Source organism: Rhizophagus irregularis, chromosome 15, assembly GCF_026210795.1.
Source record: "Rhizophagus irregularis chromosome 15, complete sequence".
NCBI lineage: Eukaryota > Fungi > Glomeromycota > Glomeromycetes > Glomerales > Glomeraceae > Rhizophagus > Rhizophagus irregularis.
The window spans coordinates 1954596-2076789 of NC_089443.1; the positions used below are offsets into that span (position 1 = coordinate 1954596).

Below are 122194 nucleotides of genomic sequence, written 5' to 3' on the forward strand. Positions count from 1 at the left end.
TTAGATTCGAGTCCCCCTCTCACATTGAGTGACGCTACGTTAATTGTTTTTGAGTAAAAGTTAATAGGGTTAAAATATTTATTTGTGTAATTATAATTATTTTTTTTGTTATTATTTTTTTTGATATTTTTTGATGTTTTTTCAATATTTTTTTGTGTTTTTTTATTATTTTTTGATTGATCAGATGTAGAAGGAAATGGTTGATTTTCGATGTCAACTAGTGTATTAATATTGGTGTATTCCATAAAAAAAAAAAATTTTTAATAAAATTGTTATGTGTATAAGGGAAAAGTTGGGTTAAAATCAAAATGGGAAGTCCGAAGTTTAACGTTGCCAATTATCAAGGATTCTTGTAAATGATTATTTACGAGATCCAAGACCGAAAATACTGTAACTGAATGTTGATGTACTGCCTGCGTCTTCGTTTTGAGTATAGTCTGAGTCAGGTTCTATAATACCATCAGCCACGGCATTATCTGTTAATTCTGTTAAGTCTTGGTGCATTATAGTGTCGTCTTCAGTTTGAGGAAAGTTATCACTATCGTCAGCTGAAGCTCTAGAGCTAGAAGATTTGATAGATGATCTTGTGTAATGTTTTTTCTTTGCTTGTTCGTATGATGTTTTATCATACGGTGATGAGCGTTTGGATTGTTTAATATGCTTTTCTTTAATGTTGATAGTGTCGCCAAGTTTACTGATATTATCAGTAAGTTTTTGTAGTATTTCATCATATTTATCTTGTTTTGTATTAATATTATTGACAGATGTTTCGATATTGTTAACTTGATTTTCAATAGTAGAGAATTTTGACTCGTAATGTTTAGATTTATTTTCTAATTGTGATATTCTATTAGTGAGGGTATGTACTTGATTTTCTAGTTGTTTAACTTTTTCTAATAGGTTTTCGTAATTTTGGTTATTGTTATCATGTGGTTTTGACGTAGTTTGCTTTTGGTAAGCAGGTGACGGGTTATATGATGTGTGTTGAATATGGTTATTTTGTGATTGTAGTGTACGATATTGTTGTGTTGTTTGTGTGGATCTAGGTTTGTGTTGTTGTGTGTTGGCGTTAGGCGTGTGTGTTTTGTTTGCATTAAGGGCGATAACGTGATTATACGTGGTTTTGTGTTTATCATCTATAGTGATTTTTTCTTCGTTTCTTTTAATAAGTCTTTTTGTGAAAGTTTTTCTGTTATATCTATCAATGGTGAAGTTTTTGTTATCACAGTTGTTAGTGGTATGGGTACATGTTCCGCATACGTTGCATGTTTTGGATATTATTGTGCTGGGGTAAATATAAATTGGAGATCCATTGAAGGTGGTACTAATTGCACTTTTTGCATTCTCAGGAAAATTTTTTTCATCTATGTATATGTAGGCGTTCTTCATTATAGAATATTTAGATGTTTGAGTGAATGTGCACGTGCGTCCATGGAGATATTTTATAATTGGTTCAATATCCTTGTATGTGGTGTTTAGGGGTAGCCCAGTTACTTTGTGATAGTAAGAGGTTCTTTGCTTGTATATAGGAGTGTTTTTATTTCCAGGTAATATTCTAACGCTAAAATTTTCAATTTCTAAGCTCCAATATTCTTCTTGCATGAAGTAATTATATGCAGATTCTTTTTGGAATCTTACTATTAGCTGTTTGTATGCTGGGTTGATAAAGATAGGTTTACCTTGACGGTTGTGTCCTGGTAATCTTCTAGGTGGTTTTTTGATTTCTTTATGGTCAATAATAGCGCTTTTAGTTTTATTGGCTAGATGTTTAAGTAACATCTTAGTGTCGTAGTTATATGGTATATCCATTATTTGGATTACTGCGCTGTCTAAATTTTTGAATTTTTGTTCAATTAATGTATTGATGGCGTTATTTGTAAGTTCGTATATTTTTATGTTTTTTAGTTCTGGTGGACTTTTTTCTATGTAATGGTCTAAAGAGTCACGTGTTCGGAATAAAATGCTAAAATATCTATATGTAGATACTGCATTTACTTCGAATTTGAAGGCGTTATTGTCGTTGATAAACGCAGATTTGAGTAAATTGATTATGTCATTATTTGTGAGGGTTGGTAAAAAGCTATCTCTAGGGATAAATCCTTTGTATGCTTTGTTGGAATCTTGTGGTGATTGTGTAAATAAGTCATTAATTATGGTGATTTCAATCGGATTAGGTAAATCATTTGGTGGGTTTGTTTGTCTATCGGTTGATTTTCCTTTGTTTGGACTAGCTGCTACATGATCTTCGTCCATAAAAGTAGAATTTTCTACTTGATTGTTGATTGGTGTTTGTATCGGTTGATCATTTACATTGGTGTCATGTGACATAATATTTTGTTGAGAGTTCGAAGGAATTTCTTGAGCAGTCGTTATAGTGACATCTTCCATATTGTTATCGTTGTTTGCTATATTTGTTGTTACGTTTTGGTTATCTGTTTTATTGGACATATTTTTATTATTATCTTTATTACGAGGGCTGTAAGTATAATATATATCTTCTTCGTTGGTAACTGTTTTGTAGGATTTTTCTATGTTTTTTAAAAATTTTTTTGAAAATTTTCGTCCTATTCTAAAACTCATATGAATATGTTTCTGAGAGATCGTAGAGGCCAAAAATGGTTGAAAAATTAACACTTGTCTATGAAGAAATATAGGTTTTTAGTAAGATTTCTTCTTGAATTTTTTTGGTTTTAACGATCGACAGAAAGAGTCCTATATTTTGAAGTTCTTCCTCAACAACGAGATCGTGACGGTTGAAATTGTTTGATAACAATCTTAGTCACGTGTTCTCACGTAATACAGCCTAGGCGCAGCTCTATATTTTTTATATTAATCATTGCCTCGCTTTTCTTAACTTACCATTAAAGGTTCTTAGTCGATATCCTTTTGCTGACGATAACTGGCCATATTTTCGATTAATACGATCTTTTATCTGATTATAGTATGATTATTTGTTTGACGTGATTTTAGACAAAGTTGAACTTGGGCGATTTATCAGGAATATTTGGGCAGAGCTTGAAAATACGAGCCTAATTATGATTTACTACACTTAGAATTTTTTGTCCGTTCTCATTATTTATTTTTCGAATTGCCCGTAGGATAGTTTTAATCGGCCCCAATTTAGTCCATGTATAAAAAGAACCTCGTGTTTCAATTCTAAAAAGTCCGCACCAGAAACTTCCCGGTCCTTAAGGAAGTAGAGAATGTCCATATTTAATCTCGACATCCAATATTTTTATTTCTTCACTAGATGGTATTAGTGCAGATACATTGTCGCCATTATATCCTATATGCAATCCCATTTTATTCTTGAAGTCTTCTTTTTTTAGGGTGTCGATACTGTGTCGATGGTTTGCAAAATACGCATTGCTGGGCCGAGTTTTAATTCATATGTCTTAAGTCAACTGAGAGTTAAATTAAGAAAAATGTCACCGGGTATCTTTTGTTCTTTAATGAAGTTAAGTGCGTCTTTATTTAAACCTAAATTAGCATCATTTAGCCGCAAAATAAGGGATTAGACATCCATCTTTTTTATTTCTTTAATAGACGGGAGTCGTGAAGACATTCTGTTGCCACTGTATTGCCCATTACTCGTATATTCAAATTCCACAATGACAACGCCAATCAATAAGAAATTTTGGATATTATGGACCAATCACTTATGTCTAATAAATTGTAATCAGCTGAAAGGATTTTCACGAAGTCCCAAAATAGATAAAAACTTTACAAAAAAAAATATAGTGAATTCTGGTAGTACCGTAGTATAAATAATTATGTTGTTGATTACATAATACTACACATATGGTCTTGGCACTTACCGAAATATCCTTGTTAGGGTTTTAGAATCTCATATGGTAAAACGGTATATCGGGATCTAAAATATTTGATGTAAAAGAAAAATTCGATTGGTTACAGATTTATATTATTATCTGTCATAATAAAGTCGTTGCAATTTTGACATCACTTACATAATAAACTTGGGTTTGTGTCGATCTTCACCATACAAAGAAAGTGACATTTAAGTGTCACCGAGCACGTGACCATGAGGAACGCGCTTCTTCAGGTCCATGAAACATGAAACAGATTTTACGAAACATAAAAATCATTTTTTACTCTCATCTGTCCATGACTTGGCAAGATTAATTCAGTTAAAGTTTCTTTAAATTGTTATAAGGTCTGTCAGATCCGGGGGAGGGTTTGACTATGATTCTTCCTCATAGCAATATGAATATATAACATTCTGTGGGATAAGTGCTTACTACGAGTGCTCTTTACGTACTCACTACGAGCGCTAATATTTATAGTTTTTTATATTCATCTGAATTTTTATTGGTGTTTATTACATTCTGTGGGGATAGGTGCTTACTACGAGTGCACTTAAGTATGAGTTCTAAGTACTCATGCACGAGTTTTCACCACTATGAGTTCTCTTGCACACAAGTTCTCACTACTACTACAACTACTACGAGTTCTTTTGTGCAAGAGTTTTCATTACTACGAGTTCTTAAGCATGTGTACTTACTACAAATTCTCTTACACGAGTAATACTGCTAATCTTTATATAGTTTTTATATATATCAGTTTGCTTGAAGATGATCTTCTAATCATTTTTTATTTTATATCAAATACATCAAATACACAAATGAAATTATTAAAGAAATATTTTGAATTTTCCAACAGCAATTAGTTATGAAATCACAAGACCCAAATGTATTTACGTATGCATAAGAAAAAGCAGAAAAACTCGCAAAAAGTTTAAATATAGACGAAGAAATTGAGAATTTCTTGAATGATAAGGGACTAATGGTTAGTTGTAGAAGCTTGCTTTTAATACTTACTAAAATTTAATAAAACTAACTATACTAACAACTGTCAATAGAAACAAGAAGTTCAACAGGAGCCAGATCAAGACCAACAGGTTCGATCTGTAGTACCATATGCTTTATACGAGAGTGATACACAGTTTGTATTATCTATTTTTTTTTTTTTGTGAATGATCTCATTTGATTTTATGTTACATATATTTTTTTATTTTATAGTTATACAATTGTTGCATATATTCCTGGTCTCACATCAAAAAAGCAACTATCAGTTGGAATGGATGATGAAAAGCTACTCATGATTGAAGTCAAAGGAAGCCTTTATAACAGTGATAATAACAAATTCAGATAACTTTTAAGATCATCATGGCTGTTAGGATATTCTATAAAAATTCCCTTACCAGCCAAGTAAATTATAATAAAAGTTGTAAATATTTTGTTACATGCTTTTTCCTATTAGTTAATATGTTAATTTGTTTTATTTTTTGAGCAGAGTTAATCCATTCAATGAAGTAGTGAAACGATCATATAGAAAACATGTAGCGTTAGCGTACGGTGCGACATGTAACAGTTGACGTGTACTAATGTGTCAAATAACTAAACAACAACGCCCTAATCACGTGATAAATATATGTTATATGACACACCCCATTACTTTAATGCATAGTCACGTGAAAGCGTCACACCCGTGTATAACGTATACGCGACACCATACAGACGTACGCTCACCGTACGCTACGCGTACCCTAGTGAAACATGGAATAATCGAATTATGTATTAAAAAGTCATGAATGTTAAAAATAGTTTAATGTCTTTATTATTTCATTTGCTAATTATTGCTAATTAGGAAGAAAAAAATTAATAATTAATTGTACTAATATCTTTTGCATTATTGTGCTAATTTTATTGTAAAAAAAAACTTTATTGTAATATACTTAAATAAAATAATACAATTATAATCTTCGTACCAGAGTGCCTGATATCATTATTATTTGATTAAGATAAAGAGGTACAAATGCAAGATTCTTTAACTTGCAAGAAAACAACTGCCGGATTATGAACAGAAACAAACAAGAGATAGATACTATTGTTAAGAAACAAACATAAAGCTTATCGAAATTTTATTGCAAAGGAATGACAAATGATGAAAAAGAAATTAGTTTTAATGAATTCACATAGACGAGTAACAATCTATCTGTATGTTACGTTACTTTTCATTTTCTGCGTCTACAACGATCTAATAATTATTACTGTAGTTTAAGGATCCTTTTTTTACACTAGTTGACATTATGAGATAAAATAACCGTCAGATATCTGGAAGGCATCTCACTTTGGGATGTAGAAGTTACATGAAATCGATAATTTGTATTTACATACAGTTATTAAAATAAAATGCGACAAATCGCAAATAAATACCCAGAAAACGATAATTTATTTAGCAGTTTCACTAACGAAGTATATATTTGTCTATTCGTGTCGTCTTTTCCAAAAAACTTTCATTATTCCATCTTTGTTCCTGTTACAAAACCTTTTCTAGCTTTTATATTTACGAAGCGTGTGATCGATGTATTGCTGATAAATTTCTAATGGTTGAACAGTTACTTTGTTTTTTTCTCTCTTGCCGTTGAAGTACTGAAAAAATATTGCTTCCGCACCAAGTTTCGCACTATACAGAGCGGTGAGATGGGAGACAAGTAAAGATCTAGCGATTGCCATTACTTGGGCTTCCTTTACTTTCCTTTTAATTGTACATCTTTTAAATTTATTTATTGGATTATTGACTAATTCATTGAAATAAAAGATAAGGGAAAATATATTCTTGCTCAAAAGGTCAGGGTGTTATTCAGCTAATAAAATCGCAAATTTTAATTTTTTAAATTTTAATAACGGATAATTTTATTTTATTATTTAGATAATAGTTGAAATTGAATTATATTGATTACTTCCAAATCAAAGAAAATGGAAGGATTGGTTTCCAGATTATATGTATGTTTTTGTAAAAATTTTATAAGTAAAAGAAATTTGAAAATTTTAATATTTCTTATAACGTATCTAATAATTTTTATATTTTTATAATACTATAGATAAACTTCGAGAAAAAAATACAAAATATTGATGAGGATAATTCATATCAAGGTTATAAACATATTATCCTGAGCTTATTGAAAAATCCCAATAAAAAGGAATTGAAGAAAGACAAAATTGATCATCAAAAATTTTTGCTTGTTTGCTTTCTTTCACGTACGAACCCTCATAATTATCTAATTTTAATTTTTGTAAAGCGATCAATTATTCCATTTAAAGAAGTTGTGAATGAACCTTCTTTTTGTAAAAAAAAAAATATATTACGTTAATTGATTATCACCTCATTATATATCCAACCAATAAAATGAAGAATAGGTGAAACACGCCATATTCTGAAGATCAATCATTTAAACAATAAATATTTTAAATTCGTTGCCTTTTTCTCCTTAAAATGTTGAATAATTTGAATAATTGCAATGATTTATTACCTTTATAATTTAATGTATTATTATTTTTTTTAATTTTGTTTTTATTTTAGACGAACATAAAGTTTTTTAAAAATAATTAATTGTTTTATTTGTTTATTTGTGGAGGATGATGATATCATTTACGAATATAGCAAATATAGTATTTCATTTGACTGTCAATAAATCTTATAAAAGACTTATTGTAATTAAGCATTATTGTATTATTAATTTGGTAAATTCCATTAATCCATTTCCAATCTCTAAATGAAAGTATTAAAAAGGGGTAGTATACTAATATAGTTATATAGTTATGACAAATTAGATTTGTTGAAAGGCCAATCATCTTGTGACACGTGAATTGATCAACTTTTAGAAATATAGATTATTGATTATCAATCTGCATGACTCATTCTTATTATATTTTTTCTTGTTTTATTTCTCGATATATTTTTATTCTCACCAAATCTTCACATGTTAGTTTAATAATGAATATAGAATAACTGGATTTTGTTAGTACAGATTCGGTTTTCCTTTCAAGCTGAATAACTGATATTATGACTAAATATGACATATAATAATTTATTTAAATTCATTTTAAATCAATGATTATCAGGAAAAATTTTTTATTTAAAGAATTAAAGATTCGTGAAAGGATTAACGAAAAAACATTGATTTCTTTACAGAATAGTTATTATTATAAAAGTCTTAAATAAATGAATGTCTTAAAATAAATGAATGAAAATATATCGAATTATTAAAAAATTACGTCTTTTGAGGCTGAAAATAATTAATCCCTGAAAGCAAAAAATAACGTAAATCTTGTTAAAAATACTATTAAAGCTTGTATTTTAAATAAGACGATTGTTAATAAATCATTATTTCATATGATCCTGCCTTATCCGCAATATCCCGACTCTTCATTCATAAAAAAAAAATAACCTGATTTTATTGTTAATATGTACGCCACAAACTCGAACGATTCTTGAATAAAAATATAAAAGTCGTCAAATTTGAGGTTTAATACAAAAAAAAAAAAAGAAGTCAAATTTTTGAGGTTTAATAAAATTTGAGGTTTAAATACAATAAAATACTCTTATCACGTTACTCTCTTTACTAAGATGGAAGAAGAATGGTTTTTTCAACAACAAGGTAATAAGGTTACTCCAAAAGAGCTAAAAGATTGTCCTGATTGTGGTAAACCTAGAATATCTTTTGGTTGGTGCTTGGAATGTGAAAGCAATGCAATGAAGGAAAATTTTCTTTATTGGACGTCAGGTAATAAAGAGATCGATGAGTTAATACGTTACACTCAGCTTACTGCTACCCAAACTTGTGATTATTTGGAATGGATCTCGTTTGAAAAATTTGAAATGGTTAAATATATTGGTAGGGGTGGATTTAGTAGTGTTTATTCAGCCCTTTGGATGGAAGGACCTAGATGGATTTGGGATGATGGTGCACAAGAATGGACTCGAGCCGGGCCAATGAATGTTGCTTTAAAACGTCTTGATAATTCACAAAATATATCAAGTTCTTACATTGACCAGGTACTTATGATTATATTATATATATATATATATATTTTTTTTTAAAAAAAAAATATTTTTGAGCAATACATTCTTAATTTTATAAACTACATTTTCATTCATGTTCATATTTAATAGATTAAAGCTTATCATAAATGCTTACAATCGGCTTCGTTAGCTGGAACTTTTGGCATCACAAAGGATCCAACATCTAATTATATGATTGTAATGAAATATTATGAAAATGGTAATTTGTATCAATATCTTGATCATTGTAACGGAATTCTTTCCTGGAGAGATATGATCGATATGTTATGGGGAATTGCCGGAGGACTCGAAAGAATTCATGCCGAAGGAAAAATCCACGGAAATCTTCATGGGGGAAATTTACTTATTGAGGACGAAAAAATATCTACTGATGCTCGTATTGGTGATGTAGGTCTTCATGGTCCATGTAATAATGAAAATAAAAGTTCGAATCAAATATATGGAGTCTTGCCATATGTTGCACCAGAAGTATTACGTGGCGAAAATTATAGTCCCGCTTCTGATATATATTCATTTGGTATCATTATGAATACTCTCGCAACTGGTAAAAGACCTTGGCATAATAGAGCACATGATATTAATTTAGCATATGATATTTGTAATGGTGAAAGACTTGAAATTCCTGAAGATACTCCAAATTTTTATTCAGAATTAATGCAACAATGTTGGGATAATGATCCGGTAAAACGTCCGACTGCATCCTATTTAAATGAAAAATTAGGTGAATGGATTATTTTAATATGTGATGATCCAACCCCTTCAAAAGTTTCAGATGAAAATTCTATTGCTGAGGAAAAAAGATGGAAAATGATTTCCCAATTATCCAAAAAAATTACTCATCCAGAATTACATCCTGAAGCATATTATACGAGTAGACCTTTATGTTTTCGTGAATTACCAGTAACGTGAAGGACTTACAACTGTTTCGTTTCCTAATTATAACGGTATGATATCACTTTTTTATATGATGTTGAACTGTTGAAAATTTTAACCTTTTTTACTAATACATTTGTCTTTACTAAAAATAGATTCTAATGTAAGATGCCGTTATAAAAAATTCTTTCATTGTAATTTATTTTTCTTCTTAGTGAATTAGTTATCAAAGGTATCAAAGGAAAATCTTAATATAAGTGACAAATTTTTTTTTTAATTTCATTGTAATTGATAGCTTATCTCTTAAACGTAAACGTAAATCACGTGAATTGCAGGCCGCACTACGTCCATTCGAGCGTGGAACCGCGGCCAAATCGAACTCAATTTATAATTCCGGCCCGAATTGAGATATTAGGTCCCGTAAAGTAAGGCCGTTACGAGTGCGTACTGTATGACAAAAATTCGGAATTTAGATTTATTTTTATCGTGACCAATAATTTACTAGCGAATTTACTAGGTTTCATGAAATTCATTCGGAGTTTATTTAATGATATGGATTAACCCTAAAACCCTTGAGCAATTTATTTATTTCTTTCTAATTAAATTTTCGCGGTAAAATTTTTAATAACGGACCATTCGGAAGAAACAGCATAACTTAAAATAGAAATCATAAAAGTATCATTTTTTTTCTCTCGTTATTTTTTAGAAAACTAAAAAATGATAGTATATGTCTAAATTCAAGCACGTAGTGCTTAATTTTGTAATATCATATTTTGATATATTAGCGTCGTTTATTAAGTGTATTAAAGGAAGATGCGTCGGAAAACATGATGAAATTGTGTTATTGAACGTAGATTTGTTCGGCGGAATGTATTCCTACTGACCGCAGCAGTAATTTTTAATTGACCACAGTATATGCATAAAATGTGTGAATGTAAAATACTATTAAATGAAAATTTAATAACAAACGGTATCAATTAATAGGCTCTTATGATTTGAGGTCACATTTCGAATTTTTTTTTATTTTTTTCATATGAAATGATAAATCATTGTAATAAATTTAATAAATTGATTTTTTTACAACTGACTACCTATCCTGTATCACGCAGCATGTTTTGTTGATTTATATGAATCGTTTAGTCATCATTATCTCGCAGTTAACACTATTTTTTATTACAAAAAAAAAAATTCATAGGATTAAGGTGTCGGGCATTTATTACTTTTAATGTGAAGAAAGTTTTTTATCAAATATGAAACGGCTGTATAAAAATTATTAATTAAATTATAATTAAAGGATATCATAGCTGTACGTATTTCTTTAGGACCTACTACCAATCAGTTTCTAAAATGATAAATTGCAGTATGTAAAAAGGAAAATTAACTATACAAAATTATGAACCGTTTCAATAAAGTTCGTAATTTTATTTGAATATATTTTGGTTTTTCTTTACATGCATAACATTTAAAATTTTACTAATTAGAGAAACTTAAAGATATATTTTAAAATATAATTTGGCGTTGAAGAGAGTAATTATCATATTTGCTTAAGTTAAAAAATTTACAGAGAATTTCTAGGTATTGTTCGGTACTTAAATAAACGAAACAAAATAAAAAAAAAACTTTAAGTAAAAAGGAAATAGTGAAATATAGTAAATAGTGTTGTTTGAAACTTATGCAATACATATGCCTAGACGAAATTTCAATTAACTTAAAATTCAAACTCTACATAAAATTATCGTAAACAGATAAATGTTAAACCGATTAAAATGCAACCGTATTATTGTAAAATGCATAAGAAGTACAATACTTACTAAATCTTCAATATAGTGTATTTATTTAATTAAAAAGGGGATCCATTAAACAATTGATTTGCGAATGGATCATTTGTAGTTTGTAAAGGTAATTGTACAATTAGACGTAATATATCTGTATTATTGATTACCGCGCGTCTTCCATACATCCTAGTAATAATTCTAGGTCTCTGACGTTGAATTCGTCGTTGATTTCTTCTATTTGCGTTTCTTCGATAATATCTACGATTAAAATTATTGGAAAAATCAAGCAAATTTCTACTTAACGTCATTTTTTATATAAAAGAAGTTGGGAAGTGAAAGTTCAAAAAGTGAACAAAAATCAGTTTGTTCAAGTTTTAATGGTATTTATATAATAAATCTTCGTGAAACATGTCCGATTAGATAAAAATAAAAAAAATATTATAATAAAAAAATATATATGCAATATATAAATAGTTAATTGAAGAAAAGCAAAAGTTACAAGGTCACATTTAATATTATATAGATATAATTAGATTATTGGCGTAAGTTAAAGTTTCATAAAAATTAAAAAAGAACGCGCCAAATTTTTTACTACCTTACAAATCCGCTAGTGCATATATGGTTAGTATTGCAGATCGCCAGTTGCCCTATAAAAAATGACCACTATTTATTCTAGAAAATATGATCGGTTTTCTAAAAAATTTTTATTGTTTCTCTTTTTCTTTTATAATCATAGTTATTGTTCAGTCAATTAGATAAATTTTATTCATTGTATGAAGATCCTTTAAAAAAAATTTCTGCATATTATCTCATGGATTAATTTAATCTTGTGAGGGCATTTTTATGAATATGCGGGATTTTAATGACCGATATTTTTTTTATTAGACTCCTAAAAATTATTTTAAAATAAGTTTAATTTTAAGAAATAATTATAAACGAATAAATACTTAACAATTACAAAAAGATAAATAAATAAGCCGTGCACCATCATCATGACGGCGGTCTGCATTCTCCTTCTATAAAACTCTATCAGGAATTTTACTAAGTGTAGGTATTTGATTATATCTTGCAGTTCAGTTTCTAATCTAAGTAATCGAGCACCAGAAAATAATGCATTTCGCCCATTTTTCTTCCCATGCTTTGCATCTTGAAAATGAACTACTGGGCTAATTTAACATTTAAATTTAATACCATTAAAGCTTATCCTCAAAAACAACTTTTTCCATACTAGTTAAAGTATTAACTAAAATTGGCTGTACATTAAATTCATTTACTGCACCATCTGATCCGAAAGATATGATGTTTATTTCTAGTTGTGCTGCATATCCCAAAACTTTTTGATGATACTAAAGAATGTCAGCTGCCTTTTCTTTATAATTATTTGGAATTAAACCCACAACTATTGGCGGAACTTTGGGCAAAGAAATCTAAAATATTTTATTACTTAACATTCCAAATTATAATCAATTCATTGCGGCGGATTTATGAAATTTGGCAAAAAACCCTGCTGCGCCCTCGGGAATTAAAATTGACTTACAGAAACATTAACAGTTAAGCTTTTTTCCTAAAAAATGTCAAATAATGACGCGCCTTTAACACTGGAAAAATTGGTTAGATAATGGGGAAAATTGGTTAGACTCAAGATTTGGGGTACAAAAAAATTTTTTAGAGCTCATTTTTGACTGTTCACTAATAAATTTGGGACTTAAATAGAAATTTGGTGACTAAAATACTGTCAAATATTTATTTAATTTGATATGACGGACAAATTTTGGGGTATTTCATAAATTCGCCATGATGTAAAATATCGAAAATGAAAATATCTGAAGCACGCCAGGGCCGCGATATGCGTATATAGACGGTTCCTAGGAAAATGAATTTTTTTGTTTAGATCTCTTAAAATCATTTAATATCAGTGGTTTGGAAAAACCAGTGTTAATTTAACAAGATATAACTTCGCAACTTCTGTAGTTCTTAATGATTATAGGGTAGATGTATATGTCATGTAAAACTACACAACTTGATGTTCCATTCATTTTGCTTATAACACTTTAAAAGAAGAATGGTTTACGGTAAAATGATTATATTGATTTTATTGAATTTGTACTTGAGATTCCTATATATGATACATTAAAAGATAATTGGTCAAATGCAATGATGGTAATGAATTAAATATATATGAAGATACTATTTTTATATTTAAATCAATTAACTAGTCTTATGTAAGAATTTAATAGTTATAAATTGAAAAGCATTTATTACTAATTCTAAATTATAACTAATTTAATACCATTATTGTATACAATGAAGTTTCCTCAAAACCGGAATTAATTATATTGGATATTTCAAATCCAATCTATAATTATATACAACCAATTACTAGTAATAACCAAGATGGGGTACTTCAAGCAATTTCGCCAAAGAATGTTTCACCAAAGTGTCATTTCGCTGAAATACCATTTCCCCCGAATGGAAATTCCCCTGAATGGCCATTTTACTGAAGAACATTTCGCTGAAGCCATTTCGGCGAAGGGACATTTCACCGAAGATATAGAATATTTTAATTTTCCTTTTCTAAGATAAACAGATTATTTACACATTTTAAGTCGCGTTTGTTAATTTATTTTTAATTAAAGAAAAAATTAATTTATTCGGTCTTACAGAGTTACAGTAAGTTCAAAAAAAAGATAAGTACTCATCAGTTTCAGAAATAATTTTTATTTTCTTTGTATCGAATTGTTAATGATTAAGGAAATATGTTAATCACCGACTAACATTTTCGGCGAGGTGTCCTTCGGCGAAATGGACGATTCAAGGAAAAGGATTCGGCGAAATATCTAGTCGATGAAACGTCTATTCGATGAAATATTCAATTTTATCGATTCTATTCATTCCGGCTAAAACTTCGTTTGATTTAGTTTCAGGTTTCGCCATAATCACCACCAGCACTAACATCACCAATATCACCATCACCACTATCTATAGTCTAATAGCGGCACGTTAGACTATTATTTGGTTTAAATCATCCAATAATAATATTATTGGTTTGACGGGACCGTTTCATGCAATTTTTATAATAAACTCCCGTTACTATCCAATAATTTTATTATGATAATCCGACCTAAATAACAATTGAATTTACAGTGAATAGAATTATAGTTAAGATTGGTCTTTTTTTTATCTTATTCTAATATAAAATTTATCGATTCATTATTAACTGAAAAATGAAAATAAAATGGTGATTCCGGGATAATTGCCTGTTACAAATTTATAGAATGAAACTTTTGTGTCATTAAAAAATGTGAAGATGATTGATTTTGATTTGGAGTAGGAACAATCAAATCATGAAAACTAGATTCATTGTTATTTAACAAGTATGTATATTATTTTCGTGAAAATATTGCATTTGTTTTCTATTTTTGTAGTGTAATGTCAGGACTTTAGCTAAATAGGTATTAGCCGAATATACGTTGTACCGAATCTTTCCAATTTGCACAATAAACTTTTCCGAATGCTCCGGAACCGATTACTTTAATATTATTAAAATGCTTGTATTCATAACTTTTAAAATATCCTTTAACAATAGCTTCTTCAATCCAAGTAACCCACTCATCTGTATTTTCAGTATCCTGCATTTCGATATTATTAAACATTGTGGCGAAAACAAAGATTATTTGTCGTACGGAAAAAAATGAAATCCCATTTATATGAATTCTGGTAACACATGAATTTTGTACTTTGCCGATCTATGCAACATGATGTTCACTAAGTTCTACATACAAACAATTGTAACAATCTAGCTAAAAATAAAATCTAACTCCAACACATTTTTTGATCATCTATCTATTATTACACCACTAAAAGATTTGTTGATCAATTTAAATATAAAAAAGGAAAAGTCCGAATGTAAAAGCAACTTTTTTGGAATTTTTAAATGTCGTATTTTAATGAAATAGAGCCGGTTTTTGAACAATAAAATAAAAAAAAATAAAAAAAATAAAGTTTACATTACAACGTGATTTTTACAATTAAATTTATATGTACTTAAGAAATCTGGCTCTATTAGTTTGTGTACGTTTGATTTTAATATCATAAACAGTTGCTAAAAATGGAGAGTTAAACATGCATATAAAGTTATGGGCAATTTAGTTTTACTAGTAATTTATTATATATTAATAAAAATCTATAGTAATGGTCACTATAGTAATGCATTATATTTGTAAATTAACTGATATAATGATTTTAAATAGAAAAATTTAAATCTAAAACTCTTTTTTAAATGATTTAAATCCAAGATTCTAAAATATTAATAAATTAACAAAAAAATCCTTAATAAGGATGTTTACTATAATAGTTGCAACTATATTTGTGATTAGACTGATATCGAACACCCTAATGTATAATGACTAAATATTCTTAATAAAATATAGTGTGTGTGTCAAGTAAAAAGTAAAATAAAATATCTTTATACACTAAAAATTCAATTTAATAAAGCACCAAAAATTACAAAAATTACTTTGAATTGAGATAAATGTTACGCCAAAATAATTGATTTCTGTCCAATCAAAATTCAGTTAAACCTGGTGGACGATAAGGATGCTCGAATTTTATATGGGACCGACGTTTGGTGTGATTGTAATCATAACTAATAAGTGATTATAAAAGGGGTATTTTACTATATAAAAAAATCCGGACTAAAAAATGTGTGCCTTAAGGAGGGAGTTCTTATATAGGAGGTGCCTATAAAGGGGGGTCGACTGTACTAAAAAAATTCTAACATAAACAGCTGGACTAAATTTACAAGCAATTTTCCTAAACATTCTTTTTTGCAATTAATACTGACATGACGATTTAAAATGTTGAACAGATACCATTATAACAATGGCCAAAACTATGACAATCGACATCACTAGTGCAATTACAAAACCAGTGTGGATAAAATGTTTTCAAACATTTACTATTTCTTTCAGTATTGCAATTATCGTCACTATGACACCCAAAAATACATGTTCTATATTTTGCCCATTGCCTAGGATTATTTGAACAAACATATCCCGGATATTTCGAACAATCGGAATCAAGTTGACAGGAGGCACTATAAAATGGGTCTTTGCACTTGCATTGAGATGCCACGTAATCGAAATTAAGCGTAAGGAGAACAATAAAAATAATAATCAAAAAGAAATGATTCATTTTGTCAAAAAAATGTCAACAAATTCACTTATTAAGAACAACTTGGTGTTTATTTATAATGATTGAGAGTAGTAGTATAAGCTGGTCGTATGATTAGATAGATCCTAACATACGATCCATCGATTAATATTACTTTCCTAACGCGTAATAGTTTATTTCTGAATCTGAAAGCATTTTCCCATGGGTATTATAAATGGCTTATGAAATAACAAAAACTATGAATAGTGACGTTCTGAATCGGCTAAATTAGAAAGTTATAAGTTTTTCCGTGTGAAATTTGAGAAATGGTTTTTTTCATGTGAAATTCACCTAGCACCCAAGTTTTGTGGGCGGGATTTTTTGTGTCACGGAGTGACAAATAGAGATCAGGCAACTCAAAAAAACTTAACTGTTAAGTCACTGAGATAAATATAAACAGCGTGTTCCGCACGGTCACGTGTTAGTGACACTTAAATGTCATATGTTCCTTATATGGTAATCGACACAAATCCCGCAGTAATCCCGCCCACGAAACTGGAGCTATCATTATGACGAAATATCACGTGATTTCTTAAAGGAATAGACCAGAGCCTTAAAATTTTTATAATTGTTCCGCCACAATGCATGTAGGCATCATAGGCATGTGCGACAGAAATAAACTGTATAGGTGATACATCTGTAACTCTGTGTGACCGTTTGTGGGTAAATCTTACCACACCGGTGGCTTCTTTTGTACAACCTTTTGTGTACTGTACCGTCTGTACGACATTACCAAAAATTTAATATATAAATGAGAAAAAAAAATAAAATTCGTCTTTTATTATTACTTTACGATTACTAATAATAACAAAATTAACAAAATGCAAACCACCAAAAATACAAATGAATGTATTAATTGGATTGAAGAATCTATACTGTATCTAGGAATATTATGGATTTTATGAACAAGAATATTCAAAGAATTGGTACTGGAGGATTCGGTAAAGTTTATCGTGCAAATTGGAAAAATTCAGACCAATATTTAGCGTTAAAATCCTTTTTCAATCTTGATGACGTCACTGCAAAGAAATATCATAATATAGTTCAAACTTCAACGTGATATACAATTTCATAATATTATTATTAAATTCTATGGAGTCGCACAATTTGACCCAGGTATGATAAAATTCACTTATTTTATTATTTGGTCTTTTAAGAGTGTAATTTATTAAAAAATGGATATTTCTTTTATTAATCATTAGAAAATCAAAATGTTCAATCAAAAAAATTATTTTTTAGTGATGGAGTATGCTGATTCTGGTACTCTCAAAAAGGAAAACTTCGATAACCTTACCTGGAACGACAAATATAACTTGGCGTACCAACTAACTAGCGCTGTGTCGTGTTTACATAATGAAAGAATAGTGCATCGTGATTTGGTAATTCATTTTATTAAATAATAAAATAATAATTATAATTTTTTTTTCAATTTTTAACGTCATATTAATTTAATAGCACTCCGGTAATGTATTGATTCATCAAAATACTATCAAATTGTCCGACTTCGGGTTGTCAAAAAGAATCGAATCATCATCCAATACAAAAACCAAATTTTTTGGATGTATTCCTTACGTTGATCCAAAAAGATTTAGTGGACGAAAAAAAAATAAAAACTCAAATCAAACATGTTCATTTAATGAAAAAAGTGACATTTATAGTGTTGGTGTGTTATTTTGGGAGATATCTAGTGGTCAACACCATTTGTTACTGAAGAGTACGATATTGATTTAGTTTTAGAAATTTCACAAGGTCGTACCCATTCCTAATACGCCTGAAAATTATATTAACATTTATACTGGTACGTATGAACTCTCATTAATTATAATTTATAATCTATTAACATTATTATGTTTTTAGAATGTTGGGATGCTGAACCAGACAATCGCCCAACTATAAATCAAGTATAACACCATCATCAGATGGACAAAATTTTAATTCAATCAATATTGATACTTCAAATATTAACAATTCATTACATGAAGAAATGTCTCAAATTATTAAAAATTTTGATAAAATGAATACAAAAGAAATGGTATATACAACAAATGAAGCAAGATATTTCATCTGAAAAAAATTTAAATAAAATAGTTAATAATATAGTAAATTATATTTTCAAAGTAAATAATGAAGGAAATATCAAAATAAAAGCTTAAGAAAATTTATTTATTCTTGATTATTTTAATGATAACAATATAAATTCAAAAGAAATTTATGATTGGTTATTAAGTAATCAAAATAATTCAGATTCCATATTTTTACTTGGATATTTTAATTATTTAGGAATTGAAACAAGTGCAGATAATAAGAAAGCGGTTAACTTATTCATTAAAGTACCAGAACAAAATCACAATATTATATTGGAATATGTTATAAATCTGGTCGTGGAACTGTAAAAGATGAAAAATTAGCTTTCGAATATTTTGAAAAAATAGCAAATAAGGGTTACGCAATGGGATTATTTGGTTGTGGTTATCTTTATTATCATGGAATTGGAACTAGCGTTAATTATAAAAAGCAATTGAATTATATCAACAGGCAGCAAATTTAGGACATCTAATAGCTCAAACTAAACTTGGCATTATGTATGAAGATAAAGATTATAAAGCTTTTGAATTATATTACAAGGCAGCAAATTCAGGATATAGTTTGGCTCAATATAAACATGCTAAAATGTATGAATTTGGAAATGGAATTGAAAAGGATGGTACGAATCAGGTGATCAAAATGAATTAGAAAAATTAAGAAAAAAATAATTAAGCTTATTTACAGTACATTGCATATTCTTTTTTTGTTATTTAAACTAAAATATTGTTCGTTTGGATTTTATGACGAGTTTAAATATAAAATCCTAATAGTATTTTTTTCTTCTAATAAAAACTATACTTTCTCTTTAATTCAATTCCTTGATTATTATAATGCACAAAATTAACTATACAATGAAAGGTGGCAAGAACTTAATTTATTAAACTTTCTTTATACCTCATGTGATAAATAGCGTTGTATTGAATATCTTAAAAATATATATAGTTCATGAATACTTACAAAATGGCACAGTTTCATAAAATTTAATTTTACGAAATTTTCTTATCTGGATCGCGGCTAACTAATGATTTTATTTTTTGAAACAAATGTTTGGTTAGTTATATATATCTTAACAAGTTTATAATTTCCAGTTTCAAAATAGATGTCAAAAATCATCTTTTCGTTAATCTCTTAATTTTAATTTGAGTATATTTCAAAATTTAGTTGATTATCGGTTATTGTAATAATGTTTCAAAGTAATATTTAGCTAAGTAATAAAATTACTTTTGTAAGTTCGTTAGAAAAATAATATTATTTAGTTATTTTATTTATTTTATTTTATTTTATTTTGTAGGTACTGTAATATTATTTAGTTAAAACTTGTTTATTAAAAAATTCTGTTTAAATTTTCCATTGCCTTATACTTAATTTCATCGTCCGTTTCTTATTCATTTTTCTCGGTGTATCTGATCTTAGAATAGTATGATTTTGTAAAATAGTATGTAGTTTGCGTTTTTTGTTAGTACGTATGATTTTAAATCGTACTACTTTGATTGCTAAATATAGAAAAATTGTACGTATGTAGTGAAAAAAAAAATCATACATACATACTTTTATACCAGCCTCGCCATACACTTTTTCAATCCCTTGAAGTCCTATGCAATGGCGCTCGCTCCTTCTTTAAAATATGAAAACAAAAATTTAAATAAATATTTTTATTTGTTATACTAGCATGTCATTATTTATGTGCATTTATCTTTAAATAAATAAATTATAAACACAATCATATTTAAAAGCTTTTTCATGTTCTTTATTATTAAATTTTAAATTTTTTAAATTTTTTAATTTTCTCGCAGAACTTAAGTGAAAAAAATTGAAGCTGCAAAATACTAAATTACCTATAAAAAAATTATATAGGATTTCTTCCCTATAAAAAATTTTTATCCGAATATTTCCATTATTTCTCCGTGTCTTCCGTAAAAATTCCGTGAAAATGATAATCAAGACATCCGATATATCGAAAAAATCTTGCTAAACCGGATTTATATAAAATATACGAAAAATCCGAAATATCAAGATATCACGTGATTTTCAAATAATTTTATTATTATAAAAGAACTATCTGCTATACACAGGCGAAAGATATTCGATATATCAAAAAATCTTCTATGCAGGATTTTATATGAAAATTATGTTAGGATCCGATATATCAAGATATACAGAAAAATAAAGCTATTTCCAAACTTTGATTAAAATATTAAAAAAAAGAATGGTAAAATTGTATGCAATATTTGTAAAGAATTTCGGTATAAAATGATTAATTTTAATTCTGGTCAAAATTAACCATTTCAGCTGGAATTAAGCATTTTTTTAAAATTACAATAATATAAAGGTAGGCTAAAAGGGATACATTAACGCCAAATTTGGAAAAATTCGATATATCAAGATTTTTTTGATATAACTGATATAGAATCAAATCCGACTTATGAAATATCGCGACTTTACTAATAAAATGCGGTTGATTTAATATGACAGATTTGGTTCCGAGAGAAAAATCCGAAATAATACCGATTTATCGCAGTATGATTTTGTAAGTTAGTATGTTTGTGGAATTTTTACTTTGTATGTGTACATATATACTTATCATAATATCATATATAATAATATGTATATATGATAATATGATTTAACTTTTTTTATTACGCACAAATAACACATAATTATGATAATTCGACGTTTGATCAACGGTTACAGAAGACAATTACACAATATATTAAATACGAAAAATATAATTATGTAATTATTCTTTATCAATTCGAGATTTATTTTTTTTTTTTAATATTTTATTACATAAATATAAATAAATTTCACATTAATTATAATAATTATACCAATTAAAATATTAAATAATTATGGAAATAGTTCTCTAGATGTAAAAGAAATTATCGAAGCTCTAGAATTGGCTAATTTAGTAAAGAAAAAGGATTAGGATTATAATGTAGGCAAGCCCTGTAAAAAATCTGATCCGTGTTTTATCTTTCCATATTTTTTCCGTGAATGTATCATTTTAATGGAATTTATAACCTTAAATCATGGAAATTTTCATCTCGCTAACACGGATATCCGTGAATGGATATATCGGATATTTTTACCTATAAAAACGAAATGTGTTAAATTTGTTGTTCATGTGTAATAAATGTCTAAAAAAGCACCATTTTGTCCGATTTATGTCTTATTACAAAAAAACGAAAATTAAACAAAATGGTGCTTATTTAGACATTTATTACACATGAACAACAAATTTAACACATTCCGTTTTTATAGGGTTACTGGAACCAACTGATCAGATTTATCGAGATTGCCTGTGTAGTTCATTTTATGAAAATTTTCCTTTAAATATTATAAAGTATTAATAAACTTTTTTAGATTTATTATACAAATACGGAATCTAATTCTAAAGGTATTAACACTCTATAAAAATTTTTAATTTTTTTCTTTTCAAAAAAAAAAATAAATAAAAACAATTTTTAAATAAATTGATTACTCATCAATCCTGGAATTGATCTTTTCTCTCCAATATTTTCCTTTGTAACTAACAACAAATAAACAAACCACACCAATAAAAGAAACGCAAATCATGATGGTATAAATCAAACCAATACCAACAGCTTCTTCAAAAGGTACAGATATAAAAGTAAATAATGCGGCTGCGGACGATCTCGTAAGGTTATTAATTGCAACTGCTGATGCACTTCTACCTGGAAAAGCATCGACCAAATATGTTGAAACTGAATTAAGCACTGCTACAAAACTAAATGCTCCTATCAAATAAGAGTTATAATTTTTTAATCGAATTAATTAAAAAAAATTAAAAGTTAGAAACATTGATTTTGTACGTACCAGTGAACATAGCGATAATTGGTAAGGCTATATGTAATCTAGCTTCAAGAAACCACCCATAACATATGTAAGAAACCGAAATAAAAAAACAACCAATCCAAACACTATGAAGTCTCATTTCAGGATATCCAACACCATTGTTTCTTTTTTTAGCTTTCATAAGAACATAATCTGACCATTTTCCTCCTATGACACTTCCAATCATATATCCAGTACCCTGAGCCAAAAAAATTAATCCAACTGTTGATGCTGAAACATGATATATATCTGTGAAACTTAGCTCAGCTAATGTATTTTGTATATAAATTATTGCATACGTAATACTTATGTATACTATTACAAGTAACATATTGGGATATTTTAATAAACGTAATGGTGATGTAGGATCAAATCTTTTACGGTGTCGTGAATTTAAAGTTGTATTATTAGGGTTCGGTAGATTTGTTGGAGGTGCAAATGTTTCAGGAAGTGCAAAGAAAATTAATATTAATATTAAACCTTCAGTAACCGCAAGAATCCATAAAATCCATCTCCATCCTAAATAATCTGTTATATATCCCCCGATTAATGGTCCTATAACTGATCCAACCAAAGGTCCAAGATAAAATATTCCATACGCTTGTCCTCGTTCTAAAAATACACTAATTAATAAATATTATTTGTATTTTATACATTTAATTCTTACAATATAATATTAACCTACCAAATGAATGAAAAATATCACCTATTGTTCCGGCACCAATGCTGCAATCATAAAAATATAGGTAAGGATAAATTTATTAATATAAATATCGTAATGAAAGAAACATACCTCAGAACTGCAGAAGCACCACAAGCTTGAACTAATCGCATCGCTAACAATAACCAGATGCTATTTGATAAACCACATATTACAGTTCCTATAATATATATTATAAAGGAAGCCAAGTAAACATTACGTCTCGTATAAAACGCATCAGAATAAGCTGCCCATCCTAGTGGCTGTGCCACAACAATACAAATTTAAAAAGTTAAAAAAAGACCTTTGTAATTTATCTATTTATACTTACTGCCACGCCCATGAAGAAAATATTAACGCCAACTGTATGTAATTATCAAAAATAAATTAATAAAACCACTTCTAAATATGATAATTTTTGAATTCATTCATTGATATCTTACTTATTCCATTAGCCAGCACTCTGCTAGTTTTTAAATCATTTTCAATATTGGTAATTGACGGATAAAATATTCTAAATATAAAAGAAAGTTGAATATACTATTTATTTATTTTAAATCCCGTTCATAAAATAAATATTTCACGTACGTGCTTGAAAGTGGTGCAACCATTCCAGCTAAAGAAATAATAAATAAAATAAAATTTTTCTTTTTTCTCGGCCAATATTTTGGGTCATTCGGAACTTTTATCGTTTCTTTTGGTATTTCAGAGTTAACCGATAATTGGTCGGCAAGTTTTTTATCATCTTTTTCTATATTATTACTATTATGTAAGGTTAATTCAATATCATTCGTATTTGATTCGTCGTTGTTGGTGGATATAGACGATCTAATATTTGTATTATTCTGTTTTTCCATTTTTTAAAATTTTTAAATTGACACACCCTCCTTATAAATACTTTCAATTTTCATTAGTAAGATAAAACTAGTAAATTCTTTAAATAATACATATAAACGTTCATTCATTTGAGTCCGGAACTTGCCGAATACAACTCATTTTCGTAGCACGACATTTAAGTCATAATTCTTTTTTTGTCGATTTGAACATAAAAGGTTAAAAGAAAAGAAAAGTTCAATTAAGCCAGTACTATTGAAGCTAGTTTTAAACTTTTTTGCCTTAAGGTTCATCCGAGAATATAATGAAGAATAGCTTTTTTTACAAGGTTTAACCATTGTTTTCATTATTGATTTAATTGGTTATTAAAAAAAAAAAAATTTTTTTAAATATTCATAAATTTTACTTCATCATGGAATTCTATCCAGCGTTGGCATTAAAAAAATATAAAAAATGAGTGCAAAATTGAAAGCTATATTAGGAATTGTGCAACATTAAATTAAGAATGAAAAAATTAATGACCGAATTTGGGGATGTCTAAAACGGCGTGACTTCGGACAAAATTGTTTTTTTGAAAAAAAAAATTCCCCACATATATACAACCTATTCAAAACATATGTTAGGTGCATTTGAGCCTGCTCTGCAAGTTTACTTAGAGTATAAAATGACGTTATGAATGCCGTTTTTGACTTATTTGACTTTTCATTTTTATTAAAAATTTATTTATCCATTTTGCCAAAATCCGTTTGCTCATATGTAAAGTCAAAAACAATATTCAAAATCTACTTTTTTTTCTTAAGTAGACTTGCAGAGCAGGCTAAAATACGCTTATTTTATGGTTTTTAAGTTTATGTTAATCTTAGTTTATGAAAAAATCAATATATAGAATCACGTGATTTAACTCCCCCGAATTTGGATATTATCGTATTAATTAAAGTTACTTTTCTATATCATAGATGCCTGATTTCAAAATCAGTTTCAATATTTAGGAAATTGCTTTGAAAAGATTTGCTTATATATAATAAATTATTGAGAATCAGGGCGACAAACACTTCACTGACAATCATTTCACCGACATTCATTTTACCATCAACACTTACAGTATTTATTTCTATTTCACTACCCACTTCAGTTATGAAAATCAGAATATATATTTATATAAAAGAATTTACCATACTATTTAAAAGATTTGTACTTCAAAAAAAATTTCAATAACCAAATTAAAAAAAATTACGTCATTACTGTAAATCAAAAACTATTTTACTCTTATTTATACATATTTGCTGATAAGCAGGAATGTTTAAAATTTCAGGTAGTATTACATCATTATATGTTTAATATATAACAAAATGTGAAATACTATGATATTTATATATAATAAAATAACCAATTTTATTTTTTAAAAATTTATTTCAGCTCCATAATATATTGTACTTAAAATTGTTCTTAATAATTTTCTTAATTTAGTTTATATAATTTGCTTTTTTTGTAAGCATTCTATAGTATTTCAAAATGCTAATTGAATATAATAATGTACTGTATATCATTTCAATTAATAATAAATAAACAATAACAAAATAAATAAATAATTATTTCAATATTACTTTATTTTATTACATACAAAATTATATTATTATTTTGTAGGTAAAATGATTGTCGGTAATATGAACCAGACCCGTGTAATAAATGTCTAAAAAAGCACATTTTCTTTTTTTGTAATAAGACATAAATCGGACAAAATGGTGCTTTATTAGACACTTATTACACGGTTACGGTACATTTCTTATTACACATGAACAACAAATTTAACACATTTCGGTTTTATAGGGATATCTTATAAAAAAATATATATATATATACTGTATAAGAATAAAAATAAAATAAAAATAAGATACTTTCTTTCTTTTCTTTTAAGAGAAACTTTTTATTCTTCGCTAAAAGTAGTTACAAATTTTCTTTTCCCACGTGATTTTGTGTTAAAGCAAGAAACGAAGACAAAAAAAAGGAAAAATGAAAAAAAAAGATTATTTTATTACTTTTACAATAAGACCAAAAAATAATGCTTTTATACTTTATTAAATTTAATAAACTAATTAAAAATCTTTAGTAAAAATTGAAAAAATGCTAATTACTCCATGAATATTTAATTTAAGGCAGTTTGATAAAAATTAATATCTTGGTAGTAATTTTACACATGCAAAATGAGTTTGCTTAATCTTCAAAGGCCTGTTTCATCTAACAAAAGCGCTAAAATTACACTGCAAAGTGAAAAATCCAGCTGCGCGCTGCACAGTAATTTTACACTGAAATATTCATACCTTTGAGAATATTTAAGCTATTTAATATTTGAGTAATTCCATTTGTGCTGAAGAACTTTACTTAAGCCTTCTAGATCTATTTCATTTAATCAAAGTACTGAAATTACACTATAATATTGAAAAATATATATTATAAAGACTATAAAAAAACGCGTCTATTTACGAGAGAAAAGAGCACTTGTATGTATATCAATATTTTACAGTTTTTATGATTTTTTAATTTTTAAAAAGATTTTTAAACGGTATTTTAAACAAATAAATTAATAGCGTCACATAAGTCACGTGGAAGGAAGAAATATGAAATATGAATTATGAATTATTGTGATCACGTGATGTATACGTGTTGTCCAGACATGTAATGAATTCAAATATTATTAATTGTAAACATGTTGAATTAATCTCAAAATGGATATTTTCTAAAAAGTTGCTATTTTATTAAAAGCGATATCATACCGTTATAATAATATTATTAGCGTTTCACATTATTGATAATTCATGAAAACATAAAGGTCTACTCACACGCTTCAGGATGTATCTCTGGATGAGTAATTTTTTTGGATAATTGAGAAATCATTTTCCATCTTTTTTCCTCAGCAATAGAATTTTCATCTGAAATTTTTGAAGGGGTTGGATCATCACATATTAAAATAATCCATTCACCTAATTTTTCATTTAAAATGCAGTCGGACGGTTTTCCTAATCATTATCCCAACATTGTTGCATTAATTCTGAATAAAAATTTGGAGTATCTTCTGGAATTTCAAATCTTTCTCCATTACAGATATCTTTTGCTAAATTAACTAATATCATGTGCTCTATTAATCTATTATGCCAAGGTCATTTACCAGTTGCGAGAGTATTAATAATGATGCCAATTGAATACATATCAGAAGCAGTACTATAGTTTTCGCCACGTAATACTTCTGGTGCAACATATGGCAATACTCCATATATTTGATCCGAACTTTTATTTTCATTATTACATGGTCCATGAAGACCTATATCACCAATACGAGCATCAGTAGATGTATCTTCGTCTTCAATAAGTAAATTTCCTCCATGAAGATTTCCATGGATTTTTCCTTCACCATGAATTCTTTCAAGACCTCCAGCAATTCCCCATAACATATCGATCATATCTCTCCAGGAAAGAATTCCGTTATAATGATCAAGATATTGATACAAGTCACCATTTTCGTAGTACTTCATTACAATCATATAAATAGATTCTAGATCCTTTGTGATGCCAAAAGTTAACGAAACCGATTGTAAACATTTATGGTATGATTTAATCTACAAAATATGAATAAGAATAAAATTCAGTCTATAAATTAAGAGTGTATTACAAATAATTTATCAAATATAATCAATAAGTACCTGTTTAATGTAAGAACTTGATATATTTTGTGAATTATCAAGACGTTTTAAAGCAACATTCATTGGTCCAGTTCGAGTCCATTCTTGTGCACCATCATCCCAAATCCATCTAGGTCCTTCCATCCAAAGGACTGAATAAACACTACTAAAACCACCCCTACCAATAATATTTAACCGCTTCAAATTTCTCAAACGAGATCCATTCCAAATAATCACAAGTTTTGGTAGCGGTAAGCTGAGTGTAACGTATTAACTCATCGATCTTTTTATTTCCTGACGTCCAATAGAGAAAATATTCCTTCATTGCATTACTTTCACATTCCAAGCACCAACCAAAAGATATTCTAGGTTTACCACACTTAGGACAATCTTTTAGTTCTTTTGGAGTAATCTTATTACCTTGTTGAAAAAAAATTCTTCTTTCATCTTAGTAAGGAGAGGAGTAATGTGATAATATTTTATTGTATTAAACCTCAAATTTGACTTCTTTATAATAAGGAAAACTTTCGGCCTGTAAAGTGGGGTATAAAACCTGATATTCTCCATCAAGCCTATTTTAACCCGTTTATAAACCTGTTTTAATAGAATGTTATAACCAACAGATCTTTTTTGCAAATACGTTGTGCAATGAAATCTGCATAATATAGTACCTCTGACGAGGGGCATATCTTTTTTGTGTGCCAGGCAGCAAATTGTTTAAAAAACATCATTAAGGATTTATCAACATAAAGTTTTTAAACTTATATTGTAGATGTAATTTCACCTGCTCTGCAAGTTTACTTAGGATTCGGAAAAAGGTTACGAATGCCGATTTTGAAAATTTTTTGCGCCACAATCTTCTGGCTGCGCCACGAATCTGGCACACACAAAAAACAAATGCCGAGGACTTTATATGACGTAAATTCTGTTTTTTTTTGAAAATTTGATTGAAAATAGCAACTGCATCGACGTAATTTGATTTTTAATAAACGTTAATATGTTATACCTATTTAATACCTGTTTTGGCAATACTATCATTATATTTATAAATTCTTTTATAATAAGTAATTTAGACGGACGCGCTTTCTCAGAGAAAATTTTTTTTCTTTTAACAACGAATAACACTCGCAGTCTATAATAAGGAGGTTCCTTCTAAAAAAACCCCCGAAAAAAAAAATTTTCAACAAAGGGTGCGTGAAATATAAAAGATGACGCATTATTATCATAATTTTGCTAAGCCAAAATGAACTTACATAATTAATTTCTGCATTCATTAGAACGTTTTCGTACAAGTTTTTCTGCAAGAAAAAAGACAAGAGCTGAATATGTGATTGATCGACCAGGAAATAATGCACAACCTGTTAGTTTATAAAAAATTTCTTGAAATATATTTATTCTAAAACTTACGTTCGATTACATCATAATAATATAGTTCAAAGAGGAAACATGATCCTGTGAATTTTATAATTTAATAATAAACATTGTAAGTAAAAGCTCATTCTTGTCCATTCTTGTCTATTATTCATTCATAAGATAATCCAACACAAAATTTGGTACTGACAGGTATGTAACTCAAATCATGTATGATTCCAATAGAGTTTGTAAAACATTACTTACCGCATGTACGGGAGCAAAAGGAAGATTGGGTATTTTTTATCAGGTCGTATATTCTGTATTATTTTATTTAATAATCCATTGGGATGTACATCATAATCCCACATATTTCTAATCGACTGAACAATAAGATTTATTCAAAATCTTGAGACGTCAGTATTAAACATTTAATTAATAAACATTTAACTATAATAGAAAAACTTACGTTTAAAATTTATACCAACAAACAAAAGTTTTGAAATTTAAAAAGGGTTGATTTAATAAAATTTCGCTTGCTGATCACCTGATACTTTAAAATTATGATATAATTTCGTATCCCTAAAAATTTCTTTAAAATATACTACTAAAAAATATACTTAAGCTAAGTATATTTAAGTGTATTTAATTATTTTTAAAATTGCAATTTTAAGTATAATTTAAGTATATTTTAAAAATTTTAATTATATTTTAAGTCCTATTTTAAAGTATATTAAATACATTTTAAGTATATTTTTTTCATAGGGCGTTCACTCATGCCTCATCTGTATTAAGGGAACACCGTTTTGGCCAGCATTAAGATTGGAATTACTTAATATAGAAATTCTCGGTGCCGATCATTTATAATTCTGCCCAAATTTGCGGAATTTTTCGGCGTGTCACTGGAGTCGAACTGTCGAAGTATGCATTATTCCGATATAAAGGACCTTTCAGCATTCTAGTCACCGGAAAGAGTGGTACTGGTAAGGCCAATTTACTTGCAAATCTTGTTCTTGGAAATAAGAGCGAGCATACATACAAGTGGAATCTAGCACCTTATAGAGTACGCAGAAAATTTTCCACCAAGTTATTTTGTGTTTCTTTCGCGAATTTTTGATTTCAAAGTAGTTACGACTTCAATAGACAAGATGGAATCTACTTGAATATAAAATAAGTAGTAAGTACGTAAAAATTGATGCCAACTAACGTGTTATTCGACGTACTATTCGTCCGATAGTATATTATCTCTATGGAAAGTCTGGTCAAATAAGCAAGTCAAATTCCGGACAATACTTTTCATAGGGTAATGATTCAATATTTATAAAAAAAAAAGAGATAGTAGTGGATTGTTTCTTCTTATATCTTTGTGGTGAAACAGCAAGAGTTACAGATTAACTGAGATACTTTATCATCACTAATCATGCTATTACAATTTACAAACAAATCTCTCTTTTAAGCGTTGTTTATTTGTTTTCTTCAGAGAAGACATTGAAGATATTACTTTATAAGTATTTTTTTTTTTCTAAAAAAGTTATATATACTTTTCATATAATCTAAAGAAATCATGAGATTGATATTCATCCAAAGAAACAATTCATGCCCAATCTAAATTAAAAGTTCATTTCATAATCACGAGTTTCCGTTATCATAAATAAAAATGGCATTACGTGAATGCCTTATAAATCTTGGAAACTATTGATAAAAGATACATGCATATATTCTTTTTAAATATACAGATTTCATCTAATAGACAAAATAAAATCATATTGTAATAGTTCATTTAATGAAAATTTTCCTTTAAATATTATAAAGTATTAATAAACTTTTTTAGATTTATTATACAAATACGGAATCTAATTCTAAGTTATTAACACTCTATAAAAAAATTTTTGATTTTTTTCTTTTCAAAAAAAAAAAATAAATAATAACAATTTTTAAATAAATTGATTACTCATCAATCCTAGAATTGATCTTTTCTCTCCAATATTTTCCTTTGTAACTAACAACAAATAAACAAACCACACCAATAAAAGAAACGCAAATCATGATGGTATAAATCAAACCAATACCAACAGCTTCTTCAAAAGGTACAGATATAAAAGTAAATAATGTGGCTGCGAACGATCTCGTAAGGTTATTAATTGCAACTGCTGATGCACTTCTACCTGGAAAAGCATCGACTAAATATGTTGAAACTGAATTAAACACTGTTATAAAACTAAATGCTCCTATTAAATAAGAGTTATAATTTTTTAATCGAATTAATTAAAAAAAAATTAAAAGTTAGAGAAACATTGATTTTGTACGTACCAGTGAACATAGCGATAATTGGTAAGGCTATATGTAATCTAGCTTCAAGAAACCACCCATAACATACATAAGAAACCGAAATAAAAAAACAACCAATCCAAACACTATGAAGTCTCATTTCAGGATATCCAACACCATTGTTTCTTTTTTTAGCTTCCATAAGAACATAATCTGACCATTTTCCTCCTATGATACTTCCAATCATATATCCAGTAGCCGGAGCCAAAAAAATTAATCCAACTGTTGATGCTGAAACATGATATATATCTGCGAAACTTAGCTCAGCTAATGTATTTTGTATATAAATTACTGCACACGTAATACTTATGTATACTATTACAAGTGACATATTAGGATATTTTAATAAACGTAATGGTGATGTAGGATCAAATCTTTTACGGTGTCGTGAATTTGAAGTTGTATTATTAGGGTTTGGTAAATTTGTAGGAGGTGCAAATGTTTCAGGAAGTGCAAAGAAAATTAATATTAATATTAAACCTCCAATAACCGCAAGAATCCATAAAATCCATCTCCATCCTAAATAATCTGTTACATATCCCCCGATCACTGGTCCTATAACTGTTCCAACCAAAGGTCCAAGATAAAAAATTCCATACGCTTGTCCTCGTTCTAAAAATATAATTAATATATATTATTTGTATTTTATACATTTAATTCTTACAATATAATATTAACCTACCAAATGAATGAAAAATATCACCTATTGTTCCGGCACCAATGCTGCAATCATAAAAATATAGGTAAAGATAAATTTGTTAATATAAATGTCGTAATGAAAGAAACATACCTCAGAACTGCAGAAGCACCACAAGCTTGAACTAATCGCATCGCTAACAATAACCAAATGCTATTTGATAAACCACATATTGCAGTTCCTATAATATATATTATAAAGGAAGCCAAGTAAACATTACGTCTCGTATAAAACACATCAGAATAAGCTGCCCATCCTAGTGGCTGTGCCATAATAATACAAATTTAAAAAGTTAAAAAAAGACTTTTATAATTTATCTAATAATATATTTATACTTACTGCCACGCCCATGAAGAAAACATTAACGCCAACTGTATGTAATTATCAAAAATAAATTAATAAAAACACTTCTAAATATGATAATTTTTGAATTCATTCATTGATATCTTACTTATTCCATTAGCCAGCACTCTGCTAGTTTTTAAATCGTTTTCAATATTGGTAATTGACGGATAAAATATTCTAAATATAAAAAAGTTGAATATATTTATTTATTTTAAATCCCATTCGTAAAATAAATATTTCACGTACGTGCTTGAAAGTGGTGCAACCATTCCAGCTAAAGAAATAATAAATAAAATAAAATTTTTCTTTTTTCTCGGCCAATATTTTGGGTCATTCGGATCTTCTATCGTTTCTTTTGGTATTTCAGAGTTAACCGATAATTGGTCGGCAAGTTTTTTATCACCTTTTTCTATATTATTACTATTATGTAAGGTTAATTCAATATCATTCGTATTTGATTCGTCGTTGTTGGTGGATATAGACGATCTAATACTTGTATTATTCTGTTTTTCCATTTTTTAAAATTTTAAATTGACACACCCTCCTTATAAATACTTTTCTTACCAACGTTCATTCATTTGAGTCCGGAACTTGCCGAATACAACTCATTTTCGTAGCACGACATTTAAGTAATTATTTTTTTGTCGATTTGAACATAAAAGGTTAAAAGAAAAGAAAAGTTCAATTAAGCTAGTACTATTGAAGCTAGTTTTAAACTTTTTTGCCTTAAGGTTCATCCGAGAATATAATGAAGAATAGCTTTTTTTACAAGGTTTAACCATTGTTTTCACTATTGATTTAATTGGTTATTAAAAAAAAAAAAATTTTTTTAAATATTCATAAATTTTACTTCATCATGGAATTCTATCCAGCGTTGTTGGCATTAAAAAAAATATGCAAAATTGAAAGCTATATTAGGAATTGTGCAACATTAAATTACTGAATTTGGGGATGTTCTAACTTCGGACAAAATTGTTTTTTTTGAAAAAAAAAAATTTCCCCACATATATACAACCTATTCAAACATATATTTGGTGCATTTAAGCCTGCTCTGCAAGTTTACTTAGAGTATAAAATGACGTTATGAATGCCGTTTTTGACTTATTTGACTTTTCATTTTTATTAAAAATTTATTTATCCATTTGCCAAAATCCGTTTGCTCATATGTAAAGTCAAAAACAGTATTCAAAATCTACCTTTTTTTCTTAAGTAAACTTGCAGAGCAGGCTAAAATACGCTTATTTTATGGTTTTAAGTTTATATCATAGATGACCCGCCGGCTTGATTTCAAAATATAATCAGTTTCCTGGTTAAACACACCCAGATCGGCATTTCTATCTTTATTATGCAATTATGCATTGTATTTAATCAACTAAATAATTCACCGGTATGAGTATATAAAATAAAGTTGTTTTGTTTATTAAAATGTAAATATAATATTTTAAATATATAATTGGAGATATCCACCGTATACGAAGTTTTTAAAAAGTTGCTACGTATGTAACAAAATACTCCTTCAAAATTTGAAGGTATAAATTCTATTTACCAGCCAAAGGGGACTGTTGAACTATGATATTCTTGTGCTAGTAGTTGATCAATTTTTTTAATCAGCCACTTACGATATATATTGCTAGTATTGCTAAATGATAACAAAAGATGGTTGATGATGTAAAGAATTAATCATGTGATAGATAATGTCACTTCGTAGTAGACGGTAACGGCCAAATGTTATAGTACCGGCCAATTTTCATGATTAAATTGTTTACAGCAAAATTCGAAATATAGTGGACACTTGAAAATTTTTATTGTCGGGATTGTCGGGTACTCGGGTTACCCGGCTAGTCGGGTTATTAGAAAAGAAAATAAATTTTACTGTAATATAACATATTCTAATAACCCGACTAGCCGAGCAACCCGAGTCAATCCCAACAATAAAATTTTCAAGTGTCCACTATATTTCGAATTTTGCTGTAAAATAACTTGTTTATATTCAAGATTTTGATGTCCCATTGTTTGACTAATTCGGTTATTCATCTGATTGTGATGTAAATTAAATAAATTCGGAAAAAATCAAATACCAAATTTATCGTTCTTTGAAGAAATGTCTTACGAAATTATACAAGAATTGTTAATGATTTATAAAAATTACTTGAAACTGGCGAGGAACATGATGTTGTTATCTATGCCGGTCAAAATAAAAATGTTGGCATAATACGATTAATACGCGCACATTACGTACTAGATCAAAATATTTTCGTGCAGAACTATCTAAAAAAAAAAATGATGAAGAGTCATCTAAAGAAATTGTTGAAAAAAAATGACGGAAAATTTATTTTAAGAATACCTAATGTTCCTCATCGTAAATTATTAATAATCTTAAGATATAGTATTTATTGTGGGAATATTGACTTGGAGATATTATAAAGTCTCGACACATTAACACTTTTGAAAAATATAGAAATATTTAAAATTAAATCGTTAACTTCTTGCATTAGAGAGCACTTGACTAAAAACCAATGTGAATTTTTACTACAAAATGAGAAATTACTTAAAACAGGAGAAGGGTATGATGTTATCATCTATACTGTTCAAAATGAAAACGTTACAGACACAACTGAACGTGCGCATTCGATTATCAAAAACCCTGAGATATTATTTAATTCTTATAAGTTTGTTAGTTTAAAATCACCTATAATAGAATTACGTTTAAAACGAGATGGTCTATTATTGGATGAAATTGATATATGGAATAGCACAACATTCTATATTTCACAAGATGTTACTGATCGCATCTCTAAATTTTAACAATTTATTCTCTTTTGGAATAATATACACAAATAATAAATAATTTTACTTCTAACCTTAAAAAATTAATATTTTCATGAATTTCTAAATTGCTTGCTCATTTTTATTATAAGATGAAATCATTACTTTGCAAAATATTTGATATTTCGTATCTGAAAATTAAAATGAAAACTGAAAAATTCGTTTATGTAATTAGGTCGATTAATTGGACTGTGGACTTCATCGGGAAATTTTTTAAAGGGATATATATCGATGAAAATGTCACTGATATATATCGGACTCGTCAAGATATACCGATGTGGATAATTAGGTTATATTGACAATAATTATCAGTATCATTAAATTACGATAATTATCTTATAGTTAAAAATTGTTAAATTATTTATTGTTAAAGTGTTATGTTACTTTATTGTTAAATAACGTTAAATTATTCATTTGTTGAATATCGTTAGATTAATTAGTTGTTTTATTCAATAATAATTAATAAATACATTATTTAAATTAATTACTCTCCATTTCCAAAACTCCAGAATCCTACAAACTTAGACTATAAGAGAAAATAAACAATTCCTGATGAAATAAAAAAAAATTAGTTCAGGTTTCGTCTTCAATCTTCCGAATTCAAACACGAAGCCTACGAAAAAAAAATAAAAAAAACGTAAATAACGTTTTAAATAAAAAACGTAAGTTTCGCAATGAAAGTTATGAAACTTACTCGTCTCTAGTATCCGAACCCTAAAATCATGGAGCCTACAAAATAGAAGAATAAACGTTAATAAACATAACGTTTACATTAAAACAAAAACAAAAAAGAAACGGTAAATTTCGCAAAGAAACTTACCGTTTCTAATCTCAAGTGCCCCCTGATCGATCTGGGACCTACAAAAAAATTATAAAAAAAAGAAACGTAAGTACGTGTTTCATTTAAAAAACAAAAAAAAAAGGGAAGTTTCATAAATTTCGTAACTGAACTTACCTGTTTCAAAACTCTAACGTTTATAATCGATACCTACAAAAAAAATAATAAACGAAACGTTAAAAACGTTTCTATTAATAAAAAAACCAAAATATAAAGTTTCGCAACTAAAAGTTGCGAAACTTACCGAAACTAAATGCGTTTATTAAAAAAAAATAATAAAAAAATATTCAAAGTTTCAGTTTGAAACGAAACTTACCATTTCGAAATTTCAAAATTTACCATTTGACCTACAAAAAGAGAGAAACGAATAATGTTTCTTATAAAAAAAATAAATAAAAAATAAAGTTTCGCAGCACTTACCATTCGAGATTTATCACTTCAAAGTTCCCAACTTGAACTACAAAAAAAGAAAAGAAACGTTAGAATGTTTCTTATAAAAAAAAATAGAAAAGATTAAGTTTGCAACGTGAAACTTACCGTTCAAAATTTACCGTTTCGACGTACACGTATCCCTTTCTTACAAAAAGAGATAAGAAATGTGCAGTAATTCGTACGATATTTTAGAATGGTAGGCCATAGATTAGGAGAATTTGCTCCTATTCGAAAAGTTGGCTGGAGTTCATTAATTTTTACTGATTAAATTGTAAAGAATTATACGAAGTACAAAAAAAAAGATAGAGGCGGTTTCTAGAGATAAATAATCATAAATCTAACTCTTAGACGTTATTTTGTTAAATAACTTACTAATCTTCGATTATTGGTTGGAATAAAGTTTATACAGTCAAACCTATATGAAATTTTTAGTTATATCTTTTACTCCTATAATTATCATCTCCGTTTAAAAGTGCTATCATAGGTCTAGATCAATATATTATTAGTCATGATGTCAGATGTCACAGAGTCGCAACTGATATTGATAAATTGCGCAATACATCTCTGAGTTACTCATATTTTGAATAACTTTTATAACTTTTTGTAATAGTTACGTAATTTTGCGTATACCCACTGATTATGTTTTTCTATAAATAAACCACATTTTGCGAGATATCTATCTCTATCGTTTTTTTTATAATATCTCTCTCATTTTTTTTTATAATATCTCTCGCGTTTTTTAATATCTCTCTCGTATTTTCTTTTTATATATATCTCTTTTTTTTATAATATCTCACTCGTTTTTTATAGTATCTCTCGCGTTTTTTAATATCTCTCTCGTATTTTCTTTTATATATATCTCTTTTTTTTATAATATCTCACTCGTTTTTTTATAATATCTCTCGCGTTTTTTAATATCTCTCTTTTTTTTTATAACGAAGTTTTTTACAACGTTTTATAACGACGTTTTTTTTGTTTTTTTTTATATCTCTCGCGTTTTTTAATATCTCACGTATTTTTTTAATGACGTTTTTTACAACGTTTTATAATGACATTTTTTTATAACGTTGTTTTATAACGACGTTTTATATATATATTTTTTTTATAACGAGGTATCTCTCTCGTACAAAAAGAGTTTGTTTTGCAGTTTTATTAGTAAAAACGCCCATTTCCTGACGATGTCTAGGTTTTACATCTGGTCGTCACGCGTAACGAGGTATCTCTCTCGTACAAAAGGAGTTTGTTTTGCAGTTTTATTAGCAAAAACGCCCATTATTTCTGGTGATGTCTAGGTTTTACATCTGGTCACCAGTATAATGAAGATGGTTGAACTTTCTAGACCATTGTATAATATGATATACATAATGTGACTGTAGACGACCTTGGTTTATTGGAAACGTGATAAACCCATAGCATATGCCCCTGTCTCCCGGCTGGTCAGCCATAGCATCCCTCTGAGTTTGCCGATTGGTGTTTGAGGTCATAACTCTAGAGTTCTTCCATATTTTAAGGTGTTTCTCTTCTTTTTCTGTTTCTTTTCTTTCTCCTATGTGTTTAAAAGATTAAGCAAACAGAATTTTTTTAAAATCTTATCCTGGTGGAGAGCATGACTATGCTTTGACTAGTTCGATTCTAGTCTAAGATCTTGACGCCCATATTCCTGACAATGTCTAGGTTTTACATCTAGTTCAATTCTAGTCCAAGATCTTGACAATCGTATTTTAATTTTTTTTGGGGAAAATTTTTTTAGGGGATGAATATTATCAATTATCACTTTATCGAAATTTATCTCATGATGATTAATTATGATAATTATCAATATCGTTAATTAACATGATAAATTCCAATGTATAACATTAAAATATAAATGTATAGAATCCTCGTAAAATAATTTTATCCGTAATTTCTATAAAAATTCCGTTAATTTCCTTGTTTTAAGAATATAAATTCCTTGAATATGATACATTTACGGAAATAACATGGAATAAAAAACAGAATAAATTTTTATAAGGGAGATGGTAAATTTAGCAATAAATCGACAGTCTTTTAAGTGCCCATACGGATATCATTGTTGTTATGACATCTACGGCGGCAGTTGTTGTCTTCGCTCCAACATATTAACGAAAGTTTGTATACTTACTTACCTTTACGCCAACGCCTGGACTATTTTCGTGCAGACATTAAAATTTTATTTCTTTTTATTTATTAGTCAAATAGTATATTTTTCTTTATTTTACGTTACATATTTACAATGTAGTATATATTATTTAATAAATTCGTTTGTTTATCTTATTACTGACTTTTCTTATACGACTTGTAACTTAAATCAATTTTTTTTAATAAAGCGTCAGTTATATCTTTATATTATTTGAAAAAAAAAGAATAATTAAGTCATTTAATGTCTGTTTTGTTGTCGTTTTTTAAAATAAAGAAATTATGCTTAATTGCGATGATATGAACTACGAATTTATTTACATTTGAAATTTAATATTATTATATTAAAAATTCATAATTTTTTTTTCGTAATTGTACTATTTCATATTAACTTTGAATTCATTAATTGGATTTTGCAATTTGTAACATCCTAATTTAGTAATTTTGTTGAAATGATAATAATATGATCGTCAAAATAATGCATAAGGTAACATCCAAAAAAAAATCAAGGAAAAGAAAGTTAGTTACAATTTTCGCACTAATTGTATATGTAATACAACTAAACTAGTAAAGTATTGTAAAAATAAAAAAATGATGTAATAGGAAATGATGGTCTAAAATTATCATGAAACACTTTATTAAAGAGCCTGATTTAACTCTATTTAAAAAATAAAACCAAAAATGATGCATATCTTGGAAAATAAATGTCTACAGCTACAAAATACCTAAAATGAATGTTCAGCATAAGGCTGACAAAAATTAAATTATATGAAGGTGACGATAGCGTCGCCGAATTGGATTCATATACTCCAAGGACGTAATTAATTTTAAGAAACGGACTACTTTATATCATTGATATTGAGATCAAAATCCATACAAATCTATTCAAAGAGGATTACATTTTAAGAACTTCATACCATATATAAAGAACTTTTATTATCATGGGACGAAAAATATATTATCGTTATATATTCATTTTTTTTACAAAGCGACAATTCTTTTACGTGGTAACTAATTAATAATAATGTTAAAAAATTACAGATTTTATTTTTAATCGATAAACTTTTACAATTAAAACAATAAAAAAAAATGTGGCAACTCGATTTTCAGACGATACAAAATATAATTTTTAGTTTCATATTCTAAAATTCTGATTTCTGAAATTTTTATATTTACAAATCTATATCAGACTATATAGTTCTTTTTATTTATTTATTTATAAATTATAACTGAAAATAATTAACTTGTATATACTATATAAAATGGACAATACTGATCAGATTTACTAAAAAAAGTTTGTTAAACAGATTAGTTTAATCAAAGCAAAATTCAATATGAGAAGTAAGACTCATAAGTATTTTATTTAACAATTTACAGACATGTATCGGGTTGCCAATTTTTTATACCTCTAGCTCCGTAATATTGTAAATCATAGCCATTGTTTTAAAAATAATTTTGTATTCTTGGTAGAAAAGAAAGCTTTCACGTGATTTCGGATAATAAATCTCATGTCGATCTTCCATTTTGATGCACGATATGTGGCATAATTTTTGTTTTTTTATTTGATTATTCAAGCCAAACAAAACAAAGTCTGTAAAGAGTGTCATGCTACTTGCCGAGATAATATAAAGGAAATAATAAGATATACATATAAAAAATGTAATTTTTAATTTTTTATTGATGTAATGTAAATATTAATTAAGAATTATTAGAAGAATCACGTAACAAACCAAAAGGCATTTATGGTTAAATATGTTTGTTAAATTTTAACTCATTGGAAAAAATGAATAATGATATAGTATATATATATATATATATATGTAGAACTATGCCGAGAACTTGGAAAGATTTTAATAAGAATACAAGGTATTAGGAATAGTGGTATTAAATTTTCAGAAACGTTTGACAATTGAGATGTATAGTATGAGTTTATTTGAAATTGTTATTTTGTTACAATGGTCGAAATACACCAAAAATCATTATCCGAAATCACGTGTAACCCGATGTGTGCGATCTTTATATATCAATTTACAACTTTTGTAATAGACCGGGCAGGGCGATCCCCTCAGGGATCGGGACATCGGGTTGTTACTTAGACTTGCGTAGCTTAGTATAACATTTGTAAAGAGATCGGCTCCTAAATTTGTAATGCCCGTCACTGTCTTTATGTTAAAAATAAATAAAATACAACTTTTGTAATTATTACTATTATTTTCTATAATACTTTTATATCTACTTTAATATTAAGCACTTGGTATACAGATGAGGTCCGAAAATAAAATTTGCCGGATCATAACGATAGTTTGCATAACATTCAGTAAAAGCCACAAACAACCATACTACTTTATTTATATACAAAGAGTGAAATGAAGAACACGAAAAAGAAAAAAGTCAATATATACTAACACATTGTTTCACCTTACCATATTTTTTTGCTTCATGTTTTGGAGGTAATTCTGGAAGATGTAAACAGCATAACTTATGAAAAGCGACTCATTATATATGTATTATATGTATATATCAAAATTTTTATCATTTTTTTACAATGAACAACTTACTTACGAAGCGTACAAATATTAGACAGGAATATGAAAATGACGAGATAAAACCTTTTTTATTTTCACATATATTCCGGGTGTTTTAGCAGTCGATGTTGAGTCACGCATGGAAGACACATATGGTTTCTTCACTGATTTGATAATCTCAATCTTTTTTGGTTTATTCTTCTCAAAAGAGAGAGATTTTTTTTTTTTAGTAATCGTACTTTTAATTGATCATTGAGAACTACTTTCTTTTACTTGGCCTTTTCGCTTGCGGGCAACCCAGAGCTCGCATATTTAAGATGGTTTTATGAAGTTTATGGCCATAAAAATAGTGATTCCTATGCTCTACGTTTAGTCTTACCAGCAGCTGATAACTTGTATTTGAGAATTGGTGCATATAAGGCTCCACCGATGATCAATCGTAGTCGTTCTAAGGCTTTTGTAGTAGGGATATAGATTCTAGTCAATCCTGCGTAATACTGTCGTTTATTGAATGTCAATTTTAGTTCATAAGGAATTTTCTTTTAATTTGAACAGAGGACTCTTTTAATGATCTGGCTTACAATATTTATTACTATTTCACTACCCACTTGCCGGGCCACTTCAGTTATGAAAATCAAAATATATATTTATATAAAAGAATTTACCATAATATATAAAAGATTTCAAAAAAAATTTCAATAACCAAATTACAAAAAATTACGTCATTACTGTAAATCAAAAACTATTTACTCTTATTTATAGGTATTATATCGTTATATGTTTAATATATAACAAAACGTGAAATTCTATGATATTTACTAAACTAAATTAAGAAAATTATTAAGAACAATTTAAGTACAATATATTATGAAGCTGAAATAAATTTTTTAAAAAATAAAATTGATGTTATTTTATTATATATAAATATCATAGTATTTCACATTTTGTTATATACTATTAAACATATAATGATATAATACCTAAAATTTTAAACATTTCTGCTTTTCAAAAATGTTTAAATAAGAGAGTAAATAGTTTTTGATTTACATATTACAGTAATGAAATTTTTGTAATTTGGTTATTGAAATTTTTTTTTTTAAGTACAAATCAATTTTTTATTTTATATATTATGGTAAATTCTTTTATATAAATATGTTTTGATTTTCATAACTGAAGTGGGTAGTGAAATAGTAATAAATACTGTAAGTGTTGATGGTAACTGATTGAAGATGATTACGAGTTAATTAAGGACTACTACCTTGTCCATTATCAAGAGGACATTCTTATAAATATTATTATTGACCGGAGGGAGGAGACGCGTAATGGTCGGCGGTTAACCTTCAATGAGATACAAGATATCAGAGATGACAATGAGTGTCAGTAAAATTTACCTGCTGTCGGTAAAGGGTACTTGTCGGTAAAATGATTGTCGATAATGTGATATGGTCCCATATTTATTTGTTAGTAACGCTTATTTTTAATAACATAAAAAAAAATAAAAAAAAATACAATAGATATAACTATATGTTATTCTATCTACTAATAACCCGTCTAAGATGGAAGTAAGTATCAATACTTATTAGATCTAAACTAAATATCTAAATATAAAGTTTTTATAACATAAAATATCTATGATTGTCCGTGAAGCGTTTGTCGCCCTGATTTTCAATAATTTATTATATATAAGAAATCTTTTCAAAGCAATTCCTAAATGTTAAAACTGATTTTGAAATCAGGCCGGCTGGTCATCTATGATATAGAAAAGTAAACTTTAATTACGATAATATCCAAATTCGGTAATTTAATGTTGCACAATTCCTAATATAGAAGCTTACTCGTTATTTTTTATATTTTTTTAATGCCAACGCTGGATAGAATTCCATGATGAAAGAATATTTAAAATTTTTTTAACCAATTAAATCAATAATGAAAACAATGGCTAAACCTTGTAGAAAAAGCTATTCTTCATTATTTTCCGAAAATTTAGCCTTACTTTCAAAAAGTTTAAAACTAGCTTCATTAGTACTGGCTTAATTTGGAACTTTTCTTTCCTTTAACCTTTTATGTTCAAATCGACAATGAAATGTCGTGCTACGAAAATGAGTTGTATTTGATCGGCAAGTTCCGAACTCAAATGACGGAACGTTTATATAAGAATTTACTAGCTTTATCTTACTAATGAAAATTGAAATATTTGGTAAGAAAAAGTATTTATAAGGAGGGCTGTCAATTTAAAAATTTTAAAAAATGGAAACACAGGATAATACAAATATTAGATCGTCTATATCCACCAATAACGACGAATCAAATACGAATGATAATGAATTAACCTTACGTAATAGTAATAATATAGAAAAAGATGATAAAAAACTTGCCGACCAATTATCGGTTAACTCTGAAATACCAAAAGAAACGATAGAAGATCCGAATGACCCAAAATTTTGGCCGAGAAAAAAGAAAAATTGTATTTTATTTATTATTTCTTTAGCTGGAATGATTGAATCACTTTCAAGCACGTACGTGAAATATTTATTTTATGAACGGGTTTTAAAATAAATAAATATATTTAACTTTTTTTTATATTTAGAATATTTTATCCGTCAATTACCAATATTGAAAACGATTTAAAAACTAGCGGAGTGCTGGCTAATGGAATAAGTAAGATATATCTATGAATGAATTCAAAAATCATATTTAGAGGTGTTTTTATTAATTTATTTTTGTTAATTACATACAGTTGGCGTTTATATTCTCTTCATGGGCGTGGCAGTAAGTATAAATATATTATTAGATAAATTATAAAAGTCTTTTTTTAACTTTTTTAAATTTGTATTATTGTGGCATAGCCACTAGGATGGGCAGCTTATTCTGATACGTTTTATACGAGACGTAATGTTTACTTGGCTTCCTTTATAATATATATTATAGGAACTGTAATATGTGGTTTATCAAATAGCATTTGGTTATTGTTAGCGATGCGATTAGTTCAATCTTGTGGTGCTTCTGCAGTTCTGAGGTATGTTTCTTTCATTACGACATTTATATTAATAAATTTATCCTTACCTATATTTTTATGATTGCAGCATTGGTGCCGGAACAATAAGTGATATTTTTCATTCATTTGGTAGGTTAATATTATATTGTAAGAATTAAATGTATAAAATACAAATAATATAAATAATATATATTAATTATATTTTAGAACGAGGACAAGCGTATGGAATTTTTTATCTTGGACCTTTGGTTGGACCAGTTATAGGGCCAGTGATCGGGGGATATGTAACGGATTATTTAGGATGGAGATGGATTTTATGGATTCTTACGGTTATTGGAGGTTTAATATTAATATTAATTTTCTTTGCACTTCCTGAAACATTTGCACCTCCAACAAATCTACCGAACCCTAATAATACAACTTCAAATTCACGACACCGTAAAAGATTTGATCCTACATCACCATTACGTTTATTAAAATATCCTAATATGTCACTTGTAATAGTATACATAAGTATTACGTATGCAGTACTTTATATACAAAATACATTATCCGGGACAAGTTTCGCAAATATATATCACGTTTCAACATCAACAGTTGGATTAATTTTTTTGGCTCCGGGTACTGGATATTTGATTGGAAGTGTCATAGGAGGAAAATGGTCAGATTATGTTCTTATTGAAGCTAAAAAGAGAAACAATGGTGTTGGATATCCTGAAATGAGACTTCATAGTGTTTGGATTGGTTGTTTTTTTATTTCGGTTTCTTACATATGTTATGGGTGGTTTCTTGAAGCTAGATTACATATAGCTTTACCAATTATCGCTATGTTCACTGGTACGTACAAAATCAATGTTTCTATTCTAACTTTTAATTTTTTTTAATTAATTTGATTAAAAAATTATAACTCTTATTTGATAGGAGCATTTAGTTTTGTAACAGTGTTTAATTCAATTTCAACATATTTGGTCGATGCTTTTCCAGGTAGAAGTGCATCAGCAATTGCAATTAATAACCTTACGAGATCGCTCGCAGCCACATTATTTACTTTTATATCTGTACCTTTTGAAGAAGCTGTTGGTATCGGTTCGATTTATACCATCATGATTTGCGTTTCTTTTATTGGTGTGGTTTGTTTATTTGTTGTTAGTTACAAAGGAAAATATTGGAGAGAAAAGTTCAATTCCAGGATTGATGAGTAATCAATTTATTTAAAAATTGTTTTTATTTATTATTATTTTTTTTTTTTTGTGAAAAGAAAAAAATCAAATATTTTTTTATAAAGTGTTAATACTTTTAGAATTAGATTCCGTATTTGTATAATAAATCAAAAATTATAATAAAAAAGTTTATTAATACTTTATAATACATATTTAAACATTAAATGAACCATTACAATATGATGTTATTTTGTCTCTTAGATGAAATACTGTATATTTAAAAAGAATATATGTATCTTTTATCAATAGTTTCCAAGTAAACTAATTAATCATCCTGTTAGATTTACGTAATACCATTTTAATGAATGAGAATTATCAATTTTATGATAATGGAAACTCGTGATGAAATGAACTTTTACTTTAGTTTGGACTTTGGACATGAATTGTTTCTTTGGATGAATATCAATCTCATGATTCTTTAGATTATATGAAAAGTTTATATAAAGAAATACTTTTTTAGAAAAAAAAAATACTTATAAAGCAATATCCTTAAATACCTTCAATGCTTCTCTAAAGAAAACGCTTAAAAAAGAAATTTGTTTGTAATAGTATTAGTAATGATACAGTATCTCAGTTAACCTGTAGCTCTTGCTGTTTCACCACAAAGATATAAAAAGAAACAATCCACTATCTCTTTTTTTTTCATAAATATTGAATCATTAACCTATGAAAAGTATTGTCCAGAATTTGACTTGCCTATTTGATCAGACTTTCCATAGAGATAATATACTATCGGACGAATAGTACGTTGAATAACATGTTAATTGGCATCAATTTTTACGTACTTACTACTTATTTTATATTTAAGTAGATTCCATTGAAGTCGTAACTACTTTGAAATCAAAAATTCGCGAAAGAAACACAAAAGAACTTGGTGGAAAATTTTCTGCGTACTCTATAAGGTGCTAGATTCCTCTTGTATGTATGCTCGCTCTTATTTCCAAGAACAAGATTTGCAAGTAAATTGGGCTTACCAGTACAAGCGGTGTTCCCTTAATACAGATGGGAGGCATAAGCAATTATTAAGCCAAAGTTTGAGTGAACGCCCATACTTTAATGTACTTTAAAATAGACTTAAAATATAATTACAATTTTTTAAAATATACTTAAAATTGCAATTTTAAAATTTTTTGCGTATTTTAAGTATATTGTAAATTTTAAATATATTTTTTAGTATATTTTAAAGAAATTTTTAGGGATACGAAATTATATCATAATTTTATTGGTGATCAGCAAGCGAAAATTTTATTAAATCAACCCTTTTTAAATTTCAAAACTTTTGTTTGTTGGTATAAATTTTAAATGTAAGGTTTCTATTATAGTCAGATGTTTATTAATTAAATGTTTAATACTGACGTCTCAAGATTTTGAATAAATCTTATTATTCAGTCGATTAGAAATATGTGGGATTTTCCAATATTGAAATTAGTAGCATTAATTCCTTTTGGTTACCGCAGTATTTTACTATATCCATTATGCTATTTATTATTAGTAGCATTAATTCCTATTGGCCACTACAGTATTCTAATGAACGAACTATAACTCAGTTATTGGATGGACCGATATCTCTATTCCCCATCCAATAACTATTTATTATTAGTAGCATTAATCACTATTGGTCACCGCAATATTCCTAATGAAACTATACTACTATACATCAGTGGGACGGTCTTCGACCAATATCTCTATTCCCTTATTGTCGGTGAAATAACCCTGTTGGTGAAACGTTTTAAAAGTGGTCAAAGATTCAGTTATGATTTTGAGATATTTGTAGAATTGTAGGATAAAGGACTATTAATTTTTTGTGATGAAATAAAGAAGGGAATAAAAAAATTCAAATATATGTATGTATATTAAAATCTAAATTTCATGTCTAGTACTATATCTATTTCACCAATACATTCACTGCCATACAGTTTATGAGTTAACAGGAAGGGCTGCAATTTTGGTCGTTCCACAAATTTATCGGTCATAAATATTCAGCCACTGAGTCATTGACATAAACACAAAGTAAGAAAAGGTTTTTTTCCAAATTCAACTGATCAAATTATTCTACAAGAATTTTCTAAAAATTTAACTTTTAATAAAGAGATAAAAGTTAAAAGATTATATAATCGTGGATTGGATGCCATAGTACGAACTAAAGAGGAACGAATTGTACTAAAAGAATTATGGGAGCTTTGTAATGATAATATAAGAAAATATATCTGGTTACGACGATGCGAACCCTCATAATTATTTAATTTAATTTTTGTAAAGCGATAAATTATTCCATTTAAAGAAGTTGTGAGTGAACTTTCTTTTTGTACTTAAAAAAAATATATTAATTATCGAATTACTTATTACGTTAATTGATTATCACCTCATTATACTGTATATCCAAAAAATGAAAAATAGGTGAAACAAGCCATATTCCGAAGATCAATCATTTAAACAATTTGTTGCCTTTCCTTAAAAGTTGAATAATTTGAATAATTGCAATGATTAATTTGCCTTTATAATTTAATGTATTATTATTTTTTTAATTTTAATTTTATTTTAGGCGAACATAAAGTTTTTTAAAAATAATTAATTGTTTATTTGTGGAGGATGATATCATTTACGAATATAGCAAATATAGTATTTCATTTGACTGTCAATAAATCTTATAAAAAAGACTTAAGCATTATCTGTTGTTGTATTATTAATTTGGTAAAATTCCATTAATCCATTTCCATCTCTAAATGAAAGTATTAAAAGACTAATATAGTTAGATAGTTATATTGATCCGTAATACAAATTAGATTTGTTGAAAGGCCAATCATCTTGTGACAATGTGACATGTGATCGATCAAAGTTTAGAAATATAGATCAATCTGCATGACTCAATTGACTCATACTTATTATATTTTTTCTTTACCGAAAGACAGATTTTTGTTATAGAATGCGACATACGCCCTATAAAAAATTTTTATCCGAATATTTCCATTATTTCTCCGTGTCTTCCGTAAAAATTCCGTGAAAATGATACATTCACGGAAAAAACATGGAAAGATAAAACACGGATCAGATTTTTTACAGGGACGGGGGCAAGATATACATTTATTCTTTTGTAATAAATAAATACAATAAAATTTCTTAAAAGAAAATTCTTTAAAAGAAATAACGATAAATTTAGAATTATTTGATTTGTAATTTACATGGTTTTTTTCCTTTAGAATATAAATTTACAAACAAATAACTTCTTTTTTAGCGACTAGTCTTAAAATTATTAAAAGAAAATAAACAAATATACAATAGATTTTTTTTAAAAAAACAAATATATTAAATAGAAAGTAAATATGTAGATAATAAATCCATTATTCAGGACCCAGAATTATATATATAGGGGTCAGGTGATGAAAAAAATTTTTACTATGAGCTGTACGCATTTTTTCAGGGCCGGAATTATTATAATGTCAGTCTGTTACTATAATAGAAAATAAATTCTGACTGGCATTATCAAAATTATCTAAAAAAGGAATGATTTTCATGATTTTTTTTTAGTTCAAAATACGCAAACTCAACCCTGTTCCTTTTCTGGGTCCCTCGTTTTTTTTATTAAATTAATCTTACGTTACATAGCTATTTTCTTAAAACGCTTTATGTCAGTATTTTTTTTCCTTATTTGAGAAAATAATTCAGTGGGATGTAAAATTATTTCTTTTAGCCTTTAGCAGCAGGTCATAAAATTATGACATCTATTTGATTACTTAATCCTTAATATTTAAAACAAAAAAAAAGGGTTATACGTAATGTAAAAAATTCAGTTATTTTAAATTACTCATAGTTATTCGGCATGAAAGGAAAACCGAATCTGTACTAACAAAAAGTAATTGTATCACATCTAACCGCAGGATGTATCGTTAAAAAATGAAAATTGGAAAATCAATATTGTATAAAAAAAACGGTCAAGGAAGCATACGCCAAAAATTTTTAAATTACTGATAAATAATAATAAAACTCCGTGATGGTCCAAATTAGCTAGTTGGATAATTATCACATCTAACCACAGGGTGTATCGTTACAAAATGAAAATTGGAAAATCAATATTGTATAAAAAAAACGGTCAAGGAAGCATACGCCAAAAATTTTTAAATTACTGATAAATAATAATAAAACTCCGGGATGGTCCCAAATTAGCTAGTTGGATAATCATTAAATCTAACCACGAGAAAAATTCTCAATCATGTGTGACACTACATTCGTCCCAAATTGGCTAGTGCCCGCTGGCCGACTCAAATCAAGTGAGACACTAAATTATATACAAAAAAGAACTCGTTGCAAATATAAATAAGGATTGTTCCTCACAATCTCACGTCAAAAAAAAAAAATCTCATTAAAAAATTAAATAATTAGATTTTTGACATCCGACATTTAATCTCACTAGATACTCTGATTTTTTTTTCAGCCTTTAAAGCCTCTTCAAACATTTGGTTAAATATATCTACAAAAAATGCTGTTAAGTGATCTCAGAAATCAACAACGAATTCAACGTCAAAGACGTAGAATTATTACTAGGATGTACAGAAGACGCGCAATGATCAATAACACAGATACATTACGTCGAATTGCACAATTACCTTTACAAATTACGAATGATCCATTTACAAATCAAATGTTTAATGGATCCCCTTTCTAATTAAATAAATGCACTATTGAAGAATAAGTAAGTATGGTTCTTTTACTTGTACGTTTTGTGTATTTTACAGTAATACGGTTGCGTTTAATCATTTTTAATATTATATGTTAATTTTGTGTAGAGTTTGAATTTTAAGTAAATTGGAAATTTCGTCTAGATCATATGATAAAATATTTTTTATATTATATTACCTCCTTTTTATACAATCCCAAAGTTTCTTTTTATTTATTTAAGTAAACAATATCTAGAAATTTTCTGTAAGCATTTTTAGTAGCAACTTACTATAAGCAAGTAAATATGACAAGTACCCTCTTCAATACTAAATTACATTTTCTAAAAACAAATCCCTTAAGCTTCTTTAATTAGTAAAAATTTAAATACTATGCATACATATAAAGAAAAACCAAAGTATATCAAATAAAATTACGAACTTTACTGAAACGGTTCATAATTTTGTGCCTTCAACTTTTTTTATCTTATATTTCTCGCTCTCAATATATATTTATATATATACATGTAAGAATAAAAATAACAATAATAACAATAAAATAAAATACTTTCTTTTCTTTTACGAGAAACTTATTATTCTTCACTAAAAAGTAGTTTTTTGTCATTTATAGCATACATATATAATCCATATCATAATCTATTCTCTTTTTTTCGTTTTACAATCTGTTAAAAAATAAAAAATCTTCACAATGTAGTATCCCCGGACACCAATTATACAATTATACTGGAGAACAAAGATACTCACCTGCTCCAGTCTCTCATTCATCTCCACTACCAAAGTCTGAAATCTGGTCGACTGTAAAAGGTAACGAACCCTACTATTCAAGGAAATTTACACAAATTCCATGTTCGAAGCCAAATATTATAATTAATAATAAACTATATAAAGAATTGCCACTCATTGTTAATTTTAACAATAATAAAAAAGATTCCGTAAAATCTTTATTTAATCAGAAATTGAATTACTATATTCAGGATATTTTGCATAAAATTGCCGGAATTAGCCTAATTCTACCAGAATTAAAATTTTTTAACCACACATTTGTACGGTATAAATTATTCTCTTTCTATTTAGTACTGTATATACAACTGTACGAGTATCCTCAATACAGTATTTGTTCTAGTACTGTCATATTTTATTTTATTTTTTTCAAATAAATGATTAAATGTTGTGATATTTATAATTTCAGACCACTAATATGTAAAGGTTTTTTATGCTGTATAAAGGTTTACATTAGATAAATTATATTTTAAGGATCAGATTTCATTTTCTGACCGTTTATTATTTGGGTTCCAAAAAATATTTAGAGCCTAATGTCAGTCAATTTCTAAAATGGAAAAATTTTTGTTGGCATTATATAAAGAGGAAGATTATCATTCGTTCTTGATCCTTTTAAATTTAATGTTCTATTGTAGCAATCTTGATTTTCTTCTCTTTTGTTATAATCAATTGTACACAAAATTATGAACCATCCGTAAAGCTCATAATTTTATTAGATATACTTTGGTTTTTCTTTATATGCATAGTATTTAAATTTTTACTAATTAAAGAATTTATAGGCTTTATTTTAGAAAGTAAAATTTGGCATTTTGACACTTAAAGAGTACATGTCATATTTACTAGTTAAATTTTTGTTACTAAAAATACTATTATCACAGAAAATTTCTAGATATTGACTTAGAGTGTCCAGGATTTCATGATAGTGATGGTGTGATATGGTTTGGTGCGATTTTAATTCTGGCCGGATTTAGCGTAATTTCGACTGGAATTAAAATCATCAATTCAACTTAATTTGGGCCGAATGATCATTAATTTACTGCGGATAGTGTGAAAAATTGAATTTTTTAAAAAAAATGGTATAAACGGAATTTATGTTTTCGTCGGTTTAACTACAAGGAGTAATATTTTTGAATTTACGTAATACGAAATTGTTCTAACCAATCAGTGCTTCGTATTTTCAGAATTTTTGTTTATACTTAGGTCATTGTAAACTTTTATAGATAATCATTTAAGTCTATCTTGTAACTACAGTATTACAAATCTTCATTTTACTTACCACTCATAAGTATCCTATAACCTTACTTCAATGCAATCTTCCTTCATTATCCCTAATCCCTTTGCCTTTATTCTACAATAATCTTTCCTAAATCTTTCTCTCTTACGCTAATTCCTTCCCTTAATTTCCTTCTTTTACCTAACCTTTATCTCCTTTCATATTACCTAATCCTCTTACCTTACCTAACCCCTTAAGCTAATTCTTCTAATTCTTCACCTCGCTAATACTTGATCCTTTACCCTAACAATTGCTTCCTTTATCCTAATTTCTTCCCACCCTAAATCTCATGATGATTGTGGTTTTGGTGATGGTGTGTGGTGTGATGTGGTGATAGTGATGGTATGTATGGAGATGATGGTGGTGGTGAGATGGAGTTCTATGCGCGGGTTGTAACATGCTTTTAGTGAGCTCATGAGTACCAGCTTTTTTCTGCAGTCATGTACATAATTTTACGAGTAGAGCATGCGTGCACTTCTTAGAAAATCCCCTATGATAGGACCGTAATACTATACTATATAATGAGAAAAAATAGATTCAATTCTTTGTCATATACATGTGTTGTTTACATACTGTAATTTATAATTATATCATGAGATTTACTGCACGTATTAACATTATAAAAATTAATTATGGTTTACTTAATTTTTATAATGTCGTAATATTGCCTTTTTGCGTTAATAATTTGTAAAGTTTGACTATATTAATATTAAATGTATACTTTTAAACATGATAAGCGATTTGCTGGCTAACGTGATAATACAGGTAATATGGTGCCGCATTTCCATATTAGGAATTTTTATAATTCTGATAATTTTATCAGATGATGATATTAGCTTGTCAGTTTCACAAGGTTAAGTCGGGACTGATGCTATCATAGTAAATCAACTAAATCATGTTATTTAAATGCAACTTAATGCAGGGAAAAAAAAAAAATTAAGAAATCAGGCTATAACCGAACCAGTTTTTTCATTGTATTTTTGGAAGCACATGGACGATCATAATCACATTATTTATGGGTTTATAAAATTTAGTTAATCGTTTTATTTTATCATGTGATATTTTACAAATTAATTCTAAAATTAATACTTTTTTTTTTTTTTAAAATATTACAAAAAAAAAATTCTAAAAATAAAACAAATAAAAATAAATTAATACTTTTTTTTTTTTTTTTAAAATATTACAAAAAAAAAATTCTAAAAGTAAAACAAATAAAAATAAATATTACAAAAAAAAGAAAAAAAACAAAAAGACTTTGTATTAATGTCCGATTAAAGATGTGAAATGCATTTTTTTTTTCTCTTTCATGATGATTTTTAAAATATAAACAAATGTGGTATAAATTGCCAAGAAGCCAAGAATGAATTATGTAAGATTTAGATTATCGTACGTAATACGTCATATTATCATGCGTCTTCTTTCAACATCCTTAAATACTATCTATTTTTGAAAGAATAGTTATTATAAAGTTTTTAAAATACAATATATAAATAAATAATTGTTACATCTTTTTGAAAGTTACCTTTGCATATTCTTCAATATTGAATACAAATGGAGTTTCTCCGAAATTTACTTCAATGCATTCACTTCTAGTACGCAAACCAATCATAGGGTAATAATCACTTAAGGTGATCTCATTAAATGCCTCTCCTGATTTTTTTATAAAAAAAAATTTTTTGGTTATAACGTTATTGAAATATGATAAATTGATAACATAATGATATTACCTAAACATATACCATTCTTAGTGTAAAATGCAGTTTTATTGAAAAAATTTATTCCACAACCAATTGTGTCCCAAGTTGTGAAAGGTGGACCATAATTATGTCCCTTACTTGAAGATGATCGAAATTTCTTTCCATCATCACCATGGTATCCAAAAGTATTTGGTTCCCATCCTAAATAGACGAGAAAGAAAGAAACGTTTCTTTGTTTTGAAAATTTCTTTTCTTATTTTTTTTAAAAAAAAGTTTACCAAAGTAAAGATTTTTTTTTTGTTATTTACCAGGTAATTTCCAAAGAAATGCACTATGAACTCCAAATCCGATACCAATATAGCTGGAAAAAAAAAATGAAATTAGGAATTTCGAAATTTTATATCAAAAAAAAAAAGAAAAAAAGTCGTTGTATAACGTTTAAAATATTTTACCCAGATTCTCCAGCATCTACTATACTGACTTCAAAATAATATAATCCAACTTCACTTGGTATCGAATGGTTAGCTCGAATAGATGCAGCATCGGCGTCATTTTGACCAGGTCCTGAAATTTTATGTATAAAAGAAATTTTATTTTTTTTTTAGATCGATTGAAAACAAAAAAAAACATAAAAAAAAAATTATAATTTATACCTATATATAAAACTTTTAATTCTTTATCTCCAATAACTTGTAAATTATCGTTTGAATCAGATGTATTCCACCTTGTAGGTAAATCGATTGGATTTTTATTAAATGGAAAATCTTTTAAATACGAAGGTAAAAAAGGCATTATTTAAATAATTGATATTCAAATAATTCAAATAATTGATTATTTAAGACGGGTCCCTTTTGTTTTTTTTTTTTAAAAAAAAAGAATGGTTGTATTTGAAATTTAAAATGGCATTATGAGAGGTATTTATAGAAAAATCGATTAAAATTGCGTCAAAAATTAAAATGAAAAGTTTTTTTTTTACTGCGATAAAAGAAATGATTACCTTTTTTAGCATAAGGTTATTCCCTGATCATATGTCATTTATAAACAGGGGCTATGCAAGATTACAAATTTGATACGGGTTTTACTTCATTGCGTTTTACTTATAAAGGTTTATTGATTTTCTTAACAAACATTTGACTTAATCAAGTAAGAATTTTTTTAAATAATAATATTATTATTTAAACAATTAATTTCTTATTTTATCAAACACAATTACGACTAAAATGTAAATGAAATAAATATTTCCTTAAAATAAATTGTTTATATTATATAAAATTACATATATTATATATTATTTATTTTCTTAATATTGTTTTCCTTTAATGTTTTAAATGAAACATTTTGTTTTGCAATTTACCTAAAAAAAGGTTTAAATTTTGATTGGTTAAAAATTTAAAAAAAAAGTCCGTTTATTATAATATACAGTTAAAATTAATTATACTAACCCCCTTTTTTCGGAAGGAATTTTTTCATTATGCGTAGCAATTGTTTTTTTCTTAAATTAAAATATGCTAAATTAAGTAAATGATTGACGGGAAAATTTTCTATGAAAAATATGAAAAAGTTAATAAAGCTTTCAGAATTCTGTCATGGGGTATGATTTCTCCTTTTATGGATAATAGATCAAAGTGTTAATAAATGATGAAATCTTGGCAACTACCATTTTGTTAAATAGGAAAGAATCGGAAATAAAATTGGAACAGGAGACCGCAGCTACTACATTAAGGAAGGTCTTTTCATTTATTGCATTTGGACAATGATGACGCTCATGACTCATCGAGTTCATGATGTTCATGAGTCATGACACTCATGGCGCAAAACAAAACGATCAAAAATAGAACTCAATTAATTGTTCGATAAATTTCGATAAATTTCGATAAATTTCGATAATTTTCGAAAAATTTTCGATTAAATAAATTTATTTTATTTATAAAAATATATATATAATTTATATAATAATAATAATAATAATAATAAAATATCTTTCTTGTAATACTCTTTTTTTTCTTAATCGAACCAATTATTTATCAATTTTCTTGCTTTCCCTAATAATTCATTATATTTCTCATCCAAATCTAAATCTTCTCCTTCTTTAATTTTTATCATCTTTTTTAAAGATCTTTCTGATTTATTATAAAACATTATACTCTCTTCTTTAAATTCTTTCCATAAAATAATTTCAAAATAAGCCAAAGAAATAGCAATTAATAAACATTCTTTTTCTATCTCCTCATTATTATTATCAACTTTATCATCATTATCATCATCATCATCATTTAATTTGATCTGATTTTTATCTTTACCAAAAAATTCATAAAATTTGATCTCATCTAAAATTTTTCCATCAAAAGAAAATAATTTTAAAAAATTAAATAATGTTTCAACATGAACGATTATAGGATTAATCATCCCTTCATGTGATTCAAAAATATTTTCTCTAAAATGTTTATCAAATTCTTCAGGACTTAATTCTTCCAATTCTAATCTTGTTCTTCCTAATGATCTCATATTATTTAAAATTGATTCATCAATAAATCTTACTACTGGTCTAACAAATAATCCTCCAAATACAGGAAATTGCTCAAATTTTCTAACAATTTTATATACTACTGATCCATACATAACTAATCCATTACCTAAATAATAAATTGGATGTTTGTGCTTTATACCTAATGTTAAGGTTTCATATGAATATCTATCTATTACTTCATCTATCCCATTTTTTATAAATGTTACCGGATTTGTAAGTAAGTTTGATGTGAAATATGTGAAATTTCCTGTATATCTTGATAATATACAATTGGAATTTATGCTTAAATTACATAATTCTGATGATACCGTTGATGGTGTATATGAAGGTGAAAAAATTCTTTTCGTAAAATCTTTAAAATATGCGAATGAATTATTATTTGGCTTATAATTGTGATAAATTGAAATTGGCGTGTTATTAATATCTGATGGTGTCTTTGAAGAGAAGATTTCACTCCATTTATTAATCGCCAAAAAACTGAAATCGATGGAAAAAAAAGGAAATCAGGTAAGACTTTTTTTTAAAAAAATTTTTTTTTTTTCAAGTTATAAAAAAATATCGACTCACCTAGTGTAAGTAGAAATTAAATTATACGTTTTACCTAACGATATAATTTTATCCTTGACTTTTGAATCTGAATCAACAGACTTTCCTTTAAAATTATTTAAATTGTTTTCTTCAAAATCGATAAATTTTTTCGCAGCCAAAGTATGAATAATTTTCCCTTTAATAACATGCGAATCTAACGGTACATTAAATTGAACTAAACCTTGTTGAGATTGAGCTTTTATATGTAAAGTTTTGGAAGGTTTAATTCCTTTAGTTAAAAGAGCGTACACTATGGCATTGTGTTTGTTATAAATTAAAGGAATTGCTGAAGGAGCTTGTAAGATTTTAGGTCGTTGATTATTATTATCGTGAGAAAGGTTGGGAGCTAAATAAGTTGATTCATCAAGTTGACTGCGTACTTTATCAGATTCTTCAATTTTATCTTCGTTATCATCATCATCATCATCATCATCGTCATCGACGTCATCATCATCTTCATCATCGTCGTCGTCATCAACATCATAACCGTTATAACCTTCTTCATTATCTAATACAATGATTTCCTTTTCATCACTATAATCCAACAATTCAGTATCACCAACATCTTCTATCCAATTAATTTCATAATTACTTAATGGAATTTCTAAAGAATTTTTTATGATTGATATTAATTTTTTTTCAAACTTATCATTAAAATTAGTAAAAGTTGAATAACCTCTTCCTAATTTTGTTAATAAATCAAAATAATTATAAATATCATTATTACTATTTTCATCACCAACAAATAAAGTGAAAAAATTAAAATTTTCATTAGCGATTTTTTGATTATGAAATAATTCCTTGATTTGTTCATATTGTTTAGTAATTGAATATGAATTCGTTAAATAAAATATTTTTGTAGAATTATTTGTTAACGCGTTGAATATTGATTCAAGTGTAGAATATAAATTAAATTCATTAAAAATATTTTGTTGAGATATATTTTGAACGAATTCAAGAGCTGTGGTAAATGTTGATTGTGAATATTTCTGACTTTTTTCGGGGAAAAGAGATGAGTTTTGTGAGATTACATTGAAAAGGGAATCTTCTGGAAGTGAATAAAGGGCTAATTCTAACGCTTTTAGAATATGACTTAATGTCTGTGAATCTAATGAGCTATTAATTTAGTAAAATATATAATTAAGTTAAATACATAATTAAGTAAAATTTATAGTTAAATTTAACAAATTACAAAAGTTTTACTTACACGTCAACGATGAAAATAAATTCTGATTGGCCAATATAAGGTAAACATTGTGGTACCAAGGTGAGCATAGCACAATTCGTACCAGTCTTTGGATTATATTCAACAAATGCTCTGTAAAAAAAATTGACGGACGTGAACTTATATCTCATAAACAAAATTTTAAAACCATATATGTGCTTTACCTTGGTTTATCTAATCCTTGACTTGAAAACACGAGCACGAAATCCTTTTCCAAATAACTAATTTTTTCATTTAATTTAACTTTAGTCAATTTAGCATCACCAACGTTTAATGCTGATTTAGTAGAATGAGTAGGAGATTCAACACTAGTTATAACTTCAGTCATTCTACAAGTCACAGATATTTCTATCTTACAATTTTCCGAATCAAATTCACTTAAATGATTATTTTCAAAATCAACTTCAGAATTTTTTTCTAAAGAATAATAATTATATTTTTGTGCAATTGCAGTTGGAAGAATGAACCGAATTCCTTCAGATTCAGTATTTTGTCGAAGTTCGGAAACATAAGTTAATTTAATTTCTATAGTTTGACCGGAAGATATTGTACCGATAAAACATTGAAAAACATCAGGCAGTTGGTCATCGATTGTAAGAGCAACATTTCCTTCCTTTAAATTATAATTAATTAATTACATAAAAAAAAATCGAAATTTAAAAAATAAATAATTAAATACTTTAATAGCTTCTTCATATTCTTTAGTTGCCTGGTCAACTTCTTTAACAATTCCTTTAATTTTTCGTTCGTCATCAATTTTTGCTTCAAAGTTACAAATGGTTGAAGAATTAAGAATTGGAAATTTATAGACCGCTTGAATTTGGTTAGATTCGATATATTTATAGGTCTGATGAATCGTTACTGCGGATTTTATAATTAAGAAAAAACGTGTTAAATTTTGATTTGGGATATTATCAAAGTTTACATAAAAGTAAATAATTTACCTTCGGAAATCATATCAATAACTTTTATTAAATACGCAAATGGAAATAAATTATTTAAAAATTTTTTATTTTTTCAAAAAAAAAAAAAAAAAAATTATATATATAAAATTGAATCATTATCATATCGATTTTTAAATTTTTTTTAAAAAAAAATAATTTTTTTCTTCAAACCGTTTGCTAAGACTTTAACATTCTGTAAAATAATCGGTTTATACTGTTGAATATATTGTTGTTCGGAAATCGAAAATAATCCATATAATTGCATTATTTATATCTGAGTTTTACACTTTAAAAAAGATATTTTTTTGGTTTTTTTTTAAATCAAGAAAAAAAAATCAAGATTTTTTAATATATTTTATATTTCTAAATAAAAATTTTTTTTTTTTTTAAAAAAAAAAATTAAGGAAAAAATTCGTTGTTTGCGGGGTTTTATTATTAAAGTTAATCGGAAAAAATAATTATTTATATTTATGGAATTGTGGGAGTATAATATTAGAGAGGTCTATGGATAGTTTGTTTATCTAAGCGATGCGTGATCTCTGCTTTTAATTGAAATTAGAAAGAATTGTTGTACTAAATAATCATGTAATAGGGGATTTAGTTAAATTAAAGAGTCAGGCGGGTGCAAAACTTATGAAAATCTTGAAGGAATAAGTATAACAAGCTTAGTTAGACTATCTGCTGCGGAAGGATTGACAAATTGTTTGTCTAACATGTGTCATCAGTGTTTATCAGAATTGTATATAAAATCCCCTATTTTTTTTTTCGATATTTTTTTTCGAGATTTTTTTTTTTGTTGTTTGGAATCCAATGGAGAGTTTTAGAATTTAAGGGTTAAATGTTGTTGAATGAAGGGATTTTTAAAATTTAATAAGTTGTCTAATCTCTAATATGGTTAGTTTAATATATCTATGGTTGGTATTAAAACGGTTAAAATAATAATTTTTCTTTTTACGTTAAATCTCGCCAATTTTTTATAGAACAATATTAATTTTCGATTATTATTTATTTCATTATTGCAGATTTTTCCCGAGTGAACTAGTGAACTATAACGACAAAGAATTGATGCGTCGAATCAACATCGAACTTAAATCTTTTATTTTTCTTATTTTTTATATTTTGAATTATTTTTTGGTGGGTCATTGTGTCACCCTTTTTATTATTTTGGATGAATACCATATTTAAGTTCAGAATCCCAACCTCCAACTTTATTGATGTATAACATTATTTCTGATATTAAACCTTCTTTGTATATTTTATTGAAGTTCTTTCATACATAATTCGCATGATTTTTTGCCTCGGCAATTCACAACATAGAATTTTTTTCAATGTGTATATATTTGTATTTATATTAAATCTTGTATATTAGTATATAATTTATTTGTTTTTTTGTATATATTTCGCTTATATATTTTTATATTTTTATACATTATCTTTTAAATTTTTTGGCGCGGTGGATCTATAATTTTATACATTACTCTATCCCATTTATCCCAGTTTGGAATTAAACCTTTCCATTAATTATTTATTTATATTTTATTTTATTAATTCTAATATTATTTATTATTTTTGGACGATTTGTCAAACACATTCCTCTCTTCATGACCTTGAATTATATTTCAAACAAATGGATCAAAATGAACGAACCGATAATGGTTTCGAACCAACTACTATAACCTTTGACTCCCAAGACTATCATACCACTTCATGGATGGAGTCATTAACGACTTAATGCGCTCAAATTCACAAATTTTGAATATTATTTCTCAAAATCTCATTCTTAATTAAAAACATTTTTCAACATATATTATATTTTTTATACTTATTGAAATCTCTTACAATAATAACAATAATAATAATTATAATCATAATTAAAATATAAAACAATAAAGGTAAGCATTCTTATTTTTTTTTTCTATCGATCGACTAAATGGCGTTCATTTACTATTATGTTATTGATTATTCATCGTTATTTTTTTTTCTTAGGTTCATGGGAGATATGGGAGATACATAAAAATCCGTTTATTGATATTTTTTATTTTTCATACAATTATTAAAAAGAATTCTTAAACTTGTTATTTATAGAACTTTGGGTGGGTTTAGGTATCCGGTTGTTAATTTTTATATTTTATACCACTATATTTCTACATTCTAATATACCTTCCCACCCTTTAATTAGATTATATATATATATAAGAAAATAATTATTTTAAAAATTTTTTTTTATAATTTCAATATCATCTTTTAAAACTTTTCCCGATTTTACATATATTTTTTATTATTTCTAATCTTCTAATCTAAAAAATACACGCGACAAATTCAAAATAATAATTTAATTATTTAATCCTTTTATTATCTTTCAAATGATTATAAATATATTTTTAACTTATTATAATTTTTATCGAAGATTTCTTTCTATTCTTATATTTACTTATATTTTGATTTATTTTTATATTTTCTTCTTCTTTTTGGGATATTTGGAAATTATTTATTTCACGTTTCAAACACATTTTATAATCGGGAATATCGGGAAGTTTTTTTTATATTATTACTTAGTTACTTAAATCCACCGCGTCGAAAAGATTTATCCCTTACTCTAATTAAATTTCTTTATACATTAATATTTTAATTTTGAATACCCTTTTACTGTTTAACCAATTATTAATGAGCAACTTATATTCAATATTTAAAGGAATAATCTAATTATATTAGATTTTTAGATAGGAAAGATTTTTTTTACTGAATAGATTTTTTTTTAACCTTTTTTTTTTTACGAAAACAAAAGGAAAAAAAGAAAAATTTGGATGGAGTAAATGATATGATTTTGGAAAAAGGACAATGTTTTAAAAGAATTTTTTTTATGGGTGGAGATGGATTGATATATTCAATTTTAACGAAAAAATTTATTGTATATATATAGTAGGATTTTGTTTTTTATCGCCATAGCGAAATATCGCCACACCCCAAAATATCACATGATAAACAATTTCACGTGATTGATATATTTACATGTTCGAACAATTATTATTTATTAGCATAGCGAAAAAAAATAATATATTATTATACACATTATTACAGCAAATAGTACATTAATTATACATTATAATAATATTAATGAATTAGTCATCTATTCATTGTTCTTTGCAATTCTTTTGATAATGCCCAACTTTCCCACATTTTTTACATCGACGTTGTGTTTTTGTTTTAGAACTAGATATTTCACATGATGACTTAAACCTTTTCGTACCCAATGGTCTCCCTTTTCCACGCCGTTTCTTTGGATTCTGTAACAATGGTATTGATGGATCGAAATTCTCCTTGTCACTTGTGTCATCATATTGATAAAATTCTTCAGAGTCCGTTTCATCATCATCATTTTTATCATCCGCAAATTCTTGTAGTAAACTGATAAGCTGTTCCGATTTAGAAGTTGTTTGTAAAGCCTTATTTAAGGCTTTCTTATATACACCATGTAATTTACCATAAACAATTCTTTGTTCAAGAACTGTTAATCTTTCCTCACAATAATCATTATTGTTTTGATCAAATAAACATAAACTTGATACAAATTCGTCGGTATTATATTCAATCTGTTGATTGTCTTGTAAAAACTTATCAGCAGTTATAAATGATTCTTGTACAGCATTTCTGTCTTCATTATACCATCGCGTTGGAATAAATCTAATATGAAAAACTGCTTCTTTTGTAGTTAACATCACTTGAAAATAATGTCTGCATATAATACCACTCTGTACAATTGAAAGACAAGAACAAATATATCCCCAATTTTGTAATAATAAAATGTAATGCTTGATCTTTGACGAATTACCAACACTGACAGCCCAAATTTCTTTAACATTATTTAGACCAACATAACTTATTATTTGTTTTAAAGTAGCCTGTGGAAGATCAATTTCTGATGCTTCATCAGAATTTTTAGTTAATAATTCTTCTTCCATTACTTCACAATTTCGTTCAACCAGCATTGCTACATAATATAGTGATTGGTTCATCTCATCACGATGCATTTTTAACATTGTAGGAGTAAGATAATGTTGAAGAATTTGATCGATTTTAGAAAATAAAAAGTTTGAATTTTTCTGATGTCGTATGGTAGGAATCGATAAACGCCAGAAATTATATTCATTTTCCTTGTCTTGCAAATCAAGTAGTCTTTGAATTTCAGCTACAAGATCGCATAATGGTATGTTGGAATTGTGCAATAATCGTTTTAAACAGCCATTTACAGATTCAACTCTAGAACTGGCTATCATTCCTCCTGTAAACTTGAATTTAGTATAACAATGAGCCCAATACATTTTTGTTTTATAAATAAATTCCAGATATGTTTTAGCATTAGGATAATTTTGTAAAAGGTTGTTGAACCATTGCTCAAAAACATTTTCCACAATACAATTTCTACAACTATAGAATGCTGTTAGGAATGCTTGATAATCATTGCCTAGCAATTTTCTGAGATTTTTATGTAAATTTTGTGTAATATGGTATGCACAGTGAATAGGATAACTTGATGGAAGGGTTTGTCGAATAGCTGCATCAACAGCTGGATCAGAATCAGTTATTATAACAATTGGCTGCATACCAGTTGATTTCGTTAATTGGGTAAACATCCAAACATGAGATTCGAAACTTTCATCTAGTAGAAGAGCTTGCGCAAGTAAAACATTACGTCTATCATTATTAAAACCAACAACTAATGATAAGGCCATGCCGTATCTGTTTGTCTTATGAGTAATATCATTTATGACACAATCAGAATAACGTACCCAATTTTCTACTTGAACTGGAGTCATCCAGAATAAATATGTTAATGTATTATCATCGTCCCATCCCCGAACCACAACCCATCGAGAATCTTTTTCTTTTTCATTATCAAGCCAATTAGAAATTTGAGCAGCATCATTTGACAAAGATTTGCTATTTGGGCGAAACTTTTTAATAGTAGCATAAAGATCCTTCGAAAATATAGGGTGTGAAGGAAATTTCCCTTCAAGAAACTTTCGTTGAGATGTAGCACCAAACTTGCAGTGAATGGTCATAAACTTAATGTCTTCAATCATTTCCATAGTAAATTTCTTTGATTCCTCAAATTCAATAATTGACCTATTTAATGGATGATTATGATCTTCATTGATTTTATTTATAGACACCAGACCTTCGGGATTTTTGTTTTTTGGACATGAAACATTAATGGAAAAGGGACAATTTAATTTCTTTGTAGCAGTATTTCTTGATGAATTTGATTCATAAGTACGTCCATGAGAGCAGATAAATGTTCTTCGACGAATAACACCATCATCACGAGTGACACGATCTTTTATTTATTAAATGAAAGCCTTGTTGTTTTGCCCATTCATTTAAAAACATTTCACATTCATCCCACGAAGTAAATTTCTTTCCTGAAAACAAAGCTGAATCACTATTTTCATTAAGCAATAGTAATCTATCAATACCTATTATATAATCGCAAAATAAACAATAAAAATTTTAGTAAATATGACGAAATCTTAACACTAAACTGTAACCCTCTCTAACCCAAACCCTAACCCTAACTAATCCTAACCCTAACCCTAACCAGACCAACCAGACCCTAACCCTAATCCTAACCAGACCCTAACCCTAACCCTAACCCTAATCCTAACTCTAATACTAACATGAATTCAAAACAACATATTTCATAGCAAAGATACCTGCAGCTGCTAATAAGTTTGATGATTCATCAGTATCGCCAGTACTGTCAGTAGCGTCAGTATAAGCTCGTTCATTTACATTCATATTAGAAGTGGTGTTGTTGTAATTAAGGTAGTAGGTTATGGGTAAAAATATCAGTGTTTTTATAAGGAATAGTTAGATAAAAAGAGTAAAAATGAATGAAATAACTTTATAAATACTTGTGTCGGTTAAAATGCTAAAGGAGGGAAAAAAAGCTTCGTGAGAAGGATAAAAAAGTTTCGTGGGAAGTATAAAAAAAGTTTAAGGATAAAAAGAAAGCGTGGGAAGAGATTTGATAATCATTACTTCATATCACGTGACATATCACATGACAAATGGATACTAGCGATGAATCGCATACGCGATAAATGATAATTTTCTATATAGTATATTATTCATCTTATTAATTTTTCGTAATAATGTATTTAAAAAATTTGCTAATGTAACGTACTTATTATTAATATTATATTATTAAATCGAATTCTATTTTAAGTAACTTCGTGAATTATGAATCTTTGATTTTAATAAAAGGTATTAATTAAAATGTATCCTTATATATATTCTATATAACAATAAGATAGATGACACGACTTGACGACTTGTTAACAGCTCAAAAATCAAATATGTTAAATATCGCCTTTATTTCAATTGACTTTGGTAATAAAGAAAAAGATATTTAACATATCGATGAGCAGTTTAGATTTTAAAAGTCAAACTGATTTCGGATTAAATATAAATTAATGCATGTAATTCAAAGTTCAAATAAACGCACTACGTATATACTGTATACAGTATACATGATATATTCATTATTTTTAAAAATCTAGTGAAAGGCCATTTGTCAAACAAAGAACATAATTGTGAAATCAATTTCATTCTAAAGAAACCTTTCCACTGAAACGTAAACCAATATCAATCATTAAGCTTGGAAAAAATTGTTGATGGATTTAGATCAATAATCTCTCGCTAAAATATGGAAGGTTAAAAGAGATTTGTATTTCGTACTCAAATTATTGATTTAACAATCAATGAAAAAAAAGTCACTATTATACTCACTAGTTAAAATAAACTGTAATTATATTTGTTTAATGTAGATCCATAATTTAAATACATCTAACTTTATTAATTGTAGCTAAAAATATTATAAATGCAATACAAATGTTTAAATTAAAAGAATTTTTAACATGAATTAAATTTGTAAGTTTTCAATCTATTTTGAGCTTTTTGATGTCCTTGTTTTGCAGATTTTTCAAACCAGTAAATTGCTTTATTTATATCTTTCTCAATTCCACCCCCCATTTCATACATAAGAGCAAGGTTATTTTGAGCATCCATATCTCCTAAATCTGCTGCTTTTTGATATAATTCAAACGCTTTTTGTTTATTAACACTAGTTCCAATTCCAATATCATAACAATATCCTAATCCACTTATTCCTTCCTTACATCCTCCTTCAGCTGAATGTTTTGATAATTTAAAAGCTTTGTTATGATCTTTATCAACCCCTTCTCCATTTATATACATTATAGAAAGATTTTTTTGAGCCACGTTATTTCCTAAATTTGCTGCTTTTTCATATAAATAAGCAGCTTTTTCTAAGTCTTTTTTAACCCATACGCCAAAATAATAAAAACAACCAATTTTAAATATTCCCTCCGCAAAATCCTTATTAGCTGATTTTTCAAAATATTCAAAAGCTAGCTTTTCATTTTTTCCAGTCCCATGACCAAATTGATAACATAATCCAACAAAATATTGTGCCAATATATGGTCTTGCTTTGATGCTTTGATAAATAAATTAAATGCTTGAATATTATTTTCAGTAATTTCAATTCCATAATAATTAAAGTATCCAAGTAAGAAAATAGAATCCAAATTATTTTGATTATCTATCAACCAATTATAAATTTCTTGCGATTTTATATCACGACTATCAAAATAATTTAAAATATATCCACATGCATTTTTCCCTTCATTAATTAATTTAAAGATAAATTCTACTATTTCATAAATTATTTTACTTAAATTCTTTTCAGATAAAATATTTTCATTAATTATTTGTTCATTTGCTGATAAAGATATTATTTCTTTTGTATTCATTTTATCAAAATTTTGAATAATTTGAGACAAATCTCCATGGTATGAATTACTAACACTTGAAGAAGTATTAACATTAGTTGAATTAATATCTTGCTCGTCTGATAATTGAAGATCTGATTTAATTTGGCGATTTTCTGTTATCATGCTTGTTTTTGCAATCATTGCTTTTAATCTTTCTACCACCTGGTCAATAGTTGGACGATTATCTGGTTCACCATCCCAACAATCTAAAAAAAAAGAATATATAATTTAAGAAATAAATTATAGTAATATATTGAATAATATTTAAATATTAATTACCAGTATAAAGTTTTATATAATTTTCAGGTGCATCAGGAATAGGATCTTCTCTAAGACCTTCTTTAATTTCTATAGCCAAATCAAGATCATATTCGTCATTAGAAAAGGGAGGTTGTCCGCTAGATATCTCCCATAACAGTACTCCAACACTGTAAACATCGCTTTTTTCGTTAAATGAGGATAATTGTGTTGAATTTTTATTATTTCTTCGTTTACCGAATCTTTTTGGATCAACGTAAGGAATTATTCCGAATAATTTTGATTGTTTGGACGATGATCCAATTCTTTTTGACAACCCGAAATCGGCTACCTTTATTGTGTTTCTATGAACCAATATATTACCTGAATGCTATAAATATATATTAAATTTATAATTATAAAAATAAAAATTTAATTTAATTAAATTAACATAATTACCAAATCACGATGAATGATCCCTTCATTATGTAAACACGACACGCCACAAGCTAACTGGTACGCCAAGTTATATTTATCATCCCAGGTGAGATTATCAAAGTTTTTCTTTAAATAATCTTTAAGAGTACCAGAATCGGCATATTCCATGACTAATAAATATTTTATTAATAAATCATCTTGATTGTCTAACGAGTTAAAAAGAAATAATTAAAATTAATTTTATTACATTTTTTGAATAAGTCAAATAACATAATTTTGAATATTATCTATCATTGGATTATTTTTATTATACCTGACTCAAATTTTGTAACTCCATAGAAATTAATAATATTATCATGAAATTGTATTTCTCTTTGAAGTTTAAGCTATATTATAAATATGAATTTAATTAGTATATAATACGATCATTATTAATGTAAAGCTACTATTATTATATTTTTTAATTACCTCATGTACAATTTCTTTTACAGTGACGTTGTTAAGATCAAAAAAAGATTTCAACGCTATAAATTGATCCGAATTTTTCCAATTTGCACGATAAACTTTTCCGAATGCTCCAGAACCAATTACTTGAGTATTATTAAAATGCTTGTATTCATAACTTTTAAAATATCCTTTAACAATAGCTTCTTCAATCCAAGTAACCCACTCATCTGTATTTTCAGTATCCTGCATTTCGATATTATTAGACATTGTGGAAGTATGAACGATAACAAAGACTACTTGTCGTACGAAAAAAAATGAAATCCCAGTTATATGAATTCTGGGTAATACACGACAGAAAAGGAATTAATTTTGGTAAGTGCGAGATCAAAAAATGTAAGATCGACATTTTATGATAGTAATATTCGCTGAACGTTCTGCAAAGGAAATGAAAATTTATTAAACATATTATCTATTTCAACTTGCTTTGTTGCTTGATTCACTAAAGACTGGGTGATGAAATTAATTACCACACTTATTTACTTGATCATCTGACAATATTCAAAATATTTTCGATGCGAATAGAAATGAAAGTTGAATTTTCTCAATCAGATTCGAATATAAATAATGTTATATGCTAACAATCGGGTCAAATTTTTTAAAAAATATTTTTACGGGTGGTGATAGGTTAATATATTCAATTTTAACGAAAAAATTTAATGTATATATAGTATATTATTCATCTTATTAATTTTTCGTAATAATGTATTTAAGAAATTGTTAATGTATTATTATTAATTAAATCCAATTCTATTTAAAGTAATTATGAATCTTTGATTTAATAAAAGGTATTAATTAAAATGTATCTTTAATTCCTTATATATGATTCTATATAACGACAAACGCAATAAGATAGATGGCACGACTTGACGACTTGTTAACAGCTCAAAAATCAAATATGCTGAAATATCGCTTTTATTTCAATAAACTTTGGTAATAATAAAGAAAAAGATATTTAACATATCGATGATGCAGTTTAGATTTTAAAAGTCAAACTGTGATTTCAGATTAAATATAAATAATGCATGTAATTCAAAGTTCAAATAAACGCACTACGTATATACTGTATACATATACAGTATACACGGTATATTCATTATTTTTAAAAATCTAGTGAAAGGTCATTTGTCAAAGAACATAATTGTGAAATCAATTTCATTCTAAAAAAACCTTTTCAGTGAAACGTAAACTAATATCAATTATTAAGCTTGGAAAAAATTGTTGATGGATTTAGATCAATAATCTCTCACTAAAATGTGGAAGGTTAATCGTTGAATTGGACCGGAAAGTATAAATAAAAGAGATTAGTATTTCGTACTCAAATTATTGATTTAACAATCAGTGAAAAAAAAGTCACTATTATACTAGTTAAAATAAAACTGTAATTATATTTGTCTAATGTAAATCCATAATTTAATACATCTAACTTTATTAATTAAAATTAAAAATATTATAAATGCAATACAAATGTATAAATTAAAAGAATTTTTATCTTACATGAATTACTTTTTTAAGTTTTTCAAACTATTTTGAGCTTTTTGTAATCCTTGTTTTGCAGATTTTTCAAACCAGTAAATTGCTTTATTTATATCTTTCCACATTCCATTCCCCATTTCATACTTATCACCAAGGATATTTTGAGCAATCGTATCTCCTAAATCTGCTGCTTTTTGATATAATTCAAACGCTTTTTGTTTATTAACACTAGTTCCAATCCCAAAACTATAACAATATCCTAATAATCTTATTCCACCGATAAATTCTCCTTCGGCTGATTGTTTTGATAATTCAAATGCCTTGTTATCATCTTTATCAACACCATATCCATTCATATACATTATAGCAAGGTTATATTGAGCTAAAATATTTCCTAAATTTGCTGCTTTTTCATATAAAGAGAAAGCTTTCTTTAAGTCTTTTTTAATCCCCATGCCTCTTTCGTAAAAATAACCAAGATAATTTATTCCTGACGGATAATTCTTATTAGCTACTTTTTCAAAAAATTTAAAAGCTATCTTTTCATTTTTTTCGGTTCCATATCCAAATTCGTAACATAATCCAACATAAACCTGAGCCAATGTATGATCTTGCTCTGATGCTTTAATAAATAGATTAAACGCTTGAATTATATTATCACTAATTTCAATTCCATAATAATTAAAATATCCAAGTAAGAAATTAGAATCCAAATTATTTTGATTATCTATCAACCAATTATAAATTTCTTGCGATGTTATATTACGACTATCGAAATGATCAAAAATATATTCGTATGGATTTTTTCCTACATTAACCAATTTAAAGATAAATTCTACTATTTCATTAATTATTTTACTAAAATTCTTTTCAAATAAAATACTTTCATTAATTATTTGTTCATTTGTTGATAAAGATATTATTTCATTTGTATTCATTTTATCAAAGTTTTGAATAATTCGAGACAAATCTCCATGGTATGAATTACTGACACTTGAAGAAGTATTAACATTAGTTGGATTAATATCTCGCTCGTCTGATAATTGAAGATCTGATTTAATTTGATGATTTTCTGTTATCACGCTTGTTTTTGTAACCATTGCTTTTAATCTTTCTGCCACTTGATCTATAGTTGGGCGATTATCTGGCTCGCCATCCCAACAATCTAAAAAAAAAAAGAATATATAATTTGAGAAATAAATAAATTATAATATATTGAATAATATTTAAATATTAATTACCAGTATAAAGTTTTATATAATTTTCAGGTGTATCAGGAATAGGATCTTCTCTAAGACCTTCTTTAATATCTATAGCCAAATCAAGGTCAGATTCTTCATTAGAAAAGGGAGGTTGTCCGCTAGATATCTCCCATAACAGTACTCCAACACTGTAAACATCGCTTTTTTCGTTAAATGAGAGCAATTGTGTTGAATTTTTATTATTTTTTCGTTTACCGAATCTTTTTGGATCAACGTAAGGAATTATTCCGAATAATTTTGATTGTCTGGATGATGATCCAATTCTTTTTGACAACCCGAAATCGGCTACCTTTATTGTGTTTCTATGAACCAATATATTATTTGAATGCTATTATAATTAATATATTTAAAATTAATAAAAAATATAAATATAAAAATAAAAATTATACATTTTAATCAAATTAAAATAAATACCAAATCACGATGTACTATATCTTCATTATGTAAGCATGACACAGCACAGGCTAACTGGTAGGCTAAGTTATATTTATTATTCCAGGTAAGATTATTGAAATTTTTCTTCAAATACTCTCTAAGAGTACCAGAATCGGCATATTCCATAACTAATAAATATCTTTTTAATAAAATATCTTGATTGTCTAACGAGTTAAAAAGAAATAATTAAAAAATTAATTTTGTTACATTTTTTAATAAATCAAATAACATATTTTTAAATATTATTCTATAATGGATAGTTTTATTATACCTGATTCAAATTTTGCAATTCCATAATACTTAATAATATTATCATGAAATTGTATTTCTCTTTGAAGTTTAAGCTATATTATAAATATGAATTTAATTAGTATATAATACGATCATTATTAATGTAAAGCTACTATTATTATATTTCTTAATTACCTCATGTACGATTTCTTTTACAGTAAAGTTGTTAAGATTAAAAAAAGATTTTAAAGCTATACATTGTTCCGACTTTTTCCAATTTGCACGATAAACTTTTCCAAATGCGCCGGAACCAATTTCTTGAATATTACTAAAATGTCTGTATTCATAACATTTAAAATATTCTTTAACAATGGCTTCTTCAATCCAATTAGTCCATTCATTTGTATTTTCAGTATTCTGCATTTCGATATTATTAGACGTAGTGGAGTATGAACGACAAAAAGATTATTTGTCATACGGCAAAAATTAAATCCCAGTTATATGAATTCTGGGTAACACACGACAGAAAAGGAATTACTAATTTGTAACATTGCAAGTGCGTGATCAAAAATGTAAGATCGACATTATATGATACTAGTAATATTCGCTGAACGTTCTACAAAGGAAATGATGAAAGTAAAAAATTTATTTTAAAAACAAATTATCTATTTCAACTTGCTTTGTTGATTGATTCACTAAAGACTGAGTGATGAAATTAATTACCACACTTGTTTACTTGATCATCTGACAATATTCAAAATATTCTCGAAATAGATATGAAAGTTGAATTTTCTCAATCAGATTCAAACGTTATATAAATAATATTATATGCTAACGATCGGAACAAATTTTAAAAAAAAATTTTTTAGCGGATGGAGATAGGTTAATGTATTTAATTTTAGCGAAAAAAATTTATTGTATATATAGTATATTATTAATCTTATTCTATTTTAAGTAATTTACGTGAATTATGAATCTTTGATTTAATAAAAGGTATGTATCCTTATATTTATTCTTTATAACAATAGACGCAATAAGATAGATGCATGACTTGACGACTTGTTAACAGCTCAAAAATCAAATATATTGAAATATCTCCTTTATTTCAATAAACTTTGGTAATTAAGAAAAAGATATTTAATATATCGATGATGCAGCTTAGATTTTAAAAGTTAAACGGTGATTTCCAGATTAAATATAAATTAATGCATGTAATTTAAAGTTCAAAAAAACGCACTACATATATACTGTATACAGTATACACGGTATATTCATTATTTTTAAAAATCTAGTGAAAGGTCATTTGTCAAGAACATAATTGTGGAATCAATTTCAACCTTTCCACTGAAACGTAAACCAATATCAATTATTAAGCTTGGAAAAATTGTTGATGGATAGATTTAAATCAATAATCTCTCATTAAAATGTGGAAGGTTAATCGTTAAATTGGACCGGAAAGTATAAATAAAAGAGGTTAATATTTCGTACTCAAATTATTGATTTAACAATCAATGAAAAAAAAGTCACTATTATAGTTAAGATAAACTGTAATTACATCTCTTAAATGTAAATCCATAATTTAAATACATCTAACTTTATTAATGCAATACAAATTTTATAAATTAAAAGAATTTTTATCTTACATGAATTACTTTAAGTTTTTCAATCTATTTTGAGCACCTTGATGTCCTTGTTTAGCGGATTTTTCAGTCCAGTAAATTGCTTTATTTATATCTTTCTCAATTCCATCCCCATTTTCATACATATTACCAAGATTATATTGAGCATACATATCTCCTAAATCTGCTGCTTTTTGATATAATTCAAATGCTCTTTGTTTATTAACACTAGTTCCAATTCCGCAACTATAACAAAATCCTAATACTCTAAATCCCTCCTTACATTCTCCTTCAGCTGATTGTTTTGATAATTTAAAAGCTTTATTATAATCTTTATCAATCCCTTCTCCATTTATACGTAATACAGAAAGGTTATGTTGAGCCATACTATTTCCTAACTTTGCTGCTTTTTCATATAAATAATCAGCTCTTTTTAAGTTTTTTTTAACCTCTATACCATTGTTATAAAAATAACCAATTTTGATTATTCCCGATGCAAAATCCTTACTAGCTACCTTTTCATAATATTCAAAAGCTAGCTTTTCATTTTTTTCGGTTCCATATCCATATTCATAACATAATCCAACAAAATATTGTGACAATATATGATCTTGCTTTGATGCCTTATCAAATAAATTAAATGCTTGATTAGGATTTATACTACTACTAGTAGTTTCAATTCCATAATAATTAAAGTATCCAAGTAAGAAAATAGAATCCAAATTATTATGATTATCTATCAACCAATCATAAATTTCTTGTGATTTTATATTACGACTATCAAAATAACCAAAAATATATTCGTATGAAGTTTTTCCTACATTAACCAATTTAAAGATAAATTTTACTATTTCATTAATTATTTTACTTAAATTCTTTTCAGATAAAATACTTTCATTAATTATTTGTTCATTTGCTGATATTTCTTTTGTATTCATTTTATCAAAATTGTGAATAATTTGAGACAATTCCCCATGGTATGAATTACTGACACTAGAAGAAGTATTAACATTAGTTGGATTAATATCTTGCTCATTTGATAATTGAAGATCTGATTTAATTTGGTGATTTTCTGTTATCATGCTTGTTTTTATAATCATTGCTTTTAATTTTTCTACCACCTGGTCAATAGTTGGACGATTATCAGGCTCTCCATCCCAACAACCTAAAAAAAAGAACATATAATTTAAGAAATAAATTACAATGTATTTAATAAAATTTAATATAATTACCAGTATAAAGTTCTATATAATTTTCAGGTGTATCAGGAATAGGATCTTCTCTAAGACCTTCTTTAATTTCTATAGCCAAATCAAGATCATATTCTTCAGTAGAAAAGGGAGGTTTTCCGCTAGATATTTCCCATAACAGTACTCCAACACTGTAAATATCGCTCTTTTCATTAAATGAGGATTGTGTTGAATTTTTATTTTTTTTTCGTCCTAATCTTTTTGGATCAACGTAAGGAATCATTCCGAATAATTTTGATTGTTTGGACGATGATCCAATTCTTTTTGACAACCCAAAATCGGCTACCTTTATTGTGTTTCTATGAACCAATATATTATTTGAATGCTAATAAATTAATATATTTAAAATTAATAAAAAAAATATAAAAATAAAAATTTACGTTTTAATTAAATTAAATTAAATACCAAATCACGATGTACTATCTCTTCATTATGTAAGCATGACACAGCACAGGCTAACTGGTAGGCTAAGTTATATTTATTATTCCAGGTAAGATTATTGAAATTTTTCTTTAAATAATCTCTAAGAGTACCAGAATCGGCATATTCCATAACTAATAAATATCTTTTTAATAAATCATTTTGAATGCCTAACGAGTTAAAAAGGAATAATTAAAAAATTAATTTTATTACATTTTTGATAAATCAAATAACATATTTTTAAATATGATTCTTATCATTGGATAGTTTTTATTATACCTGTATCAAATTTTGTAATTCCATAATACTTAATAATATTATCATGAAATTGTATTTCTTTTTGAAGTTTAAGCTATAGAATGAATATAAATTAATGAGTATATATTATACTAATTACTAGTATCGAAGTGAAGCTATTATATTTCTTAATTACCTCATGTACAATTTCTTTTACAGTGACGTTGTTAAGATTAAAAAAAGATTTCAAAGATATACACTGTTCCGAATTTTTCCAATTTGCGCGATAAACTTTTCCGAATGAACCGGAGCCAATTTCTTGAATATTATTAAAATGTCTGTATTCATAACATTTAAAATATTCTTTATCAATAGCTTCTTCAATCCAATTAATCCATTCATTCGTATTTTCAGTATTCTGCATTTCGATATTATTAGTCATAGTGGAGTATGAACAAAACAAAGATTATTTGTCGTACGGAAAAAATGAAAGTCATTTATATGAATTCTAGTAACACATGACAGAAAAGGAATTAATTTTGTAACATTGGCAACATCGAGATCAAAAAATATAAGATCGACATTATATGATAGTAATATTTGCTGAACGTTCTACAAAGGAAACGATGAAAGTAAAAAATTTATTAAACAAATTATCTATTTCAACTTGCTTTGTTGCTTGATTCACTAAAGACTGGGTGAATGAAATTACTCTTATTTACTTGATCATCTGACAATATTCAAAATATTCTCGAATAGAAATGAAAGTTGAATTTCTCAATCAGATTCGAATGTTATATATTTGCAACAGGGTGGGACATCCTTTATATCACCTTGCCGATCATATAGTAATTTGGTATCGGTTCGGGCGAAGCCACAGAAGTTCGGGCGAAACTTGAAACTTTTATGGGTTATAGATTAACAGCTTTAAAATTAATAGCCGAAATAACACAGTGAAATTTTAGGTAACACAAAAGTTATGGGCGAAATAATATTTGCAATTATATTGGTATAATTTATATAATAAATAGAGGTTTTAAATATAATTTCTCAATCAATTTGTGTAAATATTTATGAACTTACTATCAAAATGTTCGTCTTGATGAGATGAATTTAACAAGCTATAAAACATTAAAATTTGATCAAATTACTCAATTTAAAAATTCAGCCCATTTTCTAGTTAATTTTTGGATTTGAAAACATTTAATTTTCGGGCTTTTGTATGAATTTGATAATGCATAGCAGAATTTGCAAAAAATAATCCATAGTTATGTGATAATATCGATAATACGCCCTGTTGTTATATGCTAACGATTTTAATTTAAATTATTTTCGTCTCGATGATTTTATTTTTTGCATACTTTTTTTGTTACGAACGTATTTTATTACCAACTGAAATATATTTAAAAATTGGGATCAGTTGATGAATGTTTAACAAATTAAGGCAAAAATTTCGTAATGCAATAAATTAATTATATGGTGATAAACGAATATAAAACATTTTAAACTTGGTAAGTGTTAAATCATAGTTTTTTAAATTCCTGTATTTTTTATTTGGCCCAATAATGGTAAATAAAAAAAATCATTTTAAAATTTTTTTAATAGAAACACCAACACAATGAATGTCAAGGTTTCTTTTATTTATTTATTACTTTTGATATACAGTATTTATATATATTTTTTTGAAATAATTTTCATTATAATCGGGAATTATTATTATTATTTAGTTATTTACACCACCCTTAATCTAATTATACGTTAGTAGTATTTAATTTTGAATACCCTTTAATATTTAACTGTATCCGATATTTCAATGAATGATATTTTATATGTATTTATACTATGGGAAGATTTTTAATAGAGATTTTTACTTACTTTTTTTACTAAAACAAAAAAAAAAAGAAAAATTTTTGGACGGAGTAAATGATATGATTTTGGAAAAATACCGGTAGAGATGGATTAATATATTTAATTTTAACGAAAAAATTATTGTATATACAGTATAGTATATTATTCATCTTATTGATCTTTCGTAATAATGTATTTAAAATTTTTAATGTTTATACTTATTATTAAATCGAATTCTATTGATTTTATTAAGTGATTTACGCGAATTAAGATGATCTAATAAAAGGTATTACTAATTAAAATGTGTCAATTTACAGTATACTATGTAAAAATGAACGCAATAAACGCTTACATAGTAGTTACACTGATACATGTTTGAAAAATAAGCCGTAAAAGCGGCAAAAATTTTGATTTTTTTTATGGTATTATTATTTTACTTGCCGTTAATGTTAACTTTATGAGTCGTTATAGCGCGACTTGACGACTTGTCAACTGCTTAAAAATCGAAAATGTTGAAATACCGCCTTTATTTTGACAAACTATGAGATAATAAAGATAAAATAAGATATTTAACATATCAAAAATGCAGATTAGAATTTAAAAGTCAAAAGATGATTTCAAGATTAAATATAACATGCAATTCATGATATAATTTAAAAAATTAATGATTTATATAAGGTTATTACAAAACTTTAAAAACGCACAACATACAGTATACTCTGATACATTATACACAGTATATTCATTTTTTAAAAAATCTAGTGAAAGATCATTTGTCAAAATGTAATTACGAAATCTATTTCATACTAAAGAAGCATTTCCGCTGAAACATAAACTTTAATATCAATTATGAAGCCTTAAAAAAATTGTTGATGGATCTTAATAATATAGTATATCAAATGCAACAGTGGAGAGAATTTTTTCGCACCAAAATTTAATTAAAACAAAGCTTCGAAATAAGCTTTGCACAGAAAATTTGAATAAATATTTAATGATTTTAATCAATGTTCCTGATATAGAAGATCTTGACTTTGAAAAAGCATACGATAATTGGATTAATTTAAAAGCAAGGCGGATGCAAAATGTAGTAAATTCTCAAGAGTGAAATTAATTTTTATTAATGAATTCGTAAATAAACATTTTTAGCGTAAATTTTTATATTTTAGTAATAAATAGAATTTTTTTGAGCTTTTGCTTTTATATATAAAGAGCAGATAAAATATTTTTTTGCGCATATCCTTTTAAATTTGAATAAGCGGTAAATGCACTGGCCGTCATCTGAATCACGTATTGGACCAATAATGTAGCTCGAACGCACAACATATTTTTCCGACGTATAAAATATTTATTTAACGATATGTCTATTTTAAAATTTATAATATAATAAATATAATAATATAAAATATTCAAAAAAAATATATTAGACCATAATATAAACCATCATGTGTATCATGTGTACCATGTGATAAATTATTAATGACTGCCGCGGTCCAATTAAGAACTACAAATCTTTTTTTCTAACGAAACTTCCCCTTTCCGTCTTTTCTCTTTTACCCACTGTAAAAAAAAAAAAAATGAATAGTATCCACTTGGCCATCTAAAAAAGTACGTAATGATTAGTTTATTTCTTTTCGTATTCATTACTAACTTTTGCCTTTTGTTTTTATAGGGTTCAACTTCTTAATCATTTAATGAAAGTTTCATTCTTTTCTTTTTTCAAACGCGTGGAATTTGGTAAGAATTCAGATAATTTTTTTAATACATTCTTTTAATGAAATGTTAGAAACGTTTCATTCATTTTTTTTGAGCAGGCCCGGATTCCGGAGAGTGGATTTCTGGTAGGAATTCTCTTTGGGGCATTTTTTTTTACAAAATGGGACCAATGTTTCATTTTACCTTTTAGTTAGATCATGTTGATGCTACTTTGGATCTTTGGAAGCATAGGACTTCGTAGAAGAATCCGAAGAATTAGTTTTTTCATTAATTTTTCGAAGTACCAGCCCCCAATTTTTGGATGTTAAGAGTAGTAAATTTCAAAGATATCAAAATAAAAAAAAAATGGTCTTTTTCAGGTGGGACTTCTGAAAAATGAAAATCCTATATATAAATGAATCCTCAAATTTTCACATTTTTACATACGTATAATTTTAAGAGCAATTAATAGGTATGGAATATTTAGAATATTTGGAGAGAACGTAATTAATTTATGTGTATTATCTTAAAGGATATACAATATATGATATTGCTTCGATACTTAATTACATATTTACTAAATTTAACAACGTATTAAAAAATTTTAACAATATATTTATTAAATTTTATTACTAAATTTTATCGAGATGGTTAAAAAATTGTAAACGACTTTGATAATAAATTCGTGACGATTTATTGAAAAATTAATCTGCAAGCGTCTTAATGTGCAGTAACTGCATGTACGTTTCAGCAAGGTAGTTTTGTCAAATAGTTTACTCCTATGGCCCTACCCAATTTAGCATCGATTTACCGATCTAAATTTAACTTTCCCTTTTTAATAATTAACTTACAGGGTGATTTGATAGTTAAATAAGTTATGTTTATTAGAACGGATTCGATTTAAAACTCTTCGTCCTCATCTTAATAATTTATACTTTACGTGCTTTTTTTTATAAACGTAATATAGTATTTAATAATAAAAACACAAATATTGCGCTATTTTCTAAAAAAAATCTATTATACCATTATACCATTACTTATTATCAATATTAGATATTATTAAATCGAATTCTATTTTAAGTAATTTATGTAAATTATGAATCTTTGATCTAATAAAGGATGTACTAAGAATAAACGCAACAAACACCTAAAAAAAATAAGTCGTAAAAAGCATCAAAAATTTTGAATACATATCTTTTATTTATTTCATTTGCCGTTAACGTAAGTTAACTTTATGAATCGTTATATATTCATTCTAATGTCCGGTATTTTATGTTGACAAAAAAAAACGTTGTCTATTGGCAATGAAAAAGATACAATGGAAAGATAGATGGCACGAATTGACAATTATTAGCAGCTTCAAAGATCGAATATGTTAAAGGTTGAAATATCGCCTTTATTTTAACAAACTTTGGTAATAAAAATAAAATAAGATATTTAACATATCAATCATGATGCAGATTAGATTTTATGATTTTAGATTAAAAATTAATGCATGTAATTCATTGGCATAAAAGATATAATTTAAACAAGTAATGATTTATATAAGGTTATTACAAAGTTCAAAAAAAACGCACAGCATATACTTATACAGTATACACGGTACAACGTGAAATTCGATATAACGTTCCATTAGTAAAATTTATCAAAAATCCGTTATATCAAGAATTCCGTTATATTGAGGGCAAATTAATTATACGTTATGATAATCCGTTCCAGACCTCAATTCCGATATATCAAGATTTTACTTATGATCTGTTATATTGAGGTTCCGGTATATCGAATTTCTGTGTATATCCATTTTTCTAAATATCTAATGAAAGGTCATTGTCAAAAATGTAATTGCAGAATCTATTACATTCTAAAGAAACTTTTCACCGAAACATAAAATTCAATATCAATCATGAAGCTTGGAAAAAATTGTTGATGGGTCTAAATCAATAATATTTCACTAAAATGTAAAAGGTTAATCGCTGAAATTGGTCCGGAACTCCGGATATGAATAGTATTTCATACTCAAATTATTATTGATTTATAAACAATCAATGAAAAAAATAACAAGCCACTATCATTTTCTTTATAGTTAAAATAAAAAACTATAATTAATATTTGTTTAACGTAAATCCATAGCATTTAACTTTATTAATTGTAACTAAAAATATTATACAAATGTATAAATTGAAATAAATAATTCTATCTTACATGAATAAGTTTTTCAATCTATTTGTCCCTTGTTTTGCAGATTGTTCAAACCAATAAATTGCTTTATTTATATCTTTCTCAATTCCATCCCTATTTTATACATAAGAGCATGATTATTTTGAGCATGCATATCTCCTAAATCTGCTGCTTTTTGATATAATTCAAACGCTTTTTGTTTATTAACACTAGTTCCAATTCCATTACTATAACAATATCCTAATCCGTTTATTCCCTCCTTACATTCTCCTTCAGCTGACTGTTCTGATAATTTAAAAGATTTATTATAATCTCTATCAACCCCTTCTCCATTTCTATACATTAAAGCAAGATTATGTTGAGCTGACCTATTTCCTAACTCGGCTGCTTTTTCATATAAATGAGCAGCTTTTTCTAAGTCTTTTTTAACCCATATGCCTACGTCATAAAAATAACCAATTTTAAATATTCCCATTGAAGACTCCTTGTTAGCTAATTTTTCATAATATTCAAAAGCTAGCTTTTCATTTTTTACAGTTCCATAACCAAATTGACAGCATAATCCAACAAAATGATGGCACATATATGACCTTGTTTTGATGCTTTAATAAATAAATTAAATGCTTGATTAAGATCTTTACTAGTTTCAATTCCACAATAATTAAATATCCAAGTAAGAAAATAGAATCCAAATTATTTTGATTATCTATCAACCAATTATAAATTTCTTGCGATTTTATATCACGACTATCAAAATAATCAAAAATATATTCGTATGAATCTTTTCCCACATTAACCAATTTAAAGATAAATTCTACTATTTCATTAATTATTTTACTTAAATTCTTTTCAGATAAAATACTTTCATTAATTATTTGTTCATTTGCTGATATTTCTTTTGTATTCATTTTATCAAAATTTTGAATAATTTGAGACAATTCCCTATGGTATGAATTACTGACACTTGAAGAAGTATTAACATTAGTTGAATTAATATCTTGCTCATCTGATAATTGAAGATCTGATTTAACTTGATGATTTTCTGTTATCACGCTTGTTTTTGCTACTACCTGGTCAATAGTTGGACGATTATCAGGCTCTCCATCCCAACAACCTAAAACAAAGAATATATAATTTAAGAAATAAATTACAATGTATTGAATAAAATTTAATATAATTACCAGTATAAAGTTTTATATAATTTTCAGGTGTATCAGGAATAGGATATTCTCTAATACCTTGCAAAATTTTCATAATCAAACAAAAATCATATTCTTCACTAGTAGAAAAGGGAGGTTGTCCGCTAGATATCTCCCATAACAGTACTCCAACACTGTAAACATCGCTTTTTTCGTTAAATGAGGATAATTGTGTTAAATTTTTATTATTTTTTTGTTTATTAAAATTTTTTGGATCAACGTAAGGAATTATTCCGAATAATTTTGATTGTTTGGACGATGATCCAATTCTTTCTGACAAACCGAAATCGGCTACCTTTATTGTGTTTCTATGAACCAATATATTATTTGAATGCTATTATAATTAATATATTTAAGATTAATAAAAAAATATAAAAATGAAAATTTACATTTTAATAAAATTAATTAAATTAAAATAAATACCAAATCACGGTGTACGATCCCTTCAACATGTAAGCACGACAAGCTAATTGGTACACCATGTTGTATTTATTGTCCCAGGTAAAATTATTGAAATTTTTTTTTAAATAATCTCTAAGAGTACCGGAATCTGCATATTCCATAACTAATAGATATCTTTTTAATGAATCTTGGTTGTCTAACGACTAACGAGTTAAAAAGAAATAATTAAAAAAATTAATTTTATTACATTTTGAATAGTCAAATAACATATTTTTAAATATTATTATCATTGGATAGTTTTATTAATATAATATATACCTGACTCAAACTTTGCAATTCCGTAAAACTTAATAATATTATCATGAAATGGTATGTATTTTTGAAGGTTAAGCTATATAATGAATATAAATTTAATGAGTATATATTATAATTGCTAGTATCGAAGTGAATCTAAATTACCTCATGTACAATTTCTTTTACAGGGACAGATTTTAACGCTATATATTGTTCCGAATCTTTCCAATTTGCACGATGAACTTTTCCGAATGACCCAGAACCAATTTCTTGAATATTACTAAGATGTTTGCGTTCATAAAATTTAAAATATTCTTTAACAATAGCTTCCTCAATCCAACTAACCCATTCATTTATATTTTGCATTTCGTGATTTTCCTTTATACTAATAGTTTTGTAGTCGTTATTGCTTTTAAACTTTTTACTACCTGCCCTATAAAAAAAGTTTGTGCTAAATTTGTGCCAAATGGGTTAATCATACGATATTTGTTTAGAATTTGTTCGAATTTATATTATTTTTTAGTACAAATTTCGAATAAATGTTGTATGATTAGCCCGTTTGGCACAAATTTAGCACAAACCTTTTATAGGGCTTGGCCTATGGTTGGTCGATTACTTGGTTCATTATCCCAACAATCTAAAAAGTACATATCTACATATCCGCCGATCTGCGGAATTAACAAAATTCGTCTAAATTAAGGAATTTGACAACAATTTAATAAAATTAGGTTAATTAAGTTTCGCAAAAATGATCCCACTTGTGCTACATGATCATATAAGAAATTACTTCAACAAAAAAAGTAGCGTTGAAAAATTTTTTTCTTACGTAAACTCCCTATTAAATTCCCCATCAACTTTTCAACTAGTTTTTACATCAAGTTAGTTAAGAATTTTTGCAAGTATATTAGTAATTATTTTACATTAGATACAACTTGGAGCTGTTTTTTTATTTTTATTTTTATAAAAAACTCGATGATTTATAATACACGAGCAAAATTGGATTATAAAATTTTGCTTTTAAATAGTTTTATCAATTTATTTATTATAAATAGAACCATCATTATTTGTTTCGATTATAAATTTTATAATCATGAATGTCCAAATGGAAGAACCAATATAAAAAACTCAAGAAAGTGTAATATATTAATATCATATAAATATTTTTTTAACCCCTGATAAAAGTTCATTTGTAATTGCGGAGTCTTATTTTATTATTCTGAAAAAATGCAACATAAACTTTAATGTCAATTATGAAGATTGAAAAAATATTTACGTAAAATGGTAATCATTTAATTGGACCGTTGATAACGAATAATAAGAGGTTAATTTATAAATTGATTCGTGTTCAAATTATTGATTTATAAAACAATCAAAAGAAAAAATTATAGTTAAAATAAATAAATAATAGTTATTGGCCGAACTGCGATGTAATTATATATATTTTTAATTAAATACGTAAAATACAGTATTATAAAATACGACACAAATATATAAATAAAAAAATTCTTAATTTACGTGAATTATTTTTTTTAACTTTTCCAACCTATTTTGAGCATCTTGATATCCTTGTTTGGCAGATTGTTCATACCAGTAAATTGCTTTATTTATATCTTTCTCAATTCCATCCCCTATTTCATACATATCACCAAGATTATGTTGAGCATACATATCTCCTAAATCTGCTGCTTTTTGATATAATTCAAACGCTTTTTGTTTATTAATATTAGTCCCAATTCCGTAACTATAACAATATCCCAATACCCTTATTCCACTCAAACATTCTCCCTCAGCTGATTGTTTAGATAAATTAAATGCCTTGTAATCATCTTTATCAATACCGATTTCATTTATATACATAATGGCAAGATTACTTTGAGCCACATTATGTCCTAAATTTGCTGCTTTTTCATATAAATGAGCAGCTCTTTTTAAATTTTTTTTAACTCCTATACCTTGTTCATAAAAAAAACTAATTTTAAATATTCCTAACGCAATCTCTTTATTAACTAATTTATCATAATATTCAATAGCTAGCTTTTCATTTTTTACAGTCCCATAGCCAAATTCATAACATCCTCCAACGTAATATTGTGCTAATATATGACTTTGCTTTGATGCTTTGATAAACAAATCAAATGCTCGATCAAAATTTTTACTAGCTTCAATTCCTACATAATTAAAATATCCAAGTAAGAAAATAGAATCCAAATCATTTTGATTATTTAACAACCAGCTATAAATTTCAAATGAATTTATATTATGATCATTAAAACAATCAAAAATATAATCATATGCTGATTTTCCTCTATTGTTTAATTTAAAAATAAATTCTACTATTTCATTAATTATTAAATTCATTTCAGAAGAATTAATTATATTAAACATTTCACTTGTTGATACTGTAGGCGCTATTTCTTTTATATTCATTTTATCAAAATTTTGAATAATTTGAGATAATTCTCCATGGTATGAATCATTGATACTTGAAGAAGTATTAACATTAGTTGGATTAATATCTTGCTCGTCTGATAATTGAAGATCTGATTTAATATGATAATTTTCTGTTATTATAGTTGTTTTTGTAATCATCATTGATTTTAATCTTTCTATCACCTGGTTTATAGTTGGACGATTATTTGACTCACCATCCCAACAATCTAAAAAAGAAGAATATATAATTTAAGAAATATATTACAATGTATTGAAAAAAAAGTTTAAATATTATTTACCAGTATAAAGTTTTATATATTTATCAGGTGTATCAGGAATAGGATCTTCTCTAAGACCTTGCATAGCCAAATCAAGATCATATTCTTTAGTAGAAAAAGGAGATTGTCCGCTAGATATCTCCCATAAAAGTACTCCAACACTGTAAACATCGCTCTTTTCATTAAATGAGAAAATTTGGGTTAAATTTTTATTGTCTTCTCGTTTACCAAATCTTGTTGGATCAATGTAAGGAATTATTCCAAATAATTTTGATTGTTTGGATAATGAATCAATTCCCTTTGATAACACCTTTATTGTGTTTCTATGAACCAATATATTATCAGAATGCTATTAAAATGTATATATTTAAAATTAATTATATAATAAATATAATTTACGTTTAATTAAATTAAAATAATTACCAAATCACGATGTATGATACCTCCATTATGTAAACATGACACGCCACAAGCTAACTGGTACGCCAAGTTGTATTTATTATCCCAGGTAAGATTATTGAAGTTTTTCTTCAAATAATCTTTAAGAGTACCAGAATCAGCATACTCCATAACTATTGAATATTTTTTTAATAGATCATCTTGATTGTTTAAATAAAAGAAATAATTAATTATTTTATTACTTTTTTTTGCAAAAGTCAAATAACATATTATTTATCATTGGATAGTCTTATTATATACCTGACTCAAATTTTGTAACCCCATAGAACTTAATAATATTATCATGAAATTGTATTTTACTTTGAAGCTTAAGCTATATATATATATCAATATAAATTTAATGAGTATATACTACAGTTATTGAAGTAATAAAGTTATTGTATTTCTTAATTACCTCATGTACGATTTCTTTTACAGTGACGTCATTAAGATTAAAAAAAGATTTCAAAGCTATATATTGTTCAGAATTTTTCCAATTTGCACGATAAACTTCTCCGAATGTACCGGAACCAATTTCTTGAATATTACTAAAATTGTATTCATAACATTTAAAATATTCTTTATCAATAGCTTCCTCAATCAAATCAATCCATTCATTTTTATTTAAAGTGTCTTGCATTTCGATATTATTAGACATTGTGGAAGTATGAACGACAGCAAAGATTATTTGTCGTACGGAAAAAAATGAAATCCTATTTATATGAATTCTGGTAACACATGACAGAAAAGGAATTTTGTAACATTGCCGATTATAATTTAATTGCGAGTTCGGAACAAATATATTATATAATTTATCGCAATAATTTATTCTTTACATACTAAAGCATAACCAAATTCATACGCTATTTATTTAAAAAGAAATCTATTATATCATTAACCAAACCTATCGATCTTTTTATTATTATGATCGACGGATTAAATATATGCTGATAAAAGAATATAAATTAAGTATAACCAATATCTGATTTAAAAAATATTTTTATATTTTCTCTAGATCCACTATTTATTATTTACGTCGGCGGTCAAATATTACACAAGTATTCGCTTTTATTATAAGACAAAGCCAATTGCGCCACATTATGAATCTTGTGGAGTTGTGGTTCTGCATCTGCGTTAATAATGAATTAAGAATTTTTTGTTCGTGAATTTGTTTATAAGATTATTTTTCTCCTTTTTTTCAAGTGTGGGTCCATATTGGAAATTTCTTTTACAATAACGTATTTTAAAACTATTTCATTATTATGTTTTTTTTTCATATTACTAACAATGAAGGTGAAGTAAAGGAGACGTACAAGAATATTTTTTGCTACGTTTTTTTACATTGCGCATAATTGAAGAGCAGAGCCACTTTAAATTAATAATGTGAAAATGAGAGATTTGATGTCAATAATTACCATCATCTGTAAAATTGTAAGTCATTAACGAGGGCAAAAGTAAAGGAGGAGTATGTAAAGAGTACTAGTTTTTCCACGTTTTTATACACTGTGTCATGCTAAAATTAGAAAATGGGTGACTTGAGTAACTTGAATCAACAACCGATTAAAATGTATATTAGAACTAGCTGTAGCCTGTTGCGACAGTTGCGTTGCAACAGGATTAAATGAGTTCAAATCAATATAAAATTTTTGTTTTATATTTAGATAAATTAGGTCTTATAATATTAACATGTTTTTTTTTTATTTTAAGTAAAAAAATAAAAAATAATAAAAAAAAAATCATATAAAGCATATTTATTCAATAAAAAATATTTTATTTTGATTATACCGCCAATCCAAACCTAAAAGGTGAAAGAACGAAAAAAGAAAAAAGTAGAAAAAACAAATTAGTAAAATAATAAGAAAAAAAATAATAAAATTATAAAATCATGCTTACTATAGGACTGAGTTGTTATCTACAAATTATTAATGTAAGTTGTTAATATTATTAGTAAAATTAATCATGTGGAGAGCAAGTTAATGTAATAAATGAGTACCTCGGTTGAGTTTAGTGAAATCTATTGCTACTATGGATTTTAGAAAATAATAATTAATTATTGTACATTAAAGATCTGATCACCGATCTTAAGCGGCTAAGCCTAAAGACGAAATAACTAATAACGATAATATACTTATACATAAAAAAATATGAAAAATTACATGAAAATATATTTAGTATAGATTATTATAAAGAGAAAAAAACTAGGATAAAAATATTAAAAATTAAAATCTCGGTTTTAACAAGCTAAAAAAATAATATTAAAAAAAAAAGATAAAAGTGATCGAAAAAAAATATTATTAAAAAAAGATCAGGTCTTAAAAAAGACGATTATTAAATAACAATTGATCCGGTTTGAAAAAAAGATCTAGTCTAAAAAAAGAAGTCTTAAAATCAAACGTTCGGATAACTACCTGCTGCAGTCGATCGCATCATCCTGAATGGCCGAAAATGAAACAATGATTAGTAAAACAAATTAAGCTTTTTTTCGTCAATTAGCAAAAAAAAAAAAATATCCGATTAAAATTTCAGCCAATCAAATTATTCAAACCATAATAATTATGGAATAGATCAGGCGCAGTCGAATCACGCTTCGCGCAATTCAAAATTATTTATACAGGTTAATCTAAACGTTACTGTTACACACCTATTTCTTTAATTATATACAATGTTTAAACGGTTTTGGTACGAAATCTCGTGAACGAGACCGACAACAAAATCAACAAAATCTCGACAATCCGAAATATTTACAAGTCGACAAGTTGATTATCCCGACAATTTTAGAACAAAATTATAAAATTTATCACATTTAAACTAAATATTACATATTGCAACTTACAAAATTGTCGATATAATGACTTGTCAGAATTTTGGATTGTCGAGACTCGAGATTTTGTTGTCGATCTTGTGTAGTGACTGTCGAGATTTTGATCGGATACCATTTATACTATATACTATATATATATTAAATAACATAATTTTAGTCACATTTTATTTAATCAACTAATTTATTGGAGCCAAATTTTATGGTTATCCAAAAAAAAAGATAAAACTGGTAGAAGTACCAAGTATACTTGATTTAAAATATTTTACATATTTCTCGTTAAATTTATAATTATTAAATATTACAGAATATTTTATCTACGTGTCAAAATGTTTGACCAAAAGAGATTATAATAGAATTAATAATCCTAAAATAGGTGGAATATAGATTATATAGATAATTGGTCCAATTATCTATCTACTGAAATTTTCCCCCATTCGTCTTGTCCATCTAATTCCATTGTCATCATGAGCATTTCATATTATAGATATTATAATTTAAATTTTTATTAAAATGTTTTACACAAAACGTAGTGGAAACAGTGGCAACAAGTTTCGTTTTAAAAACATGATTGTACTATATTTCTCATATTTCTCATTAAATTTATATATTTATTATAAAGCCTTTATCACCCAATTTTATTTTTACATCGGTTAAAATTGTTGCAAAGCATTTGTCTTTTAACTTAATATTCTTGGAGTTACTACTAATTTGTTACGTCCCAAGCTTCAGATCTGTATTTACGTCACGTTTATCAATTCCCAAAGCTCCTATAATATTACTAGAAGGAAGGTTCCTACAAAGAAAAAACCCAAAGAAATTTAACGTTAGTAATGTTTACTAACGTTAAAAGAAGTAACCTCACCTTCCATTTGCGTTCTAAAGTGTCTAGGGGACTCTTACAAAAAAATAAAAATAAAAATAAAGGAACGTTAATAATGGTTTAATGTTTATTAACATTCCTAAACAAAAAAAAAAATTTTAGTTCTTACAATTCTAAAGTCCAGTTCCAAGAAGCTGAAGTCTAGGTCCAGAAAGACATTCCTAAAGAAAAGGAACGTCAGTAACGTTCCAAAACAAAAAAAAAACTGAAAGAAAAAAAGAAACCTTCGTTTATTTTAAAGGAAATGACTTTCTGATCCGAGCGCTAAGAATAATTCGACAATTATTAAATTTAGACAAAACTATTTTTTAATTATTTTTAAAAAAACGTTTGGCTCGATAATTAGTGGTAATCAAATTATCCGGCTAAAACACTTTTTTTTAATAAAAAAAATAAAAAATCTAAAAAAAATCTTTTTAAATAACCAATTTTTATTAGTTTCGGCTATTAAATCATCCGGCCGTAACGATTGAATTTTTAATTTTTTTTTCCAGATCCATCAGATATCACAATCCATTCATCGGATTTATCAGAATATCGCACTTCTAGTCTAGTTTACTTTATAAAAGATATTATTAAAATAATTTTACTTCATTAAAAAATAAAACCAAATATTCATATAAATTCGACTAAATGATGTATGAACAGAAATATTCATATGAAATATGAAGTCGCTAGTAAAAAAATCTTGCGATAGTCTTGATGAAAATGAAAATTAATTAACAATTTAATTATTTTATTGCGATAGTAATCAGATAACTTTCAGAACTGTTAGCGTTTCATTACTTTTGATAGTATTTTTGGATTTTGACGTGTTTATTATTCTAATTTAAGAACAACTTAATTTTTTGCTGGAATCCCGTGCCAATTTTTTTGCAACGTTATCAAAAGTATTTAAAGTATTTGGTTAATTTGTTGATCGCCACCGCAAATATCGCGTGATTCGTCTATTTGGTGATTTTTTTTTTAACGCCAGAAATTTCAACTCTTACGAAGCGTGCTAACTGGTGGACGCAAAAAAAAAGGTTTGATCTTCATCCATTTAATATTAAAGATTTCCCGCGAAACGTTGCAAATTTATTCGTCATATTTAAAAATATTTTAAATATTTACCATTCTAAACCCTTTCAAGATAAGGAAAAGATCTTTATCTAAGATTTTTTAAAAATAAGACAAATCATTTATTTATAAAAGCTAGTTAAAAAAAAAAAGGTCAAATTTTCCAAAAAAAACCACTGATTATTTGTTTACGTTTGAATACGATATAAATTTTTTTTTTCTTGTTAATAATATAAAATATTAATACAAATTATATAAAGATAATTAATCAAATAAAAATATACATATATTATAGACTTATATAAAAATTAATATTGGATATATACAGCATAGGGTCATAGACATTTACATAAACTCTATTAAAAACATAACTACGTAAAATTATTATAATAAATCTTATCTTAATTAATTCGTGATCCGCAAATAAAGTAGAGAGTCCTATATCAAAAATCGGGGTAATTATATAATAGCGTAGAATCTGACGTCATAGCAAACCAAAGTACTAATTGTTAAAATATAATATAAAAACTAAGTTTATTGCCATCAAATTATGTTATTTGGCTTACTTTTTATTGAAAGTCCGGTAAATTTTTTGAGCACTATAAATGACTTACTTATAGGCTTAAAGGTAAAAAATGCCTTATTTTTAACGTTGCGAATAATGGATTTTTACTTTTAGGCTCATAGGAAAGTTATTTCTAATTATTGAAAATTTTACCGGACTTCTAGTAAGAAGTTAGCCAAATGGTATAATTTTATGCTAATGGTTTTAGTTTTTACATCATATTTAAAAAATTCGTACTTTAATTTGCCGCGTCTTCAGATTCCGCGCTATTATATATTACCATATATAACTTAACCCCGGTTTTTAATAATTAGATTCTCTACTTTTTACGCGGATCACGAATTAATTTTTACTAAAAATATTACAAATGCGATCAATTAAATTATATGAATTACTTTTTAAGTTTTTCAATCTATTCTGAGCTTCTTGATCTCCTGATTGTTCATACCAGTAAATTGCTTTATTTATATCTTTCTCAATTCCATCCCCTATTTCATACATATCACCAAGATTATTTTGAGCAACCATATCTCCTAAATCTGCTTCCAATTCCGCAACTATAACAATATCCTAATGCTCTTATTCCATCGATAAATTCTTCTTCAGCTGATTGTTTAGATAATTCAAATGCCTTGATATCATCTTTATCAGCACCATATCCATTCATATACATTATAGCAAGGTTATATTGAGCTAAACTATTTCCTAAATTTGCTGCTTTTTCATATAAATAGGGATGGGGACGGTTCCATCGGTTCGGTTCCGGTTCTATAGAACGGCGGAACCGGTTCCGAGCAGAACCGTTCCGAAAAGTCGGTTCCGATCGGTTCGGTTCTATGGAACGGTCCGTTTCTGAGTAGAACCGTTCGAAAAGTCGGTTCCAAGCGGTTCGACTCTACGGAACGGTCCAAGAAGTTAACTAAATGCTACCCGGAAAAAAGGTTATCCGGTAAGATACATATGAACTGAACGGAACCGAACTGCTCGAGTCGAACGGTTCCGTTCTAGGAACCGAACCGGGTTCTCGGTTCTGACTCCGTTCTCGGTTCCGAACCGTGCTCGAACCGCTCAGCAGTGGAACTTTTGCATCCCTACATATAAGGAGACAGCTTTCTTTAAGTCTTTTTCAATCCCCATACCTCTTTCGTAAAAATAACCAAGATAAATTATTCCTGACGGATAATTCTTATTAGCTACTTTTTCATAAAATTCAAAAGCTAACTTTTCATTTTCTTCGGTTCCATAACCAAATTCGTAACATAATCCAACATAAAACTGAGCCAATGTATGATCTTGCTCTGATGCTTTAATAAATAGATCGAACGCTTGAATTAGATTTCCACTAGTTTCAATTCCTACGTAATTAAAATATCCAAGTAAGAAAATTGAATCCAAATCATCTTGATTATTTAACAACCAATTATAAATTTCTTGCGATTTTACACTATGACCATTATTAATATAATCAATAATATAATCGGTTACTTCTTTTCCTAAATTAACTAATTTAAAAATATATTCTACTATTTTTTTAATTACTATCTTTAAATTCTCTTTTGATGAAATGCTTTCATTACTAATTAATTGTTTATTTGTTGTTATAGGGATGAATTTATCTTCTTTCGTATTCGTTTTATTAAATTTTTGAATAAAATGAGACATTTCTCCATCGTATGAATTCAGGCAATTCTTATTAGCTACTTTTTCAAAAAATTCAGACGATAACTTTTCATTTTTTTCGGTTCCATAACCAAATTCGTAACATATTCCAACATAAAATTGAGCCAATGTATGATCTTGCTCTGATGCTTTAATAAATAGATCAAACGCTTGAATTAGATTTTCACAAGTTTCAGAAAATTGAATCCAAATCATCTTGATTAATTAACAACCATTTATAAATTTCTTGCGATTTTATATTATGACTATTACTATTGAAATAATCAATGATATATTTGTGTGAATCATTTCCTTCATTAAATAATTTAAAGATATGTTCCACTATTTCATTAATTATTATTTTTAAATTCTTTTCGGATGAAATACTTTCTTTAACTATTTGTTCATTTGTTGTTGTTATAGAGATGAATGTATCTTTTCCATTAAAATTTATAAAATGAGACATCCATTTGTATGAATTACTGGCACTCGAAGCATTTGAAGAAGTAATAATATTAGTTGGATTAATTTCTTGTTTATCCGATAATTGAAAGCTAATAGGTTTTGTAGTCATTATTGCTTTTAAACTTTTTACTACCTGGCCTATGGTTGGTCGACTATTCGGCTCATTATTCCAACAATCTAAAAAGTATATATAATTTAGTAAGAAATAAATTATAATATATTGAAAAAAAAAAAATTAAGAACATTATTTACCGGTATAAAGTTTTATATAATTCTCAGATGTATCAGGAATAGGACTTTCTCTAAGACCTTGCAAAATTTCTATAGCCAAATCAATATCATATTCTTTAGTAGAAAAAGGAGATTGTCCGCTAGATATCTACACCAATACTGTAAATGTCGCTCTTTTCATTATATGAGAAAAATTTTATTGGATTTTTATATTTTCGTTTACTAAAAATTTTTGGATCGACGTAAGGAATTATTCCTAATCTTGATTGTTTGGACGCTAATTCAATTCTTTTTGATAACCCAAAATCGGCCACCTTTATTGTGTTTCTATGAACCAATATATTACCAGGATGCTATTAATTATATAAATATTTAAATTTAATAATAAATTTAAAAAAAAATATAATTAGTTCTTATTTGAAATTAATGTAATTACCAAATCACGGTGTATGATCCCTTCATCATGTAAGCACGACACGGCACAAGATAATTGGTACGCAATGTTATATTTATCGTCCCAGGTAAGGTTATTGAAAGTTTTCTTTAAATAATCTTTAAGAGTGCCAGAATCGGCATATTCCATAACTATCAAATATCTTTTAAATAAATCATCTTGATCGTCTAACGATAACGAATTAAAGAAAGAGTAAATTTATTCATCGCACGTGCGATGCATCGCCACTTTCCTTTTTTGTAAATTATTTATGTTGATCAACCTGCTTATACATCGCCACCCCCCTTAAAATGGCAATGATAAACATAAAAATTTGCATCGCACGTGCGATAAATAAATTATTTCTTTTTATTATACCTGACTCAAAATTTGCAATTACGTGAAACTTAATAATATTATCACGACATGGCATTTCTCTTTGAAGCTTAAGCTATATATATATATAATAAATATAAATTTAATAAGTATATATTACAAATTATTAAAGTAGTGAAATTATCATATTTCTTAATTACCTCATAAGCTATTTCTTTGATAGCGACATCACTAAGATTAGAAAAAGATTTCAATGCTATGTATTGTTCTGAATTTTTCCAATTCGCACGATAAACTTTTCCGAATGTGCTGGAACCAATTTCTTGAACATTATGAAAATTATTGGTTTCATAAAGTTTATAATACCAATAGCTTCCTCAACCCAATTAACCCATCCATTTTTATGTTTAGTGTCATGTATTTCGATATTATTAGCCATTGTAGAGTATAGGAGTATGGTAGATAACAAAGAATATCTTTCGTACAGAAAATGGTTTATTTATAGCTAAAATTAAGCAGAAAGGAAAGAAATAACTTCTTGGTTTGTTTTTTTTTATTTTGCTCTTCGGCATTGACAACGGTCTATTTATATAAATGAATTCAGGTACAATCGTTACAAACTAGTAACCAAATGCCAAAAAAGGATATTTACAAAGAATATTCAAAACAATATCCCATCTCATTCATTTTTTAGTCGCGTGATCTGTATGCAAATTGTTTGAATTGTTATGTGCATTTACGTAGTGATGGGCACCGAAGGTATCCATGCATCTAAAAAGGGCTTCCAAACCATGCATTACGTACATCAATTTTCTTCAGAACTCGAAAAAAGAAATTACAACGAAAGTATTAATTAAATGCATTATGTTTTGAACTCCGACGGCGCGACAGTATAATGTGCATTGTCAATTTACTGAGTTTTAAGCCGAAAATTCTAGCTGTATCTGTGCATTACAACAAGAATAAATGAGCTTAAATAAATCAATAACAATAAATTTTTTGATCTATATTTAGGTAAACTAAAAATATTAGTGTTAATTATAAATAGATAAAAACAATAAAAAAACGAATAATAAAAAAAATTTAGCAAAAAAAGTATTTTTTATTAGTAATAATTAATAAGAAAATAAAAAAAAAGGCGGACAATGAAAACCGGAAAATAAAACATTTTAAAAAAAATGGTTAAAAAAAAAATTATTTTGTTTAGAAAACCAATTAAAAAAATCAATTTAGTTTGAAAAAAAAAATTAAAAAAATAAAAATTAAAAAATTTTTTCGGGTTAAAAAATAAACAAAAAAAAAAATTTCGGAAAAAATTTCGGTCTATAAGAACCGGAAAAAAAACGGTATTTTTTTTTTAAAAAAAAAATTTCCCGGTTTAACCGAAAAAAAAATAGATTAAAAAAATTAGAAGTAAAAAAAAGAGCCATTGTACTTTAACCGCGATGCGGCCAATCTACGAAAAAAAACTCCTCACACATAATAATTGTTTATTTTTGAGCTATAGCCTACAACACAATGATGTAAATTGGGCCTGCGGTTAGCACAGCTTATTTAATAATGATTGGCGCTCTGCGTATGCTGCAATTATCGATAAAGAAAAGCTATTGGAAGAATGGAATTCTATTTAGAATTCCATTCGGAAAGGGACTATAATTATTTTGTGGAAATTTGAAACATATTTTTGATATAGATAATTAGCTTTTTGCTATATGCATAGTTAATTTTTTTGTAATTTTTAGATTATCTATTTATAAAAAAATTTTTTTCGCCAAGTATATTCTTTTACGATATTGATGTAAGTGCTGCACTATAGCATGATTATTATTTTTATTATTGAATTTTTTTTACTGTTTTTTTTTCATTTCGGATCAAAGCTGCAGTGGTACTGTAAGCACCAATTTTAATTTGTTTTTTTAAATTTTTTCTGCATTTTCATTTTTTAGGTTTAAATCAGATTTGATGATTGGATTGAAACTGCGGTGCTGCTATGGTAAGTGCTATGGTAAGTGCCGATTTTTATTTTTTATTCATTTTATTTTTCTACATTAAAATTTTTTTTCGTAAACATTTTTTTTGCACTTATTTTTTAGATTTAAAGGTTGTGGCATATTTTTTTACTATAATTTTTTTTTTCGTAAAAAAAATTTTTTAGCCATTTATTTTTTCAGATTTGACGATCAGATTGAAGCTACGGTGTATTTTATTAGTTATATTTTTTCTACATTATTTTTACTTTTCATAAAAAAAATTTTATTTTTTTAGTCTTTATTTTAGGTTTTAGATCGGATCAATGAGACATTTCTTCATCTTTTAGGATTAGATCTGATTGGATTGATGCTGGTGCTACAGTAATGAACCCCATTTAAAAATTTTTTTCTTTTTTAGAAACTGAAGAAATTTTTTTTTTTTAAAAAAAAAGAAACATCCAGATAGTTTAACGGAAATCAAAAACCTTCAACCTGTACGGTCGAAACCTTAATAAATTTTCTCTTTCTACTTTTTTTTTTAAAAAAAAATTTTATTTTTATCGTTTTCATTACAAATAAATATGTATATAAAATTGAATCAAATTTTTGCATAACGCCTTTCCTTTCCTAATATACAGTATTTCCTTACTAGTAGAAATTGCACTTATCGTTCCATTATCAAATGCAACAGTAGAAAGAATCTTCTCGCACCAAAATTTAATTAAGACAAAGCTCAGAGATAAGCTTTGCACAGAAAATTTGAATAAACAACTAATGATTTTATCAATGGTCCCGATTTGATTTTGAAAAAACATATGATAATTGTGGATCAATATAAAAATATAAAAGCAAGACGAATGGGAAATGTAGTAAATTCTCAAGAATGAATTTTTAATTTTCGTTAATAAAATGTAAATAAGCATTTTTAGTGGGTAGGACATGTAAATATAATGACACTTAACATTTTAGTAATAAATAATATTTTTTTTGTGCGCGTGCGCGCATATTATATGTATGTATAAAGCACATATAAATTTTTTTTTTTGCGTTTATCTTTCATTTTGTTTAAGCGGAGAATGCGCACATGGTTTTAAAGTTTACGCACATGCCATTTATATAGTATAATATGCGCTTTACGCCAATAAAATTTTTTGAATTTATAATATTTATTTATTTTCAAAACCTGGTAAAGATAATGTACTGTAATTATGAAGCTTTTGATAAATCTAACTCAATAATACCCCATTAAACGTAGGGATGCCAAGAATTTTTAATGTCCAATTAATTACCTATCATGATCATGGAAAATAAACTAAAAAGAAAAAATACTAACCCAAATCGTGTCACTGATTATCAATAATTAATTAATACAAAATACTTAACCAGTCACTACGAGTTCGCATCAACTCTGAATACTTGAACGTTTTCGTGTTTTGAATTCTTAGTAAAAATAACAACCTTTCAAAACCAAAAATATTTCGGCAAAAACAAAAGCAGCAACGTTAAGAGAATAAAGGAAGGATTATTTAAATAGAAAAGGGCGTCATGTAAACAATATTACCAATTTAGTTGACTATTTTTAGTTAACTGTTAAACTCCGACGCTACTTTGGCCAATAAAAAACTGAGTTAGGTTTTCTAAGCAAAGAAAAACGCGTAATTTCACGAGCACAAGCGCTGATCGATTGTTAGTTATATTATGGATTTAAATTTATTAAACAAATTTTTCTCATGTTTCGTAATTTGTAGTAAAGTTTATATTGCAGTAAAGGTTTCTTTAAGATGAATTAAATTTCGTAATTACATTTTTAGACGAATGACCTTTACTGAATTTTATATTATATATAAATATACTGCACGTTCCCAAGCATAGTTTTTGCATCAACTTTGTACTTTGTTATCTATAACTTTATTAAAATAATATAATAGCTAATGATTAGTAATGAATTGCAATCATTGATTAACCATAAATGACAGTTTGATCCTATCAATATTATTAAATGTACCAAATATCTTATTGGTACCTTTATTACCAAATTAAGTCGTACAACCTATTATCTTTATTTTCTATAACTTTTAAGTTACCCAGTTCTGCATCACGGCTTTATAGCCAACAGACAATGATCTCTTTTGACATTAGAACGAATATCGATTCATAAAATTAACAAGTTAAAGGCTTAAATGAAATAATAAAAAAAAAAAATTTAATACTTATTGTGTTTTTAAAATAATCAACATATACAGTATCCGGAAAAAAATACGCACAAGTTGCTCGTACATGTGTTTTATTATTATTAATAAATATAAAATGTTTTTTTTTAAAAAAAAAGTATGTAGATAAAAAATTAAATTCATTCCAGTCTTTAATATATACAACTTATAAATCCAATGATATTTTCTAGAAAAAGATTATTATTGCATCATATTGCCTAAATGTTGATCCTACCTTATCTGTTATCTTAATATTTATTGTTTACAATTAGGTCATGTCGCATGATTGGCATGACAATGAAGTCATGTGGCTTATTGTACGCTGTGCCGCCGGAGTCCGGAGTTCATCAATAGTTCATCATATAAATGGGAAAGTACGATAGCTTACAAATTAAATCCTTGTTTTCTGTTATATCCCAAAATGTCTGAAATTCAAAATACTGAAAATACAAATGAATGGATAAATTGGATTGAAGAAGCCATTGTTAAAGAATATTTTAAATGTTATGAATACAAACATTTTAGTAATATTCAAGAAGTTGGTTCCGGTGCTTTTGGAAAAGTTTATCGTGCAAATTGGAAAAATTCGGAACAATATATAGCTTTGAAATCTTTTTTTAATCTTAATAACGTCACTGTAAAAGAAATTGTACATGAGGTAACTATTAAATACAAATACGACGTTCAAACAATATACTGTATAATAATACATTATTAAATATATATATATTTTTAATATCATAGCTTAAACTTCAACGAGAAATGCAATTTCATGATAATGTTATTAAATTTTATGGAATCACAAAATTTGAATCAGGTATAATAAAAACTATCCATTAATATTCAAAATATTTTATTTTGACTTTTGAAAAAAAAAAAGAATGTAATAAATAACTTAATAATTTCTTTCATTCGCTAGATAACCAAGATGATCTATTAAAAAAATATTCATTAGTTATGGAATATGCAGATTCTGGTACTCTTAAAAATTATTTGAAAAAAAACTTCAATAATCTTACCTGGGATAATAAATACAACCTGGCGTATCAGTTAGCTTGTGGAGTGTTATGCTTACATAATGAAGGGATCATACATCGTGATTTGGTAACTATTTTAATTTTAAATTAATGTAAATTTTTTTTTTATTATTATATTTATTAATTTTATATATATATATATATTGCTTTAATAGCATTCTGATAATATATTGGTTCATAGAAACACAATAAAGGTGGCCGATTTTGGGTTATCAAAAAGAATTGGGTCATCAACCAAAAATTCAAAGTTATTTGGAATAATCCCTTATGTCGATCCAAAAAGAATTGGTAAACGAAAAAAGGATAAAAATTCAACGCAAATATTCTCATTTAATGAAAAGAGTGACGTTTACAGTGTTGGAGTACTGTTATGGGAATTATCTAGCGGTCGACCTCCTTTTTCTACTGAAGATGATGAATATGACGATCTTGATTTAGCTATAGAAATTTCACAAGGTCTCAGAGAAGACCCTATTCCTGGTACTCCTGAAAATTATACAAAACTTTATACCGGTAAATAATATTTAAACTTGTTCAATATATGATTGTCTAAAAATTTATTTCTGAATTTATATTACACTCTTTTTAGATTGCTGGAATGGCGAACCAGATAACCGTCCAACTATAAAACAGGTGGTAGAAAGATTAAGATCAATGATTACAAAAACAAACATGACGACAGAAAATTATCGACCTAAATCAGGTTTTCAACCATCGCCTAAACAAGAATTTAATACTTCAAGTGTCAATAATTCATCATATCATGGAGAATTGTCTCGGGTTATTCAAAATTTTGATAAAATGAATACAAAAGAAATAATATCTGCAATATCAACAAAACAAATAATTAGTAATGAGCCTATTTTATCTCAAAGGAATTGGAGTGTAATAATTAATGAAGCAATAGCATTTATTTATGAATTAAATAATAAAGGAAAAGTAGCGTACAAACCTATTTTTGATAATTATTTTAATAATCATAATACAAATTCACAAGAAATTTATAATTGGTTGTTAAATAATCAAAATGATTCGGATTCTATTTTCTTACTTGGATACTTTAATTATATGGGAATTGGAACTAATGAAGATAGTAAGAAGGCGTTTAACTTGTTTATTAATGCATCAGAACAAGATCATATATTAGCACAATATTATGTTGGATCATGTTATCAATTTAGTTATGGGACCGTAAAAAATGAAAATTTAGCCTTTGAATATTATAAGAAAATAGCTAATAAAGGGTGCGCATTAGGAATATTTAATATTGGTTATTTTTATAGCCAAGGTATATGTATTAAAAAGGATTTAAAAAGAGCTGCTTATTTATATGAAAAAGCAGCAGAGTTAGGAAATAGTTTGGCTCAATTTAACCTTGCTACAATGTATATAAATGGAGAAGGTATTGACAAAGATGATAGCAAAGCTTTAACTTTACTTAAACAATCAGCTGAAAGTGAATATTTGTGTGGAATAATAATGTTAGGGTATTATTATGATAACCAAGTTGAGACTAGTATTTATAAGCGAAAATTATTTGAATTATATCATAAATCAGCAATTTCAGGAGATATGTTTGCTCAATATAATCTTGCTCTCATGTATGAAAATGGAGATGGAATTGAAAGAGATATAAATCTAGCAAATTATTGGTATAAACAATCTGCTGGACAAGGTAATCAAAAAGCTCAAAATAACTTGAAAAAGTTAAGAAGAAAGTTTAATATGTTGAATCTCAACATCATTACTACTTGAATGTGACCTGATGGCTTAATCTATTTAGCATTAAAAATTACTAATTTATACAAAATAAAAATATTTAAGATAGGAATTTAATGTATTTTTAAAAACAAACATATCATAATTTAATATTTTAAATAAATCAAATAAGCATAATTTTTTTAATAGTAACTTCTTATTAATTCTGTGAGTGAGAGTTATTATTACCATGCGCGGAACAGGACCACATATACAAAAAAATAATCATGAAAATCTTTCCTTTTATAGACAATTCCTAGTGGAAAGCCATTACCTTTTGGATACTGACCGAAATTATCATAATTCCGGCCCTGAAAAAATGTGTAAAGCCGAATAGTAAAATTTTTTGGCTTCGTGGATAGTGATATAGTATATCCATACACCGTATTTACCGATAATTTCTTAATATAAGTTAATCTTTCACTTATACTAACTAAATCTAACACACTTCCTCAGGGAAAATCCGAAGATATTTATATAAAATAAAATATATAAAAATAATATCTAAGGTAAATAAAATAAATAAAATATATAATAAATAATAAATTTAATAAATATAACATATATAATATACAAATTACAACGGCAGCGTCAACTACTAATTCATCATCTGATAAGTGATTTTATTGCGCCATGATCTACGTCGAGTTCCCACGAAAAATAATTATCTTTTCAATCTTTTCGCTTCACTCCCAACCCGCTAGTAAATGGGACACAATACAAAACATCAGGACAATAACCTCGAAAGGAATTGATACAAGTACCAATTGTCCGGACGTTGAACGACTCTTGTGTACATCAAGAGTTCGAATTGTAAAGGGAATTTCTGAAAAATCATCATATATAAGGATTTTTGATCAGTGATTTCATCTCCATTTCCATTGATCTTCTTCTTTCTCTTCTTAATATATTCACAAAGGTTAAAGTTAATCCAAATAAGAAAATTATTCAAAAGGGAAAGGCAAAATACTTTGCCATGGGTAGAGCCAATGGTAATGTTACTGCTAGAGGAGGAAATGAAAGGCTTTTTCTAAATTCTTTTCTGTCCCTTCTCCATTATCATAAATAACTATTGGCTAGCTAAATTAAACATTGCACCAGTATGACGAAATACACAAAGAGCCTTAAACACCGCTGGAAACTTTCACCATCAGTCTATATATTGAAGCACTGTACTGTCAAACTACGCAGATTGAAATTTATTTTTTTTATTAAGGTACAGTAATTAGTGACCGATTTTTTCTTAATCAACCTTGAATAATTTAATTGTTAATACAATTGTTACATTAAATGCAAAGAAAACATTTATTTACTATATATTTAATATACATATAGTAAATACTAAATAAACTGCACTACACATTTGTTGTAAAAATACATAAGCTTATTATAAAGAGAACATGTATTTATTATAGTATTTCCTAAATTGATAATATATCGTTTATATTATTACTTTACAATAGCGATGCTTTTCTATATAATTACTTTATTATCTAGTATTCATACATTTGTGTAATACTTTTGGTAAATAATACTAATAACTTTTTATAAATTTTTTCTGATTCGAGCACCAGCGTGGAAAAAAAAATTTCGGAAAAATTTCGGTAAAGCATAAAAATTCCGGAAATTAGTTATTTGATTTTTGCATAATTAAAACGGCATACTGTTATTAAATGATCATATTGTAATCAAATTTATATTGAAATTATTGAAAATAAGATAGTATAATAAGTATAAAAATTATTTTTTTTAAGTATATTTAGCTTAAAACGAACTATTATATTTTAAATAAAATCGAAAATCTGCTGAGTCACTAGTATAATTAATTTCGTGATCGGAGTCATGTGATTTTGAATACGTAATCATTATGTTTAATGAAATAGTTTTAAATACGCTTGAAAATACTCAATATAAGATGTAAATCTAATGGTTTAATTATAGCTTGATTATTCGATGAACTAAAGGTAGCGGAACACCATGGGCTTTTCCTTTCGGAAATCCTACACCCAAGCGTGTGACTATTACTATCACGTGTACAATCATACTTTTTAATTTGAAGTCTATAAAAAAGTTTATTACCATGAAAAAACGGTCTAAAAATATCCCGGGAAAAAAATGTTTACATATACAATTAATTAGGATCCTTTTTATTATATATAGTCTATAGTTCTAATTCAACAATTATAGTTCTATTTTCTTTTTCTCATATCATATCGTTTGCTTTCATGTGTACACTCGCGTACATGGTCAATAACTCTTCGGACCCCAACGGTTACCGTTACATATCTAGTTTTATATTTTTATATTATTATTATAAAGACTGACTTGGGGCCGTCCCAATCAAGTCCAAAAAATTAGGACGCTAAAGTCCAGGCTTGAACTTTATCCATCCCTAAATTTAATTGGCGCATGACAACTTGTCACGTAGACAAATTGTTACTGACAAATTGTCCGATATACGAGTGGTCTATGGTCAAATTGATAATCAAATTGTCCATCGAAACTTTATGTTATCAAGATTGAGGAGGAAGGTTTTTATTGAAATAAAAAAAAAAGTTTTTATTGAGAATTTTATAGGAAGTATTTATATTTGGATTTACTACAAAGCGCTGAGTGATGCAGTAGTAAAATTGGCTAAAATAAAATGAATTTAGTGAATGACATAACGTATTATATTTCTTGCTCTTCTTGCAGTGAATTCAACATGTTTCCAATATTTCATTGTTTTAATTCATTTCAAAACATTGTATAAGATTAAAGTCTTGATTATTTATATAATAATGTTAGTTTATGTTCATGTTCATTAGTTAATCGTCTTTGTAAGTTTTCTCCGAAAATTTTACTGGAACTGACTCAACCAATGAACCAAATTATATAAGATTGTAATCATTATCGCTGCGTGATCTTTGGTTTGATCATCTGTTTTGTTATCCATTTGCCTCCTCAATCTCTTCAGAATAACAAGAATATTGAAATATTTGTTATATACATTTGATATCCATATTGGAATCAACCCAAAATAAAAATGTAATATTATGTTAATTTTGTTAATTTATATAAAGGAATTTTTGTTCTCATTTTATTACCTACCAAATGTTATGGTGTACCAAATTTTGTATCATTGTTGCATACTTTAACCATGGTAAAGTACCAAAATCGAGTATAAGTTTATAATGCCATACGAATTTTTTATTCGTTGTAAATTACTACCATTAATCTTATGGATATGATGATATAGGTCCTTCTATTTAGGCAATTTCTCCTCGTCCTTCTATTAAAGATAAAATAGGATTTTAATGAGAGAAGGAGAGGAAGAACGATTGGTGCTGTTAATAATTGTATTAGAACGAAAATTTCTTTTTTAATTCGCTACTTCTGCTAAAATAACAACTTTTATTCCACATAATACATAAGTGCGGTATATAAATTAGACAAATTTTCAACGACATATATAGTGTTATTCGCTTTCATAAATTTGCTTATAGGCTATTAGACGTGTTTTTTTGTTTCTTCATCCTCTTACAATTAGCTCTTTGCCTTATTTATGGCAAGAAGAACTTTACAACTTTATTTGAGAGAAGATAATATTAGAAGTCGGCTATAAGAGATGCACATGAAGACAACTGGCCATCATACTGGGGTGTTCAAATTTGCGGTTGTAACTTAATAGAGATAGGCCCAAAGAATCATTTCCAATTGTCAAAAATGGAAAACACTTTATGTATCGTGAAAAATTAAGTTTTTCGCGGAGGCAATTTCATAGCCTGATTGTAAAACACCCCACATCATACCATACCAGAGGTTAGTTTATTTTCTCAATAAACTTATCTGTGTTGTATAAATTAACGATGATGTATTATGCTTATAATAAAAATTATCGGTCTTTTAGAAAAAATTTCCTTTTTGATCCACGATCTCAATCAACTGCTATTTTTCGAGCTAATAAAATCTTATCATTAAATTATGTATTATTCTTTGAGTTCAAATTACATAATTACAATTATATTAATTGAATGTTTAAAGGAAGAAAAAAGATTCAACAATTTTAAAATACAGGATATACAAAGTCCATGTTTAAAATTTAAAAAAAAAATATACCTCGCTCAAATTATTACTTCAGGACAATGTCTCTTTCTCAGACTAAATTAATTTATAAGCCACGAATATTTTATCCTGTACTCTTATACCTCATACATCACTACCTAGAAAAATTAAGCGAAGTTAAATTCTGAAAACTTCCAACTCATAGTTGTTTTCTTCGCGGCTTATGATTCCTGATAATAGAGTTCTAATATCTTTTGGTCTCTAACATTTTTATTATTATTCCCTCCAGTTTCTCAACTGGTATTATGAATAGGAGTGTGAGACTTGGATAACTTTAGGAGTTTTTAGCATTTTGTAACTTTGATTATCATTTAGCCACATAGGTTCATATTGAACAACCTATCCATTTATTTTATGCAGTCATACAATAATCCATATGTGATCATACGATAATTTAAGTAAGTAGAATAAAAAAATAAAACAATAAACTTATTTATACATTTATATAAACTTTTTAAACTTTTATATAATAACCTTTTTTTAAACTTTTACATATAATTTTTTTTTAAAACTAATACATAAACTTTTTTAACTCTCAATATGAACTAAAAAAAGCTTAAAATGGCAATAATATGTAATTATTGTTTAGAGTTAGGGGAGTTAGGGCTTGGTTAGGGATTTGTTTATGTTGGTTACTTAATTTAAGTTTCACGAACCACGTATTTAAAACATCCGAATTTTGCTTGAATTGTAATTATAATAATAAAAAAACCCCAGAGTATCACGTATATTTTGTAATTTAATTTGCACGATTTATTTCCTAATAGGAATAGAAAGGCTTGGTTTCTTTTAAACAAATATTCTCTAGTCAGATTTCCTAAATTTGAAATTGAAAAAGAAATGCTAGGTTCTTGAGAGGTAGAACCAATATAAAATCTAAATTAATATCATGAAATAGTAAACCGGGGATAAAATTTAAGTCTTTGCGAAAACGGAGATCACGTAAAATTTCTGCACGTGTCACCTTAAATTAAAACGTCATATAATGTTAACAAGTTTTAATTACCAATTGTGGTCGTTATTTACAAAATAAAAATAAAATAAAATAAAATAAAATAACAATAATATTACTTTGAAACATTATTACATTAACCGAGAATCAACTAAATTTTGAAATTATACATACTCAAATTAAAATTGAGAGACTAACGAAAAGATGATTTTTGACATCTATTTTGAAACTGGAAATTATAAACTTGTTAAGATATATATAACTAACCAAACATTTGTTTCATAAAAATAAAATCATTAGTTAGCCGCGATCCAGATAAGAAAATTTCGTAAAATTAGATTTTATGAAACTGTGCCATTTTGTAAGTATTCATGAAACTATATATATTTTTAAGATATTCAATACAACGCTATTTATCACATGAGGTATAAAGAAAGTTTAATAAATTAAGTTCTTGCCACCTTTTATTGTATAGTTAATTTTGTGCATTATAATAATCAAGGAATTGAATTAAGGAGAAAGTATAGTTTGTATTAGAAGAAAATAATACTATTAGGATTTTATATTTAAACTCGTCATAAAATCCAAACGAACAATATTTTAGTTTAAATAACAAAAAAAGAATATGCAATGTACTATAATAAGCTTAATTATTTTTTCTTAATTTTTCTAATTTATTTTGAGCACTTTGATGTCCTTGTTTAGCAGATTTCTCGTACCAATAAATAGCTTGATTTATATCCTTTTCAATTCCCTCTCCATATTCATACATAAGGGCAAGATTATATTGAGCTGTTTTATTTCCTGAATTTGCTGCTTTGTGATATAATTCAAAAGCTTTTCCGTAATCTTGATTGACACCTTCTCCATTTTCATACATCATGCCAAGATTATTTTGAGCTATTATATGTCCTAAATTTGCTGCCTGTTGATATAATTCCAATGCTTTTTGTTTATCAATATTAATTCCTTCATCATAAAGATAACCACACTTAAATAATCCCATTGCGTGACCCTTATTTGCTATTTTTTCATAATATTCGAAGGCTAATTTTTCATCTTTTACAGTTCCATAACCAAATTCATAACATACTCCAACATAAAATTGTGCTAATATGTGATTTTGTTCTGATACTTTAATGAATAAGTTAAACGCTTTCTTTCTATCTTCACTTGTTTCAATTCCTAAATAATTAAAATATCCAAGTAAAAATACGGAATCTGAATTATTTAGATTACTTAATAACCAATCATAAATTTCTTTTGAATTTATATTATTATCATTACAATAACCAGGAATATGTTTTTTTAATGCTGAATTTTTTCCTTCATTACCTAATTTGAAAAGATAATTTATTATATCGTTAACTATTTTACTTAAATTTTTTTCAGATGAAATATCTTCATTTGTTAATGCTGTATATACTATTTCTTTTGTATCAATTTTATCAAAATTTTCGATAATTTGAGACATTTCACCATGTAATGAATTATCAGTATCTGAAGAACTAATAATATTAGTTGGATTAAAATTATGTCCATCTGTTGAAGTTGATTGAAGATTTAATTCCGTTTGATGATTTTCTGTTGTTTTCGTTATAAATGCTTTTAATCTTTCTAATACTTGATTTATAGTTGGTCGATTGTCTGGTTCAGCATCCCAACATTCTAAAAACATAATAATGTTAATAGATTATAAATTATAATTAATAAGAGTTCATACGTACCAGTATAAATGTTAATATAATTTTCAGGCGTATTAGGAATGGGTTCTTCTCTACGACCTTGTGAAATTTCTAAAGCTAAATCAATATCGTACTCTTCAGTAACAAATGGTGGTAGACCACTAGATATCTCCCAAAATAACACACCAACACTATAAATGTCACTTTTTTCATTAAATGAACATGTTTGATTTGAGTTTTTATTTTTTTTTCGTCCACTAAATCTTTTTGGATCAACGTAAGGAATACATCCAAAAAATTTAGTTTTTGTATTGGATGATGATTCGATTCTTTTTGACAACCCGAAGTCGGACAATTTGATAGTATTTTGATGAACCAATACATTACCGGAGTGCTATTAAATTAATATTACGTTAAAAATTGAAAAAAAAATTTATAATTATTATTTTATTATTTAATAAATGAATTACCAAATCACGATGCACTATTCTTTCATTATGTAAACACGACACGGCGCTAGTTAGTTGGTACGCCAAGTTATATTTGTCGTTCCAGGTAAGGTTATCGAAGTTTTCCTTTAAATAATTTTTGAGAGTACCAGAATCAGCATACTCCATCACTAACAAATAATTTTTTGATTGAACATTTTGATTTTCTAATGATGAATAAAAGAAATAACTATTTTTTAATAAATTAAATTCTTGCAAGACCAAATAATAAAATAAGTATACTATAAATGAATTTTATCATACCTGGATCAAATTGTGCGACTCCATAGAATTTAATAATATTATTATGAAATTGTATATCACGTTGAAGTTTGAGCTAGAATATAAATAATAATAATATTAATTTGAATATGATATATTACGAATATTAAAAATGTCATGTTATACTTATTTCATAATTTATACCTCATGAACTATTTCTTTTGCAGTGACGTCATCAAGATTGAAAAAGGATTTTAACGCTAAATATTGGTCTGAATTTTTCCAATTTGCACGATAAACTTTACCGAATCCTCCAGTACCAATTCTTTGAACATTACTAAAATATTCTTGTTCATAAAATCTATAATATTCCCTAGATATAGATTCTTCAATCCAATTAATACATTCATTTGCATTTTTGGTGGTTTGCATTTTGTTAATTTTGTTATTATTAGTAATCGTAAAGTAATAATAATCAAGCCGAATTTTATTAATTTCTTTTTTTTCCATTATATATTAAATTTTTGGTAATGTCGTACAGTACACAAAAGGTTGTACAAAAAAAGCCACCTGCGTTTAAAAAGAAAATAAATTTGTCAGTAATATGTTTTATCAGGTTGATCATATTGACCTAAATTAAAGTTTCTCATAAATATAATGGAAAGGTAACCGATATTCTCATATTCTCAGTTGCTATAGCGAATTTAGAAAATTGATAAAAATAGATCAAACATTAACCGTTTTATTAAACTAATATTCGAACTAAAGGCTCATCTTTTAGATGTGACTAATTAATGAACGATTAATTTGAGACTGGCATTATAAATTTACTGCGATTCAGATGTTTAGTGATCATTGGCCATAGTTATTAAATAACGTAATTTTGAGTAATATTGTTATAAGTTTTTATATATTACAAGTGTTTAGAATATTGAAATTATTTGCGTATTATAAGCGAAGAATTACAGGATTTTTTAAGTATAAATCGATAAATTGTACAGTTATTTGACGATAGTTCAAATTCTAAAAAAAAAATATTCAAACAATAAAGTCTGCAAATATTTTGAGCATTTTGACATCCTTGTTTAGAAAATTGTCCATATTTTTTTTCAATTCCATCTCCTCCTTCATATTAACAAGATTATATTGAGTGAATCTATCTCCTAAATTTACCGCTTTTATATAATATGGATTTCCTTCTCTTATTAACGCTATTTCCATCATAACAATCCTAACATCCTTATGTTCTTGCTTTGTTATCATCTTAATCGATATCATTTCCAGTTACATACGTAATGATAAGATAAAGCTGTGTCAAAGTATTTCTTAATTTTACCGCTTTTCATATAAGTTCTTTTTAAAAACTTTTTTTAATTCCACTATGCTTTATTCTTTAAAATCCTTTTCAAAAGATAAATTTTCATTTTTTATGGTTCCATTATCAAATTCATAACATGCTCCAACATAATATTGTGCCAATATATGACCTTGTTTTGATGCTTTAATAAATAAATTAAATGCTTGATTAAGATCTTCATTGGTTTCAATTCCATAATAATTAAAATATCCAAGTAAAAATATAGAATCCGAATCATTTTGATTATTTAATAACCAATTATAAATTTCTTTTGAATTTATATCATGATTATTAAAATAATCATCTAAAACATGTTTATAAACCATTTTGCCCTTATTATTTAATTCAAAAATGAATGTTACTATTTCATTAATTATTATACTTAAATTCTTTTTAGATGAATTATTTATATTAATTACTTCACTTGTTGATATTGCAGATACTATTTCTTTTGTATTCATTTTACCAAAATTTTGAATAACTTGAGATAATTTCCCATGATATGAATTGCTGACACTTGAAGTATTAAATTCTTGTTTATCTGACGATTGAAAATCTGATTTAATTTGATGATTTTCTGTTATAATGTTTGTATCTGTAATCGTTGCTCTTAATCTTTTTACCACCTCGTTTATAGTTGGACGATTATCTGGTTCACCATTCCAACAATCTAGAAAGAGTATAAAAATTTAGAAATAAATATTAAATACATTGATTAAAGTTTTAATTTTATTTACCAGTATAAAGTCTTATATAATTATCAGGTGTATCAGGAATAGGATCTTCTCTACGACCCTTTAAAATTTCTATAGCCAAATCAATATCATATTCATCATCTCCAGTTGAAAAGGGAGGACGTCCACTTGATATCTCCCATAATAATACACCAATACTATAAATATCGCTCTTTTCATTATATTTGTGAATATCGTTATTTTCATTAGACTGTACTGATTTATTTTTTCTTTGACTACTAAATCTTTTTGGATCAATGTAAGGAATTATTCCAAAAATTTTTGACTGACTAGATGATGAACCAATTCTTCTTGACAATCCAAAATCAGCTAATTTAATGGTATTTTTATGAATCAATATATTACAAGAATGCTATTAAAAACACACAATATATTAAAATTAATAATAAATATAATTAAAAACAAAATTTATATTAAATAATTACCAAATCACGATGTACAATTCCTTCATTGTGTAAGCATGACACGGCACAGGCTAACTGGTAAGCTAAGTTATACTTATCATCCCAGGTAAGATTATTGAAGTTTTTCTTCAAATAATCTTTAAGAGTACCGGAATCAGCATATTCCATTACTAACAAATACTCTTTTGTTAAATCATTTTGATTTTCTATCGAAATAAAAAAAAAATGAATAAATTAATAAATAGGTTATTTTTTAAATTACATCAAATGACATACAATATTTTTAATAGTAACTTCATACCTGATCCTGGTTCCAATTTTGTAATTCCATAAAAATTAATAATATTGTCATGAAATTGTATTTTTAATTGAAACTTAAGCTATATCAAGATATAAATTTAATAAGTATTTTTTTTTTTTTTACATATTATAATTATTGAAAATATTGTAATATATTTTATACTTACTTCATGAACAATTTCTTTTATAGTGGCATCATTAAAATTTAAAAAAGATTTTAACGCTAAGTATTGTCCTGAATTTTTCCAACTCGCACGATAAACTTTTCCAAATGCTCCAGAACCAATTACTTGAATATTATTAAAATATTTATATTCATAATATCTAAAATATTCCTTAGCAATAGCTTCTTCAATCCAATTAACCAATTCATTTGTACTTTCAGTGTCTTGCATTTCGATATTATTAGACGATGTTTATGGACAATAAAGATTATTTGTCGGACAGAAAAATTGAAATCCTATTTATATGTATTGCTTAATTAAGACATGTAACCTTGCTGATCATGCATATATAATTTAAAGCATAAAGTGATTTACATTTTGCAGTTACTCGTATACAAATGAAATGGTGGCAAAAATTTATCAAAGATTACATAAGATTACCATTTGTAAATATTTCGATAAATATTTATTACTTTTCACTATATCCAAGGAATATACAAATATTTTTAAAAAGCAATGAAGTTAAATTTACCTCAGTATCTTTTGAATCTAAGGAATATTTTTTAAAGACTAGAATGAATTTAATTTAGATTATTTTTCTTCGTCTTAATAATTTATTTATTTACATACTCTTAATAAATAGTTATTATTAATAAAGTGCAATTTTTTTATCGTTATTTATCTATTTGAAAACAAAACTAGAAAAGAACATATAATTAATATCTATTGATCTTTTAGTATAATTTTACGATTGGCTTTTCCATCTGATATTTATTATTAAAATATTAAAAACAAGAATTAATATACATCCTATAATCGGATTATCAGAATTTTATGATATAATAAAATTTTAGCGATTAGATTCTTTAAGAAGAATATTTTAAAATATGCGTAAAAAAAAACTAGTAAAATTCATGACATCATACGTCAAGAACTTCAAAACCTGATTTTAATAATTGGATGTGGAAAAGAGATATCGGTATCCCAATCCAATAACTGAGTTATAATTCGATCATTAGGAATACTGCGATAGCCAATAGGAACTAATGCTACTAATAACGATTTCAATATTGGATGTCTCATAAAAATATCGGTCATTAAAATCCGCATATTCTTAATCGACTGAACAAATAATTATTATTATTTTAATTTGTTAAAACAGAAAACTTACGTTTAAACACAAATTAATGATAATAATATGAAAATTAAAATTTTATTAAATATTAAAATTTTGGAAATTCTACGAATAAAATACAAAATTTCATGTCCCAGCAAAGAAATAGTTAAGGGTTCATTATATGTTAATTTAAAGCTCAAAAGAATGCTTTAACTAGCTAATATAAATTAAGATTTAGAAAAAAAGTTTTAACGTTTTTAACATTATTCCGCATGTTAAAAAAAAAATCATCACCCGTTTTTGTGTGCCAGGTTGGTGGCGCAGCAGTGACAAATAAATGGTGGGTGGTGACAAATAAGTTTTGGAAAAAAAGTTAAACGCGTCTCGATAATCACGTGAAAGCGAACTAGCAATCAGAATCTAGATATGTTCAAGAAAAAACATTGCTCCTACGAAACTTTACCCGACTTCTCCAAATGTAACGATAATTGCCATACCAACGGGGAATGGGAAAGGGGAGGGGGAAGGACAGAGGGGAGACTACTTATTTAGCAAATTTATTCTATTAAAAAGAATTTTTAAGTATTTTAAGTAAAAATATAAATATTCAATATGTTAATGCTTAAAATGCAAATTAATAACAATGAATCAAACATATAATTTTAATATAAATAATATTGATAAATAAAAGTCAAGCTAAAATTTTGTTCAATATAATATACATTTAATTAATAAAATAAAATAACTCAATTAAAAAAAGAATGTGAAAAAAATTTGTCAAATTAACTTTGCAATTTTTTTAATTTTATTGCATTTGAAAATCTTATACTGTCTCATTAGACAATTAATGATTAAGTATTACGGCCCTGCCACAAGGGACTTCCTAAGAAGCGCACTATGCTCCTCCCGTGAAAATTACGCATAGCACCATGCCGTACCACAACCAACCGGTCCTATCGCAGGACTGCAGCAAAACTGGTACCTACGAGCTTACTAAAAGTAAGCGCCTATGCTCCAACCCTTTCGCATAGTACTATACCGCTCCAAAAAATCCCAGCCAGCCCTACTGTGAGACTGCAGCAAAGCTGGTACTCACAGGCTTACAAAGTAAGCACGCTATGCTCCCACCCATGCATAGCATCATGCTGCTCCGATATAAATACCCAATAAACTTACCTTTGGCCTACTTACCCATGCATAGAACTTATACCATTTCTAAGAAAGACTGGAAAAAAAGAGAAACCTAGAAAAAAAGTGGAGACCTAAAAAAAAGAGAGAAGATCTAGAAAAATTAGATGATCAAAAAAGAAAAAAGACTTAACAAAATAAATTAGTCCTACCACAAAGGATGCCTCGCTCGTGCCTATACCGTTCCTAAGAAAATGAAAAACTTGAAAGAAAGACCGAAAAAAGAGACCTAAAAAGAAGACCTAGAAAAAAATTGGGATCCTAAAAAAAAGGGAAGACCGAAAAAAAAAGACCTAAAAAAAGACCTAAAAAAAAATACGTTTTACACATGCATTTTTTCGAAAATAAATTATGAAATAATCATTATAAATATCACATGATTTCAATATACCTAAAAAATAGAAGACTTAGAAAGAAAAGTGGAATCCTGAAAAAAGAGAAGACCGAAAAAAGTCCTAGAAAAAAAGAGAAGTTCGAGACTGAAAAAAAGAGAAGACTTAAAAAAAATAAAACCCAGGAAAAAGCAAAGTCCTAAAAAAAGAAGACCGAAAGGAAGAGACCTAGAAAAAAAGAGAAGTTTGAAAAAAGAGAAGACCTAAAAAAGAAAGAAGACTAAGTTAACAAAATAAGCTAGTTGGGATACCCCACCCGCGCATAAACTTTACTAAGAAAAATATGAGTTCTGAAAAGCTTGAAAGAAAAAAAACGAAAAAAATAGTAAGAGAGGTAAAAGTAAGACCAATAAAAAACCTAAAAAAAGACGAAGTGGAGTTCCTAAAGACCTAAAAAAAATAGTTTATATATATAATTTTTTGTTATACAAACTTTTATGTTCTAGTCTATATCAAAAAATTCAAATCATAAAAATCATAATGACTCATGACTTATTTGATACACGTGAAAACGTGAAAACGCGAAATAATCAGTTGCAAAAGTGTTGCAAGTCTATTAAATAAATCAATGTTAATATAATAAAGAAAATGAGTCATCATATGTCAAAATTGGGATCAAGAAAATAAGTTGATTACAAACATAATATCCGCGATGGTTTGATTTTAATTAGTTAATTAGAACGCGTATTTCAATATATTTAACGTATTTCTTAGTAAGAAATCTCTATTCTCTAATATCCCATCAGTCCGGTAATGATAAATGTATTTTCATAGATCATTACGTAATAAACTCGCAGTAAAGTTTGGATTTCGTCATTATAAGATATTAAATATCATACTTCCTAATTTACCAATTTGCCTTAAAACACTTCAAAAATACATACGTACGTTGTTTTAGTTCATTTATTCTTTCTTCCTTTCCATAGAGCAAAAAATTAAAACAAAATTAGTTATTATATAAATGACAATAAGCATTAAAACTTTTCATATACCTTTATAATAAACTACGAACGTGAATAGCATAACAATTTGTAGAGACTATTAAGAAGAAATGTCGTCATATATATTTAATAACATATATATATTATATTGCAATATTTTTTCTTTTTTTGGCTGACAATTTTAGTTCCATATCCATATAAATAATACAATATGACGTTAATATATAATTATTAATTAGAACTTCATTAAAATAATTAATTGCTTTCTCATAACCATCACTAACATGTAACGACTTAACGTACTGTACGGTCTGATAGGTCTGATATTACTTAGTTATCCCTAGATTGTTGATCAAATTTCAACGATATCATCTAGCAAACAAAAGAAGTAATTGAGTATCGCTAACTTGCCGATGACTGATAAAAATTATTTAACGTTCGTTAAAATTAATTTCAATTTATCATTCACATTAAAATTTATTCCTACTGTGTTTTTAACGTGAAAGCACTACATAATGACAGTATTGATCGTACTTCTCTAGTATAAAAAGATTGTAATAAATTTAAATTACAGTAGGCGTCGCAATGAAATATAAATTTATTATTTATTAATATATTAAAACATAAATTTATTAGTTGATAATATGAATCTATCTATTTAAAATACATTATTATAATAAATTTCAAAAATGTCTATATTAAATAATAAATATTGTACATATGTACATATAAATAAAATTTTTTTTTTAATTAGAAGATTAATTTAAATTAATTATTTTCTCTTGATTTTTCTAACCCTTGCTTAGCGCATTGTTTATACCAATAAATTGCCTGGCCCATATCTTTATCGACTCCATCTCCTTTTTCATATAAAAGAGCAAGATTATATTGGGCTACATTACATCCTGAATTTGCCGCCATTTGATATAAATCAAGTGCCCTTTGCTTATTAATATTGGTTCCAATCCCATTATCGTAACAATATCCCAACATTGATATTCCACTTGAATATCCTCCTTCTGCTGATTTTTCAAATAATTCAAAAGCTTTTTTATGATTTTTTTCAATATCATTACCATTTTTAAACATATAAGCTAGGTTATATTGTGCTACACTATGTCCTAAATTTGCGGCTTTATGATATGATTCAAATGCTTTTTGTTTATTAATATCAGTACCAATTCCATTATTATAACAATATCCCAACATAGTTATTCCGTCAAGATATTCTTCTTCAGCTGAATGCTTAAATAATTCAAAAGCTTTTTTATAATCTCTACCAACTCCTTCTCCGTCTTTATACATATGAGCGAGATTATATTGAGCTAAACTATGATCTAAATTTGCCGCTTTTTGGTATAATTCAAACGCTCTCTGTTTATTAATGCCAATTCCAATTCCATATTGATAACAATATCCTAACATCATTATTCCATCTGGATGTCCTCCTTTAGCTGATTTTCTAAACAATTCGAAAGCTTGATTAAAATCTTTATCAGTACCTTCTCCATTTTTATACATAATAGCAAGGTTGTATTGAGCTACATTATGATCTAAATTGGCTGCTTTTTGGTATAATTCCAATGCTTTTTGTTTATTAATATCTGTTCCAATTCCGTTATTATAACAATATCCTAACATCATTATCCCGTCCGAATATTCCCCTTCAGCTGATTGTCTAAAGAATTCAAAAGCTTTGTTATAATTTTTATCGATACCATCTCCATTTTTATACATATACCCAAGATTATATTGAGCTACACTATGTTTTAATTTTGCCGCTTTCTGATAAAATTCAAATGCCTTTTGTTTATTGATATCAATTCCAATTCCATATTGATAACAATATCCCAACATCATTATTCCATCCGAATATTCTTTTTTAGCTGTTTGTTCAAATAATTCAAAAGCTTTTTTATAATCTTTATTAGTACCTTCACCATTTTTATACATGAGAGCAAGATTATATTGAGCCGCAGTATGTTCTAAACTTGCAGCTGTTTGATACATTTCAAATGCTTTTGGCTTATCAATAACAGTTCCGATTCCATTATCATAGCAGTATCCTAACATCATTATTCCGCCAGGATGCTCTCCCTTAGCCGATTTTTCAAATAATTCGAAAGCTTTATTATAATTTACATCAACACCTTCTCCATTTTTATACATACAAGCAAGATTATATTGAGCAACATTGTGTCCTAAACTTGCTGCTTTCTCATACAAGTCAAATGCTTTCTGCTCATTAACATTAATTCCAAATCCATATTGATAACTATACGCTAACATCATTATACCACTCAAATGTTCTCTTTTAGCTGATTGTTCAAAAAGTTCGAAAGATTTCTTATAATCTTTATCAACTCCATCACCTCTTTTATACATAAAAGCAAGATTATATTGAGCTCCTCTATGTCCTAATTCTGCAGCTTTTTTATAATAATGAGCAGCAATTCTTAAATCTTTGTTAACCTCAATACCATTCTCGTAAAACCAACCAATTTTAAATATCCCGGCTGCAAAATTCTTTTTGGCTACTTTTTCATAATGTTCAAATGCTAAATTTTCATTCTTTACAGTTCCAAAACCAAATTGATAATTTAACCCAACAAAAAATTGTCCCAATAAATGATCTTGTTTCGATGCATCAATAAATAGATCAAATGCTTTCTCATTATCTTTACTTGCCTCAACTCCAAGATAATAAAAATAACCCAACAAAAAATTTGAATCTGAATTATTTTGATTGTTTAATAACCAATCATAAATTTCTTGTGAATCTATTTCATGTTCATTAAAATAATCATCAATATATTTATTACTTAATCCCTTTCCTTCGTTAATTATTTTAAAAATAAATGATACTATTTCGTTAACAATAATTTGTTCATTTGATAACGATGATGATGATGATTCTTGAAATGAATTATTAATACTTGAAGCGATACTATTAACGTTAAGTGAATTAGTTTCTTGATTATTTGATGATAAAGGATTTATAATTGGATGATTCACTAATGTCATATCCGTTCTTCCCATAATTACTTTTAATCTTTCTATTACTTGATATATAGTTGGACGATTTTTTGGTTCCCCATCCCAACACTCTAAATTTAAATGAGTAATGTTAATATTATAATATTTATAAATTAGCAACTAGTTAGTTAATATTTTACTTACCGGTATAAAGGTTTACATAATTTTCAGGCGTACCAGGAACAGTTTCTTCTCTAAGTCCTTCTTTAATATCTATAGCCAAATCGACATCGTATTCTTCACCTTCGGTATAAAATGGCAGTTGACCACTTGATATTTCCCATAATAATACACCAATACTGTAAACATCACTCTTTTCATCAAATTGTATTGGGGCATCTTTGGCATCTTTTCTTCTTCGGTTAGTAAATCTTTTTGGATCAACATAAGGTATTATTCCAAAAAATTTTGATCGTCTGTTAGATGATGATTCAATCCTCTTCGATAACCCGAAATCAGCTAACTTGATAGTACCTTGATGAACCAATATATTACCAGAGTGCTATTAAAAATAAGAAAGAAATTTCATTTATTAATTAATGTTAATTATAATATAAATTATTACAAACGAGTAAAAAAATAAATTACCAAATCACGATGAACGATTCCTTCATTATGTAAACATGACACGGCAGAAGTTAACTGATAAGCCAGTTTATATTTATCATCCCAGGTAAGATTACTGAAATTATTTTTCAAATATTCGTGAAGAGTACCGCTATCAGCGAACTCCATAACCAACAAATATTTTTTTAGTTGATCATTATGATTTTCTAACGAATAAAGAAATAATTATTTAAACTATTTATTTTTTTTTTTTTATCACCAAGTTGAATAATATCTTTTAAGCATTATTATTAAATATTTTTATCATACCTGGTTCAAATTTTGTTATTCCATAAAAATTAATAATATTACTATGAAATTGTATATCTCTTTGAAGTCTAAGCTATAAAATTTAAATAGATATTTTTTATTTAAAAAAAAAATTATATAATTATAATAAAATATATATTTTCATAATTACCTCATGAACTATCTCTTTTGCAGTGATATTATCAAAATTAAAGAAGGATTTTAACGTTAAATATTGATCAGAATTTTTCCATTTCGCACGAAAAACTTTTCCGAAACCTCCGGATCCGATTTCTTGAATATTACTAAAATATTTGTATTCATAAAATTTATAAAATCCTTTGGTAATAGATTCTTCAATCCAATTAACCCATTCGTTCGTATTTTCTCCTTCTTGCGTTTCCATATTATTATATATCGTGGTTTAATATATTAATAAAATTATTATTTTTGTTCGAATAAAAAATAATAAAATAAAATAAAAATAAAAATAAAAATAAAAATAAATAAATGACTACGGACTTCATTTTAATTAGAAATTCCAGAGTTGGGTACCACAGTTGTACTTCGAAATCACAAATGAGGTCACCAATCAGATCAATCTACTATATTTATGTTGGTGCCACAATTAATGCGTAGATGTTTAAATCAGAATTCTTTCGGTACTACGCTTACCGTACCGTAGAACTTTCTTCAAAAGCTTTTGAATATTGATCTTGATTAAGCTAACTCCGGACAAAACATTTTTATATTTAAAAGTTTTTACAACCATTATCCAAAAGAAAATGATAATAAATGACTTAGATAAAAAGCAAAATTTAAATATCGATTAAATGACATTGCACTACATTTATAATATATTAATTTCCAATGAACAGCACGGCTATAATAACTAGGAAACGGGAACCGTTGTAAGTCCGGAGCGAAGTATCATTGTCCGGAGCGAAGCGAAGGACTATATATGTCTACGCACTATGATGATGGAAATAACGTGTAAATTTTCAATCACGTGAGTTTCTCTGGAATTCCAAGGCGTTATGCTGCTAATCAGCAGAAAATTACCGGAATTCCAAGGCGTTATGCTGCTAATTAGTAGAATATCGCTACATCTTTATTTATTATACCTCACTCCGGACTTACAACGGTTCCCGTTTCCTAGTAATAGATAAAGATGTTAACATAAGAATGGTAGCGATTTCTACTAATTAGCAGCATAACGCCTTGGAATTCCTGGACAGAGAAACTCACGTGATCGCAATTTTCTACTGATTAGCAGCATAACGCCTTGGAATTCCGGGACACGTGATCGATCATTTTTCATAGTGCGTAGACATATATAGTCCTTCGCATTCGCTCCGGACAAAAATCGGAGTGAAATTTAATGTTTGCACGTAATTGATCCGTAATCCGGCCAATCCGGATTGACGCATCCTACATTTTTAGGCAGATGAATCCGTTAGTGAATCCGGATGACAATCCTAGAATTTGATCCGGATTATATATATTTTTTTAGTTCATTCTCAATTTTCAGTTTGAAAATTTTCTCATGATGGATAAATCTGGATATCCGAAACTAAGAATGAATCCTTATGGGAATGGACCCTAAATAAAGGATGAATCTGTTGATCTGGATTATCAATAATTATCATCCGGATGGCTGACAGGATCTGGAATGAATCCGGATGACTCTTTAAAAATAGGATCGGATCACAAACATCAAAATTACGAAATTTATGCCTATATATGCAATAAAAAAAGGAATAAGCTAAAAAAAAAACAGTTTATATTGTACACACGTCATTTTCACTTTATTTCACATTTTTGAATGATTTGTAAACAAAAAATCGCGAAATTCAATTTATATAGTATGTATAAAATTATTCAGAATAAAACAATATAGCAAAAAATCATACATTTGTTATAATATCGTACGATCTATATCCTAACATTTACTAATTTCCTTGATTTAGAGAAAGCAAAGATGGGCTTAGAATGGCTTATTATTAATGTGGACTGTATATATCACAAATTCAAAAAGGAAAATTTGGACAAATTAAATTTGAGCAAACATAATAAGGGATGTGAAAAAGTTTTACCATCTCTATAGATGCTGATTTAAATGTGACTTTGCCGTGACTTTTTCCAAGTTTTTTTTTCCTTATGACACAGCTTTCTGTAACAAACCATTTACATATAAATACACTGTTTCACGATTTATTTCTCTTTACCCCATTCTTCCCTTCTGCGTGTCCTTTAATGTTGTATTAGTATTCTTAACATTGGTATACTCATACTATTAAATTTAAAATTTTTAAAAATACATTTAAAAATATTACAAGCTACCGAAAGAATTCTAGAGAAGAGTTGTCTAGTCTTCAATCTAATATTAATTGCCTTTATTATTTACAAAAAGAGAAAGAAAAAATTTAATATTAAAATTATTTTCATTTCAAAAGTGTCCGAATAAAAACTAGAAAAATGATCATTTATTCCAGATTTTTTTATAGGGACAATGCCATACTATTGCATCAGATATTGGCTGACCTATCAGATTATGAGGCCATTATGTATTATGCAGTTGTATCAAGTTACAGTATATGGCAAATACATTTACCAGATAAAAAAAAATATTAAAGTTTAGCGTTTTTTTTAAAAAAAAGAGAATATTTAAAAGGAGAGCAATATTATAAATTAGTCCTTTTTGACCATCATTATTTTTATTATTATATCAGAGTCTAAAATCAAATGTACATATTACTCTAAAGTCTAAACCATAAGATG

The 122194-nt window shown here is 26.9% G+C and overlaps 23 protein-coding genes across 23 annotated transcripts; 5 read left to right on the forward strand and 18 right to left on the reverse strand.

Annotated features, from left to right (window-relative positions):
• Positions 1–360: 360 nt before the first annotated feature.
• On the reverse strand, positions 361–2580 carry OCT59_007153 (uncharacterized protein; the record flags this gene model as incomplete). Its single annotated transcript, XM_025311140.2, has 1 exon — positions 361–2580. One exon carries the CDS (start codon positions 2578–2580, stop codon positions 361–363), a length of 2220 nt encoding a protein of 739 aa, XP_025174668.2.
• Positions 2581–4803: 2223 nt separating this feature from the next.
• Positions 4804–5172, forward strand: OCT59_007154 (uncharacterized protein; the record flags this gene model as incomplete). The annotated part of the gene is made up of 3 exons (XM_066146780.1): positions 4804–4806; positions 4880–4962; positions 5040–5172. The coding sequence occupies 3 exons, from the start codon at positions 4804–4806 to the stop codon at positions 5170–5172; spliced, it is 219 nt and encodes a 72-aa protein (XP_065998521.1).
• Positions 5173–8380: 3208 nt separating this feature from the next.
• OCT59_007155 (uncharacterized protein) lies at positions 8381–10842 on the forward strand. Its single transcript, XM_025326727.2, has 3 exons — positions 8381–8859; positions 8977–9830; positions 9915–10842. Exons 1-2 carry the CDS (start codon positions 8431–8433, stop codon positions 9793–9795), a joined length of 1248 nt encoding a protein of 415 aa, XP_025174669.1. The 5' UTR covers positions 8381–8430; the 3' UTR covers positions 9796–9830; positions 9915–10842.
• Positions 10843–11599: 757 nt separating this feature from the next.
• Positions 11600–11842, reverse strand: OCT59_007156 (uncharacterized protein; the record flags this gene model as incomplete). The annotated part of the gene is made up of 1 exon (XM_066146797.1): positions 11600–11842. One exon carries the CDS (start codon positions 11840–11842, stop codon positions 11600–11602), a length of 243 nt encoding a protein of 80 aa, XP_065998522.1.
• A 2612-nt stretch (positions 11843–14454) lies between these two features.
• OCT59_007157 (uncharacterized protein) lies at positions 14455–15187 on the reverse strand (the record flags this gene model as incomplete). Its single annotated transcript, XM_025319062.2, has 2 exons — positions 14455–14520; positions 15011–15187. 2 exons carry the CDS (start codon positions 15185–15187, stop codon positions 14455–14457), a joined length of 243 nt encoding a protein of 80 aa, XP_025174670.2.
• A 2650-nt stretch (positions 15188–17837) lies between these two features.
• Positions 17838–19478, forward strand: OCT59_007158 (uncharacterized protein; the record flags this gene model as incomplete). The annotated part of the gene is made up of 6 exons (XM_066146809.1): positions 17838–17861; positions 17948–18124; positions 18201–18404; positions 18483–18543; positions 18603–18646; positions 19281–19478. The coding sequence occupies 6 exons, from the start codon at positions 17838–17840 to the stop codon at positions 19476–19478; spliced, it is 708 nt and encodes a 235-aa protein (XP_065998523.1).
• A 2829-nt stretch (positions 19479–22307) lies between these two features.
• Positions 22308–24242, reverse strand: OCT59_007159 (uncharacterized protein; the record flags this gene model as incomplete). Its single annotated transcript, XM_025309411.2, has 7 exons — positions 22308–22588; positions 22668–23297; positions 23371–23411; positions 23479–23648; positions 23717–23748; positions 23829–23899; positions 23974–24242. The coding sequence occupies 7 exons, from the start codon at positions 24240–24242 to the stop codon at positions 22308–22310; spliced, it is 1494 nt and encodes a 497-aa protein (XP_025174674.2).
• A 2806-nt stretch (positions 24243–27048) lies between these two features.
• On the reverse strand, positions 27049–28037 carry OCT59_007160 (uncharacterized protein; the record flags this gene model as incomplete). The annotated part of the gene is made up of 3 exons (XM_066146822.1): positions 27049–27233; positions 27383–27830; positions 27915–28037. 3 exons carry the CDS (start codon positions 28035–28037, stop codon positions 27049–27051), a joined length of 756 nt encoding a protein of 251 aa, XP_065998524.1.
• A 3153-nt stretch (positions 28038–31190) lies between these two features.
• Positions 31191–33128, reverse strand: OCT59_007161 (uncharacterized protein; the record flags this gene model as incomplete). Its single annotated transcript, XM_025309410.2, has 7 exons — positions 31191–31471; positions 31554–32183; positions 32254–32294; positions 32362–32531; positions 32608–32639; positions 32720–32790; positions 32860–33128. 7 exons carry the CDS (start codon positions 33126–33128, stop codon positions 31191–31193), a joined length of 1494 nt encoding a protein of 497 aa, XP_025174675.2.
• A 10507-nt stretch (positions 33129–43635) lies between these two features.
• Positions 43636–45629, forward strand: OCT59_007162 (uncharacterized protein; the record flags this gene model as incomplete). Its single annotated transcript, XM_025319065.2, has 7 exons — positions 43636–43904; positions 43976–44046; positions 44126–44157; positions 44235–44404; positions 44472–44512; positions 44591–45220; positions 45305–45629. The coding sequence occupies 7 exons, from the start codon at positions 43636–43638 to the stop codon at positions 45583–45585; spliced, it is 1494 nt and encodes a 497-aa protein (XP_025174677.1). The 3' UTR covers positions 45586–45629.
• Positions 45630–53724: 8095 nt separating this feature from the next.
• On the reverse strand, positions 53725–54815 carry OCT59_007163 (uncharacterized protein; the record flags this gene model as incomplete). The annotated part of the gene is made up of 6 exons (XM_025332257.2): positions 53725–53766; positions 53849–53976; positions 54054–54224; positions 54332–54384; positions 54476–54587; positions 54677–54815. The coding sequence occupies 6 exons, from the start codon at positions 54813–54815 to the stop codon at positions 53725–53727; spliced, it is 645 nt and encodes a 214-aa protein (XP_025174678.1).
• A 1212-nt stretch (positions 54816–56027) lies between these two features.
• On the reverse strand, positions 56028–59572 carry OCT59_007164 (uncharacterized protein; the record flags this gene model as incomplete). Its single annotated transcript, XM_066146846.1, has 7 exons — positions 56028–57027; positions 57118–58254; positions 58346–58456; positions 58528–58976; positions 59043–59224; positions 59308–59328; positions 59479–59572. The coding sequence occupies 7 exons, from the start codon at positions 59570–59572 to the stop codon at positions 56028–56030; spliced, it is 2994 nt and encodes a 997-aa protein (XP_065998525.1).
• A 6555-nt stretch (positions 59573–66127) lies between these two features.
• On the reverse strand, positions 66128–68550 carry OCT59_007165 (uncharacterized protein; the record flags this gene model as incomplete). The annotated part of the gene is made up of 5 exons (XM_025326729.2): positions 66128–67367; positions 67441–67789; positions 67858–68042; positions 68150–68222; positions 68305–68550. 5 exons carry the CDS (start codon positions 68548–68550, stop codon positions 66220–66222), a joined length of 2001 nt encoding a protein of 666 aa, XP_025174681.1. The 3' UTR covers positions 66128–66219.
• Positions 68551–69733: 1183 nt separating this feature from the next.
• Positions 69734–72167, reverse strand: OCT59_007166 (uncharacterized protein; the record flags this gene model as incomplete). Its single annotated transcript, XM_025326730.2, has 5 exons — positions 69734–70981; positions 71058–71406; positions 71493–71677; positions 71785–71857; positions 71940–72167. 5 exons carry the CDS (start codon positions 72165–72167, stop codon positions 69843–69845), a joined length of 1974 nt encoding a protein of 657 aa, XP_025174682.1. The 3' UTR covers positions 69734–69842.
• Positions 72168–73310: 1143 nt separating this feature from the next.
• On the reverse strand, positions 73311–75712 carry OCT59_007167 (uncharacterized protein; the record flags this gene model as incomplete). The annotated part of the gene is made up of 5 exons (XM_025326731.2): positions 73311–74528; positions 74596–74938; positions 75019–75203; positions 75313–75385; positions 75467–75712. 5 exons carry the CDS (start codon positions 75710–75712, stop codon positions 73393–73395), a joined length of 1983 nt encoding a protein of 660 aa, XP_025174683.1. The 3' UTR covers positions 73311–73392.
• Positions 75713–81079: 5367 nt separating this feature from the next.
• Positions 81080–83249, reverse strand: OCT59_007168 (uncharacterized protein; the record flags this gene model as incomplete). Its single annotated transcript, XM_066146876.1, has 6 exons — positions 81080–81508; positions 81579–82102; positions 82170–82521; positions 82619–82785; positions 82908–82980; positions 83049–83249. The coding sequence occupies 6 exons, from the start codon at positions 83247–83249 to the stop codon at positions 81080–81082; spliced, it is 1746 nt and encodes a 581-aa protein (XP_065998526.1).
• Positions 83250–84389: 1140 nt separating this feature from the next.
• OCT59_007169 (uncharacterized protein) lies at positions 84390–86687 on the reverse strand (the record flags this gene model as incomplete). The annotated part of the gene is made up of 5 exons (XM_025333188.2): positions 84390–85540; positions 85613–85940; positions 86015–86190; positions 86291–86363; positions 86445–86687. 5 exons carry the CDS (start codon positions 86685–86687, stop codon positions 84390–84392), a joined length of 1971 nt encoding a protein of 656 aa, XP_025174684.1.
• Positions 86688–91865: 5178 nt separating this feature from the next.
• On the reverse strand, positions 91866–94917 carry OCT59_007170 (uncharacterized protein; the record flags this gene model as incomplete). The annotated part of the gene is made up of 9 exons (XM_066146884.1): positions 91866–92071; positions 92494–93183; positions 93401–93655; positions 93731–93857; positions 93952–94062; positions 94146–94330; positions 94521–94593; positions 94679–94773; positions 94845–94917. The coding sequence occupies 9 exons, from the start codon at positions 94915–94917 to the stop codon at positions 91866–91868; spliced, it is 1815 nt and encodes a 604-aa protein (XP_065998527.1).
• Positions 94918–99079: 4162 nt separating this feature from the next.
• On the forward strand, positions 99080–101603 carry OCT59_007171 (uncharacterized protein; the record flags this gene model as incomplete). The annotated part of the gene is made up of 5 exons (XM_025323554.2): positions 99080–99316; positions 99403–99475; positions 99578–99762; positions 99851–100208; positions 100285–101603. 5 exons carry the CDS (start codon positions 99080–99082, stop codon positions 101448–101450), a joined length of 2019 nt encoding a protein of 672 aa, XP_025174685.1. The 3' UTR covers positions 101451–101603.
• Positions 101604–107155: 5552 nt separating this feature from the next.
• Positions 107156–109336, reverse strand: OCT59_007172 (uncharacterized protein; the record flags this gene model as incomplete). Its single annotated transcript, XM_066146893.1, has 5 exons — positions 107156–108177; positions 108237–108588; positions 108665–108849; positions 108947–109019; positions 109109–109336. 5 exons carry the CDS (start codon positions 109334–109336, stop codon positions 107156–107158), a joined length of 1860 nt encoding a protein of 619 aa, XP_065998528.1.
• A 606-nt stretch (positions 109337–109942) lies between these two features.
• OCT59_007173 (uncharacterized protein) lies at positions 109943–110182 on the reverse strand (the record flags this gene model as incomplete). Its single annotated transcript, XM_066146898.1, has 1 exon — positions 109943–110182. One exon carries the CDS (start codon positions 110180–110182, stop codon positions 109943–109945), a length of 240 nt encoding a protein of 79 aa, XP_065998529.1.
• Positions 110183–110290: 108 nt separating this feature from the next.
• Positions 110291–112115, reverse strand: OCT59_007174 (uncharacterized protein; the record flags this gene model as incomplete). The annotated part of the gene is made up of 5 exons (XM_025326732.1): positions 110291–110931; positions 110999–111368; positions 111442–111626; positions 111722–111800; positions 111888–112115. 5 exons carry the CDS (start codon positions 112113–112115, stop codon positions 110291–110293), a joined length of 1503 nt encoding a protein of 500 aa, XP_025174688.1.
• Positions 112116–116290: 4175 nt separating this feature from the next.
• OCT59_007175 (uncharacterized protein) lies at positions 116291–119819 on the reverse strand (the record flags this gene model as incomplete). The annotated part of the gene is made up of 5 exons (XM_066146907.1): positions 116291–118629; positions 118703–119060; positions 119147–119331; positions 119435–119507; positions 119586–119819. 5 exons carry the CDS (start codon positions 119817–119819, stop codon positions 116291–116293), a joined length of 3189 nt encoding a protein of 1062 aa, XP_065998530.1.
• Between the last annotated feature and the right edge of the window lie 2375 nt (positions 119820–122194).

Bases quoted from the DNA above. Each gene is read 5' to 3' on its own strand.
- OCT59_007155 (XM_025326727.2), top strand. From the start codon at position 8,431: ATGGAAGAAGAATGGTTTTTTCAACAACAAGGTAATAAGGTTACTCCA. The intron at 8,860-8,976 runs GTACTTATGATT...CATATTTAATAG, and splicing joins CAAGTTCTTACATTGACCAG to ATTAAAGCTTATCATAAATG.